The sequence below is a fragment of the Vicugna pacos genome, chromosome 6 (genome assembly GCF_048564905.1).
Source record: "Vicugna pacos chromosome 6, VicPac4, whole genome shotgun sequence".
NCBI lineage: Eukaryota > Metazoa > Chordata > Mammalia > Artiodactyla > Camelidae > Vicugna > Vicugna pacos.
The window spans coordinates 66,861,885-66,972,732 of record NC_132992.1 but is presented as its reverse complement, the minus strand read 5'-3'; the positions used below and the strand labels follow the sequence as shown (position 1 = coordinate 66,972,732).

General features: G+C 50.8%; 1 protein-coding gene and 1 pseudogene across 4 annotated transcripts; both read left to right on the top strand.

Annotated features, from left to right (window-relative positions):
* The first annotated feature begins 8,630 nt into the window (after nt 1-8,630).
* Nucleotides 8,631-12,267, top strand: LOC140697046 (N-alpha-acetyltransferase 11-like; annotated as a pseudogene).
* Nucleotides 12,268-20,759: 8,492 nt separating this feature from the next.
* Nucleotides 20,760-110,251, top strand: ACTN1 (actinin alpha 1). 4 transcript variants are annotated; one of them, XM_072963295.1, is made up of 22 exons: nt 20,760-21,250; nt 69,131-69,245; nt 73,216-73,335; nt 78,924-79,010; nt 81,181-81,268; nt 81,804-81,882; nt 85,653-85,734; nt 86,988-87,073; nt 93,651-93,743; nt 95,103-95,333; nt 97,041-97,188; nt 99,797-99,947; nt 100,449-100,557; nt 101,037-101,177; nt 102,024-102,206; nt 102,502-102,636; nt 103,679-103,858; nt 104,928-105,074; nt 106,056-106,136; nt 106,619-106,684; nt 107,885-108,043; nt 109,524-110,251. In XM_072963295.1, exons 1-22 carry the CDS (start codon nt 21,146-21,148, stop codon nt 109,680-109,682), a joined length of 2,745 nt encoding a protein of 914 aa, XP_072819396.1. In that variant the 5' UTR covers nt 20,760-21,145; the 3' UTR covers nt 109,683-110,251. The 4 variants fall into 4 exon arrangements, with proteins under 4 accessions (XP_072819396.1, XP_072819394.1, XP_072819393.1 ...); XM_072963293.1 differs by lacking the exon at nt 106,056-106,136; XM_072963292.1 differs by lacking the exon at nt 106,619-106,684 and having other exon boundaries at nt 20,761-21,250.
* The last annotated feature ends 597 nt before the right edge of the window (nt 110,252-110,848 follow it).

The following is a 110,848-nucleotide window of genomic DNA, read 5'->3' as shown; positions in this document are numbered from 1 at the left end:
TAGCTCTAAATGTGACAGTTTCACCACATATGCATGAGGATTGACAATTATTACTCTTTAACATTTTTCCTCTTTATTTGCGTTCAGACTCTGGTTTGCTCTGATGTTAGATAAGTCATTTTTTCCTCTACAAGTTTCAGTTTTTTATCCAATGAGAAGAAAGACCTGACCAAGTGCTCAATTCTGTAACAGAATTGGTCAGGAAATTAAATAAAATAATACATGGGAAGGCACTCAGCATTTTTCAAATGCAATAGACTAGAACAGGGGAAAGAAAGAATTAGAAAGGAATTTCCACCTGGAATGGACTCCCCCCTTTATCTACATCTCACCAAGGCCAGGGGCTTCTCCCATTCACCCAGCTCTGCCTGTTACCTAAATTCTGTCTCAAATATTCAGAAACCTAAGGCTATACAGTGTGACATGTTAATTGCTTTGGATGAATTAATGATGACATCCCCTCGAGGAAGGTCCAGTGAAGGCCTGATTTCCTGAGGATGGCATTTTAGGTATTAGTGAGCAGGCAGAGGAGAGGAGATAATTTAGCGGGAAAGGGTGGTCTTTCTAGATACTAAAATTACAGAGGGTTGGATGGGTTGGGAAGAGTATCAGCTGAGGTTTTACAAAGAACTAGGTTCTAGTCTGGGTTTTTCAGTGACTAGCTCTGAGCATGTCAGGTCTCTTTACCTTCCTGGTTTCAGTTTCTTGAGCTGTGGGTCTCAAGAAATGGGGCTATGAATTTGCCCTGTCTGTTTCATCACGGTGTTTTAGGAATTTGATGAACTCACGGACTTAAAGAAGCTTTGAAAATGGAGAGGCTTTGTGGAAACACGAGGGTTTATTGCTGCTATTCAACAACTGCCCTCATACCCAGCACAGTCACACAAGGATGCTCACGTGATATCTGCCGACCCAGGCTGGAGGGAAGGACTCCTCTCACTGGCTCCCAGTGTCATGGACAGAGCCTGAGCTTTGACTCTAGGCAGAACTTAGTTTATACCTTAGTTCTGCCATTTACTGTCTACTAGTTATTAAACCTCCCTGTGGTCAACATCACCTATATTTGCCAATATCCAGTGTTCCTCCCCTTCCCAGCACATGGAAGACTTAGCCCCCTAGCAGCTGGGTGAGGCTATGGGATTAGTTCTGGCTGCAGAAGCTTACTTTCAGGCTGAGGGAAAAACTCATGCACAATTCTCTAGTCTCTCCTTTCCCCTGACATGACAACTGTATTGGAGGTCTTTTGTTGAAATGGTGGGCCAAAAGGTCAAAGCAGCCAGGGTCTTCAAGTCGCTGCATGGAAGGCAACTGTGTGAGTGGCAAATACACTCTAATTGTGTAAAACCACTGAGAGTCCTGGGGCTGCTTGTTACTATAGCACAACCCAGCCTATCCTGACTAATACATAATCTGAGTATCAGTTTCCCCTCCCCAGGGAGAGTGATACCTATTTCACATGCCTGTGGTGAAGATTTAATAAGAGAATGTGTGTCAAGCTCTTAGCTCAATCTTGGCTCACAGAAGAAACCACTAAGTGTTCAATTCTTGCCCTCCCCTAGCAAGATGGTCATTCTTGGCAAAAGCAGACAAGGCCACCTGAATAGACCTTCCCACGGATCTCTGGGCATAGCAATAAGGTCAGTAGCTCCTCTTGGAAGCAGGCATACAATCCTTATTAAGCAACAGGTATTATGAGTTTGTCTCTCCACACTTCCCAGTTCTTTCCACGTAAATCCCAGGGCAGTAATTTGGGATTGTTGATAGATATGGCACTGAAAGCTCCTGATGACCACCTTCCATTTACAACAAGCTGTGGCAACTCCACGTTCCCCAGACCACTGCCACCAATTGGCCTCCATCCACAGCAGGGTTGGGGAGAGGGGCACTGGATGGTTGGGGGTTGGGAGGGAGCTTTACTCCCTCATTTACCATGAACTTCCCCTTAGTGCCAAAAGGACTCAGTCCATCTGCATTTGGTAGAGCCTCTGAACCTCACTGAGTCCATGCCTTGACTCTAATAACAACAAAATAATAAAAATAAGTTAATTAATTAAAAACTAAAAACAAAACTCTGAACTGTGGGTCTTTTTTTTTTTTTCTTTTTTTGAGTGAATTTTACTGAAATGTTGGTGGTGCTAGGAGCAAAACATGAACCTGAACGCTTAATAGGGAGAAACAGAACCCCTATGAAAAGCACTTTTTCATCCATCATTAAGGATGACTAGATTTGCTTGAGGCGTGGTGTGGTTCTGCGTGGGGGTTTCGGCAACCAGGCTGATGCTTTTAGCTGCATTAGGAGAGCAGTTTCTTGAATCCCACAGCGAGGGAGAGGAGAAATTAAAGAGCCCTTTGAAATTTAAATCAAGGCTATAGTGGTATTTTCCAGAGCCAGTGACTCAGGGTTGCTCACTGGGACACCTTCCCCACCAACATTCCCCCTACACACCCACTGTCTCTCTCTCTCTCTCTCTCATACACACACACACACACACACACACGCACAGATTCATCCAGGAGGATGGGAGCAAGCAACTTGGAAATGCTTCTAGCCCAAACTTTGAAGTCTCAAAAGAAATGCAAGTCCATTTGCAAAGTCTAGGCCTGGCTGTGGGGGCCTGGGCCCGCATCAGCCCCTCTCCTGACCCACAGGAGCTGTGTGAGACAGTTCAGGAAAATGGATTCCATCCCAGCTCTCCATCTTATGAGAAACAGATGACTCCTTTCTCTGAAATGGCGAGCGCCTCCAGAAATCCATCCTTGTTCCTTCTTGTTCCAAAGCAAACACTTGCCTTGGCTTCTGTTCTCACGTCCAGACGCACTCTCCAGGAGTGGAGCTCCCGAGCCAAAGGCCTGGGACCTGAATGGAAGTCAACAAACTCTGGGAGCCGTGACCACAGAGAGGTGGACGTGTTTTCTAGCAAACATTCCAGACTTACACATCACATAGGCTTTGTCCCCTTCAAAACAGGCACCTGGGGAGGGTATGGATTTACTTCAAGGCTGATAATAATTAACCAGATATCAACACACGTGTGAAGCGTTTGTCAAATGTTAGGCTCTGTGCTGAGAGTTGTATATTTTCCATTTAACCCTCCCAGCCCCATTAACAGATGAGGAAACTGAGGTTCAGAGAGATCAAGTCACATCACTAATGGGTGATGAACTGAGAGTCCAACCCAGACCCAAATCTCTCCACAAAGGCTTAGAATGACTTTCAGAACTAAGGATAAATGTCGTCCTTTTGAAATGGAGCAGGACCCTATAGGGCCTTCTCAGGACAGACACCCCCTCCCCAGCCACGTCCTCCACCTGCCTCTTGTCTGTTGAAAAACTTCAGTTAAAGAATAAGTTTAATCAAAGAACTAAGAAAATACAGAAACAAAGGCCAATAGTCAAGCAAAAAAAAAAGTTAGTCATTAAACAAAGTCAAGGACCTTTAGTTCCGCCTCAAGGGTTGGAGATAATATTCCGAGCCATATCCTTTGAGCTGTCTTTGTAGATGCCTAAACCCTCACAAGGTGGAAGAAGTTAACTACATGGTGACCAGACTGTAGCCACGACATAAGCTGCCACAATTCCGAGAACTGGCCTCAAAGAAATGGAAACAAACCGACCTTGGAATTGAAGATTAACTGTACTTAAAAACAACCCAGACGATGCTGATCAGATCAGCGCATGACTAACTTCAAGATGACTCTCAGAGCTGACTGTGCTGTTCTGCATGTAGCCCCCTCCCTCCACCTCCCATACACCCTTGAAACTCCCCTTGAAAAGCTCTTGCCCACTGATTGTCAGAGGAGGGTGGGGTTTGATCTTTGGCCAGGAGTCCACTCTCCCCCCGAGGTTGCCAGCCTCCAGAATAAAGCAAACTTTCTTTTTTATCAACACGTGCCTCTCTTTGTATTGGCTTTCAAGCAGCAAGCAGCCAGACTGGAGTTTCCGTAACACTTTCAGACCCTTGCTGATGACCTGAGGAGTCACCTTCATTTAGGTTCAATCAGCAGAAACTGGAGCTTTTACATTCCTTCGATATTTTGCTGACATCTCATCACAGTGAGGTGTGTGGGTGAGCCTCACAACCCTCTTAAGGGAGGAAGCCAGGGACATTCAAAGAGGTTAAGGATCTTGGGGTAAGTGACACTGTGATAAACTCTTGGGAATGGATTTCACTTCTGGAAACAGCCAGAAGCTAGTTGGAGCAAAGTCTTCTAATCTAGGTAATTCATCCATCTTGGCAAAATTAGGCATGTTCAATATAAATTTACATACGCCTGATCATCTCACGTGGTACATAGGCTGGCCATCATGAAGCCAATTCCAGAACAGACATTTCAGGGATGGTTAGCAATTTCTTCCAAGTCTGAACCAACATCTGCCTCCCTGTAATTTGCTTCTGTGGTTCCAATTGGAATCCTGGAGCCCATAACCTTGGCCTCATCACTACCCTTCTCCATACCTCACTCCATCCTAACAAACTTGGTTATCTGGTTGCCAACCCAGCAGATTAGAAGCTGCAAAATAGAAAAGATGGATGCATACATTAGAATCACCTGGGATGTTTCCAGTTTACCAGTTCTCCAGTTCTATCCACAGAATCTAATTTAATCTATATGGCTTGAGGCCCAGGTGTGGCTGTCTTTTGGAAGTTTATCAAGTGATTTTAACCAGGATTGAGAACTGCTGTGTTCAGAGGAGAGGAGAAATTAAACCCCAAGAGGCTGGGCAGCTAGCACAGGGAGTTACAGGAACCACATTCTACAGCTGAGCGTTAAGCCATTGTCCACCTGCCCCTTGCTTCCTCTGGACACACCCGCCCTGCTCCCTGGCACTCCCTGAGTGTGGGTCCCAGCCGGGACAGCACGGGGGCAATAGTCTGCAGTCTGCCCAGTTCTGAAAGTGCTGCTCATCACCCCCAACCTTGTTTGGTTCCTTGTGACATCTGCGTGGGGATGGACTGTCCGGAATGCTGGAAAGCTGAGTGCGGGTTATGCCCAGGCACTCCTGGGTGCTGGCTGCTCAGCCCCCACACAAGAACATGGCCCTGGAGATGTGGATTCGGGTCCAGAACCATGAGAGGCTCATGTTTGTGGACATTCTCTTGATTTGCACTTAGATTGTTAGAAGTCCATTCTTCTGGAACCATGACACAAGCCCTACTAGAGTGAGAAATCCGACTTTCTGCGAGATCTTACCTCCCAGGGATTGAGGTAGGCGCCCCTGCTCACCCCCTCCAGAATTCTGAGGGCCAAAGGAAGCTTGTGGAGTGAAGCTGTCTCTGTTGCTGCCTTGCTCCTGCTAAGAACAGGGATTTTGAATCCTTGTCTAATTTGACTTAATCTAGCCTTACAGGGACTGTGTGTATGTAAGCATCATCATCCATTACCTTTGTGTGTATAATGCTGATGCTTTACATAACCACAAGCTGGAGACGTGAGGACAGTTGGCCTCCTGGCCCTGGCACCAAGACTGAGAGGAATAATAGGCCTCAAGGAAATAAGGCAGGGATTGTCTCCAGTGTGGCTCCTCAGGGCAAAGTCCATCAGCCCCGCCAGGCCTTGCCTCAGTCCCTGTCTCTGTTTCCCTATATCTCAGCTTCTCTAGTTGTCTCTCTTACTTAAGCCCATATTTCTCCCAGATTCTCTGGTCCTGACTCGCTGTTACCTTTCTGCTCCTCACAGAAACATTTACGGGGCTGCTACTCCCCTTACCTTTCCCTTCCATGGCTGTCCCCACCCCCTTTCCTCAGTTCAAGGATATACTTTACCTAGGAAACAACAGGAGTGAATTTCAGGCCAAGAACAAGACATCATTATAATGATTAACTCAGTTGACCACCATCTACACACATGGATACAAATATATTGCTTCCATAGATGCAAATTCATTTGGTCCATCCTCAGTATAATGACTAATTTTATGGGCCAACTTGACTGGGTCACTTGTGCCCTGATATTTCATCAAACATTATTCTGGAAGCATCTGTGAAGGTGTTGTGGTGTGAGATTAGCAGTGAAATCAGTAGATGGAAGGAAGTAGATGGCCCTCCTTAATGTGGGTGGGCCTCATCCAATCAGTTGAAGGCCTGAATAGACAAAAAAGCTTGACCTTCCTCTGGGTAAGAGAGAATTCTTCCTGCCTGGTGGCCTTTGAACTGGGATGTTGGCTTTTCTTCTGCCCTTGGACTCAGACTGAAACATCAGCCCTTGCTGGGTCTTGAGCTGCTGGCCTTCACACTGAACAATTACCCTCAGCATTCCAGCTTGCCGTCTTTCCCTGAAGAGCTAGGGACTTGTTCATCTCCACAATCATGTGAGCCAATTCATTATTAGGACTCTCTTTCTCATGGGGGTGAATGTATAGCTTAGTGGTAGAGTGCATGCCTAACATGCATGGGTCCTGGGTTCAATCCCCAGTACTTCCACCAAAAAAATAAATAAACCTAATTACTTTTCCCCCTGAAAAATAAAACAAAACAAAACAAAAAAGAAATCTCTTTCTCTATGTATATACATCCCACTAGTTCTGTTTCTCTGGAGAACCTGGGGTAATCATCACCTTGCCTTATCATATTGCTAATGAGCTCAGTTTGCAGATGGAGGAAATATTTCAGCATCAGGGCCACCAACCTTCCACTCAGCTGTGCGCTGCCCAGCCCTCTCTGGCAGCACCACCTAGTTTTTGCTCACTCTAGCTCTGCTCTCCTGCTCCCCTCCCCCCTCCCCATTCTGCAGCTTCTCTCGTCAAGGGGTGGGGGGGGTGGTAGAGGGGAAAGCACCGTCTCTATCCCCCTTTCTCCACCCCCCACCCCATCTGGCCCAGCAGGTACCTGGACCTAGGATCTGTGATTCTTCCCTGGGGAAGGGTTCTCTCATGGGGAGTTGGGCAAATCAATATTCATGGGGGCATTAAACGCACACACTGCCTTCCCTGATTCTGCAGTCACTTCTTTTTTAAAACGGTTGAAAGTATTTCAGAACCCCCATGACTCCATTTGGTTGTCAAGCCGCACCATTGTTTGGGAGAGAAGGCTGCATTTCCTGGAGACTGGGTCTTTCTAATCTCCATTTCTTTCCCCACCTCTTTGCACATTCTTTTCTCACTCCAGATAATCTCCTCCTGCCTGCAGGTTTATTTCCAAAACAATTCAGGGAAAGGTGTTTGGCTCACACTTTTTGACCTGCTGCTTTGGAGATACCTGGGGAGAAGTTAGCTGCTTCTTGGCCATAGGCTGGGTAGTTTGGGTGTAACAGCAAATGTGTACTGAATTTTGGACACTAGAAAGGAAGGAAAGAAAGAAAGAACAAAGGAGAGGAAAGAAAGCGCTCTTAGCGCTTCCCCTTCATAGCGCTTCCCCTTCGCTAGCTTAGTTTTATGAACTTTATGGTAGTAATTCTCTAGGAGAAGGCTATGCTTGCAGATTACTTTACTTTGGGCCAATCAGGAGCAGGGGCACCCACTACCACAGTGAACCATATACCTGCTTCAAGATTATATTTACCCAAGTTTTAATTCCATACTCAGTATTGAAGACACTTCTGTTAAAAATTGTTCTTCCTCTGAGCATACAGAGAAACAGGTCAGGGAAGGGACTTGCTCAGGATGATGGAACAGATGGGAGACAGGAAGATATCTGAGGCCTGGCCAGTGTCCCTTCTGAGCCTTTTCCTCCAGGCTGGGACCTGGGGGCATGGTCCTAAACTCTGCCAAAATAGAGTTAGAGACTAGAGAATGTGGAGGAGGGTGTGTGGGAGAGGGACTTGAAGAAAAGGCTGGTGGGAGGGTGCCAGGCGGGCCATGAGGTAATAGTCCCAGAATCCTCCAGCCCTTCGATTAAAGAACCATTTAACTGCAAATTATTATCCTGGCTATTGTTTGTGTCAGTAATAATAGCTGTAACAATGGATGCTGCAAAGGTCAACCCTGGGGCTCCTGTTGCCCTAATGCATTTAGTAAGGGTTGGAGGCGGAAATGAGCTGATGAAGTTGTTTTTCCAAACACGGTCTGGCTGGCCGAGGCGGTGGAGGCCTGTGAGAAACTCCAGATGGAGTTCATCTCTTCTGGGTCCCAGGCGGGGACGGCAGCTAAAATTTAACTTGAACACATTCAAGGTAAGGCACATAGGGTGAGAGCCCATCTCAGCTTCTTATCTGACATGGAGGACTCTGAGTGGGACACTGGGAGGCTGGGGTGGCCCATGAGGGTGGGCACTTACTTATTTCAAGGCAGAGGCCCACCGTGGTTGCCAGAGCAAGCAGTGTGCCAGGTGTAGAGGAGCCCTGAGCCCTGGCCTCCTGAGGAGCTGCTGGGCCCCACAAGGTCTGGGTTGCCCCTTTCTGTGTGTAGTTAAATCTCACCTGGCATTGTTTGGTGGGCTCTTAGTGCTTCCCCTTCATCTGATAGTATAAAAGGAGGCCCCAAGTCGTGGAGAGACCTGCCAAAGGTCACCCCGTTGGATGGAAGCTGAGCCAGTACCAGAAGCCAGGGCCCTTCTGCTTCACCTGTCTGCAGACCCCCCACCCCTCCAACCCCAACTCAACCAGAGGCAGGTAAACAGCAGCCTCACAGCTGGAGATGATGGGGGTGGGGAGCCTAGGGGGTGCCCAGTTCTCATTCACTCTTTCCCCCTAGTCATGCCTTCCAACAAGTGCACGCTGAACACTCACTATGTGTCATGCAGTGTTACATGTGAGAGGTAAGTCTGGAGTCAGATCTCGGTCACTTAATTCCTCTGAGGCCTGATTTCCTCCTCTGAGAAATGGGCAACTGTGCCTAATGCCTATAGCAAAGTGCTCCATGAAGGGTGGCTCTCCAAGATGGGGGCCAGGCCCCCAAGAAGTTCATGGTCTCTCAGGGGAGCCAGATTCACCAATAACTATACTCAGTGTGTATGAACATGATGGTTTAGGAGCAGAGGAAGGAAGAAGTAATGAACTAATGAACTAACTAACCAACTAACTAGGGTATACCAAAATTTCTCTGTCCCTTACCAGCTGGAGGACCATAGGCACACTCCTCAGCCCCTCTGGAGGAGCCTGAATCTTCTTATTTGTAAAATGGGTAATAGAAATTGCACATAAATTCAGGGTTATGGATTTATAGAACTGGACATAAATACGAAGTGCCTGACACTCAGTAGGTATCAATGAAGTAGTATTAACATTTTGGGGGATGAAGTCAGGGACATCTTCACAGAAGAGGTGACATTTGATTTGGATTTGAGAGATGAGCTGAGCTCTACAAAGGCATAGAGATGTGGAGACATGGCTTATTCAGAGAAGAGTAAGCAGCTTGCAGATTCTAAGGCAGGGAGGTTGTAGGAAAGCGGGAGAGAAGACACAGGGACCAGGCTGTAATGGGCTTTGTGTGTGATATAAAGAAATTTGTAAACAAAACAAAAAATTTAAAAAAGAAAAAAAGAAATCTGGACTTTTGGACCATGAGGGCCACTGGAGGTTTTTGAACTTAGGTAGGACCGGATCAAAGCAGTATTTCTAAGATACCCTATGTTGGCATTTCTTTTTCTTTCTTTCTTTCTTTCTTTTTTTTTAAGTTTTTTTTTGGAGGGATAGTTACATGGCACTCCTTGACTACTGGTTTTTTGTTTGTTTTGCGGTAAGCCATGTTATAAGAGCACTAACATAATAGCGCTAAACTCCTGAGTATCTATCAGAAGTCCATTGGTTGCAAGTGACAGAAAACCAAGCTCAAACTATGTGTGGTAGTTTAAAAATATGTCCACAAATTCTTTGATCCTCCTCTCTTCGTGAGGTAGAGATGGATTCCCCTGCCTTTGGGTGTAGTCTGGGCTCAGTAACTCACTTCTAACAGACAGAATGAGTGGATGTGACAATGTGCATTTCAGAGATGAGGTTAGAAGAGGCACCCCTCACTTGCTCTCTTGGTTAATTCATTCTGGGGGAACCAGCTGCCGTGTTGTGAGGACACTCAACCAGCCCATGCAGAGTCCAATGACAAGGAACGGAGGCCTCCTGCCAACAGCCACACGGGTGAACTACCGTGAAAGCCCACTCAGGCCTTCAGAGGCCCTGCTAGCTTCCAGCCTGACTCCTTTGCGAGACCCTGAGCCAGAGCCATTCAGCTTGCACCACCCCCGAACCCCTGACCTACAGAAACTGCGAGATAATTAATGTCTATTCTTTCAGCCACTAAGTTTTGTAGTACTTTATTATGCATCATTCAGGAACTAATATACTAGCTTATGGGAAAAAAAGGAAATTAACTGGTGCATACAACTGAGAATTCCAGAAGTGGGTACAACTTCATGCAAGAAATCAAAAGATGTCATCAGGACTCAGTTTTTCTCTGCCTCTTAGAACTGTCTTCCTCTGTGCTGGCTCTTCCCCTCAGGTCCCATATGGTGGCTCCTGAAACCTCCAGGCTCCTAATATCCTTAGTGCTGGGATGTCCAGGGGAAAAGACTGTATACCTCTCCCCTAGGAGTGCCAGCAAGGCTCCCTGTGTGCCATTCATTCCGCTTGGGTCCCCTGCCCAGTCTTACACCAATTGTGCTCTGATTGGCCAGGCCCATCATTGCCCAGCCCTGGTGGTTAGGGGTGGGGTCAACTCTACCTGCAGCCCAGGGTGTGGGGTAAGGGAGGTGCCTCCCTAGAGGAAAACTGAGGTACAGTTGCCAGGAGAGGAAATGGTTTCTGGGCAGTGAAACAATGAGTATCTATCTATTCTACCCACATTTGCCCTGTAGTTTTCTGCGTGAGTCTCACGTGCTTTATTCCACTCTAGCCTCCTGGCTATTCCCTGAATGCTTTTGCGTCTTCATGTTGCTTAGGTCTTAAATGTTACCTATTCAATTTAAAAAAGTAACCTGCCTCTATTTCTCCCCTATGATATTGTGATTTATAATAACAGATATAGATTGTGCCTTCTGGCCATCCAGCCTCCACACCTTTCAGCCTGGTGGCTTTGGCCGCCTGGACTCAAACTCCCATGGCAAACAGTATCCCCTGTGTTTGGCAGAAGCCTCTCCTCGGGCCGCCGCCTTCAGACCCGCTGCCCTGTTGTCTCAGAACAATCCGGAATGTTCGGCCAGACAGCTGACGAGCATGCAACATGGCAACCTCCTTTGCCTTCCCGAGAACTAGCAGATGAAATACTGTTTCTGTCATGGCCTTTCCTGGCCCCAGCTCTCTTACATGACTGAGGACGAGGATAGCAAGATCGTGGGCTATGTCCTGGCCAAGATACAGGAGGACCCAGATGGTGTCCCCCACGGACATAACACCTCACTGGCCATGAAACGTTCACACCAGCACCTGGCCTGGCCCAGAAGCCAATGGACCAGGCCTTCTGGATGCTACGAGAACTTTGGCGCCAAGTACATGTTCCTGCACATCAGGCAGAGTAACTGGGCAGCCTTGCACCTCTATCCTAACACCTCAACTTTCAGGTTAGTGAGGTGGAACCCAAATACTATGCAGATGGAGAAGATGCTCATGCTCTGAAACTGATGACAGGTGAGCTGAGGAGGCAGCTGGGGCTGAAGGAGAAGGCAGGTGCGTGGTGCTGGGCTCCAGGGAGAACCAGGAGACCCAGGGCAGCATGCTTCCCGGTTCTGAGGAGGCCTGTCGCGAGGAGAAGAACCCTGGCCCCTGACAAAGTGGCTGTGACAGCAAGGAACCCAGCAAGTCCGCGGAATGCAGAGATGTCCAGGACAGCTCAGAAGACTCAGATTCCACCTCCTAGAGCCCGCTTAAGCATTGCAGGTCCTCGTGCCTTGGCCATGTCGGCCCTCCGAGCCCTGGCTTGGCCTGCACCTGCTCTGCTGCTTCTGCTCTGGGGTCCTCTCGCAGTAACCCCAAAGGCTTCTCTCTCTCGCCTCTCGGCCTTCCTCATACCCTACAGGGACCATGAAGGAACACGAGGATGCAAGAGCCTGATGCGCAAGGGCCAAGGGAGTGAGAGGTCTGCCTCCGCAGAGCCTTCCCTGGCCTGCTCACACCATGCCGCCGTTTTATTCTGCTTTTTTGCAGTAGTCCTGCGCTGGGTGTGGTTGTCTTGCAAGGTTCTCTCTTCCTAGAACGCTGAACAGGGAGCAGGACAAACTCCTGAAGCTCCTCTGCCTTCGGGTTTTGCCATTATTTATCTGGGGTTTCATCCCTGAGGGGATGGTCATGCCCCCTCATGCCCCCTCCCCCTTCCTCCTTTGCCTCTTCTGGTAGAAGTGTTCTGTTTCCTCTGCCTTCCTCTGGGGACCTGTCCGCTGTCGAGCCCTCCCCTCCCTTGAGGTGGGCGCCTTCTCCTTCCCAGTGGGAGAAAGGGGTGAGGAAGGGCTTCTACTATGCAGTCGGAATTTGGAGATTTTAAGAAAAGGACAACCAGTAATTAAATTGGTGTATCTAATCTGAAAAAAAAAAAAGAGAGAGAGAGAAATGTATATTTGATTTTTGTCCTGTTTTTGGCACAGAGCTCCTAAAACCCTCAAAATTTCCTAAGTTATAAGAGCAATAAAGATGTCTTGATATTCATAACAAACCCCTTTCAACCACACCAGAGTTTATGTTAGCAAGATGACTTTTGGAAAGCACCTAAGGATGGGGGCTGGTTGCCAAGGAAACCAACCTTGTTTTTGAAGGGTTGGAACTCTCAGCCCCACCCCCGTGACCTCCAGGGAAGTGAGAGCAGTTGGAGGTTGAATCAATTGCCAGCGACCAGTGATTTAATCAATCATGTCTGTGTAATGAAGCCTCCATAAAAACCCAGTGAGTATAGGGTTGGGGTGGGGAGGGGGTGAGTTCAGGTGGGGTAGGTGGTTTCAGAGTTTTTGGATTGGTGAATATGTGGATATTTGGGGAGAATGAAATGCCAGAGAGGACATAAAAACTCTGCACCCATTTCCACATACCTTGCCCTGTGCACATGACCATCCCCTCAGGGATTTCCAAATGGTTGTTCCTGAATTATATCCTTTTATAATAAACTGGTAATCTAGTAAGTAATATGTTTCTCTGTGTTCTCTTAACCACTTAAGCAAATTAATTGAACCCGGGGAACCAGTGGGTTGGAAGCACAGGTGGCAATCCTGACTTGCAATTGGCATCTGAAGTCTTGTCGGACTGAGCCTTAACCTGAAGCTGTTTCCAGGTAGATAGTGTCAGAACTGAGTCAAACGGTGTGTAGGACACCCAGCTGGTGTTGAAGAATTGCTTGGTAGAATTGGAAAACCCACACATCAGGTCCCCATACCCTCTAGTCCCCTTCCCTGCTTTATCTTTTTTCCTGAATTCTATCACATTATTTTCCTTGTTTATCTTATTAGAAGATAAATATCACATTGGAATGTGAGCTCCACAGGGCAGGGATTTTTGTCCATTCTGGTCACTGCTATACCCTCTGTGTCTAAAACAGAGTCTGGCACATAATATGTACACAGTACATAATGGCCGAATATATGAATGAATGTTCACAACCATCCTGTGAAGTAGGTAGGATGAAGAGGATTCTCCTGTTATAGATAAGGACAGTGAAACTTGAGAGAAGGATCCTGTTGGCAAAAAGATTAAAAAGAAAAAAAAAACACTTTAATTGTCGAGAGCTAATGAGAAAACAGCAGAGGGGAATTTAATGCATTACAGGGTGTTCCCACCAAATGAAGGTTAAATGATGCCCTGATGCGGTGGTTCAAATAGAGAAAGTAGTAGGAGAGTTGAGTCATCGCCTGGCGTGTGGCGATACAGGCGTCCCGAACACAAAAGCAGCACCTGCTGCATGGCAGTCAGAGCTTACATCATGCTGGGAGTAGTAGTTTAATTTCAGCAAATAACAAGTCATGTTTAAGTTAATATGGCTCGTTTGAATCTTACTGGTTTCATAGTTTCTGTTAAATAGAATTTGTAAGCATATTTTGATTTTATCTTGATTGTAAACCTTGAGACGTTTGTGCCTAGTTTTATGTTTGCTCACATTTAAGGAACATTAAAACAAAAATTAAGTAACTTTGTGAGAATTTGTATCCTTTATAAAGGAACTTACTTAGTATTCCAGACTGAGAAACACTGTTTCTGATACTCAAACCCTCTTGTCATTGAAGATGTGAAGGAGGAGCCTGAGAAGGATGTTCTTAGAACAGGACTCAGCTTAAAGACCATCTGGTGAGTCCAGCTTTCTCCATTCGCAGGGCTTTTCCTCTGATGTTACCCTGCTGCCCAGTGAAGGAGGCCTGCTCCCAAAAAGCAATCCTATTATTTCCATGGAGTGACCTGAGTGGGCATCTAGGGTTGGATTTCTGTGGAAGACCAGGGGGACCCAGTAGCTAAGAGAGAGAAGCTGGGGTTGGCTAGGCTCCCATGCAACTCACTCCCCTAGCCTGGAATTGGCCTGCCAGCTCCCAAAGCAGGCTGGGGAGTGGGGGGTGCTGTTTTTACTCACCAGGAATTTCCCAGCTGTGATTTGGGCATTTTGCTCGCTTTGTGCGAGGAACCAGAGACAGCTGGGGGAGAGCCCCCCGCCCCCATTCCTTGGAGGGCTCAGGTTGGGCAACTGTCAGATACAGCTATCTCCTGCTAACAAAGCTGACCCCAGGGTGGCTATCTGAGAGGGAGATTTCTGAGGCTTCTGCTTGGATTTGATCCCTGGACTTTGGGGGACAGATGTAAACAAAAAAAGATGAAAAAGAGGGCACCAGACAGGCCAGATAGTCCATCACCAGAGAACTAAGACCTGAGAAGTGGGCAGGGTGCGAGAACTAAAGAGATTTTTCTGCCTGCTCCAGGCCAATCTTTTAATAAAGATGCTGCAAGAGGGACACAGCTGATTGTCTTTCCTCCCCTGATGAGCCTGTTGTGGGAGGGGCAGGAACTGGTGCGGTTGGCTGAGGGCTTAGGCCTGAGGGCTGAGAGCTGCTGGCTGGGGCAGCAGGGTACCTAGTGTGATGGCCTAGTCAATTTCTCCAGCACTGGTTTCTTGGGAGGTCAGAGGACTTATGAGATGCTTACATGGGCTACTGGCTTCCCCGGGCCTCCCACAGATTGTTGGGGGAAAGGAAGGCACAGAGATGGAATTCGATGAGGGCTGTTTTTCGTTCAGCCAAGATTGGACTGGAGCATCTATTGTATCCGAGGCCCTGTGTTAGGTGATGTGGGGGAAACTAAGACTGCATGGGGACAGCAGGAAATAAAATGCCAACAAAGGACTATAATAAAGCAAAAATTGCTCTCTCAGTTACAAATGGTGTGCTGTGGGAGTTCAGGGGAAAGTGAGTTCATGAGTTAGATTGCTATTGGGAGAGGGTATAGTTCAGTGGGAGAGTGCATGCTTAGCATGCATAAGGCCCTAAATTCAATCCCCAGTACCTCGTTAAAAAAATAATAATCAAATAAACAAATGAGTTACATTGTTATTGGGACTGGGAAAAAACTGAGGCCTCTGGCTTTCTGAGCTAGAAACTGTAGATTTCCCCCCTCCTTCTAGCCTTCTGCAAATACCACCATGTCCTTAGCTCTTGGGAAGAGCCCATAAGGAGCCTGTTACCATTAGGCTGCAAGGTCAGAGGTTCAGGACACACTGAAGGAAAACCCAGGATCTCTGGGCTGGGAGGCCCATGGTGCTTTTAGTTTCCAGAATCTTGCAGATCCTACTTGCTTGTGTTTCCCTCACAGGGCGTGTGTGGTCAATTACTCACCATGAGGTGGGAAAAAGGCCCTTATGAGTGGCTGAGGCAGGCCAGGCTCCGGGCTGGCAGTTTGCATTCTTTACGTCACTGCACATGTCAGTGCAGTTCGTTTTTGCCCTCAGACTGTGCCATCAGTAACTGTCTGTTGGATGGATGAGTTCTAGGGGAGGAATCCCGTGGTTTGGTCCCAACCAGATTAGGAGGACTGGGAGGACCAGGGCTCTTCTCTGAGTCTCTTAGCATCCTGCCTGGCACAAAGTGTGTGCTTGGGAAGTACTCCCAGAACTCACAGACATAATTCCTCCCTCTTTCTAAGGGAAGTTGGGCCATCTACTCCAGAGCTAAGTTCTTTCAGCAGCAAAATGCCTCTGGCTTTCTGAGTGACTCATCGCCAGCTCAGCTGGGGCAGAAGCAGCTGCCTAGAGGGCTGGTAATGGATTGGGCTAGCGTCTCAGAACCTGCTGCTGCTGAGTCCGGAGTATGTTCGTTGAGTAGCTCCAGAGAAAGGCCTGACTGGTGGAAAGAACATTAGTGTTCTCTTCCCAGCCACCAACTTGAGTCGTGGTTCACACCCACTGGCTGTAGCATGGCGAGACCTCTGCTCACAGTCTTGGTTCCTTTGCCATCACATCCAGAGAAATCCAAAGGGTGGATGGAAAAGGGATAAGAAAGGCTGAGCCTCTGGGAAGAAAGGAGTCAGGGCTCTTTCCAAGATGAACCCTCCCATTTTCCTTTATGATCTTTCCTCACTCCACTTGGGCTGCCCACGTGACCTGGTGTTATTATTATTATTATTTTTTTTGTAAAGGAGCTGTTTCTCTTAAACTTTTGATTGAAAAGTCTTAATGGACCTGCTCCAATGCAAAGTAAAACAAAACAACTCCCACCAGGGGCCAAACAGCCTCCTCAAACAAGTGTTCATGGACTATTTACTGAGCATCAACTAACTGTTCCAAGAGCTACAGGACCACATCTTTCTTGTTTGCTCTTGCATCTTTACTCTCCAGTACAGCGCTGTGCAGAGAGCAGTTGCTTGGTAAGTATTTGTTGAATGAATGAACGCATGAAACTTGGGAGAGTTAATAAAATATGCATGTCATCATCTCTCATCATAAGCAGCTAATAAACTGAGACTCAATCATTGTTACCAATGGCAGCAGGAATAGGAGTTATTTATTCAAATGATTAACAAGCATATGAATAAAGTAAACCCATAGAAAGAAAACACTACTCACCTAGCTTAATGGCTAAAATTAGAAAAACAATTTTTAAATAATACCAAGTGGTGGGAAAAAATTTTTAGTAATACCAAGCAATTGAAATTCTCATGCCCTGTTGCTTGGAGAGTAAATTGTTATAGCTAATTTGAAAAATCGTTTGGCAATATCCACTAAAATGAAATATATACCTACTTTATGGTGCAACAATTCCATTCCTAGGTGTGTGTGTATATATGAGAAATTAATGCATATATTCACCAAAAACAGACATAAAAATATGAAACTATTCATAGCAGCTTTATTTGTAGTAGTTCCAAACTGGAGATGATGCAAATGTATGGATAGGAGAGTGGACACTTTACTTAGGATGTACTTACACAATGGAATACTACACAGGGGGCAAAAACCCAAACCAAAAAACAAAAAAATCAACTACTGCTACAAGGCACAACATAAACGAATCTCACAGACATGAAACTGAGTGAAAAATCCAGAAACCTAATGTGCATACTGGGTGGTTCCAAAGACAACTTTTTAGGCCTTACTTTCCAGGCTTTTCTGCTACATCTGATGTTGCTGACTCCCCTCACTTTGAAGCTTCACTCTTTGGATTTTCATGACACCATGTTGTCCAGACAGCCTGCATTCCTGCAGATCATTTCCTGTCTGTCTCCCTCCCCCAGGGGTTCCTGCTTTGTACACTCCCTTCTAAGTGCCGCTCCTCTGGTTTCTGCTGGGTGCTCTTCTCATCTCCACTCAGGTATTCTCCCTGGAGTGTCTCATGCTGTCCATACTATCTTTAGTCAGATGACTCTCAGATGCTGTTTCCCCTCAGTTCAAGGCTATGTTGTCAGCTGCTTGCTAGACAGCTGAATCTGGACATTCTCAGAGACTTCTGGTTCAGTAGGTTCAAACTCAATCCGTGATTCTGCTCCCAAACCTGAAATTCTTTATCTCAATTGATTGTACTTCCACCATTCACCTGATCCTCTAAACTAGAGCCCTATGGTGAAAACAGTGGTTCTTAACCTAGGTGTGCTAGATGGGTTGAGCTGGGTCATTTTTTGTTATAGGAGGACTGTCCTGTTCATTGTCCGATGTTTAACAGTATTCCTGGCCTCTATCCACTGCATGCTAATAGTAACCCACCAGTTGTGGCAACCAAAATGTCTCCAGACATTGCTGAATATCATGTGTATGTGTGCGTGTGTAACTATCCCAGGTTGAGAGCCGTTGGGTTAAAAGCACAGGTTTAGGAATTATATATATATATACACACACACACACACCTGTGTAACTTTGGACTAGTTAGCTACCTCTTTAAGAATTAACTGGTTTTCTCTGTAAGATGGAGACATTCTCACCTTATAGTTGGAGCTAAATAATATAGGTAAAGTGCATGGTCTGTCTCGTTGAATATTGTTGAGAGCAGCAAAAACTCTCCCTTCCTCACATCCAAACTCCCAGGCCTCTTAGTTTTCTCTCCTAAGTATGTTTTATCTATCCATCCATTCTTCTCCATTTGCCAGAGACTCAGTGTTTATGTCTCCCCACTCCCAAATTCAGATGTTGAAATGCTAACCCCCAATGTGATGGTATGAGGAGGCCATTCACTCATGAGGGCAGAGCCCTCACGAATGGGATTAGTGCCCTTATAAAAGAGACCGCAGCGAGCTCCCTGCCCCTTCCACCATGTGAGGGCACAGTGGGAAGATGGCTGATTTTGAACCAGGAACCATGCTCTCACCAGACACCAAATCTGACTTTGGATTTTCCAGCCACCAGAACTGAGAGAAATAAATGGCCTTGTTTAAACCATGCCATCTATAGTATTCTGTTACAGCAGCCCAAACGGACTAAGACACCATTCCTATCTGGATTATTGCAACTCCTTGGCAACTGGTTGTCACAACTTCCAGCCAGCATTGCTCCCCTCACATCCACACTTCACATGGCACAGGAGGCCTGGCTGCTGCCCATCTCTCCAGCCCCATCTCTTGTCCCTCCTGGCCTTGAATTTCTAGTCTCATCATGTTGAAATGCTAGGCATTCCTTTTATACCATGCAGTTTCCTGCCCCCGTGTATTAGCTCACACTATTTCTTCTGCCTGGAATAACCTCCCACACTCCTCTTTGTCTGACTGACTCTTGTTCCTTAAGGCTCACTTGAATTTCACCTCCTCCAAAAAGTTATACCCAGAGCCTCCTTTCCTATACTGAGCTCAAAGCTCAACCTCTGTACCGCCCCCCAGCCCCCTGGCCAGATCCATCTCCTTGCAGTATATTTTTGTTTCTGTGTCTGTCTCTGCTGAGCTGCATGGGGGTAGGGAGTGTGTTCTTTTTCATCTCTGTATACATAACATCTAGCACAGCCCCTGACACACGGATGGAACTCAGCAAATATTTATTGAGTGAATGAATGGCTACAGCACCATCATTACCCTCTACGTCAGGTTTAGAGCCATGGTTTAGAAGTGGATATAAAATAGTCCATAAATCTGCTGTCTCCGTGGCTCAGAAGCATTGCTTCCTCAGCCAGGGACTTATGGCAGGCACAGTGCTGACCGATGACACTTGCATAAACGTGCGAGGTTGACTAATGATGCTGGCAACAACAGCACCACCCATATCTGCTTACAACAGCAGCGGCTGGCTCCTGAGAGTCACGGGCACTTTCTTCACCTTCGCCATCTGTGGCCTTAAAGGTATGTGAATTCATGGCCCTTTCCAACTCCTTCACTCATCTCTGGACAGACATGCTGGAATGTTTTCCAGTAGTCTCAGCCATCCCTCAGGGCCACAAATACGGAGTAAGCACGACTCTGTGCATAACCTACTGGAGGTCTTGCTATTGTTCTTCCGTCCAGGACCCCTCAGAAGAGCCCGCCAGGATGTGAGGCCTGCCTCTTCCTGATGTCTGTCACTGCGGCTGTGGAGTGTGTAGGCTCTCCTCTTACTAGGCCTGAGGATGGAAGCCCAGGCAGGCACCAAGAAGTTAAGGTGTTTCCGCAATTTTGCCCTCCTTTCTTCTCCAGTAACAATAAGGCTTTTTTTGTCAGGCATAAGGTTACAAGGTTGGCCTGTGGAGTCCCGAGAACCCGATAAATCCCTTTTCAAGCTCAACTCTTTGAACCTCGGTTTCCCTAATTGTCAGGAGTGTGCATCAGGGGGTGTGGAGCCCGTAGATACTCAGAGTCATCAGGATGCTGCCCAGGTGTGTATATATAAGGAGAGCTCCCACCCTGCCAGCCCACGGGGATCCCCAGGCTGAGCGACGTAGCCACCACCCGGGAAGCCCCAGGGCGGAGCAGTCTCCTGAGTCCAAGGGCGGGCCACCAAAGGACCCCGCAGGGAGGCGGGAAAGCAGTGTGGCCTCTCAGCGCCTTTGGCTGGCAAAAAAGCTGGCTCCGGGAGGGCAGGGGTCTGCCAGGTCGCGCCGGGCAGGGCGGGGCGGCAGAATCAGGAAATTCCTTTCCAGTCCGGCATTCCCCGCCCCCCTTCCATGGGTGCCGATCTCTCTGGACCCTGGGAAAGAGAAAATGAAATGCTTCTCGGGTCCTCGAGTCCCTTCTCCAGCCCCCTGGCCGTCTGGGGTTTGGAGCGCCTGTGGGAGCGCAGGACGCTGGCGCGCCGGAGTTAGGGGCCTTCTTGCGGTCAGGGAGCGTGTCCAATCCTCGGCAGCTCCTGGTGCTTCTAAGCGCGCTGCCGCTCGGTCCCCGAGCTCGGGGAGCCGTCCCCCGGCTTCGGTCCCGTTCAGCTTAAGCTGGTGTCACATGAGCCGCGAGGGAGTGGGAACCCAGGGAATGGGCGGGGGCGTGCGCCCCGGGAGGGAGCCGCCCAGTCCACCTATATGCGCCGCGGCCGGGCTGACGGATGCCAGGAATTCCCAATGAGAGGCGATGGGGGGAAGTTTGGGCAACTCGGCCTGGCCAATGGAGAACCTTGGGAGGGCTCTGCCCCTTCCCCTCGCCCCCGCCCGCCTCGGCTCCCGCAGCGCGAGTGTGTCCGCCTCGCTCAGTGTGCGTGGAGATTAGGTCCGAGCGCCGGCGCCAGGCAGGCAGTTCGCGAGCTCGAGCCGCCGCCACCGCCACCACTGCCGCCCCGAGCAGCAGTCTTTGCTAGCAGCGCCGCGGCGGAACCGGGCGCAGGGGAGCTAGCCCGGCCCCGCCAGCCCAGCCCAGCCCAGCCCGTCCCGACTCCCTCCCTACACCCGAGCAGCAGCCGCCGCCAGGAGAGAAGGTGGAGAAAGAAATCCAGCCCCTAGCACGCGCGAAACATCATGGACCATTATGATTCCCAGCAAACCAACGACTACATGCAGCCCGAAGAGGACTGGGATCGAGACCTACTCCTAGACCCAGCTTGGGAGAAGCAGCAGAGAAAGGTCAGCAATCGCCCCAGCCTGCCACAGCCCCCCGCTCTGGGCCGCTCCGCCTGTCGGGCTCCGGGCTCCGGGCTCCGGGCTCCCGGCTCCCGGTTGCGAACCGGCTCCAGGCGCGCACGAGCGGGGGCGGGAGATGCGCCGCCGCAGCGAGGTGGGGTGTTGGGTTACAGGCGCGGGGCGGAAGCGGGAGCGTCCCGGCCCCAGAGCCCGCGAACGCGGAGTCTGAGCGCGGGGAGGTGAGGCCGCTGGCGAGCAGGTCGTCTTGGGGCGGGCGATCCAGGCCACCCGGCTGCAGCCGCACCAGCCCCGCGCGGGCAGGGCGCGGGGGCGGTGCTCGGGAGGCTGGGGCTCAGCCCCTGGCTCGGTGGCTGATAGCTCCGGATCGATTTTCCCTTCTCTTCCCCGCCCCTTGACCGCCTTTCCATATGGCGTGCGGTGGCAGCGCGCTTCTTGGGCCATCCTAGTCTTGGTACCTGGAGAGGACAAGCTGCAGGGGTCCTCCCAGCCCCAACCCACAGGCCTAGGGGAAAGCGGAGGCCGGCACGTTTGGCAGCCGCCTCCCGGTCTGCCTGGAGGTGGACTTGCTGGAGTCAGGTTGGGGCCGAGAGAACCAGGGAGCAAACGCTAGCTCCCCAGAGGGCCGTGTGGGGGCGGGGTCAGGACGGCAAACCGTTTATTGCCTAACTCAGTGGTTGGTAGCTGCGAGCCGAGATGGGCTAGCGTCTGCGTCCTGCCGCTCCGACCCCAGCTCGTTCCTGAGAGAAGGTGAACTGGGGCAACTTGATCTGAGTTGAGCGGCCCCAGGGCAGGGCATTGTCTCTGGAGATACTTAGGGTCAATCATTGGGGCTCCATGCTTAGCCACCGAGGCGCGCGTCCCAGTCGCTGTGTGCCGGGTGCACGCTCCGCCACGAGCGCTGGGCTCGGAGCTGACGACAGGACCCAGGCACAGTGGCCGGTGGCAGGAAGAGGTCAGAAACCACTCTTGTCGGGGGTGGTGGGGGAGGGCGCCCCATCCCTGCCTCTGCTTCCTGCCTGCGCGGTGAGCTCTTGCCCCAGGCGGCCACGTACCCTGAACACCCCCTTCTCCCGCCCTCCCCGCTGCCCGCTCCCATCCGGTCCCTCCTTACCACCCCTCCACCCCCACCCCCATGCTGATCTGGGAATGGGGGGACAGGATGGCGCGTCCCTCTGGATAGTGCGGTTAGGGCTGGGCTTGAGGGAGAACGCTCATGTCCAAAAATGGTAACATTCATTCCCTTTTTTAAACTTAAAAGGGGGGGGAGTTTAGGGAGCCGACTGAAGTTTTTTTTTTTTTCAGCCAAAGGCATCCTGTATTAGCTCACTCAGGAATCCTAAGCCCTGAAACGGCGCCCTTTTACTCACTTCGTCAGACAAGCAGAGGTAATTTAAAACACACGCACCAAGGGCTTCCCAAAGCCCCAGGGTCTTGGCTTCTGCTGGGCCCAGCCCTGTGCCGCCGGTTCTGAAGGTTCCCCGGGCTTTGAGCTGACTTCTTTGCAATGTGGCAGTCGCTTAAACACCCCTCCCCCTCTTCCTGTTGGCCCCTCAGGGAGAGCTCGGGGAGAGGTGAGTCCCTCTCTCACCCAGATTATCTCCTGGGTTATTTGGGCTGTTGGTGGAGCTGAGAATGAAGTGAGTCATTTGGCGATTCCCATGGGGGCTGGGATGGGGTGTCTTTTTTTTTTATTTCTTTAAGTATACAGCCTTGAGAATAGATTTTAAATGGAACTGGAGGGGTGGGATTAGAATGAGTGAATATCTAGGATCTGTGTGGAGTAGAAGAGGAGAAATTCCTGTTTGCCTCGCACTTACTGTGTGCCTGTTGGGGCAGTGGTGACAGGACTACCTTAGAATTAGGAATTAGGTCCTTTTAAGGACTGTGGGACTAAGCACTGGGCACTGGACCTGCACACAGTATTCAGTATTTTCAAATGAATAAATGAATATGTTAAAAGCAGTGGGGAGAAAAATTATATAGTCTCTCTCTACACACACACACACTCACACTCACTCACACTCATAAAACTCTGACCTGGGTGGTGGTGGCTGTGCACTAGGCCTCTGGGCAGCCAGGTGGGAACAGAGTCATCTGGGAAACTTGGTTATCTTGGTAAAAATTCAGCCGTTCCAAGAGCTGGCATTTGCTGATGAGTGCTGAGCACTGTTCTAATATCGTCACATATATTGTTTCAGTTGTCACTCTGGGCAGCTTTGTGAGCCGGTCACACAGGAGGATGAGGAAATGAGGGGCATAGGGGGAAGTAACCAGCCCAGAGTCCCTACTGGTGCATGGTGGGGCTGGGATGCAGCCATGTTTGGGGCAGGCAGCTTCCCCTCACTTGTTCTTCGTTGGAGAGGGAGGCTGGAAAGCTGGCCCTGGCATCCTGAGCCTGCAAAGATCGCTGGAGCAATGGGAGCCAACACCTGCTTTGGTGGGGTTGATGGAGAAGGGTATAGGGCACAAGCTCTGGGCCTGATTGGGAACATCTGGACCAGTTTTTTGGTTTTTTCCCCCTGCTATTAGTTCTCTGTTCTCTCTCAGGTTCTGCGAATTTCACCTAGTTCTCAGCACGGCGGTGGGGATATAAAGTGGTCTTCCGTGTGGAAGATCCAACTTAAAAGTAACTTGGTGCCTTTTACACCCTCTCTGCTGACCGTGGGAGGTGAGGGTTGAGTAGGACCAGAGCTGACAGCTGGACAGAGGCTGACCATTCCAGTTGGAGGCAGGAGAGTGTGGGGTGGGGAGGGGAGGAGGATACAAAGGCCACTGGATGGGAGGCACAAGACCCTCCTTTTAGTCCTGCTACAACCAGGACTATGTGTGAGACCTCGGGCAAGTCATTTCACTTCTCTGGGCTTTTATTAGATCCTTCAACAAATGGCCTTGGAATGCCTACCCTGTGCCAGGCCCGGTTCCAGGTCCTGAGAATAGAGCACCGAACTAGACAGATGAGGTCCCTGTCCTTGTGGTGCTTCTGTTCTGACCATGTGCCTGGCCTACTCAACCTCCCTGGGGCTCTTACAGGCATCAGATTAAATGACGAGGTTGGAAGTAATTCTTGGGCAAACGGTAAAGCTTGATGCAGATGCAGGTAGAAGTCTGTGCAGGCAGCAGGCATGACTCAAGAACCTGCCTTGGGTTGGCCACAGCTTGTCCCTTCAAAGAATGCTTCCGTGCAGAGTTCATCATGCCAGACTCTGCCTCCAGACACAAAATGTGGTAGATTGGGGAGTTTACCGGCTTTCACAATCTTCCTGATCTCGGAGGCTGAGCGCCAAAGCCACCTTTTTTAGGGGCCCCATGTCTGAATGTCCGCCTTTGGGGGATGAATGTAGTCCCCACTTTATTCCCTCACGTGGATCTCGCCCACGTCCTCACACCTGTGCCGGGGTCAGGCAGGCTGGAGACAGCATAGATTTTGAGTAGCATCCCAGCTCTGCACTTCTAGGCTTGTGGCCGTGGGCAAGTTACTTAACCTCTCTCAACCTCCAATTCCTTATTTATGAAAAGGAGCTAATACCCGCCCTGCTGGGTTGACAGCAGAGGATATGTAAAATGGCAGCTTCTGCTGTTCAGTTGTATTCTCTCTCTTCCCTCTTAAATCCTGGAAGCTCTGGCTTAATGTGTATTCCCACGGATGCCAGTCTTGGGGTATTTTTCTTACATGTAAGACCTTAATTATTATTTGTTGAGCTAATGGATGTTCAGATGGAGAGGCAGCCCTGGCAGGTGAAAGAAGGTGGTTGTAAATTGGCCCAGATCCTGATTCTGTACCCACGTCAAGCCACGTTGTCAAGGGAGGTTGCAGGAAGAGAGGCCGCTTTGTTTATGCTTGCTTCTGGATTGCAAGACCATCGTTGTAGGAGCTACCAAGGCCAGGGATCCCGGTGGAGGACTGCAAAGAGGGGAGGGTCTGCTGTAGGTGGGTTTACATGGGGAGGAGCAGGATGTCTGCCTGCCCTGAAGGCAGGAGGTTAGGACTCCAGAAGCTAGAGTGATACCTGCTGAAAATAGAGCCCGAGAGAGGAGAGAACTGGCTCTGGTCTCCATCCTCATACCCCTACTGTTCTTCTCTCCTTCCTGCGTCACTCCGTGCCGGTGTCCGTGGGGGCAGAGACCCAGCCTGTCCTCTTTGCTGAATTCCTAGAGCCTAGCCCAGAGTCAGGCCTGTTGTACATGGTCCAGGAACGATGCTGATTAGCTGGATAAATGGCATCATGCGTGCATGGCTCCCAACTCCAGGCCAGGAGGGATAGGGATGAAATGCTGAAATAGCTGAGTGGGGGTTTAAACAAAGTAATGTATGTAGGGAATTTAGCATAGAACCGAGCATATAGTGATTACTCCGTAAACATTAACTATTTTGAGGAGTTGTTATGGCCTTTACCCATGATGCTTTGCAGTAAGATGTAGTATATAAATCCATCTCAGAAGGAAGCAAGCTTGCCTAGGAGTTGTATTGTCCTTGACCTTTGACCCTGAAGTTAGCTCTCATTCAGTGTCACCTCAACTCTCTGATTTCTGAGTCCCTTTACCTATAGAATGGTATAGAATCCCTTGCCTACCCTTTCCCTACTTCCTGGGCATCCAAGATGAAGAGCTGAATGTCGAAGTGCTTAAAAACTTTGTCAGCTTGTTGTAATACAGGTAAAGTGACTTCGGAGTGTGGATTTCCTCTAAAAGAGACAACTGGGAGTGTCTTCAGGCTCCTCTGATAATTAGCTGAGGCTATTCTTTGGGCCCTGCTCCCACCCCCTGCAGCTTACCCCAGCACTGCTTTGCTCCAGCACCTGTTGCAGCCACTTCGGGTCTAAAACCTGACCCACGTGGGTTCACTGAGTGCAGGTGCCCCACTGGTTGGGAAGTGATTGACAGAGCCTGGAGGAGAGATGGACAGGGCCTGGAGCGTCAGGGCTGTGGAGGCCAGCTGGCTCCAGACCAGGCTGCCACCTGGGCAGATGCCCCTGCGAGGGCCTGGAGCACAGGGAGAACCAGACTTTCCAGTTTTGAGGAATGATGAGACCTTGAGGGGCTGCTGGTCACTGGAGATGGGCTTGTAGAAGTTAGAGGCCTGCAGGCTCCAGCCCTTTAGAAAGGAAAAGGAGGAAACTCATTTCCTGAAGTCTGACTTCTTAAGCGGGGCTGCCAAGATTGTGCTCAGTGGGGCGGGGCTGGGAGAGGCCCTCATCCCTGGGCCCTTCCTTGCAGGGCCGTTCTGAATGTGAGGTCAAACCAAATGGGCATCCTGTAGTTTGGGGTTTGTGGTTGGGATTTGGGCCTCCTCTTTCCAGCTTCTCGAGGAAGGCCTGGAGCTGGGTGCCTGGCCAGTGGCCACAAATCATAAACCTGGCTTGAGGACTTGTCACGTGAGACCTGGTGCCTCCTGTGGATTAGAGCCAGGGTAGGGCGGCCTGAGCCATGACCCAGTCACAGACCTGCTACTTTGTGTTTTTAGGGAAGGGCCGGTGTCTCTCCTCCTCCTCCTCCTCCTCCTCTCTTAATAGTGTGAGAACATCGATAATTTCTCCTTGTGGAGTCAGTGAGTGCAGATCGAACCCCTGTGAGGTAGCAGGTGCTCCACCCGGTGGGGTTGTGGAAATCACATTTTAGGTGCAGAGGGAACCAGAAAGACACTGAAAATCATACCGGGCCACGCCAGTCACAGCCAGAGGCGTGGCCTTGGCCACTGGAGGTGATGGGGAAGGTGAAGAGCTGGTGCAGCTGAGCTGCATCTCAGAGGACAGGCAGGATTCGAAGGTTCTGCTGGGAAGCCCCTCTCCCAACAGTTAGGGGTGTGTGTGTAAAGGAGGGTAAGACAGTGGGGGAGAGGGAAGACGACTGGAAGGAGCCAGGGGTGGCAGTGAGTTATCTTTGCGGGGCCTCCCACAGGCTGGGGGACACTCTCCCATTGTTCTTGCTCATGGTCCTCTTTCCCATTCTCTGTGTCCCTCCCAGAGCTGACCTCTCACCTTCCTGAGAGGCCAGGATGTTTGCACAGCTCATAGGTTGGGCTCTGGAGCCCCACACCTCTGTGCAGGTGTTACTGGGACTGTCCCAGCCCCTTAATGCCACCTGAGCTGCCCCCATGTGTGACTTGCCCAAAGCTTTCCTGGGACCTGGTGTGCAGCCAAGGGCTGTGGTCACCGGGCACCTTCCCACGGGCCCTGCTTTTATACCCTTTGAGTGTGGGCAGTGGGCCTGCATCTCTGTAGCTCTGTGTGAGCTGGGCTGAGTTACTCACCAGGGAAACTGGAGGAGACCACCAGCTGGAGACGGTTTGGACAGTCCAGTCTGCAGCTCCCTAGAGGGGTCCTGGCTAAGAGGTGGCAGGCAGAGGAACCCCCTTAGCCTGGTTCCTTAGTCCCGGTCAGACCGGATCACCCTGCTGACTCGCAGTTCAGCCCAGGGTTCTGTCTTCATGAGCCAAGGCACAGTGTCCTGCTGCCCAGACCTGGTGGAGGCAAGATACCCTGGGAATGGCAGGGACAGGAAACCTGGTGAAACAGGGCTCAGAGCCACCCTGGAAGCCCACCTTCCTCTTCACACACGGCCAAGATCGCTCACTGATTCTCAGGCTGATCACCAAGTCTGGGAATCCTTCCTTCTCAGCAGGTAGCAGGTAACAGTGGGGAGTGGGCTGATCTGGAACACTCAATTGTCTTTCCTGTCCTTCCTTCTCCCCTACCCTCATTGTGTCCTGGCTGGGGATTAGCTGCCAAGATCTCGCTTGTGTGAGGCACCGTGTGAGTTCCATGTAGTGACGCTTTGGCCTCAAAGCCACGTGGTCAACAGCCATGAGCCCCACCTGCCCCTTCCTTGTGCCCCATTCAGCCACTCCGAAGGGCACCATTGCTTGTAGAGGGGATGGATGGAGGTGGCCAGGCCTTAGTCCAGCTCCAGCCCCTCCCAGACAGATGAGCAAAGACTGTGGACATCTCCAGTGAGCCTGAGACCAGAGCCAGGAACAAGACTGGATTTTTTTTTAAGTTAAAGAAATTCTTTTTCTTATAGGAGTCACAGTGGCTCACCCTTTCCAAGCATGCTAAGAATCAGGCCATGTGCTAATGAATCCATGGGCATGAACACATCTCATCCTGTGAGGGGGGACTACTGTTAGCCCATTTTACAGATGAGAGAACTGGCCCGGAGCAGTCACATAACTGTTCCAAGATCATACAGCCAGCAAGAGGTAGAGCTGGGATCCGAAGCCTGGCCGAGTGGCTCTGGTGTTTGCCTCCTCACCACTTTGCTCTGCTGCTTATGAAGCAGATGCTTGTGTATCTCGGAACGTTTAACCAAAGACAAACATATGCAAAACAAAACCCAGTGATGAAAACATTCTGGAATTACATAGTGGTGGTGGTGGTTGCATAACCTTGTGAACATACTAAAAACCACCGAATTGTAGGCTTTAGATGGATGACTTTGATGGTATAAGAATTAGATGTCAATTTAAAAAAAAAACCCCAAAATGCTAGGTACCATAAGAAGAGAATGACAGTTGCCTGTGGTCCCACCTCCCAGCGGTGAGCGCCCTCCCTGATGCGCCCTCCCTGATGCTCCCTTCCTGATGCTCCCTTCATCCCGCCCCTCTTCCTCTCACTTGTGAGTCCACCTTTTCCCTCTTGCTCACTGTTTACTCTAAGGTCAGGGATCCAGGTTCACAGTGAGTGAGTAGGGGACAGAAGAGGAAAATAATTAAGAAGGATGGCTTTCATAAAAAGTGTGATGTGGTCCTTTTCTTGGTAGCTGCTTAGGAATAGATCACAGATAAGCACAGGCAGACAGAAGGCTGAGCTGGGGGAGGAGGGGTGGTCTTCCTCAATTCTCCAAGGCTGAGTCCCACTGGACCTGCATCTAGAAACCTTGTTGGCCTGTGATTGCTGCTCCTCTTCTGCCATCCCCAGGGTTAATAGGGTGAGTCCAAGTGGGACAGCTTTCCCCATGGGGAGGGGAGGGCAGGGCCAGTGTCCTCCCCCAGGAGGCATCTGCCCATTCTCAGAGGTTGCCTAGCAATAGTGGGAACAGGTGACAGCCCACTACAGAGGTGGGAGGAGAATAAAAGGCAGCCGGGGATGGAACTCCGGAGTAGATGCAGAGGATGCTGTTACCCTGGAAACTGCCTGCTTGGTCCTTGGCTACTTTTGGGCTGGGATCCACTCTTCATTACGAGGTTGTGGGTCCTCTTCAGGCCTGTCACCCACAGGGTTGTGGGCAGGGGGAAGTAGCGAAACCCCTCTTGCACATGACCTCTGGTGGATGTGTTCTGTGTGGCCTCATTTAACATTCACAACAGCCTTGTAAGGCATGTGGGATGATCACACTTGATAGATGAAGATCCTGAGCTTGGAAGTATGAAATATCAGGCTCACAGTGAGAAGCGGCTGGGAATGAAGGTGCTGGTAACCTTAAAGACAACCTTTCATTTTGGTTTAAAGCCTTTCACATGCCCAAGATCTGGGAGGTAACGTAAACAATGTCCACCTCGGGGAGAGGGAAGAGAAGATGAGAGAAGGAAGGCTGGAAAGGGGGATTGTCTGCTCTATATCCAACAACTAACCAACCAGTATTTATTAAGAATGTCTCCATTCTCCAAATAAGTAAGAAAAAAAACCTGATAGTTTACTGACTGAAAGTTGCATGGTTTAGATTATCTCCAATCTGTCAAAAAAAAAAAAAAAGAAACCCTTTGAGAAAGGTACTGTTATTTCCCTGGTTACAAATAGGCTGATCAAAGCTCGGAGAGATTAAGTCACTTGCTCAAGATTGATGGGCTAATAAAGCATGTTATGTATGAACCCAGTCAGATTGGCCTCAGAACTCGACCCTTAACCAGAAGTACAGACACACCCTTTGCTCTTTTGGAGTTTCTGTTTTAATTGAGACAAGTCTTATTTATATAAAAATGAAATAATAAGGATCAACCCAAGATGGAATATAATCAAGTACTCATTATTTGGTTCATGATTTTTAACATTTATTCTTTTATGTGTGGTTTTCTCTCTGTTCATCATGATGAACAGACTTGTGAGGTCTTATCCCCATTTTATAGGCAGGGCAAGTAAGGCTCAGAAAGGTGGGGTGATTTTCCCAGGGTCTCTCTCGCAGCCTGAATAGAGAATTGGTTTTGAACCCAGGTCTTTGAGTAGAGGGTCTGTGAGGCTAAAAGGGTGGGCACGGGCCTTTCTGAAGTTCCTTTTGGTTGAAAAGGTAGTGGAGGATTCTAGTTGCATTTCTGCGCACTTTTCAGTAGAAGGAGTAACTGTCAGGAATGGACTCAGGTCCCCCGTGGCCTCTCCTGGAGCTGACCCTGGCTTTTGGGGACTGGCTTCCCTGCTCCAAGATTCAAGCACGCCCCCTCCTTCTCTGCGGCATTGCTTCCTTCAGCTTCACCTGCTGCTCCTGCTGGTCCCTTTGTTTGGTCACCAGGGGAACCAGCATCCTTTGAACCAGGTGGCTGAGGCTCAGTGTTTATTTTGGTCTTAGAAGCCTGTGCATGTGAAACACAAAGTTCTGGTTGGAGCCTTGAGGCTGTTAAGGAAGTTGGTGAGAGAAAATCTGGGAGCTTAGATTGGGGTAAGCTGTTTTGGCTTTCAGTGCTCTGGGCCAGGCCAGAGGACAGCACGGAGGAGGACAATGCCCTTTGTGCCTCCTGGCTCTGAACCTCTCCGCCAACGGTCTACATCAAAGGCATCAAATGGTTTAGCTGAGGGCAGAAAAGTGATAAGTGGGGGAAGGGAGCCTTTCTGACAGGCTGCTGCCTCCTCTCTACCTTGATTGTCCTGCTCCGTGGGGGGTTGGTACTGTGGGGCTGTTCAGAGTGGAGTTGCAGCCCTGTGATTTGAGGCCAGGGCTTACAGGGTAGTGTTTTTATGGGCCTGAAGATTTATTTTTTAAAAGCCATCTACAAAGCTGATTATAACCGATGGGAGCAGAACGGACTGGTGCTAGGCTCCATTTCCAAATCATCTGTAGGTGAAATGACAGCAGGGAGGGAGTGGCAAGGTGGGTGGCCTCCTTCAGGCGGGTCTCCTAATGGAACTTGGCTTTCCATCTTGAAAGAGAGGTGGCAAGTCCTGCATGTGGGCAGGAGGGGACTTGTTACAGTCAGACCCTGTCTTTGCTCCTTATGTCCCAAGTGGAAAGGTCCACATGTCATAGCCTGTGGTTTGGAGATGGAGAGAGAAGTAGGGCTTTTAATTTTTCTAAGTCCTAACACCAGGAAATGGAATCCCTACGTCCCGCATTGTGAGGGTCTGGTGGGGTCAAGGGCAGTGGCTTTGAGGTCCTGTGTCTGTCTTGATCTCCAGGTCTGTGGATGAGTGAGTGAGTGAGTGAGTGAGTGTGTGTGTGTGTGTGTGTGTGTGTGTGTGTGTGTGTGTCTGGCTCTAAGAAGCCCCTCTGTTGTTTTTGGCCACCGCCTTAACTTTGGCAGGGGAGTGGCTCCCTTTCAAACACAGCAGACATCCTCCAGATAATACATAATGGCACTTTCCAGTAGAGTTCCCGATACTTCAGAAAGGCCTTTCTTTCCAGGAATCCGAAGTGCTTTTCCAGACTTGGCCCTGGGAGCTGGGAGATGGAGGAGGCAGCTCAGGAATCCTGCTTTCCCGGAGCAGGGGGAGCAGGGGAGGCAGGGCCAGACCCTTGGTTTCCTGCCCTGCATCCTGGATGCTGGCGGGGGCTGTTTGGAGGTATCTTCGTGTGCATGAAGTCTGAGGCCTCTCATTGGAAACCTGGATGATTTTCTAAACTCTAACCCCAATGAAAGCCACTTACTACATTTTTTTAAGTTAAGCAGTGGTAAATTTAGAGGTTCATTGTCCACAATCAGTTTTTTAAAAATTAAGGAATTCCACACTGGGGTCTTAGTTCAGTGGGATGGTCTGGAACCTTCTCAGTGGGCTTCTTGGCACAGGTAGTGAGGCCACACTGGGGCCCACGGGTGCCCGGTTAGAGGACCTGCCCCTGATTCCCTTTCCACAAAGCTGCTGGTTCAGGACAAGGCCAACTTAGGCCCACCTTGTGGTCCAGGGAATATGTCTGGGAAGGCAGAGCTGAGCATCCACCTCCCTCTGCACCCCTCCTCAATCGTGAACTAACCTGTTGCTGTGCTAGGGGCCAGGCACATTTCTGAGTGTTTCACAGGTATTACTTCATTTAATTCTCCCAACTCTCCTGTGAGGTGGTTTGACTGGAGGACAAGCAATTTAGAAAGGCCTGCAAAGGCTCAGGTGGCCACAGCTGTTATTTCTACATTTTCTGCTCTGAGACCAGCTCACAAAGACCATGAACATCCCAGATTTGAGGTCCCTGGGTCCTTCTCCCCAGCTCCATTCCTATCCCTTAGTGGAACTGACTGCTCTCCAGTTTGGTGTTTTCGTTCCTAAGTGTCTATTTATACAGTTCCTGCCTGTGCAGTTGTCTGTGCTTTTGTACCTGTTTAAACCTCACACCGATGGTGCCACACCCAGCGTGTCCCCGTGCACACTGCCCTTTCTGCTCTTACCTCTCCCGTGCCCCTGAGCTGTTAAGACCCACTTGACAGGAGGCCTGACCCTCCTTTCGTGGATGAGATGGCTGAGGCCTGGAGATGCTGGAGGACTTCGGGGACTTGCCACTTAGGGGGTGGCAGGTGGGACCAGAAGCCCGGCTTCCTGCCTTCGCGGGTGGCTCTTTGTGTTCACCTGTTAGTTCAAAGACTCGCTGGTATATGATGAAGGAGAGCGGGAGCAGTCAGTCTGTTTCTTTCTTTCCTCCCACATGTGTTTTTGACACCTGGCTCTTGTCCCCTGGGGCACCTGCACCCTTGCCTGCTGCCCTCTTCCTGGGGCTCTGAGAGTCTGGTTCTTAAGGACTCACATCACTTTGCCATTTTTTTTTCCTCCCAGAAGAGAACCCTTCTGCTTTTATTGTTCCTTGATGAAGCAAATATGCAATGGCAGAGTTACTGTGAATTTGGGAATGCTTCTAAGTGAATTTGTGCTTTATGTCTCACAGTGGCTTCTTGGAACATTTGGAAGTTAGTCATCCTGGCGTGTAGAGTTTTGGAAGAGGCCAGAGCTGGGGAGCCAAGGCTGAGCCCCTGTTGGCTGGTCCCAGGGGCAGCCAGTGGGATTCCAGTTGTGTCTCCCTGTCCCCGCCTGGTTTCCTAGCTCTGGCCCTTTCTTCCTTCTCCCATGGCTCTGGGCCACTCAGGCCTTGCCTCACTCACTTAGCGCCTGGGGAGAGGATGGGCTGGAGGGAGAGCTGGAAACGACAGACGTGTTGGCAGCCTCTTGGCAGCACTCATCACAGTTGCTTTGGGTACTCTTGTGAAACTCTTGGCTCTGAGGATATTTGGAGGGTTCTCAGGGGATGTCACTGATCTGTGACTGACTTGGGACTCCTTGGATGGTTGAAGGTGGGTTTGTGGGGGTCTCCTGGGGCCTCCTAGGAAGGGGTCCTTTATCTGGGGCTCCTGAAGGCTGTACCACTGGGATCCAGACGTACTCATGCCACCTCATCCCAGAGCCTTGAAGCCTAGAAGGATTGGGGTGGTTTGTGGATTAGAACAGTGGTTCTCAAACTTGAATATGCATCAGAATCAGCTGGAGGACTTGTTAAAACACAGATTGCAGGGCCCCATCCTCAGTGTTGGTTGTTCAGTAGGTCTGAGGTGGGGCCTGAGAATGTGCATTTTCAAGTGAGAGGACACTTTAGTTACTCGCAGAGGAGTAGATATAGGCAGGGATGAAGCATTGGGACTGTTTTTGCAATCTACTGTGGAGATCTTGAGCCAGGCTGACTTTGCTGATAATTTCTACCTAGCACCGCCTCTCCTTACCCCCAGAATAAAAACCACCTTCCTTCTTTCTCTGGGAGGCCCAGGCCTGGGGAGGGAGATGTGCTCCTGCACCCCAAGAAAGGGTGACTCCTGAGGAGTCACCCACTGACACCTACTAGGCACTCACCAAGTATTGGCTGAGCAGTGACAGTGGGTGCCTTTGGAGGGGATGTGGTACAGTCCAGCAGGAGACGTCTGGCAGATGCTGAAGGGCTGGGTGGTGACCTTCTGTGTCTCCAAGGGTCACTCCAGTGACAGGGTGGAATCCAGGGCCCAGAGCAGGGCCCTGCTGGCTCCCAAGACTCAGAGGTGTGCCCTGGGGTCAGGAGGAGGTTGAGGCCGGGGGAGCTGGCCTTTTCCTCAGGATGGAGTCCAAGCCTGCCCCACTGCTCAGCACCGGCTCCACGGGTGTCCTGTTGCAGGATGGCAGGAGCCAGTGCACAGCCTCCAGCTCCCGATTAGGTAGTCCAGCTGTGTTTCTTCCTCTTTTGGCCAGTGACCCATTTCAGATTCTTCTCCCAAGGTGCTGGCCATGCTGACACGTCCCTCCATTCCCTGCTTTGCTGCGTTTGGCTGAGGCCTCTGCTTCAGGGAATCTTAGGGAGTTTCTGGTCCTCTCGTATGGGTTTGGGGACCTCAAAGGAAGTAAAACCTGGGCCTCAGTTTTCCTTCTCCTTCCAATCCCAAGGCTGCGGGTTCTCTAAAGTACTGGATGTCAGAGGCCTGCTGTCTTTAGGCCCAGCCCCCTGGGGGTGTGGAACCAGACAGAACCCTGGGCTCTTCAGCTCACCAGGATGTGGGTCTCGCTTACCTTGGTCCACCTGCCTTCTGACCCCTTTCTGTTGGTACCTTGAGGGTATTGGCATTTAGTAGAGGAATAGACTGTCTTTTTTTTTTTTTTTTTTCACTATTAGGCCAGAGAGCTGCTTGGGAGGACCCTGTCCTCTTTCCTTGGAAGAGGGAGAACGATTTTGCATTCTGTATCAGAGCCACAGGAGACCTGAGGTCTCCTCTGAGAGCTGCCCATGGCCACTGGGCGATGCTGGACAAGTCACACCTCATGCTTACCTATACAACTGGAGCTAGGTTATAGGATTGCAGTGGTACTCTGTTGTACATGTCTTTTTTTCGATTAAAAACTTTTTTAAAATTGAAGTATAGGCATTTACAATGTTACTTTCTGGTGAGCAGCACAGTGACTCAGTTATACACATACATATATTCCTTTTCATATTATTTTTCATTATAGGCTATTACAAGATACTGACTACAGTTCCCTGTGCTGTACAGTAGGACCCTGCTGTTTATGTTGTAAATGTCTTATTTGGATTATCACATGGAGATGATCTCTAGGGCCTGAATCAATGCCAGTATTCTGTGTTTCTGTCCTCTTTGGTGGGGTTACTCAGCAGTCAAGTATTTCTTGATGTGACCTTGCAGTTGATCCCTGGTCTTCCCAGTCAGGCCCTGAAGATAACCTGCTAACACACATCCTCTTATCTTTAGGAGTCTTCTATGTCCTCAGCTTTCAGGAATGTGTTCCCACCCTCGTAGAAGGGTGTGGGTGTGGCCAGTGAATGAGCTTCCCTTGTGGACCCAGAGTGCTCTGTGTCTTGGGCCCTGCATGCACTCTTTTACTCTGGAAACACCTACTTGGGGTGTGGCTGAGTGGGAAGCCTGGTGCTTGGGGAGAGGAGAGTGGGGAGCCTTATTTGGGATTGGTGGTGGGTTCTTTAGCTTTGCCATCTAGCCTAGATGCTCCAGGTGTGCTCTGCGGGTAGGGATGCTGGGTGTGTCTCTCGAGGGGTGGGGAGACCATCTCTGCCCACTCAAGGTGGACTGTTCTTAATCAGCCCTTTGTGTAAGCTTGGCTGACCTGTGGCCTGGTGTGAGGGAGGCGGCCTGCCTTTGGGCTCAGTGGATTGGAGAAACTCCTGCTGGAGCCAGGGAGCAAAGGTTTCAGCTTAGAATTTGCCTAAGGGACTGGTGTCATTAGGCAGCCTTGTTTCTCACTTTGTTTACTCCGAGAACCCAACTCTATCCTCTGCCTTGCAGCAGTTTGAAGAAATCAGATAACAGAATGCCTGACCAGAAGGGACCCTCCTCCATTAGATGAAGAGACTGAGGTCCATAGTGGTGATTTGACTTGTCCAAGGACATACTGCCATGAGTTCATTCCTTGTGGGGCTGATTTTAATAGAAACTCTTTATTCTAGGCACATATAAACCATCATCCTTGTTGGTAGGCTCCAGAATACCTGCTGTCAGGTGGGTGGGGTGTACCTCTGTGCTCTGAAGACAGACGGAGCTGCTGAGGTTCTGGCTAGTGTGTGGGTGGTCAAGTTCAGGTAAATTTTACACGTTGGCAGCTGTGCTCTGTCAGGTTGGAGGTGGTGATGGACAGACAGGCAGGCCCTTTACATGGCTGTCCTTATGCTCAGATGTGACTGGGACTGGCTTCTGATTTTGCAGTTGAGGAGGGGAGCAGGAAATGAGTCAGAGGGACAAGTGATGGTTATGATGGTGGTGCTAGTGGTCCTGGTCCTGATATTAGCACTACCACGTACCCAGTCCTGTGCTAAGCCCGTTATATGCATTGCATTAATGAGTTGTCATAGCCACCCCATAAAATCTAGGTCCTTTTACATTTTCATCTCGACTTTACAGAAGAAGCTGAGCATTATCAAGACTAAATAATTTGCCCCAACCCACCCCTTCTTGAGTGGGGTTCTGGCCTGAGAACCCAGGGCTGCCTGGCCCGAGCCTGTACTCCTAACGTCTGCCCTGGCTGCCCCCTCTCTGCCAGGATGCCCTGCTCAATGGCAAGTCGGCCCTGACCAGAGGAGGGAAGCCCCTCGCTAGAGAAGGAGCTGGGTCTCTACCCTCCCTGGGCCCCAAATACCTCTCTCCTGACACACACATTCCTGTGCATTCCTGAAGAACCAGGAAGTGGCTGTCTCTCTGGTCCCCGGCACTGCATGTCCCCGACACTGCATGTCCCAGCGACACTGCATGTCCCAGCGCTGTGTCAGGCAGTGGGGGTGGGGGCTGGCTGTTCAGGGCCAGGTGGGGGCTTTTTATGCCCCCTCCATACCTCTCTTTGCCCGCCTCCTTTCTTCTCCTTGTCTGTTCTCTTTCTCTCCTGCCTCGCAGTGGCACTCCAGGGCACTGGCCACCCCTAAGGATGGCCTTGGGAGTGAGGCTCTGTTAGGCCTCACCTCTGTGGAGTGGTGGCTTTCTTCACCTTCCTGAGGGGCACAGGGAGCTGGTTGCCTTTGCTGGCTGCCCCAGAGAGGGGCACCTTCTTGGCTGCGTCAGGTCTGGGCTGCTCCTGTGTCTGTAATGTGCTCCAGGCCCTCTGAAACAGCCGTGGTAGTGTTTCCCTGTCTTTGTTGCAGCTCCTGGGCTGACTGTTTCGTGTACTCCATCTTATTTCATCCCCACGACAAGGAAGGGGAGATATCAGTCCTATTTACAGGTGAGGGAATCAAAACCCTGAGAGGTCAAAGATGTGATGCGGCTAGTATACAGCAGACCGAGACTAACACCCAGGTCTGTGGGCTAAGCTGCCCAAATGCCCTGAAGCCCTGAGTGTGCAAAGAGTGGCAGCTGTTTCAAAAACAAGAACAGTCCCCCATCCCCTCTACAACAACAGCAATGAAACACTTCCCAGCTGGGCTTACAGCATCCTGGGTCCAGGTGGGCTGGGGCTGTCTTCCTGATGAAGGAGTGTTGCTGGCCTCCTCTGAGAGAAGAGGCCGGATGGAAAACATTTACAGGCTCATGGGCACCTCTTACTCATTAGGCTGTGGCAGAGGCATTGCTCAGAAAAGTTCAGGCAAGAGAACACAGATGCAAGGGCCGCCAGAAGCCAGTCTGAGCCTGTCCTTTGCATCTGACCTTGCTCAGCGACTCCTTTTCAAAGAGTTTCAGTGCCCATTGTCATCGGTTAATATGGGCTGTAGGAGCCTGGCGAACAGTAATAATAATACCCTAGGAGCTATATGCACTAACTCTAGTGCTGTGTGCCTGGCACTGTCCTTAGTGTTTTGCATATAAGCACTGGGACGAGGACTTTCCATGTACTGACCCATATAATCCTCACAGCAACCTTGTGAGATGGGCACGAGCATCCCCATTTTACAGATCGGAAAACCGAGGTCTGGAGAGGTTTAGTAATTCACCCAAGATCCTACAGCCAGCAAATGGCAGAACTAGACTGAATTTCCAGTCAATAAGACCACAAATCTCCCTTGACCTCAGGGACCTCCACGTGGCCTTTATTTCTCTCCCCAAAGCTGGCCTACCAACTGATACCAAGTGGGCTCCAGGAAAAGTTGTAATGATAGAGTGAAGGGTGTTTGGAACCTGCCCTTTGAGGGGAAATTGCTTTTGAGTTGCAGGGGGCCTGGCTTCCTGTGTGTGTGTGTGTGTGTGTGTGTGTGTGTGTGTGTGTGCGCGCGCTCGCGCGTATGTATGTATGAGAGAGAGATTGGCAGCAACTCTGTTGCTCACCCTTGGCTTCCGGAAGCCACTTACTGAATCAGGGGAGCCCCTTGTCGGGGGGGGGGGACTTCAAGTGCAGATGGATTTGGTGGAGCTGGGAAGACAAGCCCAGGAGACGCAGAGCCCAGAAGCCCCTCATTAGCTATTTGTCCCTTTGGGGAGGTCGCACTGTCTTCCTGACATAAGTGCCATTAGGTGTTTAACACCCAGGGGGGATAAGATAGCAAATAATTTAGAATTTAATAAAGTTATCAATTCATAGAGGGGAGGGTGGTTGTTTCTTACGTCTCTTTTATCCACAATGCCTGGCATGTGGTGGGCACTTAAGGGATGTTCGTTTGCATGAACGAATGAATTTAAAAAATAAATTATTATGGAAAGTTCGAGCACAAGAGTAGAGAAGAGTATAATGAATCCCCATGTACCCATTACCCAGCTTCAAGAATTAGCAATGGAACCTGCCTGGCATATGTAGCCATCTAGGTCACTTTACAGTGAGACTAGCCTGCTAGGATGAGCTGCTAGGAACTTCTCGACTGGGAAAGGACATGTGGAGATGAAATGGTACTAGAGGGCTAGTAAAAACTGGCCCTCGCGTGGCTGCTGTGTCAGGCTTGCTCGCTGCAGGTGCTCGCCTGAAGGTTTGCCTGCACTTGGTAACTGGACCTGGTGACATTGGGCTGCAGCCACAGGGTGGGAGGAAATGTTCTGAAGGCTGAGTTAAGCAGACACGTGAGCTGCTTAAACATATGCACTGGCGCCGAAGGCACTGCAGCCAGATGAACAGTGGTTCATCTACTCAATTCACATTTGTTGTGGGTCATTTTTTAAAAAATGACATTACAATACAATAAAAAGTACAAAGAATAGTATAACATACCCATGTGCTTGCCACCCAGAGGGAGGAAATATTAAGCGCTCGCTCTTCAGATCAGGGCCAGAGGATGCAGGAGGTCTGCCTCTGAAGAGGCTGGTGAGTGAGCGCCCAGGAACTAGCATTTCCTTGTCATGTTCATGGATGTTACAGTTCATATAGTGAAGGGGGCCCAAGGAAGGTCCCAGGCCACCTTGGAGGAGACTGGTAAGATCTCCTGAGGGAGGTGATAATGTGAACTAAAATTTAAATCTAGAATATGTGAGAGTGAGTCAGGCAAGGGTGGTGGTGGCAGAAAGTGGGGGAGGTGGGCCAGGCAGAGTGTGACCAAAGGCATGAGACAGTGAGTGTCAAGTTCTGGGAAGGGAGGGGCAGGGGATGAGTGTAAAGGAGGGGTGGGGAGCCGCTGGAGGGAAGGAGGCCTGGGGGTGTCAATGGGAAGGGAGTACAGGGGGAGTCAGTGGAGGGACTCTGGGGCAGTAGTGGGCTCTGGGCCTCTTGAACTGGCCACTGCCGGCAGAGAGGATGAGACCAATATAATCCCATGGAGAGGCTGGGGAAGGGTGGGAACCGTGTCGCAGGAATATTTGAAGGACCCTGGCAGTTTAGAAAAGGCTCTAGGCTGGAAGAGGGGCTGTGCTGGACTTGCCTTGTTGGGTGGGCCCAAGGGCTCAGAAAAGTAGGACTCGGGGGATGTTGAGTGGAAATGGGGTCTGGCTTGGAATTTCTAACAATCAGACTTTTCAAAGAAGGAATGAACTGTTAGGTTGTGAATTTCCTGGTCTGGAATGTGTGTAGGTAGACCTGAGGTATTGAAATGGGGGTGGGAGGGATGTGGAGGGAGCAGGGCCTTACCTGGCCTTCAAGGCTCCTCCTCATTCTATGTTCTAAGGATTTAAGCTGGGGGAGGATGGGTTAAGTGACCTGTGGGCACAGATGAATGGTGCTCCAAGGAAGGTGGCTGTGGAGGAGGTGCTGGCCCGTTGCCATGGGAACCGTCTCTGCTGTGGGTTTCCAGTTCCAAGGATGCCCTGGAAGGGAATGAGCTCACTCCACCTGCGAGGTGGTGAGTCAGCCTGCTCTGAAGTCCTGCTTGCTCTGCAGGGCTGGGCAAGACCCTGGGCAGCAGATCCTGCCTCTGCCCTTCCTCGGATCACTGATACTTCTCTGCCTTATGTGGGCTTTCGTCATTAGAGAGGAGATGGAGGCAGTAGAGGCAGCCACCTGCCGTTCTGGCAGTCCTGGGGGTCCTGACTCCAGTGGAGGCAGGAGGAAGCCTCTGGGCCTGGTGGCCAAATTGTGGTGCTCAGTGGGGCTGAACTGCAGGCCTTTCAGCTCACATGGACGGAGCACTGACTGCAGCTGCACTGGGCACGGGGCCTGCAGTCCCATGGGCTGGATGGATGCTGGGATTTCAGGTGTGCTGAGGGTTTTGAATAATGTCAAGCTTTTTGTGAATGTCTGTTGGTCAGCTGCAGGTGTGGTTTCTGGAGATGGATGAGGAAAGCTTCCAGGAGGGAGGGGCATTTGATCTCATACTTGAAGGCCGAGGGGCTACTAGTTTGCCAGTTATTCTAGGCATTTGAAGGTCCGAGGTTGTGGCTCCTGGCTCCTGCCTCCCCTCCCCTCATGTGTGTAATTTGTTGTTCTTGTGAGGGGGTGCTCAGAACATGTCCACTGACAGCAGGGGGATGGCAAGAGTCTCAAACAACTGTGATTTCAGGGCGCTAAGTGTCTTCTTCAAGACCTGCTGAAATGCAGACCAGCATCTACTGGGTTCCAGTCCTAAGGATCCAGATGGGGGCTTGTAGCCTGTCCCCTGCCCCACTCCCCACGCAACCCCAGTGTGGCAGCCTCCGGGATGACATTAGAAAGGCCAGGGAACTCTGCTTTTCTAGCTTCTGGCTTGCCTACTGCTTTACCCACATGGGCCTTTATTTCTAGTTAAGAAGATAAACAATTCTGGGGTGAGAGGCCAGGAGGCGGTGGGAATGGCCATTTTAACCCTTTCATTTAAACACAACCGTTTATGTTTTCAGAAACCTGTTTATGTTTTTATCCTCATGCTTGCATTATTTTGATAGTGGTAATCATGGTGTATGTGCAGTTTAGCTGTCTTTTGTATTTCCCCACTTGGCATTTTACCGATGTTTTTCCTTATACAGCCACACAGCCTTTATGTTCCTTCCCTGGAGAAAGCGAGGTCTAAGTAGAGAGATTATTTCATGAATGTATATTTATTTGTACTTTCCTTTCTCTTTCTAAAAACCATTTAAGGAGAACACGTTGAGGCTCAGGTATAACAGAGTTTTAAAGTTAGAAGGCCCAGAGCTTTGCCAGGGTGGTGATGGTAGGGAGTAGGGTAATGAGAAAATGGTGTTAAAAGAGGTTAGTTTTTCTAAGTCAGCACTGATCCTAATTAAAGGAAATGTGACAGTTTGTGGGAGAGAGACTTTGAGCACTGAACGCAGAGGGCTTTTCCATTTTAGGAGAACGGTGTGGTGGATGGTGCCATCAGCTTTAGTTTGGTGGAACACACAAAGACCTTTTTTGTATGTTGGTTCTTATATTAATCCCCAGTAGAGCCAAAGGCGTGACGTTAAGTCACACTTGTGTGAAGGCATTTCTGGGGGGAGCTGAATAATGAAATCTCACTTCACTGTTTCTAGAGGTGCAGCCCGAGTGAGGCCTCAGTCCTTGGAGTTGCTTGCCAGAGTTTCCTGGAGACTCACTTGCTGTTGCCTGACAGGAGCTGGAGGGCTGTCTGTGTGGACTCCTGGGCTGTGTTCAGAGGTTCTCTTTACCGGGATGAGAACTCCTGCTTTTGGTGCTGGGCACGTGAGGGCCAGAGCTGCTATTTCATTAGGCAAAGGAGAGCTTGGCTCACACCGCCTTTTCAAAGGGAAGGCCGGCGAGGCCAAAGCTGTCCTGCGGAAGCCCTTTGGGGTCTGCGCCTCCTCTCAGCAAGGCGCTCCTGGCCTCCGGCCCTTTGCTGCAGAGCAGGGACGAGGCTGTCCAGACAGGCCTGGACCGGACCTGGCCCTGTACTGGCCGCTCCACTCCTCAGCCAGGTGACGTACACTCTCCTCTTAATTCTCCACTTATTGGGCATTTTCATGGTTTCTAGTGTGGGACTCTCATAGATGATTCCTCTACAAATATTCCTTTCACGTGGACATTTTCCTGCATTTTAGGATAATATCTAGCAACTGATTTAATCAGTCAAAGGAGATGATCCTTTCTGTGAATCCTTTTACATATTAATCAGTAGCCTTTAAAAGGCAGACTAGCTTAGTGTGCCACCAGCAATATACAACCTTTATATATTTTTTCTCTCATGAAAAAGAAAAGTAATATTTATTATGGAAAATTTGGAAAAATATAGCAAAATACAAAGAAGTAAATAAGGATTGCCTGAAATCCCACCACCCGAGAGTGGGGAGGTGTGTGGTTTGAGGGACTGCTGCAGTGAATCTGTTGCCTCTTGTCAGGTAGGTGTTTGAGCTGGGACAGTCCCCCCTTAATGGCTGTCCCTAGGTGACCTGTATCTGGTGGTGGTGGGGGGCCCTGATTTTCCTCTGATCCAAAATATTTTCTCAGCCATTGGCCTTTCTGGCTGTGGACTCACATTTCTAAGGTTCTGAAGGCCTTGCTAACATTTTAATCTAGTGCTGGATATATAAGAAGGTGGCTGGGGAACTGTCAGGATTTAAATATTTGGGAGGAAAATGTGAAATATTACCACCTATTGGCAGCTTAGCAGATTCCTCAGTAGCTACCACATGCTGGGTGAGACCTAAGGGCCAGGGGTACCTGGCTAATGAGCACTGGTGGGAGAAGTGGTCAAGATGTGTGATCTGTGTCCGAGATTCTGCCCAGCCCTGGCTCCTGACTGCATTCCCCAAGTTCCTGTCTGTGTGTGAGGCTCGTCAGAAGAGCCAGGGTGTTTGGGGGAAACTGAAGGGAAGTAGGACGAGTCATAAATGAGAACTGTTGCCTGTCGCCTCTGTGCCGGCTCTCACTTCCCCTTTGCTTCTCTGAACCGAGCATCCCGTGGTCCAGGTGATGCCCTCTGTTCATGCCTTTAGGAGGGAGCTTCCAAGCAGGAGAGACTGATTCCTGGGTGAGCCCGGCCCCTTGCTGAGCTCTCGCCTGGGGCACTGGTTCTGGGCTGAGGGTTGCTGACACCCCCCGACCCCCAGTGTTACTTTTGTCACCTGAGCAGTTACTCATCTGCTCTGAATGTCCCAGATGCTGAGATAGGAGGAAGAAGAGGGTCTGTTCGTGGAATGACTTGACCTTAAATAGGGACAGAGGTTTCAGTCCCTAGGAACCCTAAGAGCTGACTAATGATTTTTTAGATGGCTTCAAATGCCAGAATGGGTGACTATACTGGGAGCGCTTGGTACTGTGCACACAGTAGGACCCACCTGCGTTGTTGTTTTCAGCTTGTAGGGGGTGGTGTCTGGAAGCTTCCTTTCTCCTGCAGCCCTGGCCCTCCCCTTGGATTGGGTGGGACTTGGGTGAGGACTTGGGCAGGGACCATAGCTGGAGGCCCATAGGTGTCTCTTGAGGAAAGAAGGGGTGATGCTTAAGTGGTGGCATCTTAGAGTTACCTGCATGTGAAGCTCTCAGGTCCTCTAGGAGGTGTACCTAGAGGAGGCTTCATGTCCCTAGTGCTGTTTGTCCATCAGACACAGTTGGAGACAGTTTCCCAATGGCCAGGGGCTGTGGATAATCAGAACTTTGGAGCCAGGGTTCCAAAAAATCTTGGTGATGGGATGTTTCCTTGGGGACACTGAAGGGGGAAGACACCGGAATGTCTCAGCTGCTGTTCTGGCGGTTTGGGTGAAGAGCTCCCTGTTGGAACCTCATAAGGCTCCAGCTTGCGGCCATGTGGAAAGGCTGGGATTGATTTGTTCTGTCTGGTTTGCTAGACATTCTGCCCTCTTTGCCTCTCCCCACCCAGAAAACCACAATGAACTGTAAAGGCTGGTCCATTACGACTCATGGTAATTGGGAGGGAGAGGGGGACTCCTGTGGAGACAATAATGACTTGTGCTTTGCTATGAGGAGTGGAGGCAGGTAGCAATTAAGGGCCTCCTACCTCTCCCTTATTAAGTCACTTACTCCAGGTGACCACACTTGCCTGTAGGTATTTTGGTTCCTATAGGCACATCCACCCTCTGTCACTCAGGTGGAGAGTTTCAATGCCAGAGCCATATTCCCTAGAGGGTGGTCCATGGACCATGGAGGGTTTATGTAAAAACTAGCCTCCTGGGCCTTGTGCTGAACCAAATACTCTGGGCTCAGAGCCCAGGAGTCTGAATTTCCAGCAAGCTCCCTCTTTAATTTTTTTAATCAATATTTTATTTATTTATTTTCATTTTTTAATTTATTGAACTATAGTCAGTTTTCAATGTGTTAATTTCTGGTGTACAGCATAGTGATTCAATTGTGTGTATGTATGTATATATATATATATATATATGTTCCTTTTCATAATCTTTTTCATTACAGGCTATTATAGGGTATTGAATATAGTTCCCTGTGCTATACAGTAGGACTGTGTGGTTTATTTTATATATAGTAGTTAGTATCTCCCTCCTCAAATTTTAGCTAACACTAGAGACCTCTGTGAAGAATTACCTGGGAGCGTTGTTGCTTCAGTCTGAATGGTAGGAGTTCTGCCAAACATACTCAGCTCCTTCATGCTTATTTTCTCCTCCCCTGGGACATACTGATGATGCTCTGTCTCCTCATAGATCACCAATTCCCTGGGCCCCCAAAAGGTGAGCCAGGCGTCTCCCCTGGACCCCAAACCCAGAGCAGGAGTATTTATAGAGGAGAGGAAGGAAAGGAAGGAAAATCTGCTCTTGCTTCCCTGACTGTAACTGTTCCTGGCTTTGCAGCAGGCGGGTTGGCTATCTGCAAGGCTGTGTTAAAGTGTGTTGCAGTGATAATGGTGGAAGCCACTTTTCTCTTGATGGGCATTTGGAGGGGCCTTCTACATCAGACAGGTGACACACACAGCCCACCCTGCCTACCCAACCCTTGGAGCCTGCTCAGGGCCTTCCCTACCACTGAACACAAACATCTGTGTCCTTCGGTGACCTGCCAGCTCTGTTGTTTGGTTTCCTGTGGAGAGAGGGCTTTTCAGCGGCCTTGTGTATCCTGCCTTGCACTGCTCCCCTCCCTGTCCCACCTCAGTGACCTCTGGTCCCCTACTCTCAGCTGAGCCAAATTCTGACTGTGGGCTGCTGTCTGGGTTCTAGCTTTCATCCAGATAGCGTGACAGAGGGGTTTGGGTTGGCTCTCGACTGTGTGACCGCCTCTTCGTTGTTGTGACCCATTGTTATGACCCTGGATCATTGCAGCCTGGGGGTCTGCCAGCAGCACTGTGTTTTGCTGGCACTGACTCAAACTGCCCCCTCGAGACAGGGGTCCAGGCAACAGGAAGCTTGGAAGGCCTATAGGACTCGTTTAACAGGCAATTCCCGAATGACGCCACATCCCAAGTCATTTTCAGGGCTCTAGGTCAAGAAACCTCTGGCAGCTTCTCTGCCTAGCAGAAGTTCAGCAGGGGAGCTGTGGCGCCAAGGAGATCACCATGTAGAATGGGATTCAGAGTCTCAGAAGTGGGGGGGGGCACTGAGTCTGGTAGGGAAGACATCAGGGGAGCCACCATGGGTCCACTGACATCAGACTGGACTAGGATTTCAAGAAGGATGGGTAGAGAGGAGGTGGGACTTAGAGCTAAGATTTAAGAAAAAGGATTTCCAGAGTACTTAACCTGGAGGCCAGGAGAAGATGAAATCTTCCAGTCAGTACAACTTCAGTGAGAAACAGTAAATTCCGATCAGTTAAATGAGTGCATGCACTGTTTTCTGAAGGCTTGAGGATTGGTGCAGCCCCTGGGTTAGTATCTGGCTCCCTTCTGTAGCAAAAGCTATGAAAATGTTCTTACCCTTGGGCCAGGTAATTCCACCCCAAGATTGGGTCCTGAGGAGACTGTCCAGCTAAAATAAAGAAATGCTTCAGAATATTCTCTGAGCTACCCATAAGAGCAAAAGGGAAAGCTTCCAAGTCTCACTAACACTAGGGGAGGAATCTAACAAACCATCCAGACACATGAAAGCGGTGGGACATTTTTTCAGCCTTCAGATGACATTTAGGAAGATGACACAGGATTAAAATGTGTTCAACAGACTGTTGAAAGGGGGAGAACTTTGTATCGTATGTACATTATAATTGGTTGCAACTGTAAAACCAATGTAAACAGAAGGATAACATACACAAGTGAAAATGGCTGTGTTAAATTCGTAGGATTAAATACTAAAAAAAAAAAAAGTACTCAAATTTTATAGCAAGTCAGGGAATTTCTGTCTGAAGCAACATCCCTTTCCAAATGTTTTTCTGCTATCTATCACCTGTCCATTTTCTCGAGGAATGGCAGCTTGGTGAGATTTAACTGTCTCTCCTGAGCACTTCGGTGTGTGCTGTGCACTGCTGGGCCCTGTGGAGTGCACGGAGTGGGTGAGACATGGTCCTCTGAGCTTAAGAGCAGGGAATGTGTCCCCTCGCTTGGGAGACAAAATGTGCTAGGCAAGCTAATTAGTGCTGGCTTCTGAGAGTTGGCCCTAGCAGGGCCAGGGGGCAGGTGGGTGGGTGGTCTGGACCTTTAGCTGAAGTTGGAAGGATCTGTAGGACCAGGAGAGCATTCAGGACTGGGGAGCAACCAGCTTGGCAGCTAGGAAGCTGGCAAAACCTAGCAAAAGTCCAGTTCTTTGAAGATGGATTCTATCCATGTCTTCACGGCTTTGCGTGAGATCAGAGTTAAATAAGTGCCTGTGATTCACCGCATTTTCTAGAGACTGGAAACTTAGGTCCAGGAAGTGCAGTCTTCCAGGAATCTCCAGAGTCCCCAAGGACAGGGTTGCTGCACAGGCCCACTCTGTATGGACTGGCTGTGTGTCTGCAAGCCCCACCCATGCCTTCCCCAGGAGCAAACCCCCTGGCTCAAAATCCACTCCTGAATCCTGCCCTTTGATCCTTTTTGGGCTAGTGGTGGGGGATCAGTGTTTCTTCCCCAGTGACGTCTCCTTTCAAATCCGTCTGGGCTGCAGGGGTGCTGGGCACTCCTGGAAGGCCACCCCATCCACACTTTCCATTTGGGGATCTTGACATTTTGTTTAAAAGGGGATGTGATTGAGAGTGTGTGAGGGTGAGAACCGGAGGTGCTGGCTCTTTAAGGCTTGGCTGTCAAGGGAATTTTGGCAGAGGGGACACTGAAAGTTTAATTTTAGGGCCAGAAGGGGGTGGGGGAATGCCCCTACTGCATCTGGTTTGTGTTAAGCCCTTCCCTTCAGAAAAGGGCTGTGTTTATGGTTCAAATCCAGCAAAGATGGGGCGAGAGGGGCCCCGCTTTCCTATTCTGGGTAGTGTGGCGCAGGGAACACAGGGAGCTTCCTTCTGGTCCTCTGACCCCATCCCAAGCTAAATGGTTCCAACTTTGAGAAAACTTCGACATTCAGTTTTATCCCTGAGGTTGAAGCAGGCATTTGCCTTTTAGACGGCCTCTAGCAGCTGGGCTTTCAAGGCTGAGCTGCAGATCTCCTGGAGTTGGCCGGCTGTCAGCTCAGTTTGTCTGGAGTCTGAGGTCCCGGATGGATCGATGGTGCTGCCGGCTCATGCAAGCCTTGTGGCCAGAATCCCAGGATTGAGGGCTTTCGTCTAGGATGCCCAGGCTGTCAAAGCTAGAAGGTCTTGGAGAGACCAGACCTGGTTCCCTCTTGACAGATAAGGAGCCTGAGGCCCAGAGGGCTGAACAAGCTTGTTCAAGGTCACATAGCCAATCCGTGGCAGACTCAGGATTCCAACCATGCTTTCCTGACTCTGCCTTTGGTTCGATGCTCTTTTCGGGGCTCCATATGGCTTCCCCTTCGGCCTGCTGTTTGTGTTACTCTTTCAGACCAGCCAGGGTGACAGGGGTTGTGATGGTAGGTCTTGGAACTTGGTGGCAACATTCGTGAGGCTGTGAGTGCCTCAAAGGCTGTCTGACTCACCGTCGTTTTCCAGCACTGGCATGGTCCCTGGCATAGGGTAAGAGCTCAGAAAATATTAAATGAATGAATGAGTGGGAGGCTTGGCCTGAGGGTGGAGGTGCTGGTGTTCCAGTTAGAATCATCATGTTTCCCTCCAAGCATCCGTTCTGAAGCTGTCCTGTTCGAAGGCCATGTTCTGTCTTCTCCAGCCCTTTCTCAGTTGTGGCACATCACCCAGCTCTTACAGAAGGAAGCCTAGAATTTCCAGTTTTTTTTTCCCCTACCATTACTGACTCTCTTACCTAAATGTTATAGCTAGATCATATTCAATTTACTTATTAAACTGTATTCTATTTACCGGTGGGATTTTCTCCAGTTGTTTTGCATTTCACTGTAAGGCTAATGGAGTTTTTCTCTGCTTTCTTCAGAGGATGGCCCTTTAACATAGCCTGAGACAAATCCTGTGATTTGAAGGTGAGCTGTAAGGATGGGGCTGGTTGACACGCATCAGTTTACAGACAGTCTTGCCATCTGAGAATGTGCCAAGTTTTTCTCTGGATAATTATTTATTACATCTAGTGTGGTTCACAAAATTGGTTTAAGAATGCTATTAGTATTTATTCTGTATTGATAAAGTCTGTCTTGCCACTGTGAGCAAATCCTCCAATTAATATTTTCTTTAGCATAGCACTGTCATTTTTTTGTGAAAATGCATGTTTGTTCATTTATTACAATACCGAGTCATATATAAATTTTCAATAAAAGCAGAAACTTTCTTACCTTAAAAAAGAAAAAGCTGAAAGGAGCCTTCAATAGCAAAGGTTCCATCCCCTTCAAGTTACAGATAAGGAATCTGGTCAGTGGGAACATAGGAATGGAGCCTGAGCCTGTATCCCTCCTGGTGTGTTCATGATGGGATTCGAGGGTCCTTTGTGCCTCCCTTATCCTGTGTCTTCCATTTCCTCTGCCTCCTAGCTTCCTGCCCCATGCAGTGGAGGATAGTGAGGTGGTTTCACCCGAGCTGTCTGTCTGGGGAAAAGCTGGGACCTGCAGGGATGGGCCAAGTCACTCCCTTGTGCCTTCCTGAAAGGGGAAAAAGGGCTGACTAGCTCATTTCCTTCTGGGGAAACTAAAGCTGGAGTCACCCTGGAGTCAGAGCCCAGGGAGGGGCCCCCCAACCCCTATCGCCCCAGGCCCTCGGGGAGGGGGCACTTCCCTCCTGCTGGTTTCACGAAGGGTGGAGGAGGGTTGGGGGAGACCTGTGCAGTCCAGCTGGCCCCCACCCGAGTCTGCCTTATTGCTTTTGGGGGAGTATTTCTCCTGATCCTCTGCAGGACTGGCTGGTGGTGGCAAGGGGTGGAGTCAGGTGATAGCATTGTCCCATTCTAAGAATGGGGAGTTGTTAAACACCCTCATGAGTCACGATTTGAAACATTTTTGCCTTATAAGTCTCAGTGTCTTTTTGTTTTATTATGAAAGTGTGACATGCTCATAGTAAAAAAAAAAATCCCCATAGGTAACATGATTATTTTTCTACACCACACATAAGATTTTATATTTAATTAATTTTTATGTCTATATTAATTGTGGTAAAACATGCATAAAATTGACCATCTTAACCATTTTTAAGTAAACAGTTCGGTGGCATTAGGTACATTCACATTGTTATGCAACCATCACCACCGTCCCTTTCCGGAACTCTCTTCATCTTGCAGAACTGAAACTCTGTCCCCATTAAACAACAGCTCCCCATTCCTCCTCCCTCCCCCAGCCCCTGGCAAACACCATTCTGTTTTCTTCTCTGTGAATTTGGCTGCTTTAGGTCCCTCGTTAAAGTGCAGTCATCCAGTATTTGTCCTTTCATGTCTGGCTTATTTCACTCAGCACAATGTCCTTAAGGTTCATCCCTGCTGGGGTGTGTGTCAGCATTTCCTTCCTCTTTAAGGCTGACTAATATTCCATTGCATGTACACGCCACATTTTGTTTATCCATGCATCTGTTGATGGACATTTGGATTGCTTCCACCTTTTGGCTGTTGTGAATAATGCCGCTGTGAACATGGGTGTACAAATACCTGTTCAAGTCCTTGCTTTCAGTTCTTTTCTGAATATACCCAGAAATGGAATTGCTGTATTTCATGTGTTTACTGTTTGTGTCTCTCAGGCGCTCTGAGCCCCTGGGGCAGGGTTGATGGGTCTGCACAGGGCCCTGGGCAGTCCCCCTCCTTCCTCCTCCCCCAGCACCGGATCCCTGGCTGGCTGGGCCTGCCACAGTAGCTGTCGGCAGAGGTGGGTGGGCTGGCCAGCTGGGTTGCCGCGGTGTACTGTGTTCAGTGCTGGCTGCAGCGCAGCTCTGGGGAAATCTGAAGCTGCTGGCCTAATGTGAAGCTCTGGCATCTTCTGATGGAGAAGGGCCTTTTTGGGCCAGGTCCCTGCCCTCTGCTTGCTGTAGACTTGGGGAAGGGGGCTGCAGCCTCCTGGGCACCCTGGGGTGGAATGGGGACCCCCAGAGCCAGCTGGCCCCATTTTCCCCATTGGCTTTTTTCCCAATTCTTCCTGCCCTAGGCTGTTTCTCTCCCAAAGGGTTAGTGTGTGATGAATATTTGGCCAGGGAGTTGGAGACTAATGCAAAACTTCCCATCTTCCTTTGGAGAAAAGTTCTATTTCTTGCTAATGGAGCGGGATCCCCTCTCCTGCTCCCTGTTCTCGCCGAGTCTGCTCTACTCGCAGTCGACTACTGTCTCAAGTCGGACCCCCAAGTGTGCCTACACCGCGGAGTCTCGTGTAGAACGAACTGGTTTCTGCCGGCTGTGTGAAGTGGACCTCTGCCAGAGCCACATCCCTGGCCCCCTGCAGGGGTCTGTGTATCATTCCCCACCCCTGGGCTCAGTCCGTCTCACTGGTGGGCTGTGTAGTTATCTGTCCATGTGGCTGGGGGCCCCTGGGAGCTGGGCCATCTCTTGTTCTGGTGGCGGCTGGTCTAGTGCCCTGTCCTTAGTAGATGTTCAGTGAGAGAAAGAGGAAACAGTGGAAAGAATTTGGCATTCAGTTAGGAAATTCTTGGTTTGGGGTTTGGGGCCTGCTCTTTGCTAGCTGGTTTACTTAACCTTCTGGAGCCTCAGTTTTTCCATCTCTAAAATGGGGATCAAAACCTACCTCTAAAGCTTGTTTTGAAGAGTAAATGAGATAATTAGGACAAAGTGTTTAGTAAATAATTGTCGTTAAATGTCAGGTGTCACTGCTGTGTCCTCTAAATGGGAGAGGATCCACCAGCTGCCAGGCCTGTTTGAGGACTCTGCGAGATTTTAGGACAGCTGAGGTGCTGTCCCTCTGCTTCTCGGTTACCTGGTCCCTGGAGAGGCTCGGTGAGAGGAGGAAGGGGTAGTGTGATGCTGTCTGGCTGGGTGGTGGCAGTTTCCTCTGCAGGAGGAAATTGCTTCCTCTCCAGGGAGAAGGGAGTCTTGCAGAACTCTGCTGTGGGGCCGGCTGCTGCTCGCTGAGCAGGGATTATGTGTTGGAGGGAAGGGGAGGGCCCGGGATACCTTGGGCTTCATTCCGGATCTAGGCACCCTTCCCTGCCAGACCCTCTTGGAGCCCCTCTTTCCAGCACCAGGCAGGCTGGTTCAGCACTGCCCCTGCCCGGGGTTGCCGTATGACTGTTTCATAGGTAGGTCTTACCTACCTTTGTAGATTGCAGGCTCCAGGACCCCTGTCTCCCTCCTGTCTGGGGACCGAAAACAGTGGCCTCCATCTGCATGCAGTAGAGAGCCCCTTTCTTCTGCAGGATGGGATGATTGGGACCACTCATGTGTGGGTCATGTCCAGGCTCAGGGGAGGGAACAGGAGAGCAAGTCCTGCTTGGAGCTGCCGTCTCCTTTCTGCCTCTCCGTGCAGTGGAGTCCTTCTTGCAGAGGCTTCAGGGTGTTAGGGATAGCCTGGCTTTGGGGCTGCCAGTCCTAGGGCAGAGGGGAGCTCTGCCATCTGAGTAGCTGAATCCTTGCACAGGTCCTCCTTCTGAGCCTCAGTTTCCTTGTCTGTAAAAAGAAGGCCACCTGTCTTGCAGGGTTACCAAATGAGATGATGTCGTCCTGCACCTGGTGGGCTCCCTAAGCCAGGGTAGGCACGCACAAAACCAAGGAGCACTTGCACAGACTCTTCTTTCCCTCTCTGCATAGGTCAGGTGAGAAAGACTTCCGGTACATTTCTGGAGCCCAGAGTTGCCCAAACTCACCTGGTTCTAGGATTTACCCAGAGTACTCGTTACTTGTTAAACTGATCAAAATGCCGATTCCCAGGCCCACCCCAGAACTCTTGAACCAGAATGACAGTTGTCAGGGTGGGGTCTGTATTTTCGTCATGTTTTATAATTAGGCCAACTTGGGAAACCTTGCCTCCCGCAGACTGCTCTCTCAGTGGCTGTATCATCTGATCTTCACGAGAGCCCATTGAGGCAGGTCTGAGGCAGGTATGGCCCCACGTGAAGGGGGAGACTTTACAGGTGAGACGGTGATGTTTAAGGGACTGACATGGGGGCCTCAGCTCCCTTGTGTTGGAACCAGAATTAGAACTCAGATCTCCCAGGGCTGTGTGTCCATTGTGTCTGCAAGCATTCTAGTAAAGCATGGAAAAGGTGGGGGATGGAGAGAAATGGGGCGACCGGAAGGAGGTGAGTAACAGAGCTGCGGAGGTGGCAGAGGGGGAGCTGTGGTGCCTCTCTGCTGCCCCATGAGGGAGGCCTGCAGGGATCAGCCACAGGGAACAGAGGGGAAGGTGTTGACCAGAGCCCTAACCCCTGCCAGAACGCTTCCCCAGGTGTGCTTTATGAAAATCAGGACCCAGGTGATCATGGCGAGAGTGGGCTTTGTCCCAGAGCCACTGGGGGAGTCCCCTGGGCCCAGTGGATAGGGCCTGAACACCTCCCCGGGGCCATTGGTGGAATCTCAGAAGTCCTGTGGGCAGGTAGGTCCACTTCTTCCTTGCTCTCCCCCCTCTTTTGGCTAAGTCTGGGAAGCCTTCTAGAAGCACAGGCACGGCTGTCTCTCCTGCTCAGATGGCAGAGTATGCGGGAAGTGAAGACTGGGCCTGGCATGCTTCCTTATTCCCAAGGTTGGCCTGGTCCATTAAAGGAAAACATTTTAGGTTCTTTGTATGTTACCCCTCTTTCCAGTTTCCCCTTAAGAGGCTCTTACTGATGATTTCAGCCTGATTTTCTCTGCGTGTTGGTGGAGAGGCTTGGGAGGATAGGAAGGAAGTGCTAGAGTTGCTCCATTAGGGTGTTCTGGGCCCAGGTGGCCCACCCTGACCTCACAGGAGGATGACCTCTGCCTGGGGGGTTCAGGAGCTGCCTCTGCCTGGCCCTGCCCCCCCCGGGGTGATCCGACTGGACTGGGTAAGGTGGGCAGTGAGAGTGGAGGAGCCCTGCTTTGGGCTGATGCACGTGATCTGCTGCTGGGCCCTCAGCAGGGTCAGGAGAGAGGAGGGAGTGAGGAGGATCAGGCCCAGCACGAGCTCTGTGCCCAAATTCTGGCTCCTCCGGCTACTGTTTGATATGACCTTGTCAGTGTCTGTCTGTTTTCTCCTCTAGAATGGGAATCATGATAGTACCTACCTCATAGGGCGGTTGAGGGGATTCATTGTGTTAATACTGATGGAGCACTTGGGACAGGGGTGGGGAGGGCATCCTGGCCTCTGAAGTCCTTCCACACTGACCTTCAAATTGGACTGCCAGGCTGAGGACTGTGGGCCTTCTTTTGTAACTGTGATGTCTGGGAGGGCAGGGGTGTGCGGGGTGGAAAGCCTGTCCCCGTGGGTGGAATCCTCACCCATTCCTTCCTCTGAGCCAGGTTTTGGCTCAGGTCCCAAACCTGGGTGTGACCTCTGATCCCTTCCTCATTCCCTGAGTGTCTCTTGTACCCACCCAGCACCGCCCTGGGCTAAGCTACCTTTGTCTCTTGCCTGGACCTTTGCATGTTCTCCTCACTGCTGTCTGCTGCCATTCTTGTCCACCTCTGATCTCTTCACACAAAATTAGGAGTCTATTTCCAAGATGCAGGTGTAATTATGGGTGAACCAGCACCTGATTCCTGCACCCACCTTACTCCCACCTTCCCCCCTCCACCCAACTGTCAGCTGAAATCAAATAAAACCTCTCCCATTGCTCTAGGAGAAACTGTTGTAACAGCGGAGCCCTGTGCCCCTGCGGTTGCTGACCTCTGGCCTCTGGCATCCCCCTCTTGTCCTGCCCAGGGGCCGTTTTCCAGTGGCTTGAGCAGGCCTTATTCTTTTCGCCCTGGGGCCTCTGATATTTTCTTTCCTCTGCTAGGTCGACACCACCTCCTGACCACCCTGGACCCAACACACGTGTATTGGGAACCATGAGTCTCAGTTTGCATATGTTGTCCTGATGTAATTATTAATAACACCTCCCTTTATTTTCAAGTGCCCTAGTTTGGATGATGAATTTTATGGTCCCCCCCTTCACATTTACAATCTGTTTATCTAATTAAAATTGTTCGGCTTTAAAAATTCACTGACTTCCTCAAGGCAGTGGTCACACACACACACACACACCTTGGACTAGGTTAGGACTTCGTTTTAGCCTCATGCCTTCTGGGACTTTTTCTGTATGCATTTAAGCTCATTTTGCAAATATGTACTCATTTGCAAATATACACTCATTTATATTTGTCTTTGATTAACAGTGGTCTTCCTTTTCAGACCAAAGCCTCCTTGATTTAGGGATTTTATCTTTATTTGCCCAAAATGTGACCCCAGTTCCTGACACAGTTGGTGCTCAGAAAGAATTCAGTGAATGAATGAATGAATGAACTTGACTCCAGCTCACTGGCAGGGGGTGCTTGGAGCCTGGGTAGGTCAGGAGCACCTGCAGTGGCCTGCCAGCAGCAGGGAGGCTGCTGACATCGGGCCAATCCAAGCCCAAACAAGCCGGTTGCCCACACCCTGGCACACCCCCATCCCCCTCCAGACTTGGCCGCCCCTATCATAGTTCATGGCCTCTCTCAATGGGCTTTGTGTTTGAAAAGCCAAAAGAGACAAGAGTTCAAACCCTCTTTCCACCTCCCCAAAACTGAGACTTAGGAGAAAAACCTGCCCGGCCCATTCTGCATCTCTAGGGAGCCACAAAGTCCAGGACCTTCTCTTGTGGCTGAATTCTCACCCAGTGTCTCGGGCTGCCCTCCCTGGTCCAGGCGCAGGGACTGCCTGGGGACAGCTGCACACATCCCCTTGTGGTCCCTTTGTGGTTCTCGGCAGACCCGGAACTGCTGCAGATGGTGGATGGAGCTGGATGGTTGGGGTGGGTGGTGCTGGTGGATTCCTCATTATCCCCCGGCCGGAGCAAAGGTAGAAGGCTCACCTGGAAGAGCCTCAGCCCCCAGCATAGTGGAAAGGGCTCAGGCTTTGGCATCCTGTAGACCCCAGTTCAAATCTCAGCTCTGCCTCTCCCTGGCAGTGTGACTGGGAAGGTTGCCTAACGCCTCCTGCTCCTGCTTTCCTCCCCAGCATGGGGTTGTTGAGTGGATTTGCTGAGATGGTTCATGCATGCCTCACCGAGAGGCCATAGTAGTCAACATCTTTGAACAACTCCAGGATCTTACTCCCTCTCTCCTTCCCTCCCATCCCCCTACCGCGGGCCTCCCAGAGGGCCACTTTGCCTTCAGTGTCCTCATCTTGAAATTGAGGGCTTAACACTGGAACAAGGTCTTGGTGGGGGTGCTGCAGTAAGTACCCTGTTCTCTGTGGTCCCCTCTCCCACTCACTGCACAGTTTCTGAGGTTAAGCCCGGTGCTGGGGGACACAGCAGGTGTGGATCTCTAGGCTTCTAGGTGACTGAGCACATTCACCCACAGACAGAAGCCCCGCGCCCCGCCCCATCCCAGCAGTTAGTTGGGTGGCTCACAGCTGCACTGCTTCCCACCCGTTTGGAAATGTGGAAGTTTCCACAGACACACTTTCTGTTTCTTAGCCTCAGCTCCCTTCTGATCCCCCTGCCACCTGTCCCTCGAGCCGGGCTGGCCACGCTGAGGTGCTGGCTGGCTGCCTGGTCAGCAGGCCTGCCGTGCTGGGCTGCTGACGCCCTGGACCGCTGGTGGGTCTTAGGAGGGGCCGGGAGGGCAGTGGTGGCATGGGGCCGTGTCCGCCCGGGCCTGGGTGGGGTTTTTCATGGCCACAGGTTGCCTGTGACTCCTTAGTAAAGGAGTTTTGGGGCTTGTGTGCTGCTTTATAACGTGCTGATCTGTGTCTATATTTTGGGAGAAGAAACTTTGTTTTTCTGGACCTCAAATGAAGAGAATTGACTTAATTAGGCCCCTCAGCTCATGGCCCCCTTGCAGGTCATGCAAAGCCCACGGTGTCCCTATGATGGGCACGCAGATCGTCCCAACCCCTTCCCTGTCAACGCAAATAACAGAATTATGAACATTCTCCCATGCACCCCAGTGCTCACTGTGCAGAGATTTCTTTGGGAGGGGATTTCACGTTCCCAGGTGGGAATTGCTGGGTTGTTGGGTAGGGACGTGTTGAATTTCACCATGTAGTGCTGGATTGCTCTCCAAAATGGGTGCAGAGTCCACCCTTCAGTCAGGCATGAGGACGTCTGGGTCCCTCAACCCCACTGACATTTGATGTAATCCGCTCTCTAATTGTTTACCGGTCTCTTGTGTGTAAGGGGACAAATTATTGCCTTTTATGCAACTGAGGAGGAACTCTTAAAGTGCCAAGCCTCTCTGTTCCCTTCCTCCATTCAGCATTCCTGGAACCAGAAGCTTCCTCTTAGGCATGGGGTAATTGGTGTCATAGTTGAGAATCTTGGAGGTTCTCTACAGAAAGCCCCCACTCCCCAGGGGGAGGCAGTTTATAGAAGGTCTGTTAATGTTCCAGCCTCCCTGCCTGCTACGTCCCACCCTGAGTTCACTTTGCTGGTGTGATTCCTTCTGGCTTGTGATGCTTGCACAGTTGCTGGACTCTGAGCTTGTGCCCCCACCGCCTGCTTTCTGCTTAGGGTGTCTCTGGCATTCTGAAGGTTCCCTGGAGCTTTAAACTTTCCCTTGGGACGCCGTATTTCTACCTGCATTTGATGTGAGGTCATGTGGCTGCTGGGTGGTGGTCCCTCAGGACGGGGTAGGTGGCATTGTAGCACTGGCATGGGGTCTAGGCTGAGGTCGTCCTATTGATCGTATGTCCATGATCGGGTCAAGGACCCCAGGGCCAGGGAGAGCTGGGGCACAGTGCTGGCTGGAGCATGCTGGCCCAGGCTTGAGAACACACTGGGCACCAAGGGGACCTCCGAAACCCCTGGATGGTGCCAAGTGACCATTTGGTACAGACAGGTAATTCCATGGCCCTGAGTACTTCCTGTTATTCTCTCCTTTCTGTGAGCATCCTTTTTTCTTTCTTATATTTTATTTTATTATTTTATTGAAGTATAGTCAGTTACAATGTGTCCATTTCTGGTGTACAGCACAATGTCCCAGTCATGCATAGATATACATATATTTGTTTTCATATTCTTTTTCATTAAAGGTTATTACAAGATATTGACTATAGTTCCTTGTGCAATACAGAAGAAATCTGTTTTTTAAATCTATTTTTATATATAGTGTTTAATATCTTTCTTGTATTTTAATAAGGAACTTGACACTATTAACAACTTATCCCGTGTTAGGCGTTTTCCATATATTAGCTCACCGAAGCCACTTAACGACCAAGTGAGAATGATATTATCCCCATTTTACAGATGAGAAAACTGAGGCTCAGAAAAGTCAAGAACTTGCTGAGGTCCCAGCATTAGTAAGTGGCAGGCCCAGACCAAGTCCAGGTCTTCTGCGTCGAAACCCATCCTCAGCCATCAAGCCTGGGGTCCTCACTGTGGTCTCTGGACCAGCAGCATCAGCACCGCCTGGATTCCTATGAGAAGTGCAGTTTCTCTGCCTGCTCAAAACGATTGAATCAAAAATTTGGTGGTATCTGTAAATCTGTTTTAATGAGTCCTCCAGGAGATTCTGATGCTCGTTTAAATTTGAGAACCACCACATTGAGCTATTTTGCCCTTCTTTTTTCTTCCCCCCTTTATTTTTTTCTGCCTTGCTCTTGTGTCATCGGGCCAGTCAGTGGAAGCATGGGCCTTGGGCCTTGGCTTCTCTTCAGGAGTTTCATGCCCCACTACAAAGAGGTGCAGCGCCTGTCCCTGTTGGGTCTGGGGCCTCCAGGAACCCCTCCCAAGTCCCTGAAAGCATTTGACAAAGCTGATGCCCCAGTTTCCTCCAGCTGCAAGCCTGGTGACAGTGGGCACCATGGAAGTCAGAGTTCCCAGTGCTGGGCCGAAGGAGATGCCTTGAGAGGGAAGGGGGTACCGGGGGTAGACTTTGGGACAGGCCAGAACAGAAGCTCCAGCCCAGAAGGTTATTTAGGGGCACAGAGAAGAGACCTGGAAAATGTCCAAGCAGTTTCTCTTTCTTTCTTGCAAATTTGTAATAAGTGGTTTGGCCTCTAGAGAGGCCCATAGAGGACTTGGAGCTCAGTCTGGCCCCTTGTTCCCCAATCACCAAAGCATATTCAACAGAAGTGACCCTGGTGAGAGGAGGGGAGCTAACTGTACTTTATTTTACTTTTTGAGCCCCCACCGTAAGTCAGGTATTGTGTTGTTTGATTCCTGCCACAACCCCAGGGGGATGGATTCGATTATTCCCATTTCACAGATGAGCCCTTAGAGATTTCAGGCTGTAAAGTGGAGGGTCACACCGTAACTACACAGAGGAGTCAAGTTAGCTGCTCGAGGCAGCCAGACCACAGGTCCCCATATTTTATGAGCACCAGGCTGGGTCGAATCCTTGTCATGTGGGGAAGTTCTCTGTGGAACTGAGTGGCCCAGAGCCTTCAGCATATGCCAGAAAAACCAAATGACCTCACATGTGAATGGCTTTTCCTTCTTTGGGGAAGGAATGTGTGGCCATTCCTGTGAGCTGAGGCCTGCCAGGTCTGTGGGCTGTCAGACCCGCGGGGGCCAGCATTGGACTCTAGACCCAGACACGGAGGAGGTGTCACAGGCAGGCCCTGTCTCAGGGTTGGTAGGCAGTGGGGGGCAGGCCTTTCCCACACTGGCCTCCAGAGGTGGTGTGAAGTGTGCCCAGGGGAGCCAACAGGCCATTGATGGTTAAGCAGATGCCCTGGGGCACGACCTGATCTTCAGAGTAACCACTCCCTGGGGAGGCATCGTCAAGGCCAGAGGCACCAAAAGCCCACAGTTAAGGCCTGGCTCTGGTGCTGCATATGACCGGAGACCAGGCCCTTCCACCCTGGAATCCTCACCTTAGTACCTGGAGAGGGTCAGAGCCTGACTTGGAGACTGGTTTCTTGACAGTGGGCCAAATTGGTGAAAAAAGACAAAACCCTTGATAAAAAAGTCTTGATAAAGAAAGTCTTAGTGAGGTCCTGGAATATTTTAGCATTTTATTTTGTTTTTTAATAATAGCTTTACTGAGATATAATTCATATACCGTATAGTTTACCCATTTAAAGTGTGCACTATAATCTTTTCTAGTATGTTCACAGATGCGTGCAACCCTAACTGAAGTCAATTTTAGATCATTTTCATCACTTCTGAAAGAAACCCCAGACCCTTAGCTCTCACCCACTTCTTTCCCGCCCCCAGCCCTAAGCTACCACTACCCTATTTCTGCCTCTGCAGATACATTTGTGGTTTTTTAACGTCCTGTGAGCACTTACTCTGTGTCCAGCCTTTTGTGTCAGGTCACGCAATGCTCCCTCAGGAGGGAGGGTCAGTCACATGGGTTAGGCACTCTCTTTTTATCTTTGTGGAAACTGAGGCTCAGTGAGTCTGGGGTCACGAAGACCATAGTGACAGAGCCTGCCGATGGCTGGACCACTGCTGCTGGCTCTTTGGTCCCTGGGAGAGGCCAGGCTGTGGATGGTGATGGCAGACTGGTCAGGGCAGCTGATGCTTCTCGGCCAGGAGGACTGAAAGGACTGTCCTTGTTTCTTCACTGGAATCATGTGCTCCTGACTTTGAAATGGCTCTGAATTCTCTCAGGAACCGCAGGTTCTGCCTGCTTCTGCAGGAAGGCACGGAGCCGCCCAGGCCTGGGCTGCCTTCCAAGGGCCTTGGCGGGAAGGGGTGCCTTGGCCTCAGGGAGGGCCTGGGAGCTCTGTCCGCCCGGGGTGTGGTCATTAGGTCAAATCGCCTCCTTGAATGAGCCATTCAGCCCCTGTTCCTTGGCGTAGTGGCCTTGGAGACCCTCCGGGCATCCGGTACTGTGCCTCCTGAAGTGGGCTGCAGGTGGACATAAATGGGAAACACAGGCCCCTGCTCCTCCCATCCCTGTTCTCCTCACCTGGGCCAGGAGCTGGTCTCAGGGTTTCCTCATCACTAGGAAAGAAATAACAGACGCCTTTCTTTCCAACCTGTAGAGCTGTGAATGATTAACTTTGACTAGAACAGGAACGGGAACTGAGAGCAGCAGGACTGCGGACATTGTGGGGCTCCTGCCCAGTCCTGCCTGGTCCTTTTGCTTCTCTTGTCCTCATCTTGACAACAACCCTGCAGAGCCATGATACTGTGTATCCCCATTTGTCAGATGAAGCAGTTGAGGCCTAGGTAGCTTCATTCAAGTCGCACAGCCAGTGAGTGACAAAGGCTGGCTGGATTAACATTTTTTTGAACATCCCTTGTGAACAGAGCACCAGATGGCCTTTAAGTACATAAGATCTAATTTGGTCCTTTTTAATGTTGTGCTGGCATAGGTCTTTGGGGGTGTTTTTATGGTAGTCATTGTTTTTTGTTTATTTTTTTAGTGGAAGTACTGGGGATTGAACCCAGGACCACGTGCATGCTAAGCATGCCCTCTACCACTGAGCTATACCCTTCTCCTGGCTTAGGTCCTGTTATCCCCATTTTATAGGTGGGCATCCTGAGGCTGAGACTGAGCTCTTGTCCAAAGAAACAGAGCTAAGGAGAGGTGTGGGCTGGGGCCCAGCTCTGTCCAGTTATAATGGCCAGTTCCTTCGGGAGCCCCCCTGCTGCCTGCACTCTGAGTTTCCGGGCTCCCAGCATTCACATGACCTGGGGGTAGGCGGTTAGAGAGGTGCCCTTTCAGAGCAGAGGAAACTGCCTGGTGGATCAGCACCACGCCCAGGTGGTGGAAAGTAAACAGATCTGGGTGGAGATGTTCTTGAGGACTCTGCTTTTCATCTGTGAGTGAGCCAGCTGACAGCTTGCTTTGAAAGGCGGGCAGCCAGCCCTTGATAAGTTAACCAGATAGTCCTATGTACGTTACCGGAACACCGGGCATCTGAGATCACTGCTGGCAGGCCTTTTCTTAGACAGACTACCCAGTGCCCACTCCCTGGCCAGACCAGACCATGGGTAGGGGTCAGAGGGACTCCATGGTGGCCTGAGGGAGAGGGGGACAGAGAACGCTCCCTGGCTGGTCCACAGTGACCTCCTGCTGGGGGCCGGCAGATGCTACAGAGACCTTGGCCCTGGACTCTCAAGGGGTCCCTGCCTGATGCTTGCACGTGATGGCTGATGGCAGCAGAGGAGGGCGGGCTCTGACTGGCAGCATGGAGGGCACCACCCAGAGGGGTGTTTGAAGTTGAAGCAGGGGGCCAGGTAGAGGGGCTGGCTGCTGAGCTGATTTCTCACTTGATAAGCCTAGACCAGGGTCCTGGTTGGCTCTATTCCAGGGAGAGGAAAACCACATGATGAGAAGCCTGCTTGTATGGGAAGCCCTGTTCCATCTTCAAAAGGCTTAGAAGCTTGTTTGGGTTTTTTTGGGCCTCTGGGCTGGGGTGCTGTCTCTCATCTCCCCCAGTTAACAGTTTGCTGCCTAACTCTTGGGGTGGATGTATGTGCATAATTACTGTCTTATCCTCATGTCCCAGTCCCTAATTATGCCTTTCCTTGTAATATTTTCCATGGATAAGGCATTTCAAAGTTTTTCACAACCCTTTCTCTATATAGTATCTTATTTTATTCTTACTAATTCTTTTAAATAGACCGAATAATTTTTCCCTTTTCATCTTTTTTCCATTCTTTTTTTTAACTTGGAAACATTCGTTTTCTCCCCCTGATAATTCCTGAGCACTGGCCCTCCACCCACCCCGAACAATCCCAGAGAAATGGGAAGTTCTCTCTAGCTCTTCCGAGAGGTCTGACTTTACAGATAAATGGACACACTTCCAGACAGACTTTCTTATATTTGCATAGCTTAAAAAAAAACACACAGAGAGACAGACAATGACTGCACATGGAATAAAATTCAAAAGAAGCAAAAGGGTATTCTGTGAGAAGCAGGTGTCCCACCCTCCCCTGTCAAGAGCCCCCGGGCTCCCTGCCCTGGGTGCAGCCACCGTGCCAGGTCCTCGTGTGCCTTCCAGGGATATTCCGTCAGAAAGCTTTTGTGGACTGAACTCGTAACAGGTGTCTTGTTGTGAGGGATGGGCAGTCCTGAGACCAAAACCTTGATCATGCTTTGAGCCATTGAGATGAAACTGCCCCTGTGGAATCTGCTGGCCTCTCCTGACAAGGAGCGGAGCCTACACATTGCAGTCAGCCCCACACTGGAGCAGAAGTTTGTCCCCGGATGCTCCGCTTGGTTGTATCTTTTACTTCCACGTGTTATGATGGGACAGGTTGCTGGGCTCCAGCCTGCAGGGTCTGAGGGCCTCGTTTGGGGTTACATAGCTGCAGGGGGTTGAGGTGACTTCTGTGAGGTGTCACACACACCTGCCTCAGTCAGGGCAGGGCCCAGGTTTCCTGACCCCCGTCCTCCGAACAATCACTCCCCTAGAGTAAACTGGGGCTGGTGTCCAGTGTCAGGATCCCAGGGGAGCAGGAGGATGTGCCTGGGAGAGTTGCGGCCAACATGTGAGCATGAGGCCTGGTGGCCAGTGAGGTCACACTGCTGTCCCCTCACCCGCTGAGCCAGCCTTATTTGGTTGCAGGTAGGTTATCTTGTTTGCTCTGCTGCAAGATCAACGGAGAGGTCAGCCAGGAGGGACGGCCTGGATTGTGTGCAGAGGCGAGTAAACATCACAGAGGAGAGTGCCAGCAGAGAGAAAGGCAGGGAGGATTGGGACCCGCCAACCAGTTTGGCAGATGCCTGGGCAAAGAAAGAGAAAAGTCATCAGTGATTCAGTTACAGGCGCGTGCTGGTGTCTGGAAGGATTTTGCTTCCGTTTTTTTTTTTTTTTTTTTTGAGTTCATGTGATCACTCACATAGTTTTGAATCTGTGGTACAAACTATTTTGTATACTGCTTTTTTGTTAATTACATATAAGCCTTTTCCCATAATCATATAGTTTCAGAACCTATCATTTTGGCCGTCTAATGTTCCATTAAGTGGATGAACCATAATTTACTTAACTAATACTTTATTAATAGAATTCTAATTTTTTTCCTCTCAAATAATGCTGGCAAGAACGTTTTTGTGCCCGTGGCCCTTCTCTGTCTTTAGCGTTATTTACCCAGGATGGTGTCCCAGCACTGGGCTAGGGGTTTATGCCCTTTTTAGGTCCCCTTGGTGAATCGCCTTCCGCCGGAGTTGTACCGCATCAGCTTGCCCGCTGTGACTTGTTGCGGCTTTGCTCTCATGCCCACCCTTTAGTGGGAATTAGCAGAAACTTCTTTTTGCAAATGTTATAAATGAAAATCGGTACCTTTGTTTGAATTCACAAAGCATGGCGGTGTGCGTGCGTGGAACATCTGATTATTGTCGCTGGTGACAGGTGTGGGTCCTTGATCAAGCCCAAAGGAGCAGAGACCCTGTGGCCCCTCACAGGAAGTCCACACAAGTTTTTGCTTCCACATTCCCAGACGGCTGATGCTGGCGGTGGGCTGCTGGGAATGTTAACTGCGCTGGTCACAGCTGTTAACACTCCATGTGCTCCTGTGCGGTAACTCTTTTGTTAGGGGACTTAGAAAGATTTCACACTTTCCCACTGTGGAAATCTGTGGGATTTAGCCGGGGCAGATTTAGCCCGCCAACATCTTTTCGGGGGTTTGTGGGATATCTTATTTTTTAATTGTACCAACATTTAGAAATGAGAGGACTCACAAAAGTCCAGATTTTTGACCCTTCTTCGTTGGAGGTCTGGCACCAAGGACCCATATTCCCATGTGGAGTCGAGAGATGCCTCCCGTGCCCTCACCACCCCTGCCCCAGTATGAGGTTGGTTCTAATTGCCATTTATCAGCTTGTACGCTGGTGACCAGTTCTCTGTGCCCATGTTCCTTTCCTGAGTGGAAAACCGAAGCATAGCCCGGGAGGGCCACTGTTTCAAGAAAAATGCATGAGCATACATGCAGCCCAGCTCCAGTGTCCTGTACTACCCCACCCACTGTTGGAGCCTGGCCAGGCCCATTTGCAACCTTGAATTACAGTACTGAATAGTTACACTCTTTGTCTCTTAAAATCACCTTTGTGCCAGATTAAACAAGGTAGATGCTTCAAAGTCAGTGAGAAGTGGAGCAGGAGTCCAGGTCTCTGCCAGCCCCTCTGTCTCTGTGCAGGGCCCTCCAGGGTTGGGCAGCAGGGCTGGAGGTGGGTGTAGAGTGGAGAGGGGCTGCCAAGAAGCGCTCTGGGCCTCACTGTAGCGCTGTGAGCACTTCCGGCATGACGCGCTGGCACTTTGCTGAGACCTGTCTGCGTCCCTGAGCTCATCCTCCAACCAAGTGGATCTACCGAAGACCCGTCAGCTCCTCAGCTCCTCCTAACCCCTTAGGCAGGCTATGAGACAAAGCAAAGGCCCCCTGATGGAGCTCTTGGAGCAAGGGGAGGGTTGGATAGGGCAGGGCCTGGTTGAAAGTAAGGCAGTAAAATGGTCCCCTGCCCTTTACTTGAATGAGGCTGGCCGGGGTAGCACAGCCCACTGTGCTGGGGCATCTGGGCTGGAGGCTGTGGGGCCAGGCTCTCTAGCCACGGGCATCCCGAGTGGCTGTTGGCTTTTCGTCCTTGCTGGACTCCTGGGGCACTGCTAAGGGACAGGTGCCCCAGAGCTCGGCCTTCAAGACCAGGGCCTGCCCACGTGGGAGGAGAGAGGCTGGGTGTATGGTGTGCATGGAGGGGCTGGCTGCTGACCCTGTGCTCTCCCCTCCTCGGGCCCCGTCACCTCCTCTGCTGGGGACCCACAAGGCCACTGTCAAAGTAACAAGCTTTCTTGCTCACACACCTCAGTTTTAGCCCTCTCCCCAAAATACATCAGCACTAGTCCACAACAAGAGTTCTCAGACACAAGTTGCCGTCGAGGGGATGCAGGGGTGGAGCCCAGGATGGAGCTTGGTGGCTGGAGGCAGGCAGGACGATGTGGGTGGAAGCCCAGCTGGCTGAGTTCTTCAAGGCCCTCCCCGGGGAGGTTCAAGGGGAGCTAGTTTGTCTCCTCCCTCCTACCACTTACTGGGCACCCTCTAAGCGGCAGGCACTTTATATATATTTTCTTGTTAATCCACTTGACTTTTACAAAGTGCTGTCACTGTCCCTGTTTGACGCTCAGGGACCTGAGGTTTAGGCAGGCGAGTCGGAAGGTCACACAGCTGATGAGGAGAGGCTCTGAGCACCGGGCCAGATCTGGTTCCCTCAAAGAGAAGGGCATGCACTTCATCACTGAGTTACCGCCGCTCTCTCCTCCCTGGCTGGGCTTCGGGCTGGGTGCTGCTTGCTGGGGGGACGTTCCTAGTTGGGAGGTGCTCAGAGGCCCCTTCAGGGCAGTTACCTGTGGGGCCTGGGTCGGGGTTTGGGGGTTTTAGCCAAGCACAGTCCCTGAGGCCTCAGAAGCGGGGCTTTGTGTGGGGAGTCAGGACAAACACAGGGGTGTCTTGGCCTCCAGGGCTCTGGGTCTGGTTCTTCAGGAAATGGGGCTTCTTTTTACAGCACTTTTCCTCTTGCAAAAGTGATATCTTTTACCAACACAGCCTCTTCCTCCTTCTTCTCATCCCTACCCCCCCGTTAAGCCTGGGTGGTAAACAGTGAGATCGCACAGCACCTCACCTGTGGGATTCTGGTGATTCCCACCAGGATGCTGGCCACATTAGACCTAAAACTATCCCTCTGAGCTGCTGGGGTGGCCCACTTCCCTAACTCAGCAGAAACCCCCCGGCAGAGGCTGAGTGTGGGCCTGGGATGGAGATGAGAGCAAAGGGCTGGAGAAAAACAAGATAAGGCGTGTATAGCTCAGTGGTAGACTGGGTGCTTAGCATGCGCGAGGTCCTGGGTTCAATCCCCAGTGCCTCCATTTAAAAAAGAAAGAAAGAAAAAGAAAAACAACATGGTGGTAGATGACCCCCCTCCCCCCATGGACGTACAGTGGGTTGACACCCAGGCAGAGGTGCATCTATGGACAGATGACAACTGAGAGCTAATAAGGAACCCCTAACTAAATTATATGTATTTGAAAGATTTTTGAAATCTTTAACATGCTTTACACAACAAAAACATTATACTAAAATGAAAATAAAAATTAAGTAGCCTCTCATCCCCTGTAGGTTTGCAATACCAACCCTGTTGCCCTACGACATCCCCTTTCCTCTGAGCCGTCTTCTGCTTCCAGAGGGTCCCCGAGAGCACTTTTGGCCCATAACGCCCCTGTCCTGAAATCATTCAGATGCAGCTGGATCTTCAGGGACCCTTTCTCTTTGCATCGAGTCCTCACTTGCACCTTCCCCCAGCTGCCTAATTTTTACATCTGCTAGAATGTCCACTGCCCAGGGCGGAGAATTTTGTCATTTTGTTCACTGCTGTGTCTCTGACTCTGTGCCCTGGGACTCTAGGGTGAACACTGAGTCTAGATGTGAAGCTGACCAGTGGCCACCACGTAGTGGGATGGGGCAGTGACGGAGTGGGTGTGGGGTGCTGTGGGCTCCATGCCCGCAACCCTGATGGGGTGGGTGGCTGTCAGGAAGGCTTTCTGGAGGAGGTGCTATCGTAGCCTGATCTTAGAAGATGAGTGTGAATTAGCCAAGCATGACACAGAGGACATTCCAGGCTGGGGAATCAGTATACACCCCTGCCTACCCCCAGTCTATATGCCAGTCTTACAAAGCTTTGGGACAGTACACACAACCCTCTTGTCTGTTGTGGGAATGGGCTGGCCTACCGAGTGGAGATGTGTTTGCAGGGAGAGAGAAGTATCCTGTGTGGGTAAGTTCCTATGAGACATGATATAAGGATGAGGCCCAACGTGGGTGTCATAATGTGGCCCCCTCCTGCCCACCTGTGCAGACTGATAATGCCTCTTCTTGCTGCTCACCGGCTCTTCAACTCTTGCTTATAAATGTACGCAGCCATTTCTTCTCCCCTGTGATCACTGGTGTGGCATTCCTCCCCTCTCCCGCCCATTCACTGCCACTTCTCTTCAGAGTTCACCAGGGCAAGAAGAAGTGGTGTGGGATTATGAGTCTGGTGACCTTTCTGAAGAGGAGGGGTATATCTAGTGTGGTTTCTGCTGTTATGATGAATAACACACTGTCACCATTGCAGTTTTGTGGGACAGGTGGGAAGAGAGCTGGCTGGCCCAGCTGTGGGGGACTGAACTTTGGCTCTTGAGCTCCCATGCAGTCGAGAGTACCACTTGGTGCAGAGAAACCTCTAGTTGCTAAGGAATGGCTTGGATCTGGAGTTAGAGTTCTCTCTGTGACAGCTGGGAAGAGATACTTGCCCAAGTTTTGTTTGGATGGGCATATGAAATTTTTATTTCTCTTTTGTTGAGTGACCCTGTTCCTTGTGTGAACCCCCGGTGGGTGAGGATGGCTTGGTTGGTGGCCTGCCTGATCATTATCTACTTAATACAGAAGCTTCAGTGTTGCTGCTTTTTCCCCCAGATCAGAAATTGACCATGCCGATGGTCTTCATTTAGTCTCCTTACATTTCCTTTCTGAAATTCTCGCTCATACTTTTGCAGCTTAAGTAATGTGCCTCCACCCCCTACCCACAACACCCACACATAACATGTTATCCTGACACTGCGCCTCTGAACTCTGTCCCTGACAAAACGTTAATCCTCTCCCTTAGCTATCTGTCGAGTGGAGAAGGATTTAATAAACTAGTTTACACCAAGGTGTTAATGAGTCTTAATATGTTACTTTTGGGACATCTGCCTTGTAACTGTGAAGATCAAAACTAAGCCTTATAGTCTAAGAGGTAAATGGCTAAGAATGGAATTGTGGCACTTCTAAATGTGGGTGGTGGTGATGTTTTTGGAAGAAGGTTGGGAAGGGAGTCGTTAAAGGAGGATGCTGCTTCGTCTATCCCACTGGTGCCCATTCATGCTGCTGGCCCTGCAGGGAGACCCCTCAGCTGTCGTCCTGTGATGATGAGGAGGAGGAGACGGTGGAGAACAGCCACACTGAGAGGTTTTATGGGCTCTGCTGAGTGGCTTTCTTGCCTTCTTTGGTCCCGTTAGATATCTTGACCAACAAGGACGACAACGCCAGCCAGCCCCATGACTTACATGGAACAGCTGGAAAGATGGCATGAGGCAGATGAGTCCTGGGGGCCCACTGGGGCCCCTGTGAGGGCCTCAGAGACCACATGTTTTGTGGGGGAGCCTGACCATAGGCTCTTCTTTCCTTCATGCAGACGTTTACAGCATGGTGCAACTCCCACCTCCGGAAGGCAGGGACGCAGATCGAGAACATCGAGGAGGACTTCCGGGATGGCCTGAAGCTGATGCTGCTGCTGGAGGTCATCTCAGGTGAGGTGGACCACTGGCCTGGGGAGGGCCGGGGCAAAGGTGATGCCAGATGGGCAGGGGTACCCTGGGCCAAGATCAGGTGTTGCCCGGTGGCTTCTGCCACTTTGGGAATGCTGCCCTGATAACCTCTGCTTCTGCTCTGCCTCTGGTCAGGGCTAGCTTTAGGTCTCTCAAAAAAAGTTGAGGGTGACGTGTGAATTCAGACAAGGAAACTGAGTTTGCTCCTGGCTCTGCTGTTGACCATCTGCATGTCCTCAGATAAGTCACTACCGTCTGGCCTCAGCATCCTCATTTGCATTAAGAGGGGTTTGAAGGATGGTCTCTGAAGGCTCTCCTCCAAATGCTGGGATTCTGTGGTCAAGAATGCAACCAGGGCTGACCATCTCCAAAGGCTGTGTCCACTGCTGTCTCTCTACCTATATCCAGGTGATCCCAGTCCCTTATCTCGCTCCCGGCTTGGAATTTGGATGTCCAGATATCTGGAGGGACAGCTCCCCCTGGATGTGTGTCTCCACCTTCTTATGAATACCTTTCCTCCACCATCTCCAAGGGTGCAGGGCCCCAAGATTCTAGCCTTGGCTGATGCACTGGGCAATCTTAGATGCTCTCTTCACTTTACCTTTCATCTTGATCACAGTCCAGCCTTCAGCCTCGAGCCCCCTCTTAAATACTGAATTGCACGGGGCATCTCCACCCGGGTGTGCCCCAGTGTCCCAAACTGTGTACCGTGCCTGGCCCTTGCAAACCTCTTTTTCCTCCTGCAGTCTTCTGTTCTAAACCTAATCTAGGAATCGTAGACAGCTCTTTCTGGGCTCTTTGGCATTCACATTTCATTTATTCTACTTCTTTCTTCTATTAACCTTCTTTCATTTCTGATACCATGGTGTCAGTGTGGGCCTGTGTCTGCCCTCACATGATGCCCAGAGGCCTTCGAACCTTCCCAGCGCCTCCCTCCCCACTGCCCTAGTTACCCACACTGCAGCCAAGGGTTCTTCCAATGGCCCAAATATGGTTGGGCTGTTCCCTGCTTAAAACCCTTCAGTGCCTCTCTGGGGCTTTTCGCCTGCAGCTCATATTCCTCAGCATACCTAGCAGGAGCCTTCATGAGTGGGCACCTGCTTTGTTTTCAACTAACTATTTCCAAAAAGGTGTTGGACTTCAGACCCTCTGCCCTATGGGGACACCGTGGACACTGGCTGCTCTCCATGCTATTGTACAAGCACCCCCTTCCCCTAGTACTTTACAATATTTCCACTGCAGGTGACATCTGTAGGGGATAGGTGTAGGGATTGTGTGTATGTGGTAACATACACATAACATACAGTTTATCATTTTGACCGTTTTTAAACGTATGCAGAGGCATAAAGTACATTCACATTGTTGTGCAGCCATCACCACCCTCTGTCTCCAGACTTCATCATTCCACACTGAAACATACCATTAAAACACCAACTCCCCGATTCATCTTTCTCCAGCCCCCTCCCACCACCATTCGACTTTCTGTCTCTGAATCTGACTCTTCTAGGTTCTTCATATGAGTGGAATCATACAGTGTTTGTCCTTTTGTGACTGGCTTATTTCACTTAGCATAATGCCCTCATTGTTCATCCAGGAAGTAGCATGTATCAGAATTCCCTTCCTTTTGAAGGCTGAATAATATTCCATTGGATGTATTCACCACTTTTTGTTTAGTCATCATCTGTCGATCAACACTTGGGTTGTTTCCACTTTTTGGCTATTGTGACTAATGCAGCTAAGAACTTGGATGGACAGATACCTGTTCAAGTCTGTGCCTTCAGTTCTCTTGGGTATATACCCACAAGTGGAATTCCTAGGCCCTAGGGTAATTCTGTGTTTAACTGTTTCAGTAATTGCTGTATCGTTTTTCTTTTAAAGTGCCCTTCCCTACCTCCTCCTCCAACATGTCTTAGTTTAAACAAACAATGAGACAAACCTGGCATTGTTCTTTTTCATTCTTCAAAACTCAGCTTTCATGGGTTTCCTCCAGGAAGGCTTCTCTGACTGCCATGACCCCCACTCCTACTTTGAGTGGCTGCCCTCCTCTGGGCTCCTTTAACACCTCCCTGATTCCTCTGTTGTGTTATTGTCCACATGGTGGGATCATTTTTGGCTCACATGTTTTCTCCCCACTGTACACTGAGCCCCTTGGGGCTGGAACGGTCTCATCTGTGTCCCAGATACTTAGACCTGTACTTGGTACATAGGTCATGCTCAGCAAATGTTAGAGTGACCAAATGCCCCGCTGGGCTTTTCTGCGTAATCACCAGGTGCTCCCACATTATAGACCAGCCTGTGCACATCTGTGAGGCGGGCTTGTCTCTTTCCTGGAGCAGAGGGAAATGGAGTCACAGAGACATTGCCTTTTCCTACTTGAACTTCTCTGGAGATGGATAGGATGACGGGAGAAGGAAAGGGGATGCTTCCTGCAGAGATCCTCCAAATGTGGTCCCTGGACCACCCACACCACTGCTTGGCCGCGTGCGGATTCCCGGACTACACTCCAGACCTCCTAAATCAGACACTCAGGAGGCAGGGGATGGGGGGACCTGCAGTTAGCAGGTTCTCCAGGTGGTTTGTGCTGAGTGAAGTTTCAGAACCACCGGCCTTGCTGCGTCCACTGCCCTGAAGTCCTGTGCTAGCCAGGGTGTGCAGCTGGTGGGCAGGCCCTAAGGGCTGGGACTCTAGCGGGAATAGCCTTCCAGGGGGTACATGTTGCTGCCTCCATCCTTGCTAACAGAAGGGACCCCTGTGGCATCTCATCTGGTCAGGGGGGCGGTAGGGTCCCTTGCCAGAGAGGGTGGGCAGTGTCCACAGCCTTGGTAAAGCTGCAGGTGCAAAGTCTTGATTGAATAATAATAAAACCCATGTCCTTCCCTGGGAGCTTCCAGGCCAGATCACATGTGTGGCAGGAAGTCTGTCCTCTAGAAGTTGGGGGGCTCCTGGAGAAGTGCTGCTCTGCTGGTGGTGGGGTGTGGCCCAGCATCAGGGTCTCTCAGCCAGACTGTTGATGTGCTTGGAGAGGAGTGGAGAGGATGCAGCTGATCTGGTCTGGAGACTGTGGCAGTGGCAGATGCAAAGGCCTGAGCTTCAGGCTCTAGGATGGTGGTTCTCAGCCTTCTGGGGTCCCTCACCTCTGAGAGACCCTGGAAGCTGTATGTCCCATCCCCAGGTATGGGCACACATGTTGTACATATACATTTCTCAGATAGTTTCAGGAGATCCCTGGACGCCTGTATTCTGTGCTCTAACAGGGTGTTTGGAGAACCAGCTCCTTAAGCCCTGTTTCCCAGCAACTTCTGACCCTAAAGCCTGAACAGCGGAAGCTCCCAGTGGAAGCTGGAGGTGGGGGTGGGGAGTGGTAGCTGAGTGTGGGTGGAGGGTTGACTTGGGGCTGAGCTGAGGGTGCACCTGGAAAGTAGTAGCCGGTTCTCAAATGAGAGAGGGACGCTGTGGGCAATTCCATTTTAACACACAAGGAATGTTTTCAAAATACTCTGGAGTGACCCACACTCCCTCCCAGGCCAAAACGGTCTAGAATAGGAGTTCAGGGCCTTCGTGTGTGCTGTTCCTTCCGCCCTGATCACCATTCCCTGCAGTATAGGCCTGGCTGCCTCTCACTCAGAGTCCTTCCCTGACCACCTCACAGCTCCTTCATCCTCCCTGCGCTCCTCTGTAGCGTGTTTTTAAAGCATTTATTTAAAGCATTTATCCTTCTTGGTATTTGTTCATTTGTGTATATTGCTCTGTGTGTTTCTCTTTCTCTCCTCCTACACATAAGGACATGAAGGCAGCAAACTTTGTTCATCCCCATATTCCTAGCTCCCAGCCAAGCCCTTGACGTATATTAGGGGCTTAATATAGACTAGCTGAGTGGCCGCAGGCAGTTTGGATCTGAGAAATGGGAGAACAGCATCTCACTTGTGCCTCCTCCCTCTTGGTCTGTGTTCAGGGGAACGCTTGGCCAAGCCAGAGAGAGGCAAGATGAGGGTGCACAAGATCTCCAACGTCAACAAGGCCCTGGACTTCATAGCCAGCAAGGGGGTCAAACTGGTGTCCATAGGAGCTGAAGGTGAGTAAGACCTTGCCCTGGAGCTGGACTTTCTGCCCTGTGGAAACAGCACTTGCCGTCCAGTCTCAGCATCCTCCCAGCCCTGCCCCGGGAAACCCAGGGCCCACTCCCTGGCCTGCACCTTGGCAACCCCTCCGCTGGACCCTGGGACTCTGGAATCCTGAGTGTGTGGAGTGCCATCTGCCAGCTGCACTGCGCTGCGCTGTCCCGAGTGGAGAGCTTGGCGATCTGGGGGCGTGTGCAGACGCTGGCTGGCTGGAGGGAGGGAGGGAGGGAGGGAGCCCTGCAAGGTGGATGTCCACAAGCCTTTAGGAACGTTCTTAATAGCATGTCCCTGCACAGCAGCTTCTGGACTCTTTCCCCTTCACTTAAAGAAAAAAATTTTAAGAAAAATCTCTGTTTAAGCCATTATTAGCATGTTCTTGATGGTTGAGGAAGTCATACAGTTTCTTGTGTGATTGTGGTGGCTCTGAAGGATCTGGGGAGGGTCGAGGTGATTAGCCTTAGAACACTGCAACCAGGCCCCATCAGTACTGTGTCTCATGAATTCATAAGTGTTCATTGGGCACCTGCTGTGTGGCGCCAGAGCTCAAAAGGTGAGTAAGACACAGCCTCCATCCATCCATCCATCTTGGCTCTGATTATTGATCACTTGCTTGTGGCAGGTACAGGCTGAAGCCCTTTGCACCAGTGATCTCATTTAATCCTCACCACAGCTGTCTGAGGTGGCTTTAAATATTATCCCCATTTTACAATAAGAAAGCAGATGTCTAGTGAGATCAATTTGTCCAAAGGCCCACCATCAGCGAGTGGCAAAGTCAGAACCCAAATCTAGGTCTATGTGACTCCGGAGAAATGCCTCAGAGGGTGGCCTTTCCTGGTGGTGCGGGGTGGATCTTGCTCCAATAAATCCATAGGAGCAGACGTCTTCTCTGATTGATGACTCTAAAGTCCGTCCTCCTCTTTTTTTCCAGAAACTGAAAGGTTTGACGTTGTTCCATCCAGCTGAGGAACTTTAGCACAGGGGTGGGCGAACTACAGGCCTTGGAGTCAAACCTGGCTGACCCAGGTTTTAGTAAATATTGGAACTTGGCTACACCCATTTGTTTACATATTTTTAGCTGCTTTCCTGCTACAGGCAGAATTGAATAGTTGCAACAGTGACCATCTGGCCTGCAAAGCTGGAAAGATTTCCCATCAGGCCCTCTACAGGAAAAGCTTGCTGACCTGGCCTTATCATGGACTCAGGCTGCTGCTGGTAGCCACCACAAGGGGCCTTATGTGTGCCACCCCCTCAGCTGTGCAGCAGAGGCCATGTCTTCTGCATTCTCATGGCCCAGGCTCCCAGCAGCACTATGCATACAGTAGGTGCTCAGTAAATGTTCAAAGGGCTTGCACGTAGTGGGGTACTTTGCTTTGTGAGTGGGAAAATAGTCTCTGCCTGTTAATAAGAAGAAAAGAATAGATTGTTCTCTTAGGGAGGGATCGAGACTTGACAGGAAAAGTTTCAACCAAGCAGGAATGGGGAGCTGAAGAAATCACCACTAAGGTTGTCTGATGCAAGCCCAGATAGCCACTGGGGCAGGGAAGTAAAGGATGTGTGAGATGGGCCGGGGTGAGCGATAGGGATGAGTGGGGACTGGGGAGAAGTGGAGAGAGATTGTCCTAACCAATTGTTGGTTCTAATTAATTGTTGAGATCTAAGCAATTGTTGCTGTGTATAAATACATATCCAGCATTGCTAGATTTTCCAGTTTTTCAAAAGAAGCTAGAAGTCCAGATTTTTAGAAAGGAAAATTTAACAACTACCTAAAAAAAATTTTTTTTTAAGGCTCTGAATACCAAAGAGAGAGGAAGAAACAAGAAGATGGATGAGAATAGTGCTTGCTGAGTTCCAGTTCTGTGCCTGGCCAGACAGGATACTTTGTAGTGTCACCAGCCACGTTTTAGAATGAAAGAAACTGAGGCGCAGAGAAGTTGCTAGAAAGGAAGTGTATAGTATGGTGAGCACAGGCTCTGGGCCAGACTGCTTCCATATGGCAGAGTCCAGATTAAACCCCAGGGGTCTGGGCTCTGGAGCTGAGGTCTGAACCTCTTCCCATCACCCCAGGGCATCACTCCCTCGGGGGTCTGGTTTCTGTCTCGTGGAGATTCTTCAGCGTCGTTCATTCCACCATCTGAATACTGTGCAGGTGGCTGCCTCCCTGGACCTGGGCCAAGAGAGAGGCGGGTTCTGAGTGAAAGCAGGATGTGAACAGCCTCATGGGTAGCTGTGACTCCTTCCCACACCCACGGCAGATGTGGTTAATCTGTCATCATGGTTTTTCCCACGGGCCCAGTTGTGGCCTTGGAACCCTCCTTTTGGACCCCAGCATTGCAGGCAGCCCCCTGACATAAAGCTGCCTGTGAGATGGGCGTCCTTACTCCAAACACAGCGATGCCTGGGAAAGGACCTGCCATCCTGGGGACCAGGGCAGGAGGGCTCTCTGGGGAGTTACATGCTGAGGGTGGAGCAGGAGTCAGGTGGGCAGTGGGGTTGGGGTGGTGTGTGGGTTCTTAACTGAACACATCTGATCTCTTTGCCTACACTTGGCTCCTGTGTTTTCTGGATTGAAACTGCTTCTCTGGTAGGAGTGAGAATTCAATAAGCAAAACCCTCAGGGGCTGGAAGTTTCTGGGGAAGGAGGAGAGGAGTAAGTAGGGCAAGACCCAAAGAAGCAGCTGCCTTGTCTTCCCTGATCCTGGGAGGACCCTGAGCCCAAGGCCAGCTGGAGGCTGGGGTATTTGGCCTTTACCAATAGGGCAATGCTGGAAACAGGCACACTGGGTCAGAGAGGGGCCAGCACTACAGCCTCCACTCCTGGAAAGACCAAGCGGCAGCACCACCACCTGGAGCTTTTTCTAGACTTTAAAAAAATTTCCCCTTGATTTGAAATGCTGTCCACCAAATTTCATACCTGCTTTTTCTACTTCCATCATTATAAAGATTTTTCCTAGTCATTAAAAACTCATGAATGTAACTTTCCATGGCTGTGCTAGTTGGCTACTTATTGGGCACAGCTGTGCTCTGTTCTGGCCCTGGATCTGGTCCCAGAGGAGCCTGGGGGCTGTTGTTTTCTGCCCACATACCCACCTGTGGGTAGTGTCCTCCAGTGTCCGTCCATTCATTCCACAAATGTGGATGGAGGGCTTTCTCTGTACCAGGTGCAATGCTGGGCTCTAAGCAGGGATGCAAAACAGAAAAAAATCTTTACCCTTAGGAAGCTGTGTTCTAGGAGGGGAGCGGGAGAATACACACACACACACACACACACACACATATGTCATGTGGGGGAAAGTGAGAGGCGCAGGAAAGGCTCGGTGAGTTGAAGGGAGAGTGGAGATGGGAGGGAGGTGAAAGATATCCCGGGATGGGAGAGCTGTGCAGAGGCTGTGTGCCTGGAGGGGAAGAGGGAGGAGGGGTCTGGGAGGCCCTCCTGACCATCAGCTTTGACTCGGAGTGAAGTGGGAAGCCAGGGAGGTTTGAGCAGAGGGGTGACAGGGTCTGGGGATTTACTCAGTCTTGCCTTGTACTTTGTATCTTCACATGGTTTCCCATGTGGGGCTATGATAAATAACCTCATAGCGAGCCTTACTCTGAATTTCACACGACTGGCTGCGGCTAAAGAGAGAATCTTACTCTCACAAAGTGAACTTCAAGATTCTTGCTCCCTGTTGCTAAATTATTTCCCAGAAAGGTGTTTGTTTTGTTTTGTTTTGTTTTGTTTTTAAAACCAATTTTTACTTCTGGCTGCATTGTGGTAGTCTTATGACCATCACGGTTTGTTATGACCATCACGGCTTGTTTTTTAACTTCACTAATTTTTTATTTTAATTTTTTGGGGGGGGTAATTAGGTTTACTTATTTATTTAATTTTAGAGGAGGTACTGGGAATTGAACCCAGGACCTTCTGTATGCTAAGCATACACTCTACCACTTGAGCTATACCCTCCCTCCTATTAACTTCACTAATTTAATAGCTGGGAAAATGGTATGTTATTTCTTTAGTTACAAGTGAGATTGACATAAATTGGTTATTTGTATTTTGTGTTTTGTGATGTGTCTATTCATGTCTTTTGCCTAATTATCTATTAAGAAATTAGAGTTTTTTCCTTAACAATTTGTATAGGTTCTTTAAATGTTACAGGTATGAAATCATTGGGAGTTGCAAATGGAAGGGCATTTAAAAACTATCAAACCTCCAGGAACTGATTCTTAACTGGTTAACTGACTCTCCTTCCCGCGTTGTGCTCTGCAAAATAGGAGCTGGCTGTTCTAGTTAAGGGGGATGGGCGTATGCTGCTACAGCTCCCTGTCTCTCTACCCCAGGTCTTCCAGCTTTGGTCATTGCCCTGCTGATGCCTAGGGCTCTGGGAGGGGCACTTAAACCCCTCTCACAGCAGGAAGAATTACATCCTGTCCCATGGCCAGAGTAGATGCTGTTCCTTCTTTTCGCAGCACCCGGATGCAGTCTTGGCAGAGGTTCTGGTCCCCAGAAACAGCTGTGGCCAGGCATCACTGCTCATACAGCAGCATGAATTTTGCCCTCCCTCTTGAGGAAGAGGATGAGATCTTAGAGTATTATTTCCTTAATGGAATCCACTCTTGTTTAAGGGCTTTGTGGGAAGCAAACCCTCGTGGACATGGGTCCAGGGAATCAGGAGTCCCTGGAAGTTGCCCTGTCTTGTGGTTCTCTTGGGTGTGCCCTAAAACTAGTGTTGCAGGTGGGGAAAAATAAAATATTCTTTGAATGCCTGACTCTTAACTGAGAGTACCTCACCATGGGGCCAGGTTACCATTTCCTGTCTGGAAGCAGGAGTCAAAGTAAGGAGTCTGATTGCCACCTGTTGAGCCCCTAAGACCGTAAGTGGCTATTTCAGGCTCCTTAAAGACAGTGCTTGCATATCTTCGTATTTTCTGCCTCTGGGCCTGGTACTGGAAAAAAAAAATTGCTTCATAGAATTTATAGAATTATTTGAAAGGTCTAAAAGGTGCTTCTTAGACTGAACTTAGTGGTATATCTCTTAGTTGTGACCTTGAAACTTATTTGATTTTTTAATTAAAAAATACCCAACTGATGGCACCATGAGGTTGATTTGTGAGTGAGTGGATACTTCAAGATGGTAGTCTATAAACCTTTGTTGGGTGGTTACTTTCTGTTGCCTGCACTGGTTTTCCAGGTCTCAGAGCTGTGCTCGCCCAGAGGTCCCCATCTCACGGAAGTGCCAGAACATTTGTGATGACTTAGAAATCCTCTCCATCTTTCTTTTCTGTCAGGCTGCTGGACACCACTTGGGGTTTAAGACACCCTGTTCTCTGTTGCCTTTCCTGTTGTACCCAGTCGAATCGACCACAGCCTCCTGGGGCCCCCACGACACCCCTAAATAGACTTCCCTTCTGGTACCTGTGACATGTAATTGCACTAACTTTTAAAACATACTGACTTCCTTCTAGAAGTGGAGGGTGTGGAGCGACATGGGTGCTTGGGGAATTTGAACTCTGTCTCTGCTGAGACCCATCCTAACATGTCCTGCTGCTGTTTCTGTAGAAATCGTGGATGGGAATGTGAAAATGACCCTGGGCATGATCTGGACCATCATCCTCCGCTTCGCCATCCAGGACATCTCCGTGGAAGGTAGGTCTTCTGCTCTGTTCCATGCCAGCCCCTGCTCTGTTCCACGCCGGGCCCAGGCTTCCACCTCTTCTGACCCTTCACCATCACATCATTCTCCCTGACAGTAGGGGCCGTACGGTCAATAGGGCCTTGATCATGGGCTGCATCCTGGGCTGCTTATCCATTGCTGGCATCTGTCTTCCCTCCTAGTTTGCAGAGAAGTAAGAACTGTTTAGAGTACTGGTCCCCACAGGTGTGTTGGTCCCAGGGAAACCCCTCTGTGGGGAAGTGTATTGGAAACCCCACCTGGCTCTTGGGTTGTTAAATGTGAAAGAGTAAGGGAATTGCAGCTGGGAGAGTGAGTTGACTCCAGGTCCTCCACTTTGCTCCCGTAGCACCCTCTGGTGGCCACTTCGCAGATCTGCAAGGGACCACCGTGGTCTGGAGCAGTGATCTTTGGAGGGGTGGGGAGGTTGGGGGGCAGATTTGCTTATTTATTTATTTATTTATTTATTTATTTATTTATTTATTTATTGAAGTATAGTTGATTTACAATGTTGTGTTAATTTCTTGTGTATGACATAGTGATTCAGTTATACATATATACATGTATATGAAAAGGAATATTCTTTTTCATTTTAGGCTATTATAAGGTATTGAATATAGTTCTCTGTGCTATACAGTAGGACCTTGTTGTTTATCTGTTTGATGTATGGTAGTCAGTATCTGCAAATCTTGAACTCCCAATTTATCCCTCCACCCCCTCTTTTCACCCTGGTAACCATAAGTTTGTTTCCTATGTCTGTGAGTTTGTTTATGTTTTGTTAATAGTTCATCTGTCTCATTATTTTTAGATTTAACATATAAGTGATATTGCATGGTATTTTTCTTTCTCTTTCTGGCTCACTTCACTTAGTATGACTTTTGATTTCATACTCCAGCAGTTTTTGAGCTTTATGTCTGATATGTGTGTATTTATTTTATAATAAACTATATTCGTGTATTGCTATGCATATTATAAAACATGCATAACAAAACAAATTTTAAAAAGATGAGATGGAGGTAATAAAAATATTTTAAATTCATTTTAATGGCCCAGAAATCTCGAAGATTTTTATTCAAAATAGTAATTTTTTAATGGGAACAATACGGATTAAGTTGCTTTCTTATGGAAATGTTGGTTTGACACTTGGTGATACGGCAGTGTGAAGGTCTAAGTTTGGTTTATAGAGACGTGGTATTCAGGGCTGAAGTGGTTAAAAAGATGCTCACAATCACTTAGGGACCGGTTCTTGTTAGTGATAATAGATAGAAATCTGTTTTTCAAATAGCTTTCTCAAATCGGTGTGATTCTTGTGGACAGACTTCTTGTCGGCTCTGATTAAATTGTTTTAATCCTGTATTGTAGCTGGTGAGGAGCTTGAACTGGGAGGAGGACTGTTAACTTTGGTGATATTTTTGTTGTTGTATGCTTGTGCTTGAATTGTTGCATCATGTTTGCAGGAATTGTTTTAACATCATTTTAAAGTATTTTGTAAATTGGAAGAAAGTGAGTTCATCCACAAATCATTTCACTGGGTACCATAACCTGCAGTTCACAGACATGAACGCACGGGGTGCGGTCCCTTCAGTTCAGACACGTGGCTGCTTTACACACACAGCAACGATGTCAGTCTCAGCATTAAATATAAGGAAGCCCTATTTTTTAAAATGAACGCTGAATCTGAGTAGGAGTCCTAACGCTTTCTTCCCACGTAGCTATGTGCACTCCACGGTCCTTCTAGATTCCTGGATTTGAGATTGCACAGACCAAACTTTCCTCCCCGAAGTGGCCACCTGACAGAGGTTGCTGACTTCTTTTGTATTGTTGCCATGTCTTTGAATAAAAGGGAGTGATCGGGAGATAGTCTAGAAGTTTGATAGGCAATTTTCTCAGGATTTAAATGTATAATGTGGCCAGCTCTGAAACGCTCCTGACTTCCTTCTGTGTTTCTCAAATAACTTCTCAGCCTTTGTCAAGGAAAAAGAGTTGGTGGCCTGGTAGCAGCAGGGTTGAAATCTAGGGGTCTTTGTGTGGACTCCCTGTGTGAACGAGCATGGGCCCTGTGGCCTTGGTGGGCCTTCCAGGAGCCCACGGCCTTCCCTCCACTGAGCCCCGCTGACCTCTCCACCTGTCATCCCCTCCCTGCAGAGACTTCGGCTAAGGAAGGGCTGCTCTTGTGGTGTCAGAGAAAGACAGCGCCTTACAAAAACGTCAACATCCAGAACTTCCACATAAGGTGAGTGGCCGGGGGCTGAGGGGCTCTCACAGAAACTAGGCTGCTTCCCCCAAGGACCCCTGGGCCCCTTGGCTGGGTCGGTCTCAGCTCCAGAACAGAACAGGGGCCTTTGGGGAAGAAGTCTTTTCTGGGAAGGAAGTGTCACTGACCCTTTGATGCCCTTTCTCCCTCCTGCTGAGCAGACACTCTCTCCTGGCTACTGCCTGCTATACCTTTGGTTGATACTCATAGGGCCTCCAGGAGAGTGACCGGGAAATTCCAGCCTGGGGCTCTGGATCTGAGCAGACGAGGACCAGAGACCTTGGTGGGGGCAGGGTTGGATGTGGCAGGTGTATCTCACTTGCCAGGCCCCTCAGGGTCTTAGCCCAGTGCCTGGGATTGTGGCAGGAAGAAACGTCCTTCCCAGCCCGTCTTCTCCCAACCCCTGCTCTGAAGGGTTATGTATTCATCCTGAAAAGGAGACCCCCGCCTAGTGTTTTGCTCCTGGCGCTCGGCCCCACTCACCAGCGCGCCCCACCTTCTCTCCCCTGGGCAGCTGGAAGGACGGCCTTGGCTTCTGTGCCTTGATCCACCGACACCGGCCTGAGCTGATTGACTACGGGAAGCTGCGGAAGGTTTGTGAGCTCCTCGCCGTACCCCAAGCTCCCACCAAGCTGAGCCCCCTGGGTGGGTGGGGGAAGGACAGGACTGGGCCCCCTGTTCTAAGTGCCCAGGGCCCAGCATGAGGGGTGTCAGGCTCCTTAGACCAGCTGAGGAGACGGCCCGTCTAGAAGCAAGAGAAAAACACCACTTCTGTTAGGGCTGCTTCAGGACATGTGTGCCCAGCACGTGTGTACTTGCTGACATGCCAGCCCGCCTGGGAAAATAGCAAAACCACCACAGCAGTTTTGGAGGGATGATGGAGTACTAAGCGGCATTTTCCCCTCTGGGTTTCGGGGTTTTGCGAGGTGGGTATATCACTTTCATCAATTAAGATACCGCGTCGTCTGGGCCTCTGTCCCAGCCGCGCCTGAGACTTGCCGCCAGGTCCTGGGCAGGTTCCCGCCTCGCCTTTGCCTTCCTTCACTGCGGCAGTCTGGCTGGGGGGTCTTGCTGCTGCTTGATGTCATTTATGCTTTTGCTGTAAAGCTGCTGAGGGATTTTCTCGAGCGTATGTGTGTTGAGGAGCGGACTAGGACGTGGAGGTGGTGTGTCTCACCTCGTGGTGGTTCTTAGTGTCCCGACTGGTTAAGGGACGCTGGCCTGACCTTAGAGAGGCTTGTCCGGGACACTGCCTGTACTCACATCCTCCCTCTCGGCCCATCTGGCGCCGAGAAGCCTCGTGGTGCAGGCCTCCCGGGAGAGGGCACGTGTGCAGCGCTCTGCACACCCCAGGAGATGACCTGGAGCTCAGCTGAACGTCCCCTATTGGTGCTTGGGTCTCTTGGCAAAGGGCTCCTAGGAATGACCGTTCTGGTATTTGTCTCCTTGGCCTTGACCTTTGGAGAGCTCAGTGTTCAGTGAAGTCCCCCACCTTGCCTGTGCCCCTAGAAAAGGCCTCTGCTGCTTCCCAGTGGCCACACAAGGCTCGATGTTGCCAGTGCAGGAGCTGCTCCATGGCATCAGACCCTCTGTTTCGGGGTGTGGCGGGGTGCATTGCTGAAAAGGATTTGTGAGGGAGGAAAGGAGCAGGTTCCCACTCCCTCCAGAAACCCTGAGCTGAGCCTGAAGCTTCAAGCTGGGCCTCTGCCCACTTGGAAGGGCCCACCTGCCGAGGGAGAGGAGACAGCTGCCTGGCCCTGTGTGTGGCTGTATCCAGGTGTGCGTGGACCAGGGGCCAACCCTTCCCAAGCTAACCTCCAGGGGGATAAGGGATACCAGTCCTCTAATTCAGCCGCTTTGCAAAGAAAAAAATCAATTTGAGAATGTCCCCCTGACCTGCCTAAAAGCTATGTGGCCAAACCCAGAGACCTTTTATAAAAGGCGTCATCACGCACTTCCCTACTGTTCAGCCAATACACTTTCATGACAGGTGTGCGTGTGACTGTCCCTGCGTGGGAGTGCTGGGGTGGCAGCAGCCAGTTAATGCCAGCCTTTCCCCACCCCCCATATAATATGGGGCCGTGCTGACTGACTCTTCAGCACCCCCCGCACCTCCCCGCGTTCCACAGACCCCAGGGGCCTGTGTCTGATCCTTGCCAGCTCTCTCCTCACCCTCTGTCCCTTCCTGTGTCTTTTCCTTTCTCCTTGATCATGTCTGTCTTCCTGTTTCTCTATGTCTGTCTTCCTCTTTCTTTAATTCAGTACCCAACAGTAAAATCCAGCCCAAATCCTAGCACAGAGCTGTTTCCACTGAAATGTGGATTCTTTCCAGAAAACATAGAGATTGCCACAGCTTCTGGTGCTTGGGAACAGGGGCGAGCCGAGAGCCCTGACCGGGAAGTGCTTCCTTCCCTCACTTTCTCTAGGTGGGCATGGGGGCCTGGCAGTCCCTGGGGGTCAAGTGCAGCAAGTGGCTGTGCACCCGGGGCCTGAGGACGGCCTGAGGCCCTGGACGGAAATGTCCTTTGCTGCTTGGCAGTGTCCTTCCTTCCTTCCTTCCTCTCTTTCTCTCTTTCTCTTTTTTTCTTCCTTTCTTCCTTCCTTCCTCCTTTCCTTTCTCTTTCTTTCTCTCTTCCTTCCTTCCTTCCTTTCTCTTTCTCTTTCTTTCTTCCTTTCCTCCTCCCTTCCTTCCTCTTTTCCTCCTTTCTTCCTTTCCTCCTTTCTCCCTTCCTTCCTTCCTTTCTCTCTCTCTTTCTCTTTCCTTCTTTCTTTCTCTTTCTCTCTCTCTTCCTTCCTTCCTTTCCTTCTTTCTCTTTCCTTCCTTTCCTTCTTTTCTTCTTTCTTTCTTTTCTCTCTCTGTCTTTCTTTTCTTTCTTTCTTTTTTCTTTTCTTTCCTTTCTCCCCCTCCCTCCCTCCCTCCCTTCCTTCATTTCTTCCTTCTCTCTCTCATTCTGGAAGCCATCAGAGACTTTCCCAGAAGGACTCCACCTTCTCTGTTTTGAGCAATTTCTTCCTGAAAGCATTCCCAAATGAATGTATTTATCCTTTTTCACCCCATGATCCTGACCTTAGCACATGGGGGAACTGAGTTCTAGGCTGACAAACCAGTTTGCTTTAATTTAGTCTGGGAAACCAAGAATAGAGTGGGAGATCCAGCAAGGAACTCCCCTGACTAAGTTGTGGGTGTTTTTTCCACATTAAAATTTTTTTCTTCATGTGGTAAAATATACATAATATAAAAAGTATCACTTTACCCATCTCTTAAGTGTACGGTTCAGTGGCATTAAATACATTTGCACTGGTGTATGTCCGTCACCACCATCCCTCTCTAGAAATCTTCATATTTTAAAACTGAAACTCTGCACCCCTTAAACCATCACTCTCCACTCCCCCTTCCGCCAGCCCCTGGCAACTGTCATTCTCCTCCCATGTCTATGAGTTTGACTAGTCTAGGTACCTGTGTAAGTGGAGTCATATCATATCTGTCCTTTGAGTCTGGCTTATGTCACTTAGCAGAATGTTTTCAAGGTTCGTCAATGTTGTAGCATGTGTCAGAATCTCTTTTTGTGGCAGAATAATATTCTGTATCCATTTATCTGTCCATGGACATTTGGGTTATTGCCACATCTTGGCTATTGAGCGTAAGGCTGCTGTGAACATGGGTGGACACATTATTTGAGTCCCTGCTCTTCAGTTCTTGGGATCTATGTCCCAGAAGTGGAATTGCTGAGTCACAGAGTAGTTCTCAGTTTAACTTTTTGAGGAACCTGCATAGTGTTTTCCTCAGCAGCTGCACTGTTTTACAATATCATCAAAAGTGCACAAGTGATCTGGTTTCTCCACGTCCTCACCAGTCCCCAGTAAGTTTTCTTGAGGAGATAGCAGAAGCCAGAATATAGTCAGAAGACTGGCTATTTGAAGGAGTCCAAATTTCATAGAATGGGACCAGCAAAGGGGCTGGAGAGCTCCTAGTCCAACTCCAGAGTAACAGGTGGGGAGACTGAGGGTGGGTTATCAGGTGGGCTGGTTGGTGGCAGAGCTGAAACCAGAAGCCAAGACTGATGGCTTCCAGGCCAGTGCCCTGCTCTCAGCATGCATTGCTTAGCGATTCCTTCTCGGGCTGCAGGTCAACATTGTTCATCCCATTTCTCTGACAAAGAAACTGAGGCTTGAGGAGGAAAGATGGCATTTAAACCTCCAGCTAGCAAGCCCTGGCCATGAAGCCAGCCTTCTACACTCAGAGCTGGGGCCCGAGGACTGAGCTGTAGGGGGTCTCTCTGCCCCCCAGTCTTGGTGGTTGTCCAGATGGGGGTAGTCAGAGACTTCTTGTGCTTCTCATGTGCTGTCTTCTTTCTCCTCCTAGGATGATCCACTTACAAATCTGAACACAGCCTTTGATGTGGCAGAGAAGTACCTGGACATCCCCAAGATGCTGGATGCTGAAGGTGAAAGGCGCTTTCCTTCTGGGCCTTTGGTTCTTCTCCCTCCTGTATCCAGTGGCCAGGAGGGGTGGGCCCCACAGCCCGAGGCTGGAAGGGAGATGGCCTAGTCTCTGGGACCTCAGTGGTCATCAGCCTGTCAGGGATTCCACAGACAAATTCCCTGTGGTTTGGAGGAAGAGGTGGTAGCAGGTGCCTCATCAAGGTCTTGGAGTCGGGGTACTGGGTGGCAGGGTGGATGAAGCAGTGTCCCTTTGTTGCCGGGGAGGGAGAAGTGTGTATTAATGTGCATCATGTACACACTTGGGAGTTTGCAGTGATGAGTTACTCGAAGGGGTGATTTGAGTTTGGGCGTCTATATACATACCGAACTTCATAGGGGAAAGGCAGGAGGGCAAGGGCACTTAGGGAAAAGCAAGTGACTTTTTAGAAAGATGAACAGCCCTTAGGAGACGCGATGGGAGAGATGATAGTTTATGACAATGTCTGTCAGGGTGTGGGGTCATTTTCAAACATGTACAAAAGCAGAGAGAAAAATATCATGAACTTCCATATTCCCAGAATCCAGATATAATAATTATCGAGGTTTTGTCATTCTCTTTTTTTTTTTCTTTGTTGAAATATTTTAGAGCAAATCCCAGACATCATAGCTTCTCACTGCTATGTAGTTCAGAATACATTCCTTAAACCTAGGAGTATTTTCCTATGCAGTCGTAAAACAGTTTTCACACTTAGCACATTGACAGTTGTTCCTTGATACATCTGCATCCCAGTTCAAAATCAAATATCCCCGTTATTTCTTTTTAGTTGGTTTGTGTCGATCAAGATCCAAACAGTGTCTGCCTGTGGCATTTTGTTGTTGTATTTCTTTTTTCTTTATTTTTTTTCCTGATAACTATTACCCTTCTTTAAAATCTTTTTTATTGAAGTATAGGCGGTTTACAACATCATTGTTATACTTATGTCTCTTCTAACCGTTAGCGCTTCTCTTCTCCCTCCGACTCCTTTCATTCCTGGCATTGAACTTGTGGACACTGGGCCAGCTGTCCCATGGAGTGCTCCTCACTCTGGTTTGTCTGTCTGCTCCCTCGGGTACCTTTCGCTCCTTCCTCTACCTCTCGTATTCCCGTCAGTGGCCGTCAGGGCCAGATGCTGGTTAGACTCGGGCTGAGCATCTTGGCAGGAAGGCTTGGTGCTTCTGAGAGCTGCTTTCCCCATCACATCAGGAAGTAGCTTTAACTCCAGGTTTTTCTCAACAGACATTGTCGGAACCGCCCGCCCGGATGAGAAAGCCATCATGACTTATGTGTCCAGCTTCTACCATGCCTTCTCCGGAGCCCAGAAGGTACCTGGGGCCCCCTGCTCCTTCCTTGCCCAGCACACCTCATGCCAGACCTGAACCATGCCCTCCTCCCTCTCCCTGCCTCTCCACGGCGACAGGGTCTGGATGGTCTGTCTCTTCGGTAGCGTTAGGCCCCTCAGCGTGGCGTGTCCTTCTGCCTTGGGGCCACCCCCCTGCCCACCCCTCTGCTCTTTCTCACATCTTCCTCTACTGTCTCTGAGAAAATTGGGCAAGAGCTCACCTTCTGGGACCCAGATGGCTGGCTTAAGCAGGAAGGGCTGCATGGGTAAAATCAGCCAGACGTGGTTCTGGAGGCCTGGAAGGTGCCATGGGCAGCAGTCCCTCCGTGTCCACCCTCTTGAAGCTGCAGCATTAACAGAGCAGCAGGGCTTCCCTTAGGGAGGCAGATCTGATCGGAGGAGGTACCTCCTGTCTTTACTGACCTATTCAGTCCACAGCCCCTTTGGGCCTTGGTGCCTTCTGTATCTTGCCTGGGACCCCCATGCGGGGTTACTCTGCACACCCCCCTTGGAGGAAGGAAGGGAAAGGGTGGGTAGCTGTGAACCCTTCAAGTGTCCTGGCCCAATTTTGCCCCAGGATCAAGTTAAAGCCCAGATGTGCAGGTTCTGCACTACACAAGGGCATCATTCCCACTGCAGACATTGAAGATTTGAATATTTTCAATACCAGGTTTGGCTTGGGCAGCAGACGCCCCGCCCCCAGGCCCCCCTCATAGGCAGGGCCCCAGAAGCACAACATCCAGGTTGCCATAACCACAGACCACAGGCTTGGCCTTCTTGGCTTTGGGCCTCGAACCTTCACATACTCTGGCAAACTTGCCACCCTGCGCATGGAGTCTGAGTGACCTGTCTTGAAATGCATGATCGGGGCACTGTCCCCACCTCCCCCACCCTCTATCAGCCTCCCTGGCTTCTCTCTCTGTCTCTCTCCACTCCCCCTGCTCCCCTGTCTCTGCCTGTGCTATCTCCTACCCTACCCCTTTTCTCCTCCCATCATCTCATGGTTTCTCTCTCTGCCCACTCCCTCATTTTCTGTCTGTCCATCTGTCTTGTGTGCTGTCTGTCCACCACAGCTGTTTGGGTTTATTCTGTGCTGCTGTCTGCTTTCTTCTCTCAACCTCTTCTCCTTCTCTGTGCAGATGTGTAGGCACGCTAAGGCCGGATGGGAAGGCCATGTGACCTAATGTTTCATGTCACTGCCACGCCTTCTTGGGTGCGCAGAAGGTGAGCTCTCCCTCGGCCTCGCCCACTCTCCCAGCTGCCCTTTTGCCCATCTGCCATCCTCCCTGGATACTCCAGTGGCAGCCCTTGGGAACTGCAGCCCCTGGAATGAAAGGCGGGATTAGAAAAGCCTCCCCACAACCCCAGTGTCCTGCAGGAGGGCAGGATGCTCACTGGCCTTTGGCTGGGACACTCAAAGATGTCAGAGAACGCCAGCCTCTGGATGGCCACTTGCATCTCTGGCCCTCTACGCTAGCTGTAATGGGTACCACAGATGGGAAAGAAGCTTGTGGCCTCAGCTCTTTTCCTGGACCCTGAGTTGAGAGGCCTTATCCCAAGCAGCACAGCTCTTGGCTATGCTTCCTGCCTATTCTCTTAATTATCCAGTTTCCCTTCACTTCCTCTCCTTCCATTTGCTTAGGCAAGACCATCCTCTGAAATTACCCAGCAACCAGGGTGGGGAGAAGTCTTCTGCCTTCTCTCTAGTGTCCAGGCCAGAGGCTCAGAGCCCTGCCTGATCCTTCCCATCCAGGCCTGCCATGGACAGTGGTGCAGGTTGCACACTACACAAGGATGCCATGTGTGCACTATAGACCATGAAGATTTGAATATTTATTACTAAAATAATCTTGCAAATGGCAGTAAAGATGTCTTCTAACAGAATGAATATGATAGTTTTCCAGTAGAAGTGCCTTGCGGAAGAGATGCCTTTAAAAAAAAACAAAAACATAAGGCATTGTGTGGGCTAGCAGCAGCCCCATTCCTTGCCTAGATGGGCACCCGAGACCTTCCTCACTTTCCTTCCAGGTCCCCTGGGTGTTGACTGACAGGAGAGCAGCCCTGCCTGGAGGCTCCCCTCCTGGGTGTCCCCCCTACCCAGGAGGTCCAGTTCCCTTCAGCCTCTTCTCTGGCCTACCTCTTGCTTCTTCTTCCTCTTTGTCTCACCTCTGCTGCTGCTCTTTCTTGACAACTTCTTCTGGCCCCTCTTATGCCCCACCTTTTAGGCAGAGTGTGAGCACCACCTATCTACTTGCCCCTGTGGGCCTCCAGCCCTGAGAACCACAAAGAGTCTTGCCCACACCCAGGACTAGGCTGAGCTCTCTCTTTCCAACTCTCCTTCCTCCTCCTCTCCTTCTTCTGCTGGTTCTATCCTGGGCTTCATGCCCATTGACACTGGCCTCCCCTGTCCCTGAAGCCTTCCCCATGTCCTGGCTGATAATGGCTCGAAAGTGAGCGTGTGCGCACGTTTGCGTGTGTGTACGCGTGCGTGAGTGTAGCAGTCTGCTTTTCTCCCTCCTAGACATCATACCACCTCCCTTCATGCCTTCTTCCCTCTCACTCATCCCTGTTGCAATCATTTCATGCTCTTTTTGTCTACATCTGAGAATGAGGTCACCTCATTCACCAGCTGGGTTTGGGGTGGGGCGCTGGGGATGAGGGTGGTGGTCCTCTTAAGACCTGGGTCAGGAGCCTCACCCAGAGTTGCCCCTCCCTACCCATTTCTAACGATTCAGGCAACTGCTTAGAGCTAAGCAGGCTGGTAGGAGGGGAATCTTCCTCCTCTCCTGTGAAAAAAGGAAGAGTCTTTCAGACTCATACTCTTTTCTTGTCTTGACTGTCTCCATGCCTGGAGCCAACGGGAGAAGGCCTTCTGAAACCCATACCCAGGGCCCTGCATCCTCTCCACTGTCTTTCTCTCATCAAGCCTTGGGCAGTGGAACTAGAAAGGCAGCTGAGTCTAACGCACGCATGCACATATGCACACGCAGTGCTTGTAGTGATGCAAGTGTGCCTGACGGGTCTTCCTAGTCAGATGAGGACCAACTTCTGGTGGCCACGTTGGTTTTGGTTCTAATTCTTCCTCAGCTTTCCTCTCCCTCCCCTTCCCCTGGAGGTATTTAGAATGGGTTTTAAGCAACCAATTTTATGTTTATGTAGTTTGTTGCTTTGATGTTCTCGGTCTGTTGGGACCTATTTCTGAGAAACGGCCCTTTAGGGCATGAACTGGATCTGCTGTAGGGTTTCCAGTGCTTTTAGGAGTAAATGGTGCCATTTGCATCCTTCCATTTGTCCTCAGTAGTTTGTGAATCTTCTGAGGGAAAGAAAGCCTTTTCCTGCCCTCAAGGGGTTCATGATCCATCTGGGAACTCCCTTTGTAAGAGAAACCCGTGAGGTGAAGCTGTGTCTTATCAGTGCTCTGCTCAGCTGTGGACCTGAGCCGGGGAGGGGGGCTGCAGGGCTGCAGGGCTGCAGGGCTGCGGGACACGGAGGCTTTCTTGAGCAGGAGACACTTGAGCTTGGGGGTGGGTTGAATGGGGGAGCGATCTGGAAATGAAAGGCTCTGGGAGGGTTGAGGAAGAGGTCACAGCTTGTGCGAAGCCTCGTGGTGTGACAGCACAGCCTCAAGGGGAGAGCAAGTTAGTGCTGGTCCAGGTCTTGTCCCGCTCTTGGAGCAGGGGGTCGGGGGAGGCCAGAGGTGGCAGCTGGTGAGAGGGCTGAGTGCCATGGGGTCAGCGCCCCTCTGTCTGGGGGCCTCACCAGCAGGGACACCAGGGCTGGGAGCTGACTTGGGCCATGAAGAAAGGCTAGGCAGTGGGAAACTGTGGGAGGAAGGAAATAGGCAATTCTTGCTAGATTTGGGAAATTTTTGACTAAAAATGTCACAGATGAGATCCTCGTGGCACTCATGTGAATCTGTGGGTGGTGGGTGGCGGAGCCACCATGCGTCACTTGGCCACATTTGGATGTTTGATTCACCATCATCGAGGATGTTTCCTCTGCAGACTGTACCTGTGTCAGCTAATTCGATGCTGATTATTAGAGTGGCAGTTTGACTGGCGCTAACTGAGGGTTTCATGTGGGGATAGCTAAGTGCTCAGGGAATAATAATCCATACTTTTGAAAAAAATAACTAATACAAAACCAAACATGTTGTTCTGTATTAAGTTGTAGAATTGTATCCCTTAAAGTGGGTCATAAATTCCAAAGTGCAGACCATGAAAGGTGAACACAGATTTCTAGCAGTCTTCTTTTGGCACTTGGAAGTCATCCTTTTGCCTGTTTCTGTAAAGTATTTTCTCAGCCCATTGATGTGATCTTTGTAAAAAGTCCCTGGAAAGCCCACTCAGGAACTCCCCCAGACTTCATCCAGAAGGAGCCCCCTTTGACCCTGGAGCAGTCGACAAGCTCTGAGGGATGGGTGAGGCTCTTGAGGCCTGAAAGGCGTGTCTTTCAGAATCCCATGAACACAGGCCTCACTCAGTCCAAGTTCACAAATTGACACGTAAATCGAAGTTTATGACCACTGAGCCCAGGATTTCAAGATGGCCAAGGTGGGCTTGGGCCATTAAACGTCACAGCAGCAGCTGCTTCTTGCCTGTGATGAGGGGCTACCAGTGATTTTTATGTTTGGTCAGCACGCTGGACTGGGGTCTTTGTAGCCACTTGCGTTCTTTTTTAAAAATTTAACTTAATTATTTTCTTTTATTTTGGGGGGTAATTCCATTAATTAATTAAAATAGAGGTACTGGGGATTGAACCCAGGACCACGTGCATGCTAAGCACGCGCTCTACTACTGAGCTATATCTACCCTACCCCCAGCCCCTTCCGCATTCTGACACACATGTCAGCACATAGGGGAGCAGTGACCTCCCCCTGGGTCCCCTCCCCAGCCTTCAAGGGAAGTGGCCCCAGTGATTTTAGGCAGATTCATGGGCGTGTCAGCCCAGTTCCCATGACCCTGTTCATTCCAGGGCCCCACATCTTCTGGGATGGGCTCCAGGAAGGAATTTCCCTCCTCATTGCCTCTTGGGATTCCCCTTGGTTACTAGTTGGTTCCTAAGGAGAAGGACAATCAATCAGGAGTTCCATGTGAGAGGTGGCCATGGTATCTGAAGGGCAGAGTTAGGTCTGGGGGTTCAAGGGGTGAGGGTCTAAGGATGTGACTTCTTGCCTCAGTTTCTCCAGATTTGGGGCCCAAAGTCCTCATTTCACAGGACCCTTGACTGTTCTCTCAGCTCTCCTGCTGGAGGCCCGCCTGCTCTGACACCTGGCCCTGGAGGGTATAGTGTCTTCACTTTGAGCTTGGAAGGACCTTTAGGATGATCTCATCCTGCCCCCTCACACACACACCTCCCAGCACAGTCACCCACACTGCACACCATCTGGTGGGCGTGTATCCTATCTGAAGAGTCCTACAAGGGAAAAACGTGTACATCTTTCCCGTCACTCCTTCCCAAGTCAAAGCACTCTCATTCTCAGGAACTTCTTCCTGATGCCTAGCCTCAGTTTCTCTTGCTGCAGTTGAAACCCATTTTGTTTTGTTCATCAACCAGTTGCAAGGTCCCGTCTTTCTACCCCTTAAAGCTTTCCCATTTGCAAGGTCACTCTTCTCCAGGGCGCCAGGATGAGTATCTGTCTGCTTATCTGTATTATCTGCTCCCACCTCTTGGCCATCTTCCTTTCTATCCCTGGACCCCCAAAAAGTCTTCGAATTCCCCTGTTCCCTTCCCCTAGGAGTTGGGTTAGGACGTACACAAGAACGCAGCTGAATTTAAAGATCACCTGGGCAAAGTGGGTTTCGGAGCGCCTGGCCCCTGCTGGTATCAGGGTCACAAAGCTCTCTAAGCCAGAGAAGTGTCCCCTGGGGCTTCTGGGCATTTGCATCTGAGCCTCTTTTGTTCTTCTTGCCCACCTCTAGAGTCTGCTGTCCCAGTACTTGGGGTGGGATGTGTGTTTAGCTTTCCCAGAGGGGCCTGTGCTGGCCCTCTGGATGTCTTGTCCATGTTGGGTTGATCCTTAATTCCTCTGTCTTCTCTAAAGTTCTTTGAGCTTTGGGCCAGGAACCTTGGGAGATTCTGCAGGGATCCCGAGAGGCCCCACTCCTCAGCACCTATTCTAGGACTCTCAGATTTGAATTCCCGCATCTCCAAGATCCTGGCAAATCCAGTCTAAGAGCCTAAGTCTTGGGACTCCCAGGGTCTCCACTTGGACTTCCAGGATGGGCATGGATTTTCTCACCCCTCCACCTGAGCTGAGCATTTCAATTATATCAGTCATTGGATCAGTTTCTTCCCAACATACATGTTGGACCTCAAACTTAGGCTCTTCTCCAGGGGCCCCCAGTTCAGCCACCAAGATCTCTGTCGGAGCTCACTTGATCCATGGGACTCAGCCTGGGTTGGTAAAGATGATGGTGAGGAGGAGCGAGGAGGATATGAATTCAAAGCCTAGGGAGCTGCCTTCCAGCCACGTGGAGCTGCAGGGGTTGGAGAGGACCTGGTACCAGGTGCTTCTGCTGTCGTGTGACTGATCGTGACCCTCTCTGTCTTGTTACTAGGCCGAGACAGCAGCCAATCGCATCTGCAAGGTGCTGGCCGTCAACCAGGAGAACGAGCAGCTCATGGAAGACTACGAGAAGCTGGCCAGCGATGTGGGTACTCCCTGGGTTCTCCTGGCCTGGCCTCACCAAGGCCCTGCCATCCTACCCTGAGAGATGGGGAGCCCCTAGAACCCAGGACCTTCAAATCTGTCCCTAGGCACAGTTCCAGGCTGAGTGTCATCCCTGATCCCAGCAGTTGACCTAGGGTGGATTTTGCTCTCCCTGAAAGTAGAGGGGTGGGTCAGGGGCCAGTCTGGGCTTTGGAGAGCTGAGTTCCAGGCTTCTTCTGTCATCAGCAGTAAGCCTGGAAAACCCCTTCACCTCTCTGAGTCTTGGTTTTTTCACTTGGCAAGTGAAAGTATTTCCAGGGGACCTCAGAGGCCTTTTGAGGCTGGTATGCCATTGTTCTGGGAGTTTTGCTTGAGCTAGAAAAGGAGTGTGTGGTTCTGAGAGGGTACGAACCTGGGATAAATCAGTGCTGGCTCAGGAGAGCTTAGCAGCTGGGCCTGCCCAGGGGCCAGGAGGGGCCAGGATTGAGTTTGCTGCTCTGCCATTGGCTGCATTTGGGCTAGAGCTCCGCTTGCTTCTTCCTTGAAAGAATGCAGCCCCTGAACAGCTCAGCCTGGCCTCATGGTGGGTCTGCTGTCCAGTGTAGTAAGAACCCAAGTTCTGGTGCCTAGGTGCCTGGGGGTACTCCCTGTGCCACCGTTCCAGCTTGGTCACCTTGGCAAGTCACACAGCCTCACAGCGCCTTGGTGACCTCCATCACCTGGGTAGGGTCACAGCACTTACCCCATGGGATTCCTGTTGTCAACGTTCAGTTGAGTTAATTTGGGCAACGTGCCTGGCACCTTGCAGGGTCACATCTTTCCTCTCACCACTTCCCTCCTCCTCCCTCATCACATCGAGGAAAACACTCCAGGCTGTTCCCTGCTTGTGCCCTAGAAGCCAGCCTCTTCCCTTTTGAATCAGGACCCACATGCTAGAATCCTACAGGTCAGGGGCGAGGGCCTCAGGGAACAACTGTTAACCCCTCTGTGGTAAGATGAGGAAACTGGGACCCAACGCATAGGAGACCTAGACCTAGAACTCGGGTCTCCTGCTCTTGCTCCAGCCGCCTTCCCCCTCTCCCCCAGGTCTTCCCCTGGCAGGGAGGTTGAATGATGCTGGCTGTGAGTTAATGTACCACAGTGGTCAGTCTTCACTCAAGAAGCCTTTGATTTTCAGAGGGAATGCCTGGAACCTGGCCTCGTGGCCTGGAAACGGCTTAGGGTGGTAGTTGGGAAAGAGTATGCTGTTAGGAGAGATGCCCCCCCCCCCCGCCCCAGCATCCCCATGTGGGCAGGGCTGCCAGGAGGAGAGGGCAGCCGGCCCTCGCCCCCTCTCAGCATCCTCCCCAACTCCCCTCAGCTGCTGGAGTGGATCCGCCGCACCATCCCATGGCTGGAGAACCGGGCGCCTGAGAACACCATGCATGCCATGCAGCAGAAGCTGGAGGACTTCCGAGACTACCGGCGCCTGCACAAGCCACCCAAGGTGCAGGAGAAGTGCCAGCTGGAGATCAACTTCAACACACTGCAGACCAAGCTGCGCCTCAGCAACCGGCCCGCCTTCATGCCCTCCGAGGGCCGGATGGTCTCGGTGAGCATCTGGGCTACCCCCACCCCTGAGCTGCTCCCAGTCACCATCAGATGTACAGGGTGGCGGGGCCATGTGCTCTTCCACTTGCACATGCTGCTTCAGACACCAATTCTCCCTTCCTGATTACCACTCAGGCTCCTGCACTCACTCAGCCATGTGGGGCTGTCTCCCCTCCCCAGGGAGAGAGCCCCTTTTCTCCTGACCATTCGGGTCAGACTAGCTCTTCCAGATCCCTGAACATCCACCTGGACCTGCCCCCACAACAACTCCCCCTAGCCCCTCAAGAACTCATTTTTGCAAACAAAATGCCTCTTGATAACATTAAACCAAGCAGGGCATAATTCAGTAGCAATAGAGAAAATTTTCACTTTCATGGAATCATTTCAGCACTTAAAATTTTTTTTATTACCTTAAACAAGTAATAGATTTTTTTGGTAGTTTATTTCAAAGGCATAAAAATAACCCAAATATAGAAAATGGAAATTATTCATAATCTTACGATCCAGTATTAAGATTTGGGGGGGGATAGTCTTTTAGTCTCTGTAAATATAATTTTTAAGGAATCCTAAATCATGTTTTATTTAATAAGCTGCTTTAAAAAAAAACCTAACATATACAATTTTTTAAAGGTTTTTATTTATTTAATTTTTTAAACTTCTTTTATTGAGTTATAGTCATTTTACAATGTGTCAAATCTAAGATATATCATGATCAACCTTCTATGTCATAAAATTTTCTTCATGTCACTTTTTATTATTCCTCCCTCTTTATCCTCTCCTCAGGACTTGGGGAGAAATTTTATGAGCCAGAGAAACATGCAAAAGAAAATTTAAAAATTCACCAGGGTAGAGGTTTTGCCCTGTGAAATGGAGAGTGATGAGAAGTCCTGGGCACATTAAGGCAGGAACAGAAGGGAACAGGCGAACATGCGAACAGTTCTGGATAAACGCAGGATCCTGGGGAAATCTAGGGGAGAAGAGAAAGGTCCTGAGTTGTGCATGCAGTTTGGAAAATTGCAGTCCTTTTACAGGTTCCAGGCTGAATCAGCTGCTTTTAGGTGGCCCGGCCACTGCTAGCTGGAGGGTGCTCTGTGAGTTTGAGAAAGTGGTCCCTCCTCTGGGTGGGTGCAGGGTGACCCCAGGTTCACAGTGGAGACCTGGGCTGAGTCGGCCCGTCACTGCCCTGGGGGTGCCCTGTGCTCACTCTAGTGGCTCCCTGTCTGAAGGCCTGTGGGTTTGTGCTCAGCACCTGTCACTAGCTCTGGGAGACTCTTAGCTGGCTTACCCAGGCCAGGGTCCCTACATGCCCCAGGCTCCTGCCTAGAGCTCAGAGGCCGGAGCCTGTGAGCAGATCCAGAAATGTGAGGAGGCTAGGAGGCTCCCACCTCTGCCTACCTCTTTCAGTCTTTTGCTCTGTCTCCCTGGCTGGCCCTACGACCTCTGTGGTTGTCAGAATCCTGTCAGCAGTCAGTCCTGGAGCATGGAGGGCTTTGAGCTCTCTCCCCACTGGGCTGCACTCCCAAAGCCCCATAGTTGGGTGGCCCCACTCCCTGCCCAGGAGGCCTGGTGCCCGGGAGCCTGGGAAGTACCAGGTGAGGCTGAGTGGCTATGGCTGAGATGGGGATGAGGCTCCTCCTAGAAGGCCTGGAGCCACTCTGGGGGTCTCAGGGACCAGGTGGGGCTGACCCCGTGCCTCCCATCCCTACAGGACATCAACAACGCCTGGGGCTGCCTGGAGCAGGCGGAGAAAGGCTACGAGGAGTGGCTGCTGAACGAGATCCGGAGGCTGGAGCGGCTGGACCACCTGGCAGAGAAGTTCCGTCAGAAGGCCTCCATCCACGAGGCCTGGACAGACGGTGAGCCCAGCCTAGCCTCCTGCCCCCAACCCAGTGGGTTCTGGCTTTCATGCTCCCCAACTGAACCACCAGCCGCAACTCATTTCTCTCTTGTTTTTTGTTTGTTTCATCTCTTACTAGTTCATTAGGCAAGTTCATTAGCCTTTTGGTTGCCTCTATTTTCTCATCTATAAGGTGTGGCCGATAACAATATTAACCCTGTAGGTTTATGAGGATTAAATGAATTAATACATTTGAAGCACTGAGAAGAGTTCTGGCATAGTACGATGCTCTGTTGATTGCTGATTGCTTGTCACCATAATGATTTCTTCTTCCCTGAGTAAGTTATGTTTGGGTGCAAATGCCGACAGTGCCACCTAGAAGCAGTGTGCACTTGGACTAGTGACAGCCTGCAGGCCTTGTTTCCTCGTCTATAACATGTAGGCGATGACATGCCCTCCTGTATGAATTTCTAGAGCTGCTGTAACAAATTACCACACACAGGGTGGTTTAACATGACAGAAACGCATCCTCTCACAGTCCAGGAGACTAGAAGTCCTATATTGAAGTGTCACCGGGGTTCAGCCTTCTAGAGGCTCTGCAAGGGAGGCTGTCCCATGTGTCTTCCTCACGTCTGGTGGTCCTCGGTGTTCCTTGGCCTGTAGCAGCGTCACTCCAATCTCTGTCTTCATTGTCATGCAGCTGCTTCTCTCTGTGTCTCTCTGACTGAATCTTCCTCTCACTTTTCTACTAAAGATACTAGTCATTGAATTTAGGGCCCACCCTCATCCAGTATGACCTCATCTTAACTAGTTATATTTGCCAAGGCCCTATTTCCAGATAAGGTCAGATTCTGAGGTTCTGGGTTGACCTGAGTTTTGGGGGCACAGTATTCAACTCTGCACACTTCCTCATGGTGTTGTTATAGGTGCACATATCTCAAGTGCATTTTACGTTCACTTGAGTACCTGGCACGTTTCATGCACTTGGTAAATGGTAGGCCTTGGTGGTTCCCTCCTCTACTTTCCCTCTTCCTGTTTCTGGCCTCCAGTGGTAGTAACCTGGAGCCCTGGCATTAGCACGCGTGTGTCTCCATCACTCCGAGCTGGAGGTGCTTGGGGCCATGTCTGGTGTCTGCTTGTTGGCAGCTAAAGTTAACGCCAAAGAGAGAAAATCACACCTGGAACAGTCATTTCCTCAGAACCTGGGCTGTGGCTGCCCATTTCCTAGGGCCCTGTGGCCATTTCAGCTGGAGCCCCCGGCCGGGCAGACCCCACTGGCCGGTGGAGCTCAGTGCCCTAAGATGCAGCATTCAGCTCTGTTGTGATCCTCAGACAACAGGCCGGAGACAGTTTGGGATGGCCACCCCCTGGGGCCACTTGGGAGTGGCTTCCCTGGGTAGGGGAGAAGAGCGTGCTTGACTTAGCAGAGGGAGTTTGCTGGGCTTTGTACACAGAGATAGGAGGTTGCCGCCCCACCTTCCGTGGCTCATGTATGGAGCTATTTATCCCAGTGTGGATGTGCGGAGTAAAAGGGGGACGGTGGAAACTGCCCTGATTCACCCACGTGCCTCTGTTGTGTCCTCTCTGGGGCCAGGGAACAGCTCACAAGAAGGTACAGAGCCAGGATTGGCCCCACCAGCTTGCCAGCTACCAGCAAGGGCATGAGAGACGCTAGTCTTGGTAGGCCTGCAGCAGACGCCAGCACAGCTGCTGGGCAGAGCCGTCTGGCCACGTGTATGCACACCTGACAGTGCTATTGCCTGCTAAAACAGAAAACGTAATTTACACATACCTTATGGTTTTATGGTAACATCCAGATAAGGGAAGACCGAAAAGGAGTAGATAAGGAGGCTCGTCTATCCTTTTTCCCCCAAATGTGTCATATTATTATTCTGACAAAGGGAAAAGTGGAGGGAAGGAAAGATGCCCTTGGCTTTGCAACCCAGCCTTCATTTACTGAGAGGGGCTGAGCCTCCTTGACCAGCTCAAACACAGAAGGTGGGCGTGCAGACAAGGCCAGGCCAGCCCCTGCCCTGCACCAGTAGCTTCGCAGGGCAGCTGGTGAGTATCATTGAACAGCAGTCCTAGAAGGTCGTTCCTCATCCCGTTTTTCTCCTGGGAAACAAAAATCCAAGAAATATGAGCTTTGCTTTGCTCCTAAAGAGAGAGGACAGTGCACCTGATGATCGGAGAAGGTTCTGGCCACTGATGGGTTATGGGCAGAACACACTGGACACACTGCCCCCACTGAGAGTAGTTGAGGGGAAGGGGTTGGGGCCCAGCAGCAATAATGGAGAAACTCTAAAGGCAGGGTCCCCCTGACGTGCCTGGTCAACCACAGGCATAGATGGCTGTTCCCCACCTACTCCTGCATAGTCTTTGCACATCACCACTCCTGATGGCCCTGTACACGCTCCATGGAAAGTGATGACTTTCCTTCCCCATCAGAGATGCTCTGGCTGCACATCTGCTTTCTCAAATTGCAGATAATTGACCATTGTATGGGGGACATCTCCTTGGGCTGTACCGGAAGTGGAGCTCCCAGGCCCCGAGGGGTGGGTGGTTGGGGTCTGGAAGGTGGGGCCTCCTGGCTCCCGCTCAGCCTTGTGCCCCGTCTCTGAATGCAGGCAAAGAGGCCATGCTGCGGCAGAAGGATTACGAGACAGCCACCCTCTCGGAGATCAAGGCGCTGCTCAAGAAGCACGAGGCCTTCGAGAGTGACCTGGCCGCCCACCAGGACCGCGTGGAGCAGATTGCTGCCATCGCCCAGGAGCTTAAGTAGGCCTGGCCCAGTGAGGGGCTGGGGCGCTGTGGGAGGTGGGGGTGTGGCCTGAGAAGTGAGCAGGGTCCCTGGGCGGGAAGGTCATCAATACAAAAGACTAAGAATGTTCCCCCCAGGTGGGGAATAGTCTGTGACCGTTTCTGTCTCAGGCTGTTGGTCCTTACCTGCAACGAGTGTGGGACCAGAAGATGACCAGGTCTTGGCTCTTAGCTCTCGCCTGGTCTCAACAGCTCCCTGCCATTGGGCATCAGGGTCAAGACTGGCATGGCCTCCAGGCAAGGATGGGGCGGGGGCCCTTGGACAGGAGAACTGGCCTTCACTGGCCTCCTCCCAGCGTCTCCTGAAAGCCGAGGAGTAGGGGGTGGGAGGGGCCTGGAGGGTCTGATGAAGCAAGCACACCTGGACTTCCAGCGCCACAAGTGCCCCTGGACCCAGGGAGGGAGCAGGCCACGGAGGTGACCTGGGTCACCTGACTTTTTCCATCTCTTCCTTCCCAGTGAGCTGGACTATTACGACTCACCCAGTGTCAACGCCCGGTGCCAAAAGATCTGTGACCAGTGGGACAATCTGGGGGCTCTAACCCAGAAGCGGAGGGAAGCTCTGGAGGTAAGGGCACCTGAGGGAGATGGAGGCCTGCCTTCTACAGCTCTGTGTGCCCCTTCCTACTCTGTGACTCCCTTTGTTTTGGGCTAAGAGGCTCCCCTGGGTTCCCTGAACATCCGCCAAATGTGGCCTGACTGTGGAAGGCTCAAATTGGCTCTGGACTTGGCCTTTGCCCTAATGGAAATGTCTCGTTTCTTGCCCTAATCATATCTTATCCTTCTGGTTTAGTGTACTTGGCCCAACCCCAGTTGTTTGAGAACTTTTCTGTTCTCCAAACCTCTGGGGACCAGACTTAACCCCATGTTAAGAACCAGCTCCCCAGAGAGAGCCTGTTCTTTCTGCCTGAGTTATTCTGGTGCTTCCAGACCTGAACCCTTGAGGCTGGCCCGGAGGATCTTGAAATCTGTTAGGGTGGAGGGTGGTGATTCTGGATGTGACTTTGCTAAATACCTCCCACCCTCCACGGTATTTGGCACTTCTAGCGGACAGAGAAACTGCTGGAGACCATCGACCAGCTGTACCTGGAGTATGCCAAGCGGGCTGCACCCTTCAACAACTGGATGGAGGGGGCCATGGAGGACCTGCAGGACACCTTCATCGTGCACACCATTGAGGAGATCCAGGTGTGCTGCGGCCCCAGCTTGCCCCTGGAGGCTGGCTCCCCCAGCTGTCCACAGCCCACACTCTGCCAGTCACTCTCCTGCAGGCCTGCCCCTCCGGGAAGAAGACTGAAGGATAGCATCCCCAGGATGTTATAGATTCAAAAGCTTTGCATTTTATTTATTTTGAGTCATGTGCATATATGCACATGGTATAAAATCTTAAAGATTAAAAGGCTATGCAATAAGTTCCCCTCCTACCCCTTGTCCCCCAGCCCCAGTGCCTCTCCCCAGAGTAAACAATATGACCACATTCTTCACGTAGGCACATTTATTTATTTGTTAACATCTGCATCCCACACCCCTTTTTTAAAACAAAAAGTAGCTTTTATTATGTACTGAATCCTGACCCTTTATTTTTAACCTAACAATTATCTGGAGCTCATTTCATGGCAATAGATCGTTCTTTCGTACAGCTGCGGAGTGTTGGATGAAAAGGTTTTGCAAAGTACTGAAGATCTGGTTAGGGGAGGTCACCTGAGGAGCAGACTTGGGGGCTCCTTTGTCCCTGACCTGACTGTGGGGTGTGAGCTTCCCCGGGGGCTGGCTGCTGACTTGACCAGTCTGCGGCATGAAGCTGTTGCTCTGATGGCTCTGCCTCTGCTGTCTCATGGCCAGCCCTGCCGTCCTGGTTCTCAGCTGTGAGAGTCCTGGGTTGATAGCTCCCAGCTGGCGTGTGGCCAACCTCTGGTGGCCCTTCCACCCACCTCTGCCCTGGGACCTGCACGTCTCCCTTTGCTCATCTTGCCCACGGGAGGCACCAGTCCCGCTCAGTCACTGTGCTTTTCCTACATCCCCCTCTCTGTCCAGGGACTGACCACAGCCCATGAGCAGTTCAAGGCCACCCTCCCCGATGCCGACAAGGAGCGCCTGGCCATCCTGGGCATCCATAACGAGGTGTCCAAGATTGTCCAGACCTACCACGTCAACATGGCGGGCAGCAACCCCTACACAACCATCACGCCTCAGGAGATCAATGGCAAATGGGACCATGTGAGTCCGAGGGCTGAGTGGGGGATGGGTGGAGCCACTGTAAGTTTCATGAGGGCAGAGATTTTTGTGTCTGTGCTGTTGCTTTTCATTAACTTTTCATTGATTTTGTTGTCACATAGTAAGCACTCAGTATCTCTCTTGTTAATGAATGACTGAATTTCCAGAACACGTCGATGGGTTCACTCCTATTCTGTTACTGACTGGCCCCTTCCTCTCATGGCTCCTACATTTCCTCATCTGAATAGGGGAAGATGGCTGACCCATCCCCAATGTCCCATGATTGTTCCTACCCCAGGTGCGGCAGCTGGTGCCTCGGAGGGACCAGGCCCTGACGGAAGAGCATGCCCGCCAGCAGCACAACGAGAGGCTACGCAAGCAGTTTGGGGCCCAGGCCAATGTCATTGGGCCCTGGATCCAGACCAAGATGGAGGTGGGTCCCATCATGGGAGGCAGGGAGAGGCCTTCCACCCTTCCCAGCATCATCCCAGCCAGTCAACCCTGCCCTGTCTCCTCCTGGATGGAACCCATGGAGGACTGTGGGTCCTGAGCCCACGACTGGTCTGCTGCCCTATGGAGAGTGTGGAGTCTGCAGGGAAGGCCTGTGGTTTGATCCCAATGTCTTGCTTGAGAGCAAAGACCCACACAGAGACACCACTAAAGGATCAGTGCCTAGGTGACTGACTCAGCTGACCCTTTGGCTTATGTGGCCAACCAGGGCCCCCTTACTCCTGAGCCACGAGCCTGGTCGGAGGATGGTCTTCCTAGAGATATAGCTGAGCTTGGGGCAAGCATGGAATTTTTTGCTGAATTGTTGAGCCAGGTATTGGGGTAAAGTAGGTCAGGGAAGGGACCCTGGTTGGGTTAGAGAGTGATGTCCCTCTGAGCTCCTTGAGGGCAGAAACCATGTCGAGTTCACGTTTGTGTCTCCCCTGCACCCCACATTGTGCATAGTAGGTGTTCAGGAAATATTTGCTGGGTTGAATTGAGTGTACACAAAGTGCTTTCACATCGAAGGTTTGTTTCCATTGGATGATGGACGGACAGAAACAAGGATTAGGCCAGACCCACAGAAACAGGTGGGATTAGATGGGCAAGGCCAGCATCCCAGGAGCAGAACAGCAGGAGCATGGCCACTGAGGGGGTGAGCCAGATACTCTGAGGCTGTGAGGAACCCAGTTCAGTGGGAGAGAGTCCCCGAGATGGATGGTCATTGGGAAGGAAGTTTGGATGACAAGCAGAGAAGTGAACATTTAGGTTAGCAACTGACCTCACATCCTTTCCTGAGGCTGAGAGGTACCCAAGAGATGGGAGGTAGTCGTGTGGTGATAACAAGTCTTGTTAGACTCCTTTATGGTGCTATTTCCATACCAAGAATCAACTGAGGGGTTGGCCAGTGACCTGGGAACCCCAGTCTCCACCCCAGGGGCACAGAGTGGGGTGGTCTGACAAGGTCCTCCTTCCTGGGTGAGCAGGAGATCGGCAGGATCTCTATCGAGATGCACGGGACCCTGGAGGACCAGCTCAGCCACCTGCGGCAGTACGAGAAGAGCATCGTCAACTACAAGCCCAAGATCGACCAGCTGGAGGGCGACCACCAGCTCATCCAGGAGGCGCTCATCTTCGACAACAAGCACACCAACTACACCATGGAGGTGGGTGGCGCCAGCCTCGCTTCTCTGGGCAGGGAGCCCCAGGTCCCCTTCCACTCCCCATTCTGGGCTGGGGTGGGGGGAGGTTACCCATCTTCCAAGGAAACTAGTCGTACTAGGAGGGTACACTCTGGCTTTGGGGTGAGGGGATACTCACTTCTCCTCACCCTGGAGCTGTGGGTCTTCAGCCCTCAGGGCCTTCTGAACTTCCCAGGGAGCTTATTGAGAGTGCAGATTTCCAGGCCCTGTCTCCAGAATTTGATGCACTAAGTCTGGGTTGGGGCTCAGGCATCTGAATTTTCAACCAGCACCTGGTAATTCTGAGGCTGATGGTCTCCAAATGCTGGCTTGGCATCTGTTCTAAATGACTGCTTGTTTTGACCATGAAGGCACGCGCACGCGTGTGTGTGTGTGTGTGTTTATGGAGTTGGATGTTCAGAAAAGTACCCACTTTTTTGTCCTTTAATCTCACTCCCACCCCGTTTTCATACCATATTTATTTTTTAATTTAACTTGGGACTAAAATGTAGATAGCATACATTTTATTTGTACAGTATTTAGCAATCACCCAAGGTGGGGTTTTATGGGGCTTTTTTTTCTTTTTTTGCTTTTTGTTAAATGCTTGCAGAAAAAAATAGCAATACAATTTGACAGTAGTACCTGCACCCAAAACACTGACAAGAATCATAGTGAAGCTAAAATAATTGCTTACCAGTATTTTGAGAGGTAACAAATAGAATATGGGTCGAGACTGCATAAAAAATGCTGGTTGAATATCTGAGGTAAATGATATTCAATCAAGATTTTTTTTCTTCCTGACCTGACCACACTGGCCTTTTTGCTCTCTGCTGTCCCAAGCAGAGGCCACCACCCTGCTGTGCTTCCCCCTTCATCACCTGGGTCCTCTCTCCTGGTGTGTTGTCTCTGTCTTGGTTCTCCTGCCTCTGGTGACCCAGACAAAAGGTCAGGTTTGATTGCTTTGGCCATTTTGACGGTCAGGGAAAGGAGTAGGCAGGGGCAGCCCCGGCCCAGGCCTGGGACCCCTTTGCTGACAGGCCCTGCCCACCCGCAGCACATCCGCGTGGGCTGGGAGCAGCTCCTCACCACCATTGCCAGGACCATCAATGAGGTGGAGAACCAGATCCTGACCAGGGATGCCAAGGGCATCAGCCAGGAGCAGATGAATGAGTTCCGGGCCTCCTTCAACCACTTTGACCGGGTGAGCCCCACCCCCTGTTCTTGCTTAGAGCAGCCCCAGCCCCTGCCCCAGGGCCCTGGAGGGCACTGCCCAGGGCGTGATCCTGGTTCCTGGGCAAGTGAGGAGGAGAAGGAGGGGAGGGAGGGAGGAACTGCAGTCAGCCTGCCCTGACTCTGCACTGCACCAAGCCGGCCTTAGAAGCTGTCCTGGTGTCCCGTGAGCTTCCCTGCTTTCCTGGAGAGGGTGCTTGTATTGTGGGTCTTCGAAGAGAGGGCCTTTGACTCCTGACCTTTGCTGACCCTTGCTCTCCTACCATTAGGAGTCAGCCCCTGGGAGCAAGGCTACCATAGCCTCAAGGGAGGGCCTGCTGCCCCCTGGCCATCCCTTGCCTCTGCTCAGACAGAGTGTAGGCTCCCTCCTCCACCCCCGACCCCTCTCCACCCACCAGGTAGCCTTTAGGACACTCTGCTGGGGTGTCAAAGTTGTCACTCCTGGGCTCTCATCCCAGCCCTGGGACAGGCCAGTTTTATGTGAGCTGCCCCTCCCAGTGCCCTGGGGCTTTGGGGGGGCCACAAGGGGTGGGAGCATGGGCTTAGGTGCTGCCCACCACCCCTGCCTGCTTCACTGCCCTCCAGGCACCTGGGTGGGAGCCATCCTGGGGGGTCGGGGCCTTGAGGCTGGAGGTGGTCTGGGCACTTCTCAGGGAGCTTCTTACTCCCAGGGCTCACGGTGCTCCCCTCTGGCCTGCCTCCCGGAGCAGGGCTACGTGTGCCGGGGAGAGGGTCCCCTCTGGACCTCGTCCGTGTTGTCTAACCGTGTGCACTTTTATTTCCCCTCCTCCCTGCCCCTTCCACCCTCCACCCTCTCCATCCGCATGCCTTTGTCCCTGTGTCTCCCCACACACGCTACCTACCCTCCACTGGGGCATGGCCCACCCCTCCCCTCACGGCCTCCACCTCCCTGGCACCGCATGGCTCGCTGGCTGGCGCACGGCGGCCCCAGGATCACTCCGGCACGCTGGGTCCCGAGGAGTTCAAAGCCTGCCTCATCAGCTTGGGTTATGATATTGGCAACGACCCCCAGGTACTTGCCTCCTGCATGGAGCACGCTAGGGGTGGCATCCGGGGCGAGAAATAACGCGTTTCTCCTTTTTCTTTTCTCTCTCTGTCTGGATCTCCCTGTCTTCTCTTTCCTGTGGGCCGTGGGGCTCGTCTTCTCCTGCTGTCCCCGCCTGGCCCATGTTGGGCTCCTCCTCCCACTACTCCGACCTCTGCCCTCTGCCCTCGGGTGTCTTTCGTGGGAACCTGCTCGGTGCCCCACTTCTCTTCTCGCCGCTCTCCATCCTGTGGACGGATTTTTGCCTCTCCCTGCTCTGTCTTCCTCCTTCCTGTGGACATTTTGCCTGGATGTGTATTTGCATCCTCCTATGTTCCTCTCCCCTTCCTGACCCCAAACCGTACCCCTCGACCTCCTGGCCATCTGTGCCCTGTCTTCCTGGCCCCGGGCCGGCCCTTCTTCCTCCCGCCTCTGACCCTCCTTGTGTCTCGGTGCCACTGCCCTCACAGAAGAAGACAGGCATGATGGACATGGATGATTTCCGCGCCTGCCTTATCTCCATGGGTTACAACATGGTAATGTAAACGCCACCCTCTGTCCTGGCGAGGGGCAGCCAGATGACCAGAGAGGCCAAGTCCTGGCCGTGGCAGGCTGAAGGCCCTCAGGCTAGGGGTGCCCTCCCTGGAGGAGCCCCATGCTTCTGGTCTGTGGGGAAGCTGGTGCTCTGAAGGCTGGGCCCAGCACAGGGCCCGTGTGTGTCCTGGAGACCGGACCCTCTTGCCTCTCTCTGCCGGTTTATCTTCTGATATTTACAGTGGAGATGGGCTTTGTACTCCCATTGTGGACGGTGGGGCTGACCCCAAGGCTGCCAGGAAGGAGTGGTGGTGGGCATGCTGGGTGCGGGTTGGCTCTGTTTCAACCTGCACGAGGCATGAGGATTCCCATCTCCGCTCTGATGATGGGTCCAGCCCGGCCTGTGGCCCCTTTGCTGTTGCCTCAAGCCCCTCCTCAACCTTCTTAGCTGCCAGCCCTCCTGCAGGCCTTCTGAGCAGAGCAGGGGCAGCTGGGCAGCCAGGCAACATCTGGGCCATGGTGCGAAGTGCAGAGCCCGCGGGCTGCCCAGGGCAGAGGCCGGGGCGCAGCTCTAGAAGCAGGCATCCTGGGAGTAGATCCCAGCTCTGCCGTCACCAAGTTGGGGGCCAGGATGAGGGGAGGGGGGCCCTACTGGACTCTTGTAAGGGTTAAACGAGGGGCTCGGGAAAGTGCTGAGTCCGTGTCTGACACGTAGAAAGTATGGTGTGGTGGAGCCAGACCACCCGACCGCAAATCTCAGTTCTACACCTGCTGGCTGTGGGACCTGGGGCAAGTAGCTGGGCCTGTCTGGGCCACAGGTTTCTCATCTAGAAACCTGATGGAAGTAATAAAATAAATACCTACCTTATATGATTGTGGTGAGGGTTAAACAAATTAAAATGTACACAGCACTTAGAACAGTGCCTCGTGTAGAGTACACGCTCTAGGACTGTTGTCTTTGTTGCTGTCATTAGTTATTATCAGCATTAGCATTTTTGCTCCAGGCAACTGTAGGGGTTGGGAAGCCTGAACTGGGTTTTCACTATTAGATGTTATGTTCCTATCACACCCAAGTTGGGTCAGGGGCCTGCTGTGCCCTCTCTAACAGCCTTAGGCTACTCTGAGCCCCCAGGGGCTTCAGGTCCAGAGAGAGGGGGCTGTGGTTGAGAGGCTGACTGGCTGGGGTTGGCTCTTCCCTCCAGGGAGAGGCAGAATTTGCCCGCATCATGAGTATCGTGGACCCCAACCGCCTTGGGGTAGTGACGTTCCAGGCCTTCATCGACTTTATGTCCCGTGAGACGGCCGACACAGATACAGCAGACCAAGTCATGGCTTCCTTCAAGATCCTGGCTGGGGACAAGGTGGGTCTGCTAATGTGTGGGCGCTGTGCTGGGGTGGACTGATCTGGAGGGGAGGGCACGAGCACCTCCACTGTCCCTTCTTCCCCCCGGGCCTCAGTGCTGTCCACCTCTACCTATGTAACACCTTGGGGTCAGCTAAGGCACGAAGACACAGCATTAGCTTAAGGGGGTCCCCTGCCGGGGGCACTGCATGTTATACTTGTGATGAAATACTGGTGATGAAATGATGAGTGGTGGCGGGCAGTAGTCAGTGGGGTATGTGTTTGGGTGATGAAAAGTCCATCTGGGAACTCGGATTTTACCTTTCCATCATTCTGGGCACAAAGCATGGCATGTAGGTGAGGAACAGGAAGGAAGCATCTCTCAGTGTTCTACACTGAGCAGCATGCAGCTTCAATTTCCCATATCTCCCAAGTTACCTGCAATGCCCTGCCTGAGAGTGGAAAAGTGGGAGCACCCAGGGGAAATTGGGGGCAGAGGGATCTAGAGGCCAGTTTCCCTTTCAGTAAAATTCATAGGATAATCCTTATGCCATCCTCTCTAAAGCCAATAGGGAGTACAGTTTCTGAAATGTCTCAATCTATAAGGAAGTAAAGACTCAAGCAACCAAGAGGTTCCTAAAGGTCTCATTTAAGTTCGAGGACACCCTGCTAGAGTCATAGCACCTTGAAGCTGTGGAAGGACCATCAGAAACCACTCTGTTGAAGTGAATCATTTCGTAGAGGAGGTCTCTGGGGTGCAGAAGGGGACCTGGTCTCCCGACATTTGGAGTGACCAGAGGGCAACCCCTTCCTCCTTCAGACTGGTTCCTAGGGGACTCTGGCAGAAGTAGGACATGAAGCTGGGGGCCACCTTGTGGGTCAGAGCCCTTGGGCAATTCTGGAGCCTCAAACTCCCAAAAGAAGCAGCTTCCAAGTGGACTTTCATAGGCAAGCCCAAGGCATGGAGAAAGCAGAAATCCCGATTGGGAACCAGGCAAGGTGGGGAGGGTCTGCATTTTGCAAACATGGTTAAGACAGCTGTATGTGCCAATGATGCGCAGACCTGGATGCTCATGTAATTTGCTGGAATCGTGTGACCTCCACAGAACCCAGCTGAGTGGGTGTGAGGTCCTACTCTGTTCCACCAGATATTGGTGGAAGTGGTGACATTGCTCCAGCCATGGTTGTTGCAGGCTTGAGTAATACATAAGACTATAGATGCGATTAGCACTTTGAATTAACTTGGGAACAGGCTAAAGTAGTTATTGAAGTGTAAAACATAAGAGGATATATAAATGTAAATATTCATATTTATATATATAAATATGTATATACGCATAGATATGTATTTTTATATCCAGAAGTACAGGAGAGGGCCAGAATGAGATTGGGACAGGGTAACTAACATCATGAGTGAGGTTTACGGCCTCTGGCTTTGCAGCTGGTCTGCTTTACGGCCGTCAGGCTTTCCGGCTGCTCTGACCGCCATTTCTCTGCAGAACTACATCACGGTGGACGAGCTGCGTCGTGAGCTGCCGCCGGATCAGGCTGAGTACTGCATCGCACGAATGGCCCCCTACACCGGCCCTGACGCCGTGCCCGGTGCTCTGGACTACATGTCCTTCTCCACGGCGCTGTACGGCGAGAGTGACCTCTAACCTGCCCCGCCCAGCCCGCGCCCTCACCCTCGCCCGGCCGCTGTACAAGCCCCGCCCTGCGCCTCCGCTGTCCCCTCTCCCGCCCGGGTTCGGTTTCCGTGCTTCGCCTCCCAAGTAGGGGCGAGCTGGGACCCACGTGGCATCGAGCCTCCCTGCCCGCGAAGTGACAGTTTACAAAATTATTTTCTGCAAAAAAGAAAAAAAAAAGTTACGTTAAAAAAAGTAAAAAACCAAAAAACCACATATTTTATTATAGAAAAAGTATTTTTTTCTCCACCAGACTTAAATGGAAAAGAGGAAAAATTAACTATTTGCACCGAAATATTTTGTTTTGTTGTGACATAGGAAAATAACCAAGCACAATGTTATATTCCATTCTTTTTATCGATTTTTTTTTTCTATCTGTACCATCTGCTGTATTCCTTTCTCCAATCTCATGTCCACCTTGATGTGGGAGTGGGGGGTGGGGGTAGGGGATAATCTTGTCAAAAGGCACATTGGTGCATGTGTGTTTGCTAGCTCACTTGTCCATGAAAATATTTTATGATATTAAAGAAAATCTTTTGAAATGGCTGTTTTTTATGGAAGAGAACTTATGTGGCTTATCTTCTGATTTTTAAGGCCAGAGGTGTAATTAGCCTCTTTTTCAGCACACACTTTTTAAAAAATATTGCTTATTAAAAATGGTCAGGACCAAATTGGTGAGTGTGGCCAACTTTGATACTGCTTGGCGCACACCATATTAAAGCAACAATACTCCCATGTCAGCTCTTTGCTTGTTATTTTCCAGAAGTGTGTGTGTGGGGTCAGGGATGGTGTTCGGCACTGGTACTCACCCCTAAAATGCCTTTCACCTTGGCACATTCAACCTTCTTACACTTCAGTTTCATTTTTAAAAGGAAACGGTGGTTTCCTCACAAGGTTCATATGAGTTGAAAATAAGGCCATGGGTATGTAAGGGACTCCTTGGTGATAATCTCCACCTTTGTTTCCCACAGCATCAAACAGTTTTGTGACATCTGTATGTCCCCATTCCTTTTATTTTTGCCACAGGAGACACACTCCCAGTAAGGGTCCTCTGCTTGCTATTCAGACTGTCCCACAGACAGCAGCTGTCTGGCATCACCTGGGAGCTTGTTGGAAATTTGGTCTCTCAGGCCCTACCC

Bases quoted from the DNA above. Each gene is read 5' to 3' on its own strand.
- ACTN1 (XM_072963295.1), top strand. From the start codon at position 21,146: ATGGACCATTATGATTCCCAGCAAACCAACGACTACATGCAGCCCGAA. The intron at 102,207-102,501 runs GTGAGTCCGAGG...TTCCTACCCCAG, and splicing joins TCAATGGCAAATGGGACCAT to GTGCGGCAGCTGGTGCCTCG. The intron at 106,685-107,884 runs GTAATGTAAACG...TCTTCCCTCCAG, and splicing joins TCTCCATGGGTTACAACATG to GGAGAGGCAGAATTTGCCCG.